This window comes from Lichenostomus cassidix, chromosome Z, assembly GCF_008360975.1.
Source record: "Lichenostomus cassidix isolate B80296 chromosome Z, HeHo_3.0, whole genome shotgun sequence".
Classification (NCBI taxonomy): Eukaryota; Metazoa; Chordata; class Aves; order Passeriformes; family Meliphagidae; genus Lichenostomus; species Lichenostomus cassidix.
Genome location: NC_139511.1, coordinates 15,676,010 through 15,782,254, shown reverse-complemented (window position 1 = coordinate 15,782,254; position 106,245 = coordinate 15,676,010). Strand labels below are relative to the sequence as shown.

Below are 106,245 nucleotides of genomic sequence, written 5' to 3'. Positions count from 1 at the left end.
ATAATTCCTTTCAAAATCCTCACAACAGTAACTGCATTACAGAGCTTAAGAGAGCACTTCCATAATCAGTAGATTCAGCCCAGTCCTAATGAAGTGCTGTGTAAGATGCTTCCAGTTGCAAAAATTGACCAATAGCAAGTTTGGCCAAATGCTGAGTTAGTCTGGAGCTGCCTCAAACTAGTAAAAAGAGCCTTGTCTGAGGGCTTTAAAAATTGCATCCTCTATCCAGCTGGTTTTGTTGCATTTTGACATTCAAAAATTGATTCAGTTACAAAGAAAGCATCACTAAAATTGCAGCTGTAGTTGATCAGCTTCGTATCATTACTCTAAATGGCTCAGTGATTGACACGGGCAATATTTAGTATATCCTTTGCTGCTTTGTGACATCTGATGTCTAAACACTGTAAGTTGTAGCAAATATATGCTGCTATTCCTCTCTTACCAATAAAAATTTGCTGTTGGCTTAGAAGTTAGGTCTGTCATTTACTGGGCTTGCAATTCCCACCCCTCCCCAATTTTTCTTGGAAAAATGCATTCAGGAGCACTGTTACATCAAATGGAAGGTCATCAAATGATGTCCTGGAAAGCCAATGGTATTAGCTTGTGTGTGCTTTTTAAGCCCATACCATATACAAAGAAATAAATAAAAGATGTGTGCCTAAGTGACTGTCTGAATATAGCTATCCATGCACCTTTGGGAAGTGCAGAACATTTTAGCAGACAAAAGTTGTGCAGAAAAGTTCTGCCTTAAGAAATGAAGATATTAATATTCTCTACAACTACCTGAAAGGAATTTGTGGCAAGGTGGGGATTAATCTCTCCCAAGTAACAAGTGAAATGATGAGAGGAAATGGCAGTAAGCTGTGCCAGGGGAGGTTTAGATTTGACATTAGGAAAAAGTCCTTCCCTGAAAGGGTGACCAGACATTGGCTGCACAGGCAAGTGGTGAAGTCATTTTCCCTGGAAGTGTTTAAAAAGCATGTGGATGTGGCACATGGGGACACAATTTCATGGTGAGCACAGCGGTGTTGGGTTGTCGGCTGGACTCAGTGGTGTTAGAGGTCTTTTTAACTTTAATGCTTCTATGATTTTGTGTTGCCCCCTGCTCTCTCAGTGGGGAAAGGTAAATTTGTGGTTTTTGGATTAAGATTTCATTAATTCTTCTCATTAATGTGAGAATTTTGTCTCTGGTCATAACCTTTTGACAAAGGCAGCTGCATGCATTTAAATCTCTCAGGTCACCAGCATCTACTGCTGGGTGTTACTAATTGCTGGGATGTATCAGTGAATACATGATGGTCTCTATAAAATATGCTGTGAGAGGCTGGACTGTTAATGGTTAGTGACCCAAACAATCGACCACTGAACTGCCCAGGTGCAGAGGAGGTGCACACCCTTCAGTGGAGGCTACAGCTGGGTGTTGAACAAGGTAAGGGGAGAGGCAAATCCTGTGGGGTGGGGTGGGGTAGGGCTTTTTATCAAGTCCTTCCACAAGCAGCTCAGCTGTTAAAACTCCCCTCTGGAGAAGAACCAGAACATTCACACATAGCCTGAAGATACTCATTCCTGCTAATGAGCCATAATTGACTCAACTTTGATGATGTAAGAGGCAGCTGTAAAATATTTGAAGATGTTATAAACCGTCAAAGGCTCCTGAATTGTCCCATGATCCAAACTATTAACATCATCCAATGTAAAACTCCCTGCCCCACAGGAGGTGCTTGGACTTTTTCACCTGAATATGAAGAAAGGTAAACCTGGTGGACTTTGTTTCATGGGCTTCCCCCACTCCTGATGGATCAAGACTGGCACCATCAGGATCCAGACGGGGTGATATTTTTTTTACTTCGTCACTCTCTTTCTCTTCCCCCCCATCCTTTGTTTTTCTTTCCTTGTCTCCCTCTCTACGTTACATTTATTCCTAAATATAAATCTTACTGACTTTGGCATATGATCTCTTTTGCACTTTAATTCGGGCAGAGACATCTCTCTAATAATATTAACACCTGGATCTTAACATACGGTTCACAGGCTGACAAATAAAATCCCCATCATCTGTCACACTGAGACTTGCTAGGAAATACCATCTTTAGGATGCATTGTGTCAAGAGAGGCCACTCCTAGAGTAGAAAATGTGCTTGCAGATGCCCCAGTGAGCAAGAGTTAGGCTTAAGAGCAGGGCACAGTAACTGGTTCCTGTGAGTCCAAAAAGTGGCCTCTTCTGACCACAGCATCTGGGGAGGAAGCTGATGCCTCTGTTAAAAGCTTTCAGTCTGAGAATGGCCACGTCATAATAAAGACTCTTAAACTGCTATTCTGTTTCATATTCATCCCATTTCCTAGATTCTTTCCAAGTCATAGAGTCAGAAGGAGATAACAACATGAGAGGGCACTGGATAACAGCTGGGGAAATAAGGTAGGTAACATAGTACCTGGAAAGCTGAGGGCTCTAACTCATCCCTCCAGGTGTGGGATGGGCAGTTACACTGAACAGCTCTAATTTCTTTATCTTTCACTACTAGGGAAAGAAAACTCTCACTGCACCTTCATTAGAAAAGAACAATTGCCACCAAATTTAATGCAGTCCATATTCAAGTAAGTCTGCCTGGCCATAGGAAGGAGCAGGGGCTTTCAGCTGATGTCACTAAGGGAAAAAAAGAAAATCTCAGACTTTTTTCATCATAAGCTTACAATTAATAAAGAAATAAATGTGTCTCAGTGACTACCACCTTCAAAAGCCTTGCAAGAAAATAGGTTGCATTCATAGTGGTATTAATCATGCTCAATCTATTTCCCCTCTCCCTGCAAATCAGAGCAGTTTTCAGCTAACAAGAATGGGTGCCCTACCTGAGCAGACAAACCTGGGTAGGAGAGGCACTTAGCATGGCATTACCATCATTACATCTCAAGGTTAAAGGCAATGAAACTCCAGGAGCAGCAAAGTCAAATCAGTTCCATTGTATGATTGTTCATACTCACCAAGTGGTGAGACTGGCAGGGGATCCAGCATAAAGCTTAGGACTTTCCAGAGGAGCTCCTTTAAGGTAATTCATTGCCCTGTACAGTAGCTTAAATCAGAAGGACTAGAATGGTCACAGTAAATGTGGCTCCTGACATTTCTAAAGAGCAATATTAGTGATAGCCAGCTGCTAGGCCAGATGTCAAAGGTGCATTAAGAGCACTTGATTATAATCTAACTCATTCCCAAGAAATAGAATGGATTTGGCTTTGAGCAATGCAATAAAAGATAGATTGTGATTAATGAAGCAGTACAACTTAATAAAGCAAGTTGACTTCCACTTCCTTCTCTCCAGTATTTTCACTGCCCAAAAGCAGTTCTTTTGCTTACCAGCCTTACAAGGGACACGTAAATTGTTAATTATCAATCTGTGAGCCATTAAAGATGTTGCTTGTGCTCTCTCAGCTTGAAAACCAAGGGGGAAGGATAATAGGTTTGGTAAACAGAGCTGTTCAGATAATGGAGAAATTCAAAGAAAAGCTATCATAAGGTCAGCATGGGAGCTCAGACCCATAATACTTTTCGTAGTCTAACTTCAACATATAGGTGGGGACTGAAATTCAGGACTGAGATAAAGGAAAAAGAGTCACTTTCATGGGATATTTCAATTCAGGATGGCCTAGAATAGCAAGAGAAAGTATATTTTCCCTTTTGCCTTGTCATTTGAACAGAGGGCGCAGTACCAGAAATAACTAGTTAGTGTCTGCGTTTTTGGACGTTACACTGGGTAATGAAGTAGAGTGTATGGAACTGCAAATTCAAGATAGAAAAATAAATAGAACACAATATCTAATAAATGGTGCTTATTTATAAGATGAAGTGATCATCTAGAGTTTTCTCCTCATTGGATGGGTTCATAGAAAACATTTTTGCATAAGCTTGAGCTTTGAAAATTGAAGAGACAGACAATATTTAGAAGAGACTTCATGCCATTCTATAAGCCATTTTGCAATTTGTATATGAAGGGAAGTTGTGCTGTTTCAAGGAGAGGAAGGGGATGTAATTATTCCAAACATCAAGAGTTACTGAGAGGCAGTTGCTAAGCTGTGACAGTCAGAAGGCCCTGGAGGGTGCTACCAAAATCAAGGAGGCTGTCAAAATCTCAGCCAATCTGGGACCTCAGGCTGGATTCAAACTACAGGCATATCCTCACAGGGCGTCTAAACTTGCCTTAACTATTGTGTCTGAATCCTCAGCTTCAGGCATGCTCTAGTAACAGATGTAATTCTGAAAAATAAAAGAAAATAGACTTTTCACACCTACCAGCTGCTCTTTAAAGGGGATTTGTTTATTTTGGGTATTATACATCACACTTTAGAGCTCACTAGCCAAGCAATAAACCCCACATTTCTATAGCCCTGTTTTAAAAGCTGCTGCAGTAAATTAATCTGAAAATACAAGTATTTGATTCCTTAGTTAGCTAACTGAAAGACTGTGCTTCCTAATGTTGCAGGGTTGGAAATAAAATCTTTCTCCTTCCCACACACTTGGCTTGCTGAATATTTCTGGTTTTAGGGTTTTTGGGTGGTTGTTTTTGTCATTTTGTTGTTGTTGTTGATTGGTTGGTTGTGGTTTTCGTGTTGTGGTTTTTTCTTTGTTTGTTTGGATTTCTTTGGGTTTGGTTTGGGGGTTTTTTTTGGCAGGGGGGTTTGGTGTTTTGGGGGTTTTTTTGTATTTCCACAATTGGATAGTAAACATCTATAAGGAGTTTTTGTCTTGCCCTGGTTTTGAGGCTTGGGTTTTGAGGGGCAGTATTTTGGGGTTTTGTTTGGTTGTCTTTTTTTTCTAGTAACACTTATTCCTGCTAGACTTTACTTATTTTACAATATCTTAATTAGAAAGCTGGCACCAGCTCAGTCTATGATTATTTCTTCTTCTTTCTTCTTCTTTCTTCTTCTTCTTCTTCTTTCTTCTTCTTCTTCATGGACCCTGCATGATGTAATTGGATGTCACTTTTATACCCTTGATTTACATTTTCTGAGTACAAGAGAGTCAGGATCTCTTTGTAAACTCATATTTTCTTTTCCACAATTTCTCCTTCCACAAGCCCTTGGGCCACAGACTTTCTTGCTATGCATGGACAGGTAGGTGGATTAATCTGTGAACAAGGGATTTGTAGGCAAACACAGGTGCCAGATTTGCAGTTTATAATCCAATTTCCTAACAATAGGCATAAAGGTCTCCCAAAACAATTGTGACATAAATTTTTTTTCTGGGATTTTTTCTGAAAACAAACCCAAGAATCTAAACTCGTGCTATTGGAGTAATTGGGTATGTAAATAGTGCTGGGTGGATGTGGTGCCAAGAAGCTACAGGATGTGAAATTTGCAAAAAAAATAATCGAGTTTTCTCACAGTTCAAGTCCAACCTCACATAAGCAGTAGTATTTGGAAACAGTGAAACTGCTGTACAAGTTATGTGGCTGATCATAAAAAAAAAACCAGAACAAAGAGGCTTAGCACTCAAATAAACAGAGGTCAAATGAAGAGGTTAAGATTTGCCAGATGATATTAATATTAATATCAATATAATTTTCTGATTGAAAATTTGTTTTACCATCTGTATTATTTCAGTACAGATGTGGCTGTTTAGCTTGTCTGCCTTTCTAAAACAGATACCAGCAGAAGACAATATAATCACTTTGTCCTATCATAAATGTCTGGTGTAGGAATTGCCTCTCTCAGCATTGAAATGGAATCTGTGATAAAGAGTACATCAGATTTTTAATATTTTTCAGCACAAAGGGCACTATTAACTACTCCAGCTTTACATGCAGAAAGAGCCCAGTTTGATCCTTAAGTCTTATTTATGACAATTTTAGAGTAGGAAAGATGACCAAAAAAGGAAGAAGAAATGAGATGTGGCAAACAAGCATGTGGGAGGTTCATGGAGTGATTGAAGTATGAGCATTTCACTGTTTATTGCTGGGGTGTTTTTTTTAATTAATTAAAGCAGGTTCCCTGGAGAGTGAAGGTTACCCTCATGCTCTGGAAGGAACTGTGTGTGCTGCTCCTTCGATATTTAAATGGTCTGTAGTGGTTTAAAACCCATCTAGAAGATTAAACCCCACTCAAGCTGTTCCCTTTCCCCTGCCCCTTCTGATGAAGTAGGACCATTAGGGAGAGGTTATAAATTGGAAAAACAATTTACTGAAAATCACAATACCCACAGCAGTATTAATAGCAAAAAAAGCCCCAACAACAGTATAGAAAAGAGAGAGGGTGTTTTATCCACAAAAGTGTTCACCACCAAACATTGCCACCCACCTCCCCATTCAAAAAAATAAAAAAACAAAAAACAAAAAAAACCCAAAACGGCAAAGAACTAGGACAAATCAACCCCCTTGGGAGCTTGGATCGTCTGTGCCATGCTGCCCAGTGTTTTTCCCAGACCAGTGTGCTCAGCTGTGTTCAGTAGTGTCCACTCAGCTGCTCCTGCTCCTGCTCCTGATGGGGCTTCTGGGCTCCCCTTACCAGGGGTAAGGATTCTGTTTGAGATACACCATTCCCTAAAGGACAGACGGAGAATGCTTGATATTTGCCAAAGTAAAGCAGTCATTCATGGGTTGTTTAGTATTTTGGTCACACCTGGAACAGTGGGGTTCTATTTTCTATAGCAGATGATTCTTTATTTCACAGGAGCCAGTGAGTCATTCTGCCACTGCCCCTGCAAGAGAGTTTAGGCTTAGTTTGGCCAAGAAAACAGTAACAATCTTGTTGTGATGGGACTTATAGCACTTACAGCAAGTATTGACTGGAACATGGCAATCCCAGTGAAACAGCTGAAAGAAATTTTAAGGCAGAGCTCAGGAAAGACAAAGGAAATAGTGCTGCCTGCTCTTATTGAGATCTGTACACCAAGAATGCAGAATTTATAAACTACGAAGACATCTTACAGAAACCAGAGATGAAGAAGAAACTTACAATTACTGAGACTCTCCCTATCCAAGTAAAAGACAATAAGAGGACTGAAGATGTGGACTAATTATCATGAGAAGTGGGAAATCAGTAAGCAATAGAAGAAAAAATACTTATTAATGAACAGAACTACGTAATCTGTAAGCCAATGAACACCTTCAATGAACACCAATGAACAATTCGTCTATTAGCTAAAATGTATAAATAGTTAAGTGTTTTGATAACTGAAGTACATGTTTTGTAGAGCGATTCCCATGTACCCCAGTTTTGAATTATGTCAACTTTCTAACCTAACAAATTGGTGAGAGAGTTTATTTCCTGGATTTTGGTGACCAGATTCATGCTGTCGTGGTTTAAACCAGCAACCAAGCCCAAACCAAACCAGCAACCAGTGGAATGAGGGAAAGAATTAGAAAAGCAAGTTAGAAAACTTATGGCTTGAAATAGAGACAGTTTAGTAGGGAAAGAAAATGCCACACATGTAAGCAAAACAAAGCAAGGAATTAATTTGCTACTTCCCACAGGCAGGCTGGTCACACCCAGGAAAGCAGGGCTCCATCACATGTAAGAGTGACTTGGGAAGACAACCATCATCGCTCCAAATATTCCTCCCTTCTTTCTCTTTCCCCCTCCACTTTATATACCAAACATACTGTCATATGGAATGGAATGGAATGGAATGGAATGGAATGGAATATCCCTGTGGTCAGTTGGAGTCACCTGTCCCAGCTTTCCATGCACCCCCAGCTTACCAGCCAGTATGACAGTGCAAGAAGCACAAAAGGCTCTGTATAAGCCCTGCTCAGCAATGACAAAAACACCTCCACAGTATCAACACTGTGTTCAACACATACCCAAAACAAAACCCCATGCTAGCCACTCTGAAGAAAACTGAGCTAAACTGAGCCAAAATCAGCACATATACCCAGCAGGACTGGTCTCTTTCTACTATCTTCTTAAGTACAATATAGAAAAGAATACGACACTGATTTACCAGTCAGAGGTCCTCTCAGTTTAAGTCAGCCCAAAGGAAACTACTATGTTTTGTCAGCCCAAAGGAAACTACTGTTCTCTGTTTCACGCACTTTGCAGAAAACTGCTCTACTTTTTTTGCCACTCAGGGGTTTCAAGTCAGCTGTATCCCCAGTTTGCCTCAGGTCCATAGGTCCCAGGCCCACATCAGCTCACATCAGTGGGGAAATACGTATGTTGGGATCTAGAGCTGTTAGGAAATATATCAAAAATAAAGTGAAATTTGAGATAGACAACCATCATGATCGGGCAGAGTGTGCTCTTTTCCAGTTAATGTAGGATAACAAATCAGGACAAGCTCATGATGCATCAGCTATTTGACAGACACAGGGATAAGCAGGAATATTGCAAAGTGAGACAAAAGCAAAGTTCCTACACGTGGGATGGATGGACTGAACATGCAGCTGCACAGGCTAGAGGCCAACTGGATAAGAAGCAACTTTGCAGGAAATTACCTAATGATTTTAGTGACAAAAGGATCTATGATTCCACTTTTTAGACAAAAAAAAGCTAACAGAAGAGTGCCTTTGTTGTGAATAGGGTGTCTGGGCCCTCATAGCACCTCAGCCTCTGTGGTCTCTTTCTGCTCTCTTGTAGTATTCGAGATGCACCTGCTCTGACAGTGCAGTTGTAACCTGGGGTCAGGTTGCTGTGAAAAGAACCGTGTGACAAAGGATCTTTTGGGGTTCCTGTCTCATCTCTTGAGGGCTGAGACCCTCAGGCTTGCTTTTTTGTCTTCACCTGCTCCTTGCCTGGTCAGACCCTGATCTGCAGCTTCTGTTGCTGTCAGGCTTGACATCAGACCTGCCTCCTCAGTGCAACATGGCCTGGCAACCCGAGCTCTGGGCGGTGAGAAACAGGAGTGAAGCCAGCACAAATTGTAGCCAGGGTCTTCTAGGAGCCCCACAGCAAGAGGTGCTGTGGACACAGGTAGAAACAAAGGAAATTACAATTAGATACATTAAAAACCTGAGTGATTAAATACTGGAACTGGTTGCTGAGAAAAGTTGTGGAATCTCCTTTGTTGGAAAAAAGCAAAATTTACCTGGAAAAGGGTAGGAATGACATCTAATTGTAAATGCTTTGTGCAGAGAGATGAACTAGATGAGCTTCCAAGGACACTTACAAACTGAAGTAATCTATGTTTATATGAACTGAGGACAGTCCTGGGTGTCATTTGCTCTACAAGGATCATCTAAGTTCAGCAAGAAATGTAATTAGCAGCACAAAGGTCATTGAAGGTCAGCTCATTCCCATTGCCTGACCAAGGGTCATCTCAGGTCAAACTCAGAGACAGTAATCTGTACAAGAAGTCATGTAAAGTCAATCTCAATCCCTATTTTTTGCCTTCTATCCAAAGTCTAGTCAATCCAGTGAATTTTACTGGGGTAATCTGAGGTCCACCTAAGTATCAATTCAACATGAAAATATCCCACATATTTTCTCCAGGGTCATCTGATGTTAATTTAATATACAAGCAGTTGAAAAGGGGATCATTTGAAATTAACAAATGACTTGTGTGGTGCATAGGAGTCAATTGAAATGAACCTGAGATCCATTTAGACCACTAGAAGTAATTTCAGGCTTTTGCAATCAGAGGTCAATTGACGTCAACAGGGCAGCCACTTATCTATTTGGAGGTGTTATGATCTGATGAGTGAGAGATGACTCTGCCCAAATTAAGGTGCAAGCAGGACCAAATGCTGGTTTAACAATGCTGACTTTAGTTTGTAATATTAAGTGAGTGGGGAAAAGAGCAAAAGGGAGATAGGGAAAAGGAGATAGGCAGTGCTAGCAGAATATAGTCAGTACCTGCAGCACCCCATTGGTCCATCTTCTCCTGCAAGAATTACCTTTTACCCAGTTGGAGCTGTTTCAGCACAGTTGCTGAGTTGTCTTTATTAGTTTCTTCCTTGTCTTGGGAGTTCTGCCGAATGTCCTTGTGGCCCATTAATTCTGTATTTTTTGTATCCACTATCAGTGATACATCCTTTTCCCAAGCTTTGTTAACCTCCTGCTAGGTCCTCACACCCAGACAACAGCACCACCTTTATGCAGCTTGAGTTCCAGTATCCACAGAGGCATATTTGGGTAGCTCTGTTGGTGTTTGCAGATGATGTCTGTCCTGTAATTTGGGATGATCTTTGTTTAATAAGTGATATGCATAAGATCAGCTGGCTTCTTTCATGCAGTCTGTCACTGTTTTTTCCTCACAGTCTGTCACTGCGAGGAAAATTTGATGCATTATCCAGGATGTGCTAACCAGATCTTGCCTCTGCCAAGCCTGGAAGTAGCACCTTTCTGTCACAAATTCCTCCCCTCTGTAGCCTTAACAGTGTTCAAGACAGGTAACTGTGCTCTTTAACTTCCAACAGGAAGTCACTTAGGCCAATTATCAGCCCCCATTTCCACCTAAGAGGACATTTGAAATCAACTTCTGATACAGTTAGAGGGTCTAAATATCATTTGAGGTGAACTGCTTGGGGTCACTCAAGGTTAAATGAGAACCAAGTAACTGGCCCATGATCACTGGAGGTCTCCATCAATTTGCAGGAGGGCCATTTGAGATCAACTTGAGGGCTAAATAACTGCTGTAGGGTCATCTGAGGTGAACCTGAGAGGTCAGTTAATCTGTCAAATCAGTTTGTGTTGCATCATCATGAGACCCAGGTACATGCAAGGAATTGTTTGAGGTCAGCTAGGCTCTAGTTTGGAGGCTAAGATCATCTGAAGTCAACCTGACATACAGAGAGACAGACTTGACATATATTTGACCTCCACAGAGCTCCTTTAAAGTCACCACTCTTCTCTTTTGAAAGAGGGGCAAATATTTAAAGTCTGTTTGGTATCCAGTTAAGCACTCATGACACATTTGAGGTCAACCAGAGGCTGTTAGAGTTCATGTAAGGTCAGTGCTGCCTTTGTTCAATGCCCAGAAGTCATTTAAGGTAAGCCTAAGATCCAGTTAATTGTTTGGTTTGTCATTTGATGTCAACCTGCCCCTCATCTGGTGCCAAGAGGTCAGTCACAGTCCTTGACTCGTATCTGAGTTCAACCTGAGTTGCAGCTCTCACTGCAGGGTCATCTGAGGTCAAATCTCATGGTTGTGACACAGGCCAGTTTAAGTAAACATGAGTTTAAATAACTTATGGGAGCCACACCAGGTCCAATTGGCTTCATTTTTGAGCCCCAAGGCTCATCTGAGGTCAACATGCTAGCAAATTAGATAGAATGGGTCACCTTGGGACAACATGATAGCCAATGATCTGCTTGGGGTCATCTAAGTTCAATGCCTGGGGTCAGCTTTGCACCCAGTAAATTGCCCAGGGTCACACCAGGCCAAATTTTCATTCAACAAGTCTTTTGAAGTCCTATTCAGAACAGATTAACCCGCAGATGTGTCATCTGATACCAACCTTAATTCCAATTAACTACGCCAAGCAATCATTGGGGGTCAGCCTGGGCTCCTTTAATGAGGAGAGGTTACCTGAAGTTAATCAGACCACATTTCCTTAGGGTCACTTGAGGCCAACTTTACATCCAGTTAGTAGAGCAGAGGGAATATGTGACCATTCCTAGCTGACCACCATGGACCTCCCTTGGTCAGCTGCTGACCTGACTGTTTCCTGCTCAGACATTCTCAGAGGTCACATTGCACTTCAAACTTCACAGTAGGGGCCATCTTAGGAGGAGCATCTCTTTTTTTCATCACCTGGTGAGATGCCTGTTGAAACCAGGCCACCTGAGCATAGTGTGTAAATGTGTTTTAGTATGTATTACTGCCTCATGCTACAGACCACAGAGACAGGATGACATTGGCAGTGTCTCTGTGGGGCAGGAGTTCGGTCAGGAAAAAAGGCAGAAGAAAGGCTCAGAAGTCAGACTGCTCTCTGTTCCTCAGCCTCCCCTCCTCTTCCTTCTCTCTGTCTCCTCCTCTTTCATCTCCTCCTCCATTCTGCCACCCATGCATAGGTTGGGCTACCTAGATCATATTCTTTTCAGTGACAACCTGAGAAATGGAAGGTTGTAGTCATTTACCTAAACCCTTGACACAAAGAACAGAGCCAGACTTCCTTTAGGCAACTAAGTCACTTCTTTCCTGCTGAACTTTTCTCTGATTTTTCTTCTTGAGCCTTAAGTGCTTTATCACAACTGAATATTAGTACCTAAATGGACCCATGGTATTTTAAAATACTGGTCTGTTTTCTGTTCTGCAAACAGAACCAATGCCAGGGAGGCAAATGGACAGAACATTACAACTGTTTACACATCCTTCAATGTCAAAGAGGAAAATAGTTTTTGCTTAGTTTTAGTTTGAAGATTTTCTCCCCCAGCAATAGTTACCGTAAATTGGAAGATCAAACTGTTTTCCAGCGTAAGTCAATATATGACAAAGACAGTAAAGAAAAGCTGAAAAGCATAACAGATCTTACAAATGATCTAGCAATAAGGTAAGCACTGACTACTCTGGTGTGACCACAGTTGATTGGAAGGTCCACGTCAATCCAGACAGGTTTTTCTTTATCTCTGGAAACAATTTTTCAGCAAAAAGTGACTGGCAACAGCATCCTAAGTATGGAAAATAGATATAAAAGGTAGCAGATTTGACAATGAAGTCAATGGAGTGCTATTCATCTGTGTCAGCTCTTGTTTACTCTAGTAGCTACACAGGTTTTCACATCAGAGAACTAAAACCAGAGTGAAAAACAAGACTGTCATATTAAAGCAATGATATCTATTTTTCTAAAACCTGCAGCAGTGATTGGATTTACTAAGTACCAAGTTTTCTAAGAATTGAGCACGCATCTCAAAAAAAAAAAATCTAGAGTTTACTGAACTAATAAGTAAATTAAAATATGTACTTTCTTCTTCTGTAAAATTAAATTTTGACTTATGAGACAGGTGTAGAAGTGTTCTTACTGTAAGTAAATTGAGTACAAGAATAGAAGCTAATGCTACTACAGAAATAAAATAAAAGAGGACCTGGAAACCACATCATAAATATTGGACAGATGTTTATTATTTTGAGATTAAAAATAAAAATAACTGCATTATTTTCTGTATGTTACTTTCACCTGTTGCCCTCAGTGCTCAGAAACAGGTTATTGCATTTTACACCAAAGAACATAAACATCGTGAAACTGGTTTTTTATTCTTTTGAAATAGTAAGAAATAGATTGACAAAACTACAAGAAATACAAATCCATTTCTAGAAAATACATGTGTAATATCCCTTTTGATTTTATTGCACTAACAATAAATGAATAACCTCAAATATACTACACTATGAATTAAAAAAAAAAAAAAGCCTTCCTGAGTATGTGTTCAATTTCTGAATATTTTTTATATGTTCAAGCTCCATCTCCAGTGAAGCAGATGCCAAAAGAAAATTTGCTGTGGATAATCCCAACTGAATTCCTAAGTAAGCTTCTTTCAAGCTCATATTAAAATGTGAGCTTATAAATATTCTGGTGGAAATTTTGTTTTGTTCTTTCAAAACTTTACTGTCTTACTTATTTGAACAAGGTAAACAGGTCTTTTTTTTTTCCTGAACCCACCAGAAATATAAAAGAAATCCCCATAAATGCTTTTCAGCATAAACAAATATTGAAGCTAATAGTCAGAAAATCCTATGGTTTGGTTTGACACACAAGATTTCCTCTTCCACAGTAGCTGTCAAACAGCAGGAGAAAGAACCTGACTTCCATATCTTTTATTTCACATGCACCACAATTTTAGTGTGAGTGGAGCTTATTGCTGTGCCCATTAAGCACAGTTTGGGTGCTATTAATGTATCCAGTGGGCATGTGCTTCAATCCAAGGTCAGTATTTAGAAATCAAAAGACTATTTAAAGAATGTCCAGAATCTGTAGTAAGAAAGATATGAATAACTCAAAAGAAATAAAAAAAATTTTCAAGTTATTTTCATTATAATTTATTACTTAGCTGTGAAGAGGGATGGGAAGAAGGTCTTTAACCAAATACTTAAATTTGCAGTTTAGTGAAATGGAATCAGCCCTCCCAAAAAAAAATGCAAAAAGAAAGGTGAGGCATAATTTATCAGCCAGCAGAATTACTGGATTTTTTTCAACTTAGTGTCTCCGTGCATGGGAAAATTAGTGCAAGGATAAAAACATACAATGGAACAATTTGAAATGTCTCCTTGTCTTGTTTCATCCACTTAATATGTCATGCTGAACAAAATTAAATAGCTACAAAATTAAAACTATTAATGTTAGAACTACATTTTAACGCAGATCAGTATCTTGCAAGGATCCCCAGTTTCAGTATAAAGTAGTATGTACCTTGACAGATACTGACAAGATGGAATGAGATTAATCTACACTAAGCTATCCATACATTGCAAGAATTCTCACAAGTATTGCTATGAATGCAGGAGCCACTAACTCTTTCAGGCAACAGGAGCATTGCCAAGAAAAGATAATCTGAAGAATTATTTGTGCACACCTTCAAAACCTGTAAGGAAATGAAATGTGCTCGTGCCCAGCCTGCTGTAGATTTTATTTTTTTGTGCATAATATATATGTGTTCTGAATTTATGGCAATATTTGAGGAAAACACCACTGTCAGGGCAGGAGTTTGATTGTCTTTGATTTTAAAGACATATTTATGTGTCATTTAACTTAACTGAATTTAAAGACATACTAATAGATCCTTTAGGGAAAGGTCTTTCTTTAAAGTATATAAATATATATGTATTCATGTAAGCACATATCTCCCTTAAGTCAGATTTTAAAACAATAGTCCCAGGAAGCAGAATTACTACCTTACAGGCAAATGGACCAATAGTCACCCACAGTCTGCAGAGATGCAATTAAACTATCTCTTTCACAGACAAGCTAGGTTTTCTGATATATTGATTTGCTTCTAAAAGAAAAAGAGAAAAGGAAAAGCCAAAGGAAAGTATGTATTTGTCAAAATGAAAAGTATAATCTAATAAGGAAAAATATGGGGGGGTTGTTCTATAATTTAAGAAAAAAAAATAGAAACCTCTTCTGAATGCTCTAAGAAACTGAAAGCATCTCAGCTAAACATTGTGTAGGTGATTACTTCAATGACTCTTTACAATGCTGATTAATTCAACATCAGTATTATGATCAATATAAAAACTGGGAACATGCAACTTCCAAATCCCATGTGTACATCAACACTTACTACATATACCAAACTAATCACTGATCATAATAAAAATCCCCCTTACACATTAAAATTTACTTTCAGTTGCAAGGGAAATATGATTTTGTTTTCTATTCAAGTATGAAGTTTTCTAATGACATTTGAACATTAGGGTTTTTTACTCAACAGCAAAGTACAAAGATGCTTAAATACTAAGTGTGATCTGTATTACAATACCAGTTGCATTAGAAATACTTCTGCTGAACTTGTTTTCAATCTTTACAGAAATAATATTGCACAGATTGATTTTTCTGTTCTCTGAACTTCAGCTGTAATCAGAGGACATAAACAGGAACAAATGTGAACTCTGCAAAATATAATTGCACCACAGTTAGACAACAGTCCTCCATTCAGCTTGACACTGACAAGTTACATACCAAGTGGAAAACACTCTTCTTTGTAACTTTCACAATCTTTCTTCCAATTGCAACTTTAAAACATTCAGAAGCTAAAATATTATAAAGGAAAGCAAGTCCTAAAAGTCAAATGATGTTCAAATTGTTCTTTGTGTTTGTATTCAAGACCACAGAATAATCAACTTCATCAACTCAAAATGAGAAAAATCTATGCTTCTGGGTCCATTAATCTGCCACTTTATTGCACAATTTCTTCTTGATATGGCAAAAGAATTCAAGGTAAAGTTCTTACAAAACTTTTCAGTCTAACTGTCATGATTATTGTTTAAACCACAAATTCACTACCCATGCATTCTTGGTTTTTCTCTGCACCAAAATCAATACTAAAGAGAAAGTCGTATTTCTGCAATTTCCTGGAGAGCCTTCTATGCCCAAGAAAATGTGAGCACAGGGCTGAGTGGGCTCTGACTGAAAATGAATGATTTGCACATGTGTATGCATTCATTTACTTACTAAAGAGCAGAACCAAAAACTAGTACCACTTGGAAATAAACTTGTCACAGTCATTTTCCTAAGAAAGTACAATTTGGAACCATGATCCACATTTAAAAAAAAGCACTAATGGGACAGTTCATCCAGCTAATGGGTGACCTGCTCCTGCCAATACATTGATCTGCACAAGAGCATGGGAGGGGAGTAAATAAAGCAAATTTTTTTCATTCCTTGTCTAAACAGTCTAGGCAAGGGCGGACAGAAGCTGCACTCAGTCTCCTGTATTTTGTAATTTTGGACAGACCCTTGGCAGTGAAAAGGGGCAGGTTTTCAAGCGTGCAAACACAGGGGCTCTCTGCTTCACAGCTGTGTGTCACACTGTGCAGGCTCATCTGCATCATCAGCTTCTCTGGTGCTTGTTTTCATTTCTATTTCGAAAGCTGGACCAGCTGTTTCCAACGTGTAGTCACTTCTTCTCAAATCTATGGCAAGAAAACAAATTCAACAATGTAGCCAAGTAAATGTTTGAAAAGCATGTACATCTCAAGCACTGCTCAACCCAGTAACTGATGGCAGTTTGTTTGATGTTTCCAGGAGGAAGAAAATCTGGTGCAAGGCAAATCAGAACCAAGGGGTTGAGAGCCCTAGGGGACTCAGTGGTGTGAGCCCATATGAACCTTCCCTGACTGTATTCATTCAGCTGATTTTCCCCTCTATTATGTCCAACTGCCACAGACAAAAATAATCAAACCCAATGACGCTGCAGTTTCCGTTTCAGAATCAAATGGCAATTATTACTCCATGTTAGCAGTGAAGGGAAGGAGCTTTCTCTACAGAAAAATAATTGGTGGCAGAAAAGCCATTCAGAAAGTGATCTGTTTTGGCTTTCAGTTTTTAAAGTCTGCCACACATCAAACAGAAGCATATTCTACCAAATATAACGTGAACAATAGGCAATCCAACTAAGCATAAATAGGGGCTGCAGCAGGGCCAGGAAATTTCCAGTGAGTTTTTCCCCAACTAATGCACTGCAAATTTTCTGTTGTTATTCTTTCTTATTCTAAAAATTATTGCAGATGTTATGTGTAGTGATGACCCGGGAAAAATGAGCTACGATTTAGCAAAGAAAGGGAAACAATTCAATGGGAAGTAGTTTTCATGCTGAATGCCAACCTCAGGGTGATGAGCTCCCATCCTTAAATGGATGGTAGGCCAAAGAGCAGTATTCTCATGTTTGCCTTTGCACAGAAAGATTATGCCTACCAGAATCTTTTAGCTCAATAGTATTTCATTTCTTGTCTTTAAAGCACACCTAGGTCTTTACTTTGTTACACTTATAAAGATATACTTAGATTAAAAATTAATCTTTACTTTGCATACCAGGAAGTTTCAGCTTTCTGCAGCAAGAATTACAACGATGCTTTGCAATGAAGTTTCTTATTGCATCTTCTCCTAGGTTTGCTGGTCCAAATACCATCTTTCCAGACCTAAAAGAAATATTCTTTAAAAAATCAATGAATCTAAAATAAAGCAATTATAGGAGAGGGAGATGATGGCATTTTAATCTTTTTTTTAAATCATAGTTCGCCCTTCTTATCAAGACAATCAAAGGTTAATACACCTTACAAGTTTCTTAGATATGGGACAAGAAAACTGTCAGTTCCAGTAAAATATTAGCCTACATATACCCCACACTACTTTTCTTTTTCTCTAAAGTGAGACAGAACAGACCCAGCAGTTCCTACTAAAATGCTCAAAGGAAATCTGGGCACAGCAAACTTTTAAAGACATATGCCATACTCTGGGCAATTCTGCTGCAGCCACCACTCATTCCCATCAAGCTAGTAGTTTGCTTCCAGTTTTGATGATGGGCACGTGAGAATGAAACAGATCCAACAAGGACTTACTGCCTCTTCAATTAAAACCAGAAGGGCAAAAGCTAGCAGAACCCTAGTCACAACAATACACAGCATGGAAAAATGAAAAAAAAGTCGAAGCCCCAAGCCCCACAGTATGCTGCTGACAAGAAAGGTTTTAAAATTGATTGTCTTCGTCCTGTGCTCATTTCCATGTACCTGTTCTCTGAACAATTTGGCAATGCTGCTAGGGGATCCATTTGTGGAAGTGTATTGCATATTCTGAATGAAACTGCCACAAACAGAAATCAGCTATATCTACACACCTATTAGAAGCACCACATAATATCAACAGATTCTTAAGGTAGTCTGAAGGCTCAGTGCTCATTAATTTTAGTATGGTTGCACCATTATTCTTAAGAATTTAACTGACAGTCCAGACACTATGGAATAGCACACAAGAAACACTTCCAAAGAAACTTTACAAATGCTAGTATTTTATTTTAATTATATGCAGAGTGAAAACAGTGCATTTTAAAATCTGAAATAATTTACAGTTCTGAGAAGCTATAGAATAATATTTTAATTTTCTCAAATCTATCTGTAAATCACACTAACAAAAATACATTCTCTCTAAAGAAAGCAATATTCAAACATGAAACTCTTCCCTTTCACACAGGACAACAGCAATGATTAGCCAAAACTACTATACAAAACTTAGTATCTAGTTTCTTGCAGACACTGAAGATTATATGTCTCCTGGTTCCTGTGAAAGATTCATCTAATCATCTTTTAATGGAAATTAATACATCAAGCAAGAGAAGATGTTAATTATAAATCAAGTGCCATATATACACTTTAACATGATATATTATAGCAATACAGTCATTTCTATCCTTTCCTGGAATCTGATGAAATGCCATAGAAATTGAGTATACTTAAGTATTTGCTGGAGCAGGTATAGGAAATTAGGAATCTTTTGCTAATTTCAAGGCCACACAACCACTCTGATACTTCCTCTAATCTAACCATTACTTCATGCCAGGTGAAGCAAATAACACAGGACAGAATGATACTTTCTCATGCTGTTTTGATAAAAAAGTTTTACTCTCTGTAACATATGTGAAGTAACCTTTCCTCTCTACACAGTACTAGCAATCCTTCAAGAGGAATAGTGCATTTAAATTTGGAAAACTGTTTCAAGAAATCTGGGGATAAAGTGGAAATTATCAGCAGCCTAGAAACCATAACATGTAAAGATTAGGGAGTAGGCTAATCTGGAAAAAAAAAATTGAAAGAGAAGGTTGTTGAATTCTTCTTCTCTAGGTCAGTCGAGTCTTTTTCTCTATGTCAGTAGGCAGGACCAGAAAGGAACATTTCAATATAAAAAACTAAGAAAAATCTTTCAGGTGGTGATAATATCAAACCATTGAAAACAGATGCTCTGTGAATATATTAGTTCTTTTCAGTTTGAAGTTCAGAACATCCTTTTCCTTGTCTCTGAATCTGGACCTAATATGTGTGAAAACTTTACCGCATTGACTTTGTTATGGATTTGCCAAGTAGTACATGTTAAAAAAAGCATCCAGAGTACCACTTTTGAGGCAATTCTTCTCAATGTTTGGGCAGTATAGAAGTCTGCAAGGACTGTGTTAAAACCTCATTGCTGTGCTTTAATCACATCTGTTTTTTCAGATGAACATCATACCTGTATGATGTTAATCTGAAAAACATCATACCTGTTCAGTATGAACATCATACCTGTAACATTTTATCACTTCACACATTCTGTGCAGGGCATGTGGCCAGACCTTACACTGATTTGCATCAGCTCAGGATCTGTCTGAGACGTCACAGCATGAGGCACTTTCCAAACAGATCTATTATATTTGTCTTTATGTTGATAAAAAGCAAGACATAAAGCACTATCACGGAGCTAGAGGTCACACTTTGCCATTGCAGAAGCCTTTCCAAAGCAGAATGCAGGATGCATGAAATAAGTCTTACATGATATATAACATGATAATGACATGAGCCACTAAAAATTGGTGGAGTTAAAGAAGTAAAACATAAATAATTTAACTGTAAGTAATGCTAAAATTTCAATCAGCCCCATCAGTCAGGTGCCATCTATCTTTTCCTAGGTTTCCAAGAGAACATGAGCTCAAGGAACCTTTTGAGACAGGTTTTGATCATCTAAGTACCTTACCTACAAAAGAAAGCTTAAAACACCTCAGTCAGAAATGTTTCTTCTGTGAGCAAATGAAGGTTAGAGCAAAGACAGTGCTTTTGCATTGTTATTTTTATTGCTCTTTTAGTAACTGTATCTCAGAATTGGGTACCTGCTTGCAGGAAACACCACAGTTTCACTGCCTTATTCCTTTAGAACCCTAAATCAAACCATATAGTTTCACAAGCTGCCATTCTGAAGATTTTCCTGAATATAAGATAATCAAGCTGGGTTTCATTAATTAATCAACACCTGCTCTCTAACTAGGACTAACTGTTTTGTAGGCAATAAACAAAAAAAGTTCTGAAAATAAGATCTGTGTGATCAAATTTTATTAATCATGATGAAATTATTTAATAGCAAGAACAATACAGAAGGACACTAATAAAAATAAACTTCAAAATAATGTAGATAAATATTATCCTTATTTTAAAAAGAGTAACCTGAGTTGCTATGTGAACTACTTTGGTCAGTGCTTGTCCACTGTTCACAGCAATAACTCATAGTTTATGCTACCACTGATACAAAAAATCTACTTGAACGGTAGCAAATCAGAATTTTATGCATCTGTAGTAATCTGTATCTTAAAAGTATTTTCTAAACTCTGCTGAACAGCTACGTGACTGACCTCTCTGCATCTCTAACTTGAGCTATCTATTTGCTTCTGTCATGAACCTATAGCCTACTTAGGGAAAAGACTTTGTCACTGTGAAGTGCTCAGCACACCTTTGCTCTCATATCTTTGTTGTTTCCAAGATATTATATGGGCAATACACCAACAGTTATAAGTAAACATTAATGCCCTTATTTATTACTTATCTTTTCAAAATATTAATAAGGGTCCTAGAACTTGCTTACCAAATTAACTTATTACAAGCTGTAGGCAAGTCATCTGGTATTTATATAGTTAATTGCCTTTTGTATTACATTAGATTATTCACACTTGTATCTTCCTTCCTTCCAAACATGAGACTTCCCCTCAATCAAACACCATGAGCTGAGCAAGGGGCAGCCAAAATGAACACCAGGCAGGGGAGGGGCAGGGATGTCAGGGCAGATCTGGAGAGATGTGTGCATTTAGGAAGACTATGCTGCAGGAGAGCAGCCATCAACACCACTGCTTCTGCTCTTGCTACAGGAAACACCCTCCAGCACCAAGGTGATTCACAGAATGGGAGAACAGCCATGGTTCTGATTCTGAAATTTGACTCACAAAGGCACGTTGCTATTTCTGTGTGTCTAGTCTATCTGGTTTTTGTAAGTCTCCACTCATGATTTACCATCTCCATATCAGGGCTCTGAAACTGTATCGTGCTGCATGCTTAGATGCAACACTAAAACCCATCAGAGAGGTTAAAGAGCCAGAGGCACTCTCTTCATCCTCTTCAGCCTTTGTGGCCCCATGTGCTCCATGAAACCATCAGGGGAAGCTGGGCTGCCACATTCACATCCTTTGGTACACACATTCCACATTCACAGCTTTGAGAAGAGATTGCTCCCAGCACAGCAGACTTTCCCCCCTGTTTCATACACCTCTTACCACATGTTGAGACCTGGGACACATAGAGTCCTTCAAAGCACAGGAGAGGATGAAGTCTCTCTCTCCATTGGCATCATACTTTCATTTAACACAAACACCATGAAAAAAACATTGTGAAAAAATAATGAAACCTCCCCCTTAAAACATAAAAAACCCCATCCTAAATATACAGACTGTTGGCAGAATGTCTGATATAAATGATAATTTCAATAGAAAGAAACCTACTTTTTGTCGTCAGGTTTAATCACAGATGGATCTGTAAGGTTTTCCCCAACACCTACAACAAATAAATATTTTGTGTTTTAGAAAGGAAGGTAGTCATGATTTCATACTCTGTCACTTAACAAAAAATGTAATGAATCATTTTCTTGTACATCATAAAGTGTTATAATTAAAAGTCATGAATGAAAACGCTATGAGTATAAAAATCTGTTAAATACTGGCAATATAGTTCTTATTACAGTTCTGACCTACTGCTTTGAGGTTTATTTATATGTAGGTGGAAGGTGTATGCAATTGCAATAAATATTATTGAACCTCAACTAATTAAGCAAAACATGGCCAAAAAAAGGTTGTTATTTTGCTTGGAGTAAGGATACTAATCAGATATGGATCTTACCACTATCAATAGAGCTACTTTCAGACACACATTGTCTTCAAGGTAACAAACACAAGAAGCCAAAACTTCTTGATGTGCAAATATTTGGGCCTGTTATCCCTTTTTCCATTTGGTGGCCAAGGAAGCATACTAAAGAAATAATTATATTATGACACCTGAATGCAGATACCTATGCAGTTTTCACCAAACTGATTAAACTATAATACTTTTACAAAAATCACCTTTTCTTACATCTGATGAAGTTGCTGTGCTTTTACACTAATGAAAAATCTATGGTCATATGACCATGTGATATGAAATTATTTTTTATTTCAACATGGTAAATTTATGTTCTGCAACAAAAATAAAGATTCTGGAAGCAGCATAATGTCACTGAAATACCCCCAGATTGCAACACTCTGCAATGTAGGCCATTTCAGTTGATGCAGGTTAGGGAAAACAGGGTGCATTTGTGTATATGTATGTGGAGATGGCCCCGACAGCAACTTGTGATGTAGATTCATCCTAGCAGAACTCCAAGGGGAGCAGTCTTTGCACTTTTCCTCAGTTCCAGAATAGAGAATTAACCAAGAGGACAAAACTAGAGCTGATCTCTGTTTCTTTGAGATGAAAACTGAGATTTACATAGATGTTTATATTCTCCATTTTTGAGCAAACACAGTTGCTCTGGAACTGTGAGAGTTATGTAATAAACCTGAGCAAATGTCATACAAATTCTAGTAGGATATGGCAAAGACACACTTATTCTTTCTGTACTTCTTTTTTATGAGCAGCTAAAGACAATCAAGGCAGGGATGGAACTACAGGCTTATTTTGCATAATAAGTATGTATTTTTGTAATTTACAGCTTCTGGATGCTGTAAAATGTAAATATGTTAAGTCTCTGGCCTCATCATAGACTTTCCCTTGACAGAAATGAAAAGTGACAGTGTTTATACTGTTTGATGGGTGATGTTCATCTGAACATTGTCAACTATTTTATCTCCTCAAAATATGCCATCTTCCCACTTACATGTGTACAGTAAAATGATCACTTGCTCTTTGAAAGAGCAACCAGACTTTGTGAATAGCATTCAGGCTTACAACTTATTTAAACTGCATACAGATTTATTAAGATGAACAATAAAAATATGCAGATAGCAGTTCACACTCTTTGACAGATTTACGTACACATTAAATGTGCATATATACATGAGTACACTTGAATCTTTGTATTATTTATATATCTTATGAAAAATAAAAATACTTTAACCATGGAGTGGCTTTTTTGGAGCTGGATGAAATGTTCCTGCAATTTACCTAACTGCTCTTTTGGTCCTTCAGCCTGGAGGTATTTGAAGCAAAACTATTTTCCCATTACATCTACATTAACCTTGACAGTTCCCATGGATTGTTGTTTACCAGCATCACACAACAGATATTCAGAGGTTTCTTGAGCTTTGCATTTTCTCATGTAGGTGGTAATTTGTCCTATTCCTCAGTACTAAATTCTCTTTTGAGAAAATTGCTTTTCATCTGGTTTCAAACACCAATCCTATGCCAGCAGTCACCTTGCAAATCGAGGACCAGGAGCTCCCCCCGGGTGTAGACATAGGTCCAGTGAGAGAAGGCCAGCATCAGCTCTTCCAGCAAGCTGATGGGAGTGATCTCATCTCCATTATTGTTGTTGTATTTCCGAAATTCACCAGTCATGTACTTCTCGATGGTCAGCCACTGGTTTGCTGAATGGCAGTAGATAAGGAAAACTTCCAGGAACCTGCAGGTATAAATTCTGTCTATCAGCAGCTGTCAAGGTCATAAGCATCCTCACAGTCAGCAAAAGGCAAGATGCAGAGAAAGTATACCAAAAAGGAGGACATCTTTAGATGGAGCTTTTTGAACAACAGTAGGTATCAAACAGTAGAGACAACAAAGGCTTTCTTGGTCTGATAACTCTCAAAACAAAGCACCTGATCAGAAATTGCAGTTTATGAACAAACAACATAATCTGATTTACCTTATCACACTGTAAATGAGCTACAACAAGTTGTTAACTATATAAAAGGTAATTTTTGCTTAAGTCTAAGGAACAGAATGTTTACTTTGCCACCACATGTACCTATAAAGATAAACTTCAAAGCTGCCTACCTTTCCTCTTAAAAGTTCGTTATCCTTAGACATTATCATTCCAATTGCATTATCATTGCAACCTGTGACAGAAAAGGAGGCTGAAAAGAGAAACCTCTTTCACCTAGTTCTTAAAGACACAGAATTTACCTTGGAGTATAGGGAATAGTATGAGGCTTCACTTGGTTGAAGGTATAGATTAACTTCTGAGCAACCCTTTGCTGTTGTATCTCCTGAAAAAAAAAAAAAAAAAAATAAAACAATGTTACAAGCACCACTTCATTTTCATGAAGAAAGGAGTAAAGAATTTTTCAAAAAACTGAACAAAGATGCACACACCCCCTGATATCTATTTTTTATAAATGGGAGATAACATCTTCCTCAAAACCTTTTTCTTTCCAAAAGATAACATCAAACCACATGTCAGCCTTGTTGAAGACATTAACAAGCAAGCAGTATTACATCAGGCCAGACCAATCAATGTGCCTTCAGATCTCAACTCACCCTCAGACAGAGATGTAACACCGTGCCATGGTGAAAGATCTTTTGCCAAGTTTGGACCACCTCTGGCAGGAAAGACTTTACAATAAATACTTGTCCCAGCTTTAATACATCACTCTCAGACCAAGTACAAATGACCTTCATGGCCCTCCGCAGACCCCCATCCATCTCCTCCCGCGACAAGACTTGGATCATTGCAGTCGTTCCACACTGGGACCAGGAAGACATGCTTTTGTCAAGAGTCATAGGGGAACTTTCTTCTAGCTGGTAGACTGTCACTTCCTCTCCAGCTTAAACAAAAGGAAGTTTTGTTAGCAGAAGTCATATTTGCAGAAACAGGAGAGAACAGCATTTTCATTTGATGTCTTTAAATAATATGCCACTTTACACGCCTTTCTAAGCCACGCTTTTTTTAAAAGAGAGCCTTTCAATCATAACTGTTCATCTGTCTGAAAACTTCCCCAGCCTACATTTGAATGAATTTGGTACATTCATTCTTCTACTGAGATATTAGTTGTCCAAAGAGCTTGTATTAAGCCTCTAAAGAAAGATGAATTTAAGACCTCCTGGATATTTCCACACAAACAAAGCTCACTGATATTCTAGTCCATAGCACTCATTTAAAACTACATATTTTTAAGGAGTTACCATTTTTATCTCCAGTGTATGAACTCTAAATATCCTGAGTGTAATTCCCTCTCTTTATGCACTTATGTGGAAGGGGAATTTTTGGTAAGACTTAAGTTATTAATAATCTGTGGAACACTCACAGTATTTTTCTTTTAATTCTGCGTTTCACAAAGTAAATCCCAAAAACCAACAAACACCCAAACAAGCCTGCAGGGGCAGACCATCTGAATACAAATCTTGGTTTAAAAATAATAGTTAAAAATAAATGTAGGGAAAAAATAATGACATCAATGAAACAGTTTGTAATTGTTATTGACTATAAGATTAAAGGGATTTAATTTTGTAGCTGATGTAAAATTGATTGTAGTCAAGAGTGCCACCTTTTGCTGCAGACAGAGAGATGAATTGTTTCAAAAGTGGTGACTTGGCTGTGATGTGATGACCCAGGGAAATTAGATTGAAAAGGGCATTTCTAGGAGAACAAGTTAAAGCAAATTACCAGGAAGCTTACAGTTTTGGTATTTTAAACTAATATTTTACTTTTTTCCTAGAAATTCCAATATTATTTGCAGTGATTAAATGCTTAAGATGTTCTGCTCCTGCCAGTAACATTTTTCCTGCAAGCAGAACCCAGTGAGCTTTAATTCAGTTGCACTCTCTACCCCGCTGTAGAATTGTAGTAGCATTCCTCTCTTGCAGCAGAATCAACAACACTTTGCTGTTGCCACCATTTGTAATCTACCAGAAAAATGGACTGATTTTTTAAATCTGGCTTTCCTTCCTTCAACTCGCCTTATTTGTGACCTTAATTCATAAGAAAAGGTGTTCCCTAGCAAGTGTGATGAGGTAACTAAATTGCCACATGGCAAAAACTGTCCTAAGCAATCACAAACTGGATTCAGACCAGTAGATTTCCTTCCCACTCTTGAGCTTGCCTTTTACCAATTAGCACAAATGTAGATGCTGTTGAATGCAACAATTTATGCACATTTTAATTTAATATAAAGCAACTGGGAAAGTCAGTGTCTTACAGAAAAGACAGACACTTGAATAAAGATAGTATAACTAGACTAATTTTTTAATCTTTCATTAAATCTTCATTTTATTATCTTTTGACAGTTTAATACCTAGAAAGGTATCTCCTAGGAGCTTTGAAGTTTAGAATGCTCAATATGACCATAGCTATATTAATTATCTACAGCAATCAGGTCACAAGAAATCCTGTGACGCTGCAAGTATCGGCAATTAGTTGCTGTGAAACAAAATATTCTACCCATTGAGAAGGCAGCACCTCAATATAAAGTGTCTAGAGGCAGAGCTTCTGCTGCTGTAAGCCAATACTGCACACTAATTTCAGAACCCTTCCCAACAATTTATGGATTATTCTCTACCACTCTTCAGTTACAGTACTTGTTCCTTGACACTAAAGACTCTCAAGGTCTTCTGTGCCACATACAGGAACACTGCCATTTAAATCACTGTCTGGTTTTCTTCTTGATGGTATACCCTATACATAGGTTTACTTTTGTGTCTGTCTGAGTTTGGGTCTGTGTGTGTGAGAGAAACAGAGTGAATGAAGTTGTCAAGGTTAAGGGGAAACTTTTGGCTGTCTTGAGGTATCTCTCTAATGAGAGATACATAAAAGATGGAGTTAGACTCATCTCTGAGGTTGACAGCAGTCACCTGAATGCTCACAGATATAAGCTACATCAAGGGAAAGCCCAGTAAATACAGGGAAAAACACTAGATTCACAATCAAACACTGGAAGAGGTTGCTCAATGACAATGAGTAATCTCCACTTACAGATATAATCAAAATGAAATTGTGCAAGGCCTCAGTAATCTGATCTGAATTGACTACAGAGGGAGTTCGACAAGCTTCCAGACCCTCAAAGTCCCTAAAGTACTACATAACTACAATTCTATCTTGTTTTGTTTCTTTGAGAAAAGAAAAATTGTTGAAATAACTCCAAGGAAATTTCTCAAACACGTCTTTAAAAGATAATGCACCAACTATTTATAAAGCAAAACATATAAACAAGAAGTTGGTACTCACCAAAGAGCTGGACTGGCGTAAATGGTATAGTCTGAGCAAGTCTCATTAAGTTGTTTCTTTCAACAGCTGCAAAGAACAGAGACTTCACTGCTAGATTGAATAAACAAGCTGGCTAAGTTTCAAAAACACTTGGCAGCAATTTACTATAATGTACAAAGCCAAGGAGGAGGCAGCAGTGTGATGCTGTGTCACATCTGATCACCAGCCATTTTATCCATATAGCAACTCCCCTTTGCACAGTGTTTTAGAACTTGTATTCCCAAATTTGGTGTTCCAAATTTATTGTTCCCACTGAAACATGTCAAACCATGTGCCATAAGCTCACTCCTCCTCTCTCTGTCCTTCCCCCTATTGGCCTGCAGAGGAGAGTGGGAGGCACAAAAGGTGAAGATAATGAGTTGAGGTGAGACCAATTTACTGGAAACAGCAATGAGATAAGGGAATGTACATGAAGAACAACAATACTGATGACAAAGGATACAAAAAATGAACAATTTGCACAGAAAGACCCTGACAACAGACAAGACCACACAATCTCGTCCCTCCTCCCCAGAGGAGACTCCCTTCTCCCCAGCCCTGGCAATGCCCTGAGGAGGCAGAGAACAATCTCTGGTCCTAGCCAGGCCCCCTGCTGTCTTCTGCAAATAATTGACCCTGTCCTAGCCAGAAATGGGACAAAGAGACCAGAAATTCACTTAGCATGAAAGGTTTACAACTGCAATAATAACCCAGAGTACAAATTCAAGCAGTGGTACTCCTATGCAGGTTTCAACAGGCTTCAGTCTCTTCTACAGGATTAACTTCAATGTAATTTATAGTGACAGCTGACAGTCCAGTTCTCTTTTAGACATTTCAGAAGTTAATATACCCTGAGAAAGGAAGATAAATTCTTCATTTCTCCTCTTTTAAGAAACCAAACATCCTTCAACAACCCAAACCCAATGACTGCCTCAGGCCTCAGCTGTACTACTTGTCCATTTAGGGGCAGCTTAGATGTAAACATCTGTAAAATTCTGGAGATGTGCATTCCAAAAGAGTGTTTTCAGTGGAGATGAGTGCGAACTGACTGGTGACAATGAAACAGATCTTTAAAAGCCAAACAAATAACCAACAAACCAACCAAAACTAAACCTCCAAACATTTCCCCCCCACCAAAGGAAATTAAAGAATCAAGCTGCTTTAGTAAGGCACTCCTTGATGCCCAGAACCCATGAAATGATGTTTGCACTCCATTTTTCAACACAGGCAAATTTCATTTGGTTGATTCAATGCTCTGCAAAAGCAAACTCGAGAAGGAAGTCTCCCACACTCTTGGGGAACAAATAATAAAACAATTTTAGTCAGTAGAGAATTAAAGAGTCATGGCAGACTGGTACTCTAGAAAAGACTGCTGCTCTTTTCCCTGTTCATGAATTTCTTCCTTCCAAAGAAACAGGCTCTCTGAGAAAGCCCCTTGCACCCTGCCTGGAATGACTTCTTCTGCTACCTCCTCATTCTCATCCTTTCACAAAGGGCTGCTGCTGCATCCTGCTCCTGCCAACTCCAGTGCAGAAACACTCACACTGTGCTGATGAGATGCCTTGGCCCCAGCTGCCTGCACTGTCTGTCTTGTTAGGCTTAGAAGCACCTGGAGATTTTGCAAGGCATGACAGGAAAATCCAAACTTCCCCTGTACAGTGTAGTGTTTCTTCATTTGGGCTCCTTGCCAAAAAACATCAGTAACATTATTATATCTCCCTAACTGGCAGATTATTCCTCAGGCAAACACCTTCAAAACTTCAGAAAGTCAACCAAATATTTATGAATTTGTCCTCACAATGGCTGAGTTATCACAAATGGGGAGAGAGGTGTAAAGAAAGGCACAAAGATGGTAAGACTAGAACTAGAAGACAATTTGAATACTACAGTTCTGATTGTCTAATTTCCCTATTCAAAGGTTGAAGACTAAACCAGCATCTGAAGTCGAGAGTGAACCACAGCAGAGCTGTGTTTCTCAGCAGAGTATCAGAAAAACCAAGGTGACAAACTCTGGACCTTAGGGAACTTACAGTGCTTGGACATCATCTATGCTTTTTTTAAGATTACTTCTTTGAGCCGAATTTGGAGATAATAATTGGAGATTACTTAGTCCACAAGGGCAGAGCAAAGAGGATCCATGACACATCCACCCATGAATTGGGGTCCTCATTTGAGAAGATCTGCACTTCATACTCCATTTCAAGGTTTGTTTACATTTACCAAATTCAACAGGCATAGGATACTATGGCTGAGCAATTTTGGAGCATGGACTGAAAAATAAAGACCTTCTGTTGGTGCTGCACTAAGGGCACACTCTGATCATTAAATCACTGCATAACTGGAAGAAGGATGTGAACAGAGGAGCTGCTAAATCTGTGCCATCTGTCAGACCCTGCCAGCAGTCTCTCTAGAGCTTTGAGATGCCATGTAGCATGGACTTGCACCAGCTGCCACACTTGGGACGAAGTTCTAGTTCTTTTCAGTGTGCAGATAGGCAGAATTATATTTGCCTGCTCAAAATTATAGCAATAACACATAAGCAATATATGGTGCAGAACTGTAGTGCCCAACTTTTGGGCCTAGTTGGCTGAATTCTATCCTAGTCTTCCTGAAGAAAGAAAACCTACACTGAAAACTTCTCAAGACATTTGTCAACTCCAAAGGGAAACCACTTTCATCCGTGCTAAACAGTCCTACTTCATCTGAAATAGCGCGCCTGACAAGTAACAAATCAATCACTGCAACAGTGCCACCATGCCAGAAAAATTACTTAGGTACAATTATTACAAGCCAAGAGGTGCTATTCCCAGTGAAAACCGTGTAGACTTTGAGCTGAAGAAGGCTGCTAATAGTTGAGGTTTGTTCCAGCCCTCCCTAAGGGAGGACAGGTCCCGTGGGCAATGGGGACATCTGCTGGCAATCTCTGCCCTCCTCTCCTCCTGGAAAAGCTGACATTCAGGCTTGTGGGGAAATCTGGGCACACCCAGCTCAGGAAAAGACAGGATGTAGGCAATTAGCATTCAAAGGATTTATTCCCTGCCAGATTTCCAGGAGTTCATAGGTGAACAAACACAGATTAAGTAGTACAGGTCCAATTAACTGAAGAAAATAATTCCAGAAAGTACAAAGGAGGGACTGGGAGGCGTGAGGGGAGTGACAGCTATAAACAAATGAGAGCCTCTTCTGCCCCCTCTGGAATCTGACCTGTATTCATGGTTTCCACTGATATTTTGAGAGTGATTACCTGCTTTCTGTTCTGGATTTGCCATAAATTCCCAGAATGAAGCAATTATCAGTAAGAAAATAATTAATAATTCTCTCATTGAAGTGTTAGGCATGAATTAACACAGAACCTTCTTAGCAGTGGGTAATTGTGCAGCTCCTCAAAATGAAAATCACAGTGGATGAAAAGGGGAGAACTAATGATCTTTTTAATTTCTTAAATTTCTCAGCTGCCATTCTTGTGCCTGCTCCTTACCTGAGTAGTGAAGATGCAAATCTTGCGATGTTTTCAAGCAGGAGAAGATATCTGAAATAATGTTTAAAGGATCATTGTATTAAATATTATAGCAGACACACATGTATGATTTTTTAATTCCATCTATCCCAGAGCTTTTCACAAGACAGATTAATCAGAATTGCTGGCTCAGCATTCTAAAGAGGAGAATTATTAATGGATTTTAACTACATTACAACGTACTGTATATTGGCAAATTCCAGGTATCAAAGCAATAGAGCCAGATGACTTATTTCACAAGGAAATGGTAGGGAAAATCTGATATTAACCCCAAGGACATGTTGAGCCAGTTACACCCTGGGATATCAAAAGCATCCTATCCACCATGCTCCATGGTCTCCCAAAGGCCTGAGCTTTCCAACTCCATCCTCAGCCATTAAGCATTCCATTAACTATACTATTGCACCAATGTTATAATAATACTGCCCCATTAATCTACAGCACCTAAAGTGCTGCTAAGGTATAAGCAGACAAACATTTTCTGTGGCTACATATTTAGGAGGCTCAGATAGATCAAATTTGGCCAAAAAACTCTTTGTTTCATAAAAAGCCATTTTAAAACAACTAAGATTAATGAACATGTTTTCATTAACTAGATGACATAATTTTGTTATGCTGGAAAACCATCCTTTAAAATGCCAGATTTCAGAATATTTATGTCATTTTTTAAAAAATTATTAATAGTAGTGTATGCATATGTATATATATACATATATATATACACTGTACTATTAAATTTTTTTTAAATGAGATAATAAAACAATGTTCATCAGAATTTTTTAATTTAACATTTTTCTTCTTGGTGTTGGTGTTTTCTATTTGCTTTTACTTCCCTATCTAGTGACAGAGATTTTGTATGAAAACATCTATGGATATTGGGTGAAGGGTCAGCATTTTTACTCCCTTTAGTGATTCAAAGCCCCTTATGCTTGCTTTCCTCCTGGACCCAGCTAGTTTTGTAGCATTTTGTATGTTGCAAAAAAACTAAACGTGGAAAGGGGCCTTTTGAGAACGGGAAGGTTGGATTTTAATCAAAACAATGGTGTGCTCTATAGAGCAGCCCTACAACTCACTCAGCTTGCAGCACCAGCACTGCAGTGATCTGTGCACAGATGAGCCCAGAAAGAGCAACACTTAGAGTGGAGATAAGACTAGGAGCAGCTCATTCCTGTGCCACAGCTAATCTCCAAAAGAGATAGGTGACCAGCTAAGAGTCACAGCAAGAATGCTAGGAGATAGACTAAAACACAACAAACACCAGTGAGGTTTACTAATACTCTGCTTTTGAGGAACAAACTCATTCTTCACTATAATGTTGTATTTCTTCATTGGACATTTCATAATAAATTGAGCCCTTCACAGATTCCAGAATTTGAGGTAAACAACACAAACAAAGGAATTACACAGAATTGCAACTTGAAAAATCAAGCACATATTAAAAATCTTATATCACAATCTATGTTCAGGCATACACCCTAGTTTAACTCAGGAAATCTCTTAGACTGTAAGACATCAGAGCAACAGCATCTTAAAGAGTTTCTTGCTGCTGAAAGGACAATATTACTGGGCAGAGTAAGAGTAACAATGGATTTTTTTGTTTTAAGATTATGCAGTTGTTATGAGAAAAGCATGTTCTCATTAAAAAAATCTTTTACTTTAAAGTACAAATTAGCTACTAACATATGAATCTATATCTGTGCTATAATCCTCAACTACAGTAAATTCACTTCCTTTGGATTTTGTACTTCAGAATTGTCAGAGTGAGATTTGCAGATGGGAAGTGAAATGAGTGACAAGCAATGAAAAACTTACTGTCAGTTTCTTCTGGAGTTCTCAATCTGTTTAAAAGCAAATATTTGATATTTTAATCCAGCATTTCTGTCATTAAGCTAACACTGGTACACACAGATCATGTGTAAAGAGATGTGACTCAGCAATCATAAATCAAAATAACCCTCAGTGCAATTTTGTTCAGTGCAACAACCAGCAGACAATGTTCAGGTGCTGAAGAACTGACACATAATTCTGCATGATTCTTTCTCTGCTTTATGTTGAGCTGCTCTTGAGTCTGCACTGCTGTTCATACCTTTCACACTGTAATAAAAGTATCAGTTACAGACCTTTCAATCACATACACCACAGTTCATTTTTTAATCAATGCTGTGAGGTGTTAACAGCTACTTTTGTCACTACCTTTGCTTGTACAACAACATACTTTTCAAATTGGTGGTTCTTTGGATTAACAAGCCTGGTTACAAAAAGACTACTGCATTAACATTAACATTAGAGCAGGCCTTGTTACAGAGTACAGAGGAAATGATTCACCTCACAGACCAGAGATACCCCACTGAAGACAGCAGACTAAGTGACAGAATCAGGGCACTCAGCAGCCCTTATGTCCTTCTGGTAAGTGTGAGGTTTGCCTATCGCCTATAAATTATGGCATGCAAAAAAAATAATTAAAAACCACCCTAAAAAACCCAAAACCACAACAAGAGCAGAACACCCAACCACCCCTACACACAGTATGCACAGAACCCCCAAAACACAGTAACGTTTTCCTCCACTCCCCGGGGTGAAATCACATGGGATGTGAGTTTTCTGCGTCTTTTACATATTACGTGTGTAGTTCTACCAAAAAAAAAAAAAAAAAAAAAGAAGGAAAAAAGAAAAAGAGATATCTAGAAGAAATTGATGAAATTAAGAAAGAAAAGGAAAAGAAACATACAGACAGCACTGCATGTAGCAAAAATACTACTAATGTAATCAAGCTGGGAAAAAATCAAAAACCCCACAAGAAAATGGAAACCACTTGTGAAACCAGTACACTTTCACTAAATGTAATCAAAGCTTAATAACCTCTGAAAATGCATGAGAAAAACTAAGCTAAATATTTTGTAAATGTGTAACTCAGCACAAAAGAGATGAATCAGTGAATGAGAAGTTTTCAGGAGCAGCTAGCATTGTAATTGCTAAAAAAATAAAACATGCAATTGCACAGGAAAAGCAAATACAACTTTTAATGCTGACTAGATCGGAAAAATGTCTAATTGAAGATGCTGTGATCACAGAACCACAGGATCACCACATAATCATAGAATTATTAAGGTTGGAAAAGACCTTGTAAATCATCAAGTCCAACTGCCATCTTAGTGATTGAATTAGAAAATTCATTTATTATTTTTATTAGAAAGGGTGTCTATTCCACCTAAAATCTTACACTTTATTTAAATGGATCTCCTTTATCTCCATTAATAAGACTTTCTGGAAAGAAACTTAAACTTTATAGCCTTAACTCTTGACTTCACATGGAGTTCTCATCCTAAGTATATTGCAGAACTAAAGCGGAAAGCTGCAGACAGGACAGACATCTCTTTCTGAAAACATGTGATGAGTATCTTAATATACCAATAATACATACGAGGAATTCCTGTTTGAATGACTTTTCTTGGTGTTTCCAAATATGCTGTTGCTCAAACCCTAAAAAAAGAGAGATACTTTTACTGGTAAAATATGCATATCTTTATAATATACACACTGCACAGCTCAAGAACGTACAATCTTGAAAACAGCTATTGATGTGGTTATTATTAACAGGAATAATGGCCATGACAGGCAGGTGAATCACAGCACTGACATACCTACACTAAAATGGAACTAATTTTATCACATTGTAGTTTTCCATGTTGTCTCCAAATGTGAATAAAATATTCAGGTAACCACCTGTATTTCAATACACTCACAAAGCTTGTTAAAGGTCTTATAATATGCACAGGATTAGTGAATTTTTTTATGTTGGAAAATTCCAGTGTAGGGATAGGCTTTACAGTTGTTGAAAATAAATTCACTCAAAACCCCTGTAACAGAAGAAGGTGACATGCTGAGCGGCTTTCCAGGGGCATTTAGATCACATATTTTCCAGATCTTATATTTCAAGAAATACTCAAAGACTCTTTAAAACTTCCAGCCATATTAGGAAAAAATAGGCCAGCCAGGTTCTCTAATGTGGTAGTAAGAAATGGAATTATTCTTCTGGATTGTAGTCAGGCAGATTTCAATTCTCAAAAGAAACATCCCCCACTCCCCCCCCCAAAAAAAAAAGAAAAAAAGACCAAAAAAAGTTCAAGGGCAACTAAGTTCAAAGATGAATCAACTAAAACTTAACTTTTAATTTAACCTGAAACTTAACTCACTTTCAATTTTTATTTTTCAATTTCTCTCATGCTGAACTTGTAGCTTGTTTTGAAGATAAAAAAATCTTTAACAAAACCTTCCTACACACACCCTTGCTTTGCTCCCTGCTACCTGTCAGAAGGGATTTCTGAACCACTAGTATGCAATGAACAAGAAGCTTCACTTTAGGAAAGAAACATATATTTAAAATATATCATTCTACAAGTGGAACAGTCGGATGCAGCAACTTTATTACATCTCAATGACAAATATAAGCTTTCATAATCCAGAGAGGACTTAAGGAAAGGTGTAGTAGTTCAGTGGATACTGGAGACTGTACCTTGAAAGAATAAATAATTTAAAGTTGGTGTTCCAGAAGCAACTGGTTTCAGCTTAAAACCAATACTGCTATTAATCAGTGGAATGTTTTTTTGCTATATTAAAAATATTAAGTTTTATCCAAAAATATCTTCATATATGTTTTGAAGCACCAAATTACTTGGTTCCCTCACACAGTTTTCCTGACTTTACCTTTATTTTGCCTGTCTGATCCTGTGTTTCACATTTCAAAGATTTATTGATTTAGGTTCCAAGCTCAGATTTTACAAAATACAAAATCAGTAAATTTATTTCTGTTTCTCTGTCACATAATTTTTTCATACAAAACCACATTTTTTTTTTTAAATTTACATTAACACTTTTGTCCCTGGTATTTGGGATTCAATTTCTACAGCACTCAGAACAGCATAACTGAAATCACTTGGATCATTTTCATTCCTAAAAAAACCCAGACAAACAAACACACAAACAAAAAACACAAACATTTTCAGTGAAAAATAAGGTGGTCTTTGAAAGACCTCCATTTTAATAATCAAAAGTGCTATAAATAAAACCAACAAGCAAGGTGCTGTTGAAAAGCAAGAGGAAAGGATTCTTTCACATTTCCTTTTTTAATTTATTCTTTTTTAATTTCCTTTCCTATCTCTGAGATACCCCTACAAAGTTTAATGGATGGTACATTTTTTTCTATTAGCTATACTATTTCTTCTACTAGCTACATAATTTTAAAACAGACATTAGTATCCACAATCCAGATTCCTGCTTGAGTTTTCAGGAAATATAAATTGGTTTAGCTCCATCAAATTCGAGGGGCCTGTGTTGGTTCATGCAGAAGAGGATCTTTAGATTACAGAGCTGCAGATTTATTTTGGTAAATAATAAAATGCAGTGTTTATAAGCCAATGGTTAAGAAATCTATGCTTTGCAATTATTACCAATATTTAATACCCCTTTTCAAGAAATAACTATGTGTTGAAGTGAGTTCTATGTAGCTAACTTTCCAAAATTTGCTTCAAATCCATTCTGCCCACAAGTTCAAGACCAAGATGTGTGTTCCCTCATTGCCTGATGAAACATCAACACACTTCATTTATGACTAAATTCATGCTCAAAACCACTCTAAGATTCAATAATTTAATGTCCTATTTCAATAATCTTAGTAGAGTGTTAGCAGCTGCTAAATTATTCACTTACTTCCACACATACACTGTGCCAGCAGACAACAAAGGTTTTCATTTCTAAAAGAAGTATGTCACGGCAAAGAAATGTTATTGATAAATCCAGGAATGATGGTAGAACTACTCTGGGCTCATCCCAGCCAAAATTATGGACTAGGATATGTAATCCTAGGTCTTACCTCTCGAGAATGCCTCAGGTAATCACAGAATGGAATGGTATGCCTACTGATGTCTTGATTTTTCATTTTCTGGTGCTTGTAATGGAGACGTTCCAAACCTAGCCAAAAGAGCAGCTGTCAGCTTTTCCTAGAGTGTAAATGAACAGCTCTATCAATAAAAACTAAACAGCCCTGCAGTGTTATGAAATAAATACCTGCATACCATATTGTCCCAGCAAATGTGTGATGGGTTAAAAACACAATGACTGAATTTCATAGGGCTAAAATGGACTATTTTCACTTTTTTTCAGCAGACTTAGGAGTACAGCCCTCCTCAGGCCATGTGGTACTGAGTCACAGCATTCCCTGGTCCTTCTCTCAGCAGCTCACAGGATGAAACTAATGAGCCACATCACAGCAAAGTTGAAATATGAGATGAATAATGCATAGAATTTCTCAGAGTGAGAGAGGTGGAGAATTACTAAACTAAGAGCAAGAATGTCATTCCTTTTCACTCCAAAAGAGACAATACAGAATTCATTTCTTCCCTTTGGAGGATGTGCTTCTGAGCAATGAGTAATGAATCATGCAGGCAGAGGACCTGCCAGAAATACAGTATCACAGCATTGCCTGTGAGTGTAAATGTCCTCAAAAATCATGAGTTTATATTTTGCAATTAGCCAGGATGCCACTTTACAACATGTCACTTGGAAGTTACGTCAGGAGAGGGGACAAAGACATCATTCTCCTTGTTCCTACTTGTTCTTGAGTATTAGCACTCTACTATCTCCCATGCAAGACAGGCAGTGGTCCCAGGAAGATTCAGCTGACCTTCCATCCAGCCTATGACTCTTTTGCTTCTTCAGTGATGCATCAAATAACAAATGCGTGTCCAGAAACTAAGTTTAATTTAATGGAAATTATGCCATGAGGTGAACAAGATGGTGACATCAAATGACACTTTGATTTTTTTAAAATTTTGTTTACCACTTCGTTTTAAAAGCTGTTCTGAAATCACTGTTTGCAACATGTAACATACTCAGCTGACTGAAGTTAGACACGGTGAGCCAATTCTTGCTGTGTTTCTCTTGCTCATCCCAGACATTGATCTCTGCAGGCTCTGAGTTCACTTGAGTGTTCTGGGGACAATCATCCACTGTAATCACCTGGCAAGACACAGACAAAACAATACTTAATTTACAGGATGATGAGGATCTCCAGAGTTCCTCTGACAGCATATAACATGGCCTTTTAGAGCATCACCGAAATGCCAAGGACTGAATGCACTCCCAACTGAGAAACAGATTTTCCCATTTTTTTGTTACAAGCTGCAGAAGACATGTTGCTTTTGTCTAGTAAGTACTACTGATGAAAAGTCTCACACTATCTGAAGTTTTCTGAACTTTGAGGCCTAATGACTTCAGATATATTAAATTTCAAAGTTCAAGTCTAAAATACTTTGCTGACCTGAGTATCTTATTTAAACAAACCAGTCTTCAGCATTCATATCATTAAACAGGGATAATTCTTTCCAGATAACAAAGACCCTAGAAATTTCTTTATAGCTCTAGAAATAGATTTTTATTTATGAACACACAGACACAGTTGCCAAAGCTGCCCCATATATATGACACAGCCAATGTGTTTTCTGCAAAATGCTAAATATGTTAAATGCTTCATGGATTCAGAGAAAAGTCTGTGTGACTCTTGCAGGCAGGAGACAACATTATGAGGCCTAACTTGCTTGAATACAGTCATATACCCCCTGGATATGGCCACTCCTTCAGCCTATCCCAAATGGTATGAAGCATACACAAGTTCTTCTGCCAGCAGAAGCACAAGGACTGATTTATTCTTGTGTAAGATCAGTATCACCACAGTATACCCTCTCACAAACTCCCTGGATGTCAACAAGTTCAAAACAGAAATCTCACACATTCAAAAAAAGGGAAAATCAAAGCTAGACACACACAAGAGATGCCCCAATTTTTGTGCAGAATTTTAGATATATTTTCAGTTAAACCACACTGCAGAAGTGCTAGTAAGGAATGAAAAAGACAACTTTGAGATACACGATTCTCTTGCATCTGCCCTTACCGGCACCTGAAGAGGTTTCTGATTCCTTTTTCCTCTCCCAGACTTTCTGTCTCTGTTTTGCTGTTTTGCTTTTGTTGCCTCACTGTGGTGTAGCTCACTGGATCCTGAAGATTCTGCAGGAAAGAGTCAAAAAACACCTTTAAGCAACAGACATTTTGTTTACTAAGGAAAAATCTGATAGGACTGAGAACTGAAGGATGTGTAAAGCAATCTGAGAAAGACTGGTGACATCCAAACCTAGGACTTAAGCAATTCAGGGCAAAAATGTTCACCATCATAAGATACAAAACAACAAATATTATCCATCATCTCGTACTATTCATAACTAAAACTGGAACCTAATGTATTTTAGCTCTTGGTAAACAAACTTGATGGTGCACAGAGAGGTATTTAAACTGACTATAGAAATCTATGCCTTTTCATTCTCCATGCACCCTCTGTGATACTGCTAATCTATCTCTAGAGGATTGTGTAATGTATTTCAGTTTCTGCAACTCTTTCATTGCATCCCCAGGGCAAGAGACTTCCCCAGAGTGAGCACAATCCTTCTGTCACCAGGCTGTTACATGTCTGGTGTAGCCACAGAGATGGAGATACCATGAGAAGGGGGCAATCAGGGTGGCTGACACACGTGTTGCAGCTTGGATACCAAGCACACTTCAGATAGTCCCAACAGCCAGACCCACACAACAAAAGTGAAAAAGTAACTCTGGACTCTCTGCTACGATCCTCCACTGCATCTAATACCTCCTGGGCGCAAATGAAACATTTTTGTAATCTCTCAGACTCTCCAATAAAAGGTACTGTACAGGTACAATGTTTTATAATTACCACCTAGAGTCTTGCAGGTTCTCCCTGAGCTCTCTTTCTTAAAGGATGGTAAGCTGTTGCTTCTGCAGAAGCTCCAGTCCCTCCACAGTGGGCTGATCCAGAAGGAGATGCTTCGTTTCAGCCTGTTCTGAGACATGCTGCTGCTGTGACATGACTTGTCAGAGCTGTAGGAGAAGGACTTCGAACCTCTTAACTGGACATGCCTGCGTGGACTGTTCTGGCAATTGTTGTCCCTGCCATAGGAGGAATGTATGCACAGGGCTTTCTTCTTTGAATCTGAGATGAAAACTCCTTTTTCGTCACCTTCAGAGAATCCCCAGTTCACATAACCACCTTCAGTTTCTTCCCTGTCATCACAGGTGGACGCTGCACTTTCTTTAACATCCAGTGACAGCTGGAGACCAAGAGGATGAGCAGCCTTCACGGCATTAGTGTTCTCTGATGGCAGATGAAAAACAAAGTCTCTCTGGCTCCACTGATAACCTTCTGTCTCTTTTCCAAGGAGGCTGACACTCGGCAGGTTCTGAGGAACCATAATGCTACTTTGTGGGTCATCTCTGAATGCCTCATCCTTGTACTGGGAAGAAGTGTTCAAAAAGGACCAGTTTGAGGTAAAAACCTCAGGAAAAGACCCTGCCTTATGGTCAGGGGGCATTAAAAACTGCCCATACCTAGGTGTTGACTTAGTCTCAGAGGATACTCCTGAAGTGAGTGTGTCTGTTTCTATTTCTGCCTTTCGAGAGCTGTCTTCTGCCACCTTGTTACTCTCAGACCTCAAGAGTTTGCACTCTGATGGAGACTGAGTCCTTACCAAGCTCCGTAAGAGGGAGGGTGGCATGCTATAATAGTGGTATTTCTTGTCATACAGGCACTCCAGGCTGCTCAAGGTCTTGGAATAGAATGCATTGCTCCAGCTATGGGGCAGCTTCCTACAGGGTTGATGTTTTGTGTCAGCCAGTAAGGCTTCTTCCACTTTCAAGGTGTCTACAGCTGAAAGCACCTTCAGGATGTCTACTGTCAGGGCAGACAGGTCTTGCAAATGTCCTAGCTGGCTGTCCAGGGAGAGTAAAGACTCCTTGATATAAAATACCTTCTCATGTACTTCTTTAAGTTGCTGAAACATCTCTTCCACTCTAGGGAGAAAAAGAAAATATAATTTAAAAACTCCAAAACATATCTTTACATCTGCTTGCGAGATGATGAAAGAAACCATTAACACATTCAAAAAGTCAATGTCTCAAACAGGCTTTTATTTTTCTTTTTTAATAGTGACTTTCATTTCCATTAATATCCATATTTGACAAAACCCAGCCAACTGCCAGTGGGTTTCTTATGGAAGAAGATTTTTTCCTCAAGGAGTACCTATTTTAAAAATTGTTGTTTTCCTGCTAATACCCATTTATTGCCTACTAATACTAATTATTTCCTACTGATACATATTTATTATAACTACTAAACCATGGATGGCAGGCTACATTGGCTATTGCTGCAAATGAAGTATACCTCTTGTCAGCTGGATGCCCTGCATTTTACATTTTTTGTGCAGGCATGTGAAGGATAAGGCTCACACAAACCTACAGGCACTCTAATCCTGCATTTCTCAAATACTGGAGACTGATGAGGGTTGTCCCAGCCTTCCCAATAACCTATTTGGCCTCTGGAAGCAGGTTCTGTGCATCTTACATCATTGGTTATGTTCAGGTAAAATTCAACTGACCAAAAACCAAAGCCTTTTTTATTATTGTCTTCAAATCCCCAGTGAAAAGTGTGGGAACTTCTTGGCCTGGTATTACATCACCTTAACCAAACCACTATCTTCATATTTCCTGAAGGTAGTCTCTGGCACTTTATCACTGAGACAATGATAAACTAGCTGAAGGCAGTATGCAGTAGTCATTTCTTTCCTTTGTCACAGAGTAACTAAAATATGTAGTATTAAGCCATTCCTGAACCAAATCAAAAACCAATGTTCCAGGACATTTTATTCGTCTAAATTAATTTCTTGCATTAATGTTATTCAATGCTGTGAAGTGTGTTTCACTTGCACTCAGAAAAAAATTTCTTTCCAGATCTATATTTATCCTGTAAATGAAACCTTCTTGAAGTAATCAATTCTGCAGCTTTTGAACAAAGCTACTTATTTAATTTCTTTTAGAGGGGATGTTTATTTTGCTTCTGTGTTTTGTTTTAACATGCAAAATGTAAGATTAAGAACAGGCAAAAATTAAGATGCTATCTCTCTCTAGGAAAAACAAATTTGTTAGATGAGATCAGTTGGCATGTGATAAGACTTTTAACAGCATGAACTGTGAGAGTAATGCTTGTGATTGAGAATAATTGCTGTTTACAGAAACAACCATAAAACCGTTGTAGCATTATTTGCAGTATAGTGTCTAGGTCTACAAAATATCAATATACAACTGCCAACAGGGTTTCAAAACTATCAGTATTGGCCTAATTAACTTTCTTTTGAAATCGATGGCAAAGCTGCCATTAAGTTTAATGGGAAGAGTTTAAAAAAGTGAACACTATAAAAAGTCTAAGCTTTTAGATAAAATTACACATTGTACACTGTTCTCTGGCTTCCTTTTGTAGTGCTACCTGATCTGCAGACATGAAACTGAGCAACTCCTCACTGTTCCTGTTTAACCATGTACACACTGCACACATCTGGGGATGCTGTTCTGTCAGCAAGGCTTCCCAGACAGACCTGACACATACCTCAAACAGATGCAGATACAAAAGAAGACACACTTCCATCAAATTTGCAATGCCTATGTATATTCACAGTGACCATAACCTGCTTCAAAAGCATTAGCTTATCAATGTGATAAATCTATACAAAGAACATAAATATGCATAAAAACACACCTTTTTGTGGTCAAACGGATCCTTTCACTGTCACAAGAACTCAGGTTTTCATTCTTTTCATGAAAATACTCTTCCACACACTGTTCCTCAAAGTCATGGAGTTTCTTTAACTCCTCATCACTCAGGTAGAGCTCTGAACAAAGGAGGTAGGAATCAGTATGAAGCATGCTGATAATTGAAATAATTTATAAGTATCCATGAGGAAAAAAAATTAAAGAAACACTGTCAAAAACTCATTTACATTCCCTCCCTTGACAAGAATGCATCATACCTAACTGCATGAATTTGGGCTTGAGTATAAAGATTCAACCTGCCAAATACATAAAAATGTGGTGTTTTGTCTTTTCTCACACAGGGAACAAAACCATACAGACAAAAATTCCAATGCACTCCCCTTTAATGCCTCAAAAGTATATGTTTGAATGGCTGCTTAAAAAAGGTGTATTTTCCTACAAACTTTATTTTGTTATACATGTGTCACAAGATTTAGATATACTTATATAAGACTTAGAAAAAATTCATTCTAATTTGGTCCAGGCATTCATTTAGGGCTAGTAACCTCCAACAGTTACAGTTCATTCAGGCGCTTAAAGCTCCAAAGCAGTTTTTTTCATGTAATTAATTAACATGTTTACATGTATAAAATATTCAGATATTCTTTAAAATGTTCATATGTACAAAACATAAAGATCTTCCCTCCAAAATTATTGGGGGGAAAAGAAAACTCTCAAAAGTTTAAATCTCCATAACTTGGGCTGCTCACGATGCCATTCTCCTAGCACACCAAGACTTCCAAAGGAACAGCTCCATTACCAGACAGTACAAAGAAATGCATATGGTAGAAATCTGCTTCTCTGATTCAAACTCCACATTTTTGAAGCTCTTCTTTTCTGTCCTTTTTTGTGTACTAAAGTCCTCACTGTACTTGCTAGAGTGGTACCTGTTCCAAGCAGCAAGGCAGTGTTTGCTGCAAGGATGTGGTGGTGAGCTGCAGCACACAGCTCAGCAGTGAAGACCCCCCCAGTGTTCTGGGGCTCCCCCTCTCACTGCAAATGAGACTTGATCACCTTGCAGGCACCTTTTTCCACTAACTGATCTGTGTTTCTTCCTCCAAGATTTTACTCTGTATCTTGGTATTGATTTTCCACAGGGTGGCACTGGATCCTCATTGTGAAAACCAGTAAATTACAACACCACCAAAATTAAGAAAGCTATCAAGCAATGTATAGGTACATAGAAAACACACCCAGAGGTATCTAAAGAGAAAAAATTTCCCCTTCTGAGGAAAGTGTAAGCAAGGCATGAGCCCTCTTCCATCTGAGGTCTTCTAGATGTGCTAAGCAGGGTTTTGGTTTCCTTTAGCCTAATGCTTGTCACAAGACACTCTCTATGCTATGTCACTGACTTATGCTGTGTTTGCACATAAAATAAGCAATGGCACTTCAAAGGCAGGGGTATCCAGTTAGGATGGAGGAGCTGGACCTGGGAGCAGCTGTACAGCAGTTCAGCACTGATTAGCTGAGCACGGGTTTGAACTCTGTAACTGCCTGTGAGCATGACAGATATCTTCAGGGACTCACATTCATCAGAGAAAATTCTGAGTGAAGCATAACCCGGGCAGGGTCTGCCCACAGCTACTATAGGGCATCAGGGGTGTAAGCAGCATTTAAAAGGATGAGGCTGTATAATACTACATACCAGTGCTTCCCAATGTTCTTTTAGATGAGGTTACGTCACCAGCCGCTCCTCCTCCCCATTTCCCTGCCTCACTCACACCACAAGCCCCACTACTGAGTACTCATTTCCATCCCAATGTCTTGAGGTCCCCTACCCACACCAGCTAGAGCTACTACTCCTGGCAGAGCTGGTGACAGTGGGACAGGAAACTGGCATCACCTGAAAGAGGCATCAGGATGAAGAAGTCCAGGCTGGGAAAAGTAAAGAAAGTAAGGTGCAGTGATAAGCCACTGGAAAAAGGGAGGGAAGCAGCAAGGAGGTGGGAAGCCCCCTTTCTCTACATTTGCCATCACTGGATCAGTCCTTTGACTCCGCAGCTACTTTCTCTAGGTAATGAAAAAGGAATAGCTGGTGTTTTCATGACAAACATACAGAAATTTATACCTTCAGTACTGTTTAATTTCTTTAAAAATGAGAAATTCTTTAATTCCTACAGAATAATTTGCTGTCAGTCTATTTCAGCTCAGAGTTGTGAGGTATCTTGACTGATGCACACTATGTAGCACAGCAACAGCCAAATACAAAGCAAAGCATTCCCCTAGTCACCTAGTAATTTTTTCCCTACAAGAGGTTTTCAGGCCTGCAAGTTAAATTCTATTTTTCAGATTAAAGTAGGCCCCTACCCAGACAGTTTTTTGTTTTATTTTGTTTGGGGTTTTTTTTTTTTTGTTTGTTTGTTTGTTGGCTGAAGTCAGCTCCATAGTGATGGGAGTGATGAGGTGAACTCTTTCTTTTGGTTCCCAGCTTACTTAGTCCAACATCGCCTTCCTCTTGATCCAGCTCATTTGGGGGCTGATGGTGGAAGATGCAGTTTATCAGAAGCCCAATGTGACTCAGGAGGATGAATGGTGGAGGCAGCCATGGCTTCTCATGGTAGGTCATGATGTAGCGGTACCGGTTGTACTTCCAGAGCTTGTTCGATATGGATTTCAAATCAAAATAAACATTACTGAGGAAAGAGGGACAGAGGGAGAGGGGAAGGAGGGTAAAACAGTCATGTGAGGAATGCTCCCAGTAAGGCACAAGACATTTGTCTGCAGATCTAATCTGACACTGAAGAAAAGTCCCATTCCTCCAGTGAGATAAATCAGCTTAGCAACTTTCATTTCACAAAGCAGCAGCATATGCCCGCAGCTCATACACAGAGAATGAGATCTTCAAAGCTGCCTAACAGATTTGGAGATCCAATTCCCATTCACATTAGTGGGAGCTGGGCAAAAGATGTCACTGACCTGGCTTTGAAATCCCAGTCATATTATTTAAATTTTAATACATAGTCTAATTGAGAATTTAACCTTTTTTCCCTCTTTGGACTGGGTTAAAAGTAGGTGTGAAGCTAAGGGAAGACTCTTAATAAAATGGTCCTGTGGACTCCCCCCTGAAAATACACTTTCTGCAGCTACACAAGCCTTTCTTCTGCAGAATATTCATTGGAGCTGTGAAAGTGTTAAACATGACTGCTGTTGCTCCGAATAATTTTTTATGTCTATTATCATAGACCCAAGCACAGGAAAGAAACACTGTGGTTTCTAGCACTGTAATTTCAGGTACACTGTCATACCACACACCCAAGCAAAAACATCAGCTTTCCTTCTGAGAGCGTAATTTCTCATACCCACCCATTTTTGGTCCCACTTCTGGAACAATCAAATTACTATGCAGAAGATTTAGCATATCATCATTAAACTAAAGGTTTAATTCCGGAAATAATTTAAATTACAATTTCAGAACTGTAAAATAATATATAATGTATAAAATAAACATTTCATTCCTTGACACAATTTCAGGAAAGGGATTTCTTATTGGAAGTGGAAATAGAATAATGAGTTTTCATAGGTCAGTTTTCTTGAATATGATGACTTCATTTATTCATTTTAATTTTTTTTAACCTATAGCTGATTTTTTCTTCCCCAGAAATCCTAGAACTCTAGGGAAAAAAAGTAACTACTTGGGTTCGGCTGCTCTTTACTAATATTTTACAGAACTTGATCCACTACGAGGGGTACCTGTCAAAACTTGAAGGGTTAGAATTACTAAGAGACTACTTAATTACTATAGGATTACTATGATTTACTATAGAATTACCATAAAGATCCTTTCTACTCTGGCAGCCCACATTGAAAGGAAAATTGTAAAAAACATTACAGTTAGATTTCCATCTAGAACATATGAGATTGCATCAAATAACAAGAATTTTCAAAATATGTCCTAAAGGAAAAACATATTCCTGCAGTGATTATCCTCTTCCCTTGAATGCCTTCCACAAATCTGCCAGTCTGAAACTTGGGCTACCCTATCATGAATGTTACATAGGCTCACAGTGCAACAAATACAACTTCTAGGAACAAAGGGAAAATTACTTTAGAGGTGCATTAATGTTGCCTTTTTTTTTGCCAACTGCAATTGTCTGCTTTCAGAGTCAGATTCTTCTTAAGTGACAAAATAGTTTAGGTGTCTTCTCACTATCCCTTTCCTTGCACTGTCTTACTACCACCATTCTTTTCTTTATTCTACTTCTCCCCATGGCAGATGAGGTACAACCACCACCATGATGATGCCCTTGCTGGGGCAGTTTTAGTGAAAGGCTTTTGGGACTTTGTGCTGGCAGAACATACATTGGTTGCTTTTGCAGCAATGTACCCAGGAACCTACTTAAAGAATGCAATAAGCAAGTTGACCATGATGATGTACTGCACAAAGAGGTAGACAGCTTGGAGGAATGGTGTGAGAAAGGAGCCAGGAGGACAGTCTTCGTTGGTTTCACACACTGGAAATGAAAGATACACAACATGGGTAGCACGGAAACAGAGCAGAGCACAGCAATGGCCTGTGCTTCTCATTTGTCCCAGCAAGGAACAGAATAGTCCTCACTAATTTCACAGAAATACATCAACAAATTCCCAAATTACAGGCCAACATCCACCCAAAGGAGAGCTGAACTTCATGCTACTGCTGCCCTAGCTACCATTGCAGTTCAGAAGCTGCAGACACCACTTCAGACATATCAGCTCTTATGCCAGTCATTCCACTTTTTGTAAAGGGGGAAAACCATGAAGCTGAAATGTTTTTGGGAGATGGTACACACTCAAGGAAGCTGAAATCCAAATCTTTGATCCCTAAAGCAGGAGCTTCACACACTCCACTGTGAAAAGGATACAGCTCAAAAGCTGTTTTATCAGTACTAAAGTGTAGAGCTTCACACACAACTTGAAATCACATTTACTCATGTGCAAAAGGATGTCGGGCTATGAACATTTGTGACATAAAGCAACAAGTAATTAAATTAATGAATCCCTTATGATGTTTTTAGATTGTCAAAATAAATACTTTTCAATCGTTTTAATCTGTAATCAAATTTTACTCTTTTGAGGAAATTTTAAAACACATTTATAAAGCAGCAGCTCTAAATTCAGGACGTATTCTGCAGCACAGAGAGCCACATGAGAAATTATAGGTTTATCTGGGAAATGTCAAATTTCTAAAAGTTTAGAATTAACAGTATGCTTTCATTTAAAGAATTTTGATTTGTATTACCAAAATAGATGTGACTGTTTCAGCATTTCAGATGTTTCAGGATGCAACATCTTGAATTATTTTAATTAATTGGGTCTATGCTGAACTATATACCTTAAATATAGATTTCTATTTGCATACCTACTTTTCTATTTTAGGGACTGTTTTACTAATATCTTCAGTCAGTAGCATGAGAATGCCTTACATCTCTAATTCTTAAATACCTCTGGAGTGCCTGGTTCCTCTGTCTCACTGAAACAAGGTCAAAACCATAATCAAGATATATAATTTTTCCTATTTACATTGATTTTTTCTATTTCTCCTATGTGCACATGGTTTATCTGTTTAAGAACAGTGCCAGGTAACTTATTTCTCCCTTAATTTTCCTCCTTTATTCTTTCATCCTTTAAGGCAAATTTATAGTCTTTTCTCCAAGAGATAAGCATCTTTGGATTCACTTAATTGGAAATTTATTTCGCTGCCAGATCCCCTGACCCGGAAGCAGCTTAGTATTAGTTCCTATGTGCTTTGCCCTGATATTTGCAGAGTACTTAATTTGAAACACTGAATTTGAAGGGTTTAGAGCTTAATCTTTATTTTTAACAAAGAAATTTGTATTTTCAACTTCATTAATACTGTATTACTCATTATGGACATACATATACTGGAATCAGAATTGTTTGAGAAAGAACAGGCCTGGTAGGCAGTCAAAATTCAAGCAGACCAAAGTAGGCATGTTTCTGCACATATTTAATTTAAGCTGTTGAGCTATATTCAGAAAATTACCTACCATCTATTTCTCCAGCATAGACCTCACCAAACATCATCCAGTAGGGCTGAAATACAATATCTCGTGCCAGTGTCCAAGAAGGAGGCTCCTCTGGTGAAAGGATTGCCTTTCGTGACACCCCGAAACTCAACAGGACTATGGCCATCATGACCACAATATAGAACATGTTTCCTGTCTGGAAGATACATTTATGTAGAAGAATTAGTTGTGTTAATTATATGTAAAAGAGATATTAATTTCAGGTAAAAGAATCAATCACTGTTTTTACAAAGCAAAACTGAAAATTGGGGTAATAATCTAATACGCTGGAGGAAATAAAAGTATTTTATTTCTATGATCTCCACTACATGAGCATTTTATAGATGTTAAAATCATCCTAGACCAAAAAGGCCACAAGTTCTACTAGCTTCTCACGTCCCTCATAGATCTTAAGCAAGATACGAAAAACAGAGGCTTTACAATGGTGATTTTGCTCAGTGATGCTTCTTTCAAACTGAGAGCAAGGAACAGCAGTGAAAATTATTTTGCCTTCTAAACTATTACGCAGAAAAATGGAATATAAAAGTATTAAGAAAAGAGTTCTCAGTAACCAAGGTGAATTACAGTAGGAATCTGCACATGTCCCTCAAGACTAGACAGTAGTTCAGCAGCAGTTCTAATAGCAAAAGAGAAACAAAATTAACTTTGATTTCACAGAAATTTTGCCACATAAACTGGGACATAATTATTTTAATCAAAAAGGAAAATAATAATGAAACAGTTTCCAAGAGTTATGGGTGTAATCTATTATAGTGAGTCCATCTGCAAGAGGCAGTGACTTTTCTCTCTCCTGTCACCAAGCTGGATCAGCAAATTAACTCAAATGCAACCCTTCTCTAAGGAATGAAGTAAAAATGGCTTTTGTGAAAAAATTCATGTGATTAATAAATTAAAGTGCAATCTGATTATGGTCAACTTACAAACAGAAAAAAAAATCATTGTGTTTTCAGGTCATACATTCACTGTGAATTATTAGAGAACTTCTCCTTTTCTGTCACTTCTGAACTTTACATATTCCTGAAGGTAGATGTCTTAACTACAGAAATATTGCTCCAAAACACAATACTTACCATTTTCCCAATCATTGTCAGGTATGGGCCAGCATGCTGATTCACAGCAAAAAGGTCAAGGAGCCGAGTATACCAAAATATAATATCCAAGCAGTAAAGGAGCCTCCCTGCAGTTTGAACAGGGGGGTTGGACCAGCGCAAACCAAACCCTATCATAAACAGGATGATAGCTATAGAATCAGTAAAATTCCAGTATTCATAAATCCACACCTTCACTTTTTGGCGGAATTTTCCAGGTTCTGAGATAAATACCTGGGTAGAATGTAGAAAAAAAACCACAATGAAATGCCAATAAAGTCACATATACATTATTTAACCTCTTCTGAAGGAATTATTTCATTAAATTTGGGAATGCATTATTTCTCCCCTTCTATTCTTTTTTCTTTTGTCTTAGACCCATTTACTGCATATAGCCATTCACCATTAATTGTTTTTTTTTTTAATCTATAGTGTGACATTGCTCAAGTATGCCTCATCAAATGGGATAGCCCTTCCTAAGGAAAAACAGATGCTGAAACTGCATCCATTCACTAAAGGGCACATACTTCAGCAGAAGAGAGAATTTGGTAAAGGATTTTTTATGCACACATATTATTAGAAAGTAACAAGCATTTTCTAGAGGGATGGTCATGATCTGCAATGGCCTTTTCATTAACCCCTAACCTAAGTCATGGAAAGTACCAGCCTAACCTTGCCAATGGGAAAATTACTAATGTCTTCTATTTCAGACCAAAAATATAAAGAAAGATCCTTGTATTCTGCCAAGGACGCATTAAAAAAAGGAGTGCTGGAAACTAGCAAGGTAAAGAATGAAATGTTCACTCCTTGAACTGTGAGTTGCCCCAAAGGGATTTTAAGCTCCACTGAGCAAATGTGTGAAGTGGAATCCTTGGGAGGATGCAAATAAAACCTCTGCACACTGCCACAAGTGAGGCCAATTATGCAGTGCTATGTAAGATTGCACTGATAAGCACCAAGTAAAGGAGAGATTCTGAAATGTTATGCCCTGATCTTGCAAGAATTTATGCATAAGAACACATTAACGTAAACAAGTGATCTAGACTAACTCACATGAGTAACTAGGGCCTAAGGCTTTAACAATTATTTGATACAATCTAGAGAAACAGAGGTTTGCAGTTATATACAACAAGGCTCTCAGCAGTTAATCAGCTGCCTAGCTAAGAGAGTGTCCTACAAAGTCTTTGCCAACAGGGCAGAACTTGGACATGGATAAAGAAAATCAAGAAGAAGACATCAATTTCAAAGTGTCCAACCAACGATGCTAGAAAGAAGAACTGTTGTTTCTACTGTCCCACCATCAAGCTGGTGCAAGAGCACAAAGTGATTTCCAAAGTGCTCACTATTTTAGATGTAACATGTTTCCCAGTTAGGAAATCCTGATGTAGGTTTTTGCAGTCCTTTCTCAGGCAGACACAGAACTTGCAAGCTTATCCAGCTTTTCATATATTCCCAGTATTTTTACTGTCCCTTGAAATCCTTCACCTCTCTTATACTGATTCCTCATTCTTCTGAGTGATCTCTTTTTACAGCATCCTTCACTCAGAACTGTGGCTGGGTTTTTTGTAGTTTTATTCCTCTGAAAGTACAGCATTTCAAAAGTCACACAAAAGACAATTCACATTACTATTGTTTTCTACGTGCTGATTCTACAGTGAAGGGGTGTTGGAGCAGATACAATAACTGGGGAAAAACAAAGTTGCATTTGTCCCCAAACTCAGGTTTGAAGTGCAAGTTGTGTTCAGAAGCTTGGATCTAATCAACTGCAAATAATTGCAATTAATTTTTATTGGACTATCATTTTTCTGCACTCAGTGAATCCAGCATTAAAAGCTGATTGTGGTTTTCTTCCAAGTTCATTTATACAAGGCTGGTCAGACTTGAGGTAGAGCCATAGATTGTATTATAGTTATTCATTTATAACAACTTCCTCCCTCAGATTAAATATCTAAAGACAAATTTCATTTATATTACTACAAATGTAATGGTCTACTCAAGAAAATTAAGGACCAGGTGCCTACATCAAGGTTTCAAATTTCAGCTCAGCACAGTCACTCTCAAGCGACCTACATGTTACCATCAGCTCTACACAGAAAAGTAGAGAATTTAGGCCAGAATTTAAGATGCATTTTCAAGGCCCAAGAACTGGTCTTCAAATTAAATATTTGTAATAAATAAATTCGCTGTATAATTCCCTACAAAAACAATGTAGGATTTAGCATTCTTCAGATTAGTATTCTCAGGTTTGTAATACAGGTGAGAAGTGTGAATGGAAAAGCTTACCTCCCTGACTTTTTCAATAGCAGTAGTGAAAATATAGATGATAACAAGCCACTCTTGCACACTTGGTCTTGGTTCCATCTTCACCAACACAGTGTAAGTAAAGAGCATGAGGAATGCCATGTACGACATCTGTAAAATACACAGCACATAATCCATATGCACAAAAACCTCAAACAAATTTCTGCAAACATAACAGGTGCTTGACCTCACTTTATGTACTCAAACTACTGGGACATTGCCACTTTTTTTGAGCCCAAAATCTTTATTCCAGTTCTCCAAAGTTTTGTTTTATTTTGTTTTGTTTTGATCTGTTTTTATGGGAATGTCCTTAGATATCATCAAAAATTGGTACTTTAGTGCTGAAAAAACAGATAGGAGCAGAAGATGAACAATTGCAGCACACGTTTACTGGGGCCCCATCCAGGTATATGAGACTCTTTTATCTTGGATGTTGGACTAGATTGTCTTCAGAGGTCCCTTCCAAAATGAACTATTCTGTGTTTCTATTCTGTGGTCTGCACACCATTTCTTGAATGGAAGGGCAGTCCTATGCTTCTATCCCAGCCTTCTGTAGGAATAAGTAACAATTCTCAAAGTTATATGAGTCACTGCTGGTTAATCAGTGCCTTCCAAAACACAAGGAGAACAATATCAGGTGGAAAACACATATTTTAGAGGTACAAGGGCATGCTATAAATGTATCTGACATAATAGATTACAACCTTTAAAGCACATAAACACACCCAGTTAAAAGAGTAAAAGTTTATGTACATGGTGATCTGATCTAATGAGCAGCCTGATCTTAAACATCCTGAGCTCTGCTGACACAGGGTTACTAAAACTTATTTAACAAATGCATATTTCCAATAACAAATTATCTCCTATAGATGAATATTCACTCTTCCAGAAACAGTTCTTAAAGAAAGGAGTGTGAATACCAGTGAAGTATTAAAGGTTCATAAGGCCACCTTCAAATCTATCTCAACATTTGCAACCAACCACTGTAAAACCTGTACTTAAGCTTTTATTTAGTTTCTTATAATTTTTCTTCCGGGGTTTTTGCATTTTGGGGTATTTTTAGTTCAGTTGCATGATTTAAGCAGATAGTATTTAGCCTTAATTTTCAGAGAAATATTCAAATATATACCCATCTACACCCACCACTAAGTAACTGCAAATCCATGCTAGAAAAAGTAAAAGCAAGATTAAGTGTCATTTGAAGGATCAAAGGAAGGCTTTGTCAATCCAAGTTCTAGAATGATGACTAACCGTGTGAAACCAAAACTTGACAATTGGTGCATTGTAGAATTCATAGATTTTTCTAGTGCCCGGCAGGTTTCCTTGTCCATCTACTTGGCTTTCATCAGACTTCTGAACACCCTTTTCCACATCATAACCCTTCTTTAAAAGAAAACATCATTTTAAAAGTAAGAAATTATGGTCTATCATTGCAAAGGTAGTGTTGTTTTGAAGGGAAGACAGACACAAATGTCCAAACTTTGTTGTGACTATGCAAACCATTATTGTACCTTACTTTTGTCTGGTTACAACCATCTCATTTGCAATAATTAACATGTACTGCATGAAAGATGTTCTATATGGCACAGCTACACTGTCCGGATATTTTTCTATGGTATTTTGCCTAAGACTATGCAAGGACAATCAGTAGCCTGGACTTTTGCTAAAGAGTAATAGATAAAGTCAAAATTAAGCTTACTGCTAGTGCAGGAAAGGAGCAGCCCTACCTGAGGCAGAGAAGAAAAGTGCTTACACACATTCTGCTTCCTCCTGCCACGTTGCAGGGGTGACCCTGCTGCAAATAATTACAATTGGCCTGTCCTCTGCATCACAGCTATTACCTAATCCTATAGCAATCATTTCTGAACTGTGTTAGACAGGAACTGCAGGAGATAATTGCTTTAAGCATCTTTTGCACCTGAGAGATTTCCCCTCACATTGCACCACATTACACCACACTAAGGGTGACAATGACAGGTCTACCATGCTGCTGCAAAAGCCCTCAAAAATCTGCCCTCTTTTACTGTACACAGATTGAGAGTTAACTGAGAACTTCCCAAGCAATCTACAATGTTTTTCTGCTGTAAGTTAAGCTCAGCAAAAAAATGTTGCTTGACAGTTCTCACTTGACCATCATGTTTTCACCTCACCAAAACTTACTCTTCTGGATAGAAATTCTCCATGTCTGCTCATGTCTAGCTCAGAAAACTTTTGGAAATTTTCAGCTCAAGTAATGCATGCTGGAGAATGAGAAGGGAGGTTTAGCAAAAATCTGGGAAAATTCAGATCTTTAAAAGACAAAGAAATCACCTCACCTATGCTGAAGACTGCCCACCAACAAGCCTAAGAAGGGCTTTTGTGCAATCACATGTTTCCGCAGCATGTTTCAGCATGGTTAAGATGCCTAAACCAAATGTACAGTGCTTTGCTTGTGCTTTAAATGGCATTTCTGCTAAGCTCAAGGAAGGCAGAAGGCATGCTGTTCTTCAAAAAGGAAGAGGTGCTAGACCTCTGGAAGGTCTCTGATGTAATCCAGGGAACAAAACCACAAGGGAGAGATTAAGAGAGAAGAATGGCCACCAAGATAAGGATAGGCTGTGACTGAGATGCAGGGCATTGGCTTCTGGCCAGGCAGAATGGGATGAAGGGGTGAGTTGGAAAGAATGGGACCCATAATGCTTCAGTTCTCTTTCCCTGCTTTGGACAGCTTGCCTGGGCAACCTGAAGTGAGTTTTATAGTTGTGATTTTGTGTATGATATGAAATCTTTCTTAGATTATTTGCTATACAAGATTACATAGGTATTTATCTGCAGTTTTAATAGACTTTGTGCTCCAAAAGACCTGTGAACTGACAGCCAAGTGTAACCTCAATATATTTGTGTGAGGAGGGGTACTGACCATCTCCTTATGGTCAGTACAGAAGTGACATCCAGGACAGATTAAGTGACTTGAACTAAATTCACTTAAGTCCATATCCAAACTAGGGATCTAACCCATACTTCTTAAGAACTGAGCTCCAACATTTTCATTCCACCTGATGGACATCTTTTCACTCCTCAGAAATGCACTGTGACAAACAAACAGACTCTGAAGCACGAATGACTGATCATCACAGACTAACCAAAGTATCTTTGGAGCTGATTGGGTTCTGCTCTCCGTGATACCATAACTGGTGGAAGTCCTGAGACTGAGGCACATGAGACATTTCTGCCTTGCTTTTAAACTCCAGCATCAGGATGGTGGGAGGCAGGAGAATACTCATAATGACCTAAAAGAGAGACATGAGATTAATTAAGCAGTGATAGCATAGACCTGATGCCACAGTCAGCCACACCTGGTCCCAGCACAAATCCAGTGCCTTTCCACTGGCCAGGGAAGGAGTCATGGGTGCTGGGAATCTGTATCACAGTCCAGCCTCTGAAGAAGTGTGTTGGTCTTGGCTGTTTTGTGTCTTTGAAGGATGTGGTGGTATCTGGAGATGTTTTCAATACTGCTGCCTGTGTCTGGAAAACAACCTTCCCACCAGCAGCTCTGCCAGGGAACAGGCAATGTGGGGAAGCAAGAGCAGGTGAGGAGGAGCTGAAAAGTGCTGAGAGAATGCAAAGAGCAACAAAAAAATCCTTCCTCCTAATGTCATCCTACAGATGCTTTTGCAAAGAAATAAAGCAGAAGAAAGTTCTGTTTTCCCTCCCTCTCATTTCCCAGATGTGCACATTCCAATACATGTTAAGCACGCATTGAAGCTGCACTAGCTATGTCCATAACCCAAAATTCATATATAAAGCATCTAAAGAGCACCTAAATTCTCAAAAAACCCAGCTGCTGGTACCTTAAACCAAGAGTTCTTCCTCATCTTGAGGCGTCCCATCCACATGTCGGTCAGCAGCATCTGTGTGCACGTGTGGGACACGAACGGCCGCAGCCCCACAGACACGGCCAGCTTCAGGCAAGTGGAGTTGCTCCAGTTCTTCAGTTCATAGGTCAGCAGCTTCATGGCCATCTGCTCATTTTGTCTGAATGCTTTGTCCAGCACATCTAAGGCAAGCTGCCCAAATTCTCTAAAGCAGAAAGGAATTAACAGATAATACAACAGAGATCAGTCCAAACTCAGAATTACTGCTGAAAAGAGGTTGCTGTGCATACTCTGACAATTAAAGTTCAGCTATCAATCTCGGTAAGCATGCCTTCTCTCATTTTTCTCATTGCTTTATCAATATACCTAAGGCAATACAATTTGGGGAGTAAACCTAAATATTTAGTCCTAATCACAAGGTTTAGTACCATCCTGTTTTGTAGTTTTTTATTTGTTTTGTTCCTAATCTCACTCAGTGATCAAAATGGACTCTACAAATACAACGTTCTTTGTATTTGCTTCAAGAACAGATTCATCACCATTGTGGGCAAGCATTGTAGCCAGTTGCAAAAGTCTCTTCTTTTGGACTGACTTTAAAACATCTCTGCAGAGAAGACTCTTCAAGGAAGGTACATACCCTCATTCAAATTAAGATTTGGAGCTGCATACAAAAGAACAAAGTACATTTTATTGTACCTGAATCTTAAGCAGGGAATCTACAAAGCAGAAAATATATTACTAACAGAAAAAATTACCAGAAAACACTAACTGGAAATTACAAACTCAAAATTTTTGCTCTACTTCCCTTTTCAGCTGATCAGTTATTTCACTTTCCACTTAGTCTTACACAGAGCAGGATTTGAGCACTGATTTTGGTTTGCTCTTTACTGCTTGTTGCAGATTTGAAGAGTCCAACACCTATGTACCATTCAGCTTTTTAACAAATTGAACTGGAAGGGAAGCTGCAAGGGGAATCTCAGCCTTTCTCTTGACCATTTAGCAGATAATGAGCTATACATTATTCACCTATATTTTCAAATCTGCATCTAGGTAACATGCAAATAGCTTTTCTTTAACTCTCCACCACACTACACACTCGTACAGAGATCCATTATATAATATCAATAATGAGTATCTGAATGTCTTTTATTTATATTACATAATCCATGGCACCACTAACTTTACTAACTCTTAGGGGATTAGGACAGTATCTATCAAGTCTCAGCACTGCAGAATTTTAACTGAAATGAAGGGAGAACTCCTACTCTGAATACTTCTTGAGTTCTTCTAAAGTGTCATCCACCATGTTGCTCTGCTTAGCTTCTCGTGCCATTGCCCTGTAGAGTTTACAAGCCACAACAGCTTTGACCATGGCTTCCTCTCCATGCTGCCAGAAGAACATTGCCATCTTCTGCCTTTTCATTAATACTGCCCAAACCAGGAGGTCATTATAAGGATAGATGAAGCCAGTTGACTCATAATTCTCCATGCAGTTTATATCCTCTTTTGATTTCTTCTTATGCTTTGGGAAAGCACTGGATCTTTCCTATAAATTTGAAAAAAAAAAAAAAAGAAAAAAAAAGAAAAACCCAGTGAGTGGTTGAGGTTCAGATTCTTGAAAATAAAACTGAACACAAATCTGAATTGCAAGTAGCAAGCTATTTGATTGCTATATACATATAAGTCATAAACCATAGCTACGATCACGTTCAGATTACCAGTGCTAAGAATCTGATAACATTAATGGAGGAAAAATACTTCTTGCTCTGCATCCATGCCTTTCATAACTTCCATTTCCATAGTGTTGGGCAGTCTGCACACTCTATGACACCAAGAACCTGCTTTTACTCTCTTTTTCATACGTGTATCATGGTAGAAGAAAAAGCAAGCAGTAGACTGAAACATGCACCATAGATACTTAAAGATGATTTTTGCTGTCTGCTGCACCTGTAATGTTAACTTTCTAAACACTCATATCTGGACACTTCTCGGTGATAGGTACAGAAAAAGAATCTTACTGATATAAGTGACGAAGCTTCAGTATTGTAATTTTGTCTCTATTTCCAACACAGCCATCTAAATTCTTTCTGCTTCATGTTTGGTCTGTCAGATAGATAGTTAGACAGACAGATAGATAGATAGATAGATGATAGATAGATAGATGATAGATAGATAGATAGATAGATAAATAGATGATAGCTAGATAGATAGATAGATAGATGACAGATAGATATGAATGCCAATCTTTGCTCTTTTGTCATTCTTTCTTTAAAAGAAAATACTATGTCCCCATATTCAAAATATTCAAAATGTACATCTTCTTAAAGGCTTACTCTAGCACTTTAATAAGCAATAATGAGAAAGCATTAGGAAAGTCAGAGAACTTCTATATCTCTTCCAAATAAGAAGAGTTTTCATATATGCTTGATACTCAGAAATTTGGTGATACTACATTTCAGTGAACTATAGCCCGTGGCAACTAATGGAAGGAAGTTAATAAACTATCACAGGAGTCTGAGCTTGATTTCACTATTAAAATTGCAAGACTTGTACTTCATGAGCAGTAAAAAATTGATTCTGTTGAAATTCAAGTGGAATTATGAAAACTAACAGCCTGGCCAGTACATGTCTAAAATTTGTCAATAAAATTATTATCAGCCTGATATGTCCTAAGCAAAGTCTAGAATAAGCAATTAAATTACCTTGTATTTGTAAGGCTGTGCAGTTCTGAAGAACTGAGAATGCAAAGTACTTTCAGCAGATGCCATTCCACTATCCATTTGATTACTCTGATGAAAGGAATGAGACAGGCTTTGAGGCAAGCTGGAGACCACTCTCTAGGTCCAAAGGCAAACCATAAAAGACAAAGAGAGAAATGCAAATTAGATATAAAGTTTGCTGGTACTTTCTGACTGTGATAGTGCAGGTATAAACTGATGTAATTAAAAAACTAATGAGTCAGCAATCACCATAACTACCACTGGAGCTTATACCATTAAGGAAAAAAACAGCCTGTTTCTCATCTCAGTTAAATTTGTATATTTTTTTCTTAATCTCTGAATTCAAAATACTGATTTTCCAAATAGCATCCATGAATTGCAACAACAGGGTTGAAACAGATAGAATCTCTTCTGAGTCCTGTCCTTTATAAAATGTGCCCTAAGCTGTTTGAAAGACAGAAATGTCTGAACTTTTTGCTGATCATTTCCTCTGACGGATGGCATACCTAGAATCTCAGTAAATTTTATTCCGTGTTGGCTAAGAGGGAAGAATGTTAACAGCTGAATCATTAATGCTCTTCCCAACAATTCCTAGTTATGTGATTATTATCACCTATCCCTGTTAAGGTCATATTTCATGAGGAAACAGCGAAAAGGGTTACAACTGCTCAAATATATTTTTTAAGCATTGTGTTAACAATGTTATCAGTGACACAGAGGAAGCTCTGCCTCTCTGTCTCCATTTGCTCCAAGTAACAGGTTTCATAATTTCTTCTCCTTTTCCCCGATCATTACGAGGTTCTTCTCTTAGTCATGGAAACAATTCATGAGGTTGAGAGGGTTTTGTTCTTTGTTTTTTAACATATGGATGTACTTTAAAGTCCAGTTCTACTCCAAAAACTGGAGATCATTCTTATGCAGTAAATCTGCTCCTTCTGTGATGTTGGGAATGACATTCAGCTAATTTAGGCTGCTTTTAAGTCACTGATTTTGGAAAACCACCAGGTAGAATGCTGACATGCCCTAAGTCTAATTCCAGGCATGTGGAATTCAGTATTTCCATGATGCAAGAAAGTTGCAAGAAAGGAAACAGGGAACTGTTTCAAAATAGGGAAAATGATAGTTGGCACAATCTTGTCATTCCTTATTGATGGATGACAGACAAAACACCACCCAAATACCAGACACAAAGGTAAATTTACTGAACTAATAGATAGTTTAACAATCACCAGCAGTCTTGGAGATTTGTCTCTTTATTTGCAACCTCTCCACAATTCTCAAACAGGCAAGCATGGCATACATTTAAATTATGGTCTTCAGACAAACCATGATGGCAACCTGAACTATGTTCAGGTGTCACATTTTGGCTTTTCTTGGTGACCAGTGATAGTAATTTGAAAGAAGGTACCTTGTGTTTTCTGTACAGATCATTGTAGAGAGTTCGGAAATGCTTCCTTGTGTAGCTGCTCCGATAAGCTTCACCAAGGAGGTACTCTATCACAAGACCTATGTCAATCAGTGATATCTTGTAATCCAAAGAAAGGCTATTCTGAAATACCAAAAGTCACAAACATTTCATGATGATTTCATATGCAACATTCAACCATGTCATAGCCCTCCCATTGTAAGGGAAAATCTGGAAAAGTTTGCAATTGAGAGCTGCTGCATCTGTCAGGAAATTGTACACACTCATTATGCATATGGAACTCCCCAAGGAAAGAGGGAAAAATGTGATGTCTGCAGCTCACTGCACCCACATTGCATAGGCACATATATTGCAATGTTCACAAGGCCAGCTGCATCCAACAGTGAGGGTAACAGTCCTTCAGGACAAGTACCAGTGGCAGAGACACTGATAAAATCTTCTCATAACAACAGAAAATTAGCATGGTATGATTAAGCACTCTGATTAATTAAAATTGAAGAAGTAGTTGAAGAATGTATTTAATGTTGCAGAGTAATTCTTAGAGACTGGAAATCTCACATTGGGTCTCAAGGCTGTCTTGCCAAGTGGGACAACAGCAGGAGATGCAGTAACTCTACCTTTTTACCACCCCTGTTTAAAGCATTATCGTCCAGCTTACCTCCACTGTCCTTCCAAGGTTTGTGACAAATTCTGTGAATAACACATTATCTTCCAAGCAGATTTTAAAAATTATTGGTAAAACCTTAAACTGCAGCTCCTTGAAGTGAAAAATGGGTCTGCATATAACTGGGATCAGAGATGTTATGTATCCCTAGCAGTGTATGCCTTTCAGACTGTGAAAAGTCTTTTTCTTCATTGGACTGAGGGTGTTTTTTCAATAGATTTCATGAGTACAATCAGCTCAGGCCACTCAGCCCTGGCTTACAGAAGGCAACAACATGCTGAGCACTCTGGGGCAAAAGCACGTCTCAGAATAATTTGTTGTGTCTGCCACTGAGAGTTAAACAAGTAGTTCTGACTACCTATCCTTGCAGACACCTCTCTGCACTAATCCCCGTATTTTGTGTTATCAGAGCAGACTGCAATGTATCTTCATTCAAACGAAGCAGCATCAAAGCTGGTCACAGTAACAGAGAAAATATTCTGAAATCCATGGTCACATCGCTGTGTTGACTATCCCAGCTACTGTTTCACCAAATTTAATCAGATTGCAATCGCACAACCCATTCACAGAGCACTTATGTGTACTTACAGAAACTTGTGTGAAAAAGGCTTTTCAGCATTTAGACCTGTTCACAGGTCCCAAGTGAGTTTAGCTTACACAATGGCATAGAAAGTTTTGAAATTGTGCAGACATTTTTTAACATCAATTCCATTACTGTGTATCAAATGCCAAAAAGCTTGTCTTTAGAACACACACTAGGTTTTCCCAAAATGTCCTGAGATATATACCAACATATATATTTATGGATTTTAGGCACGGGGTCATATCAATCACTTCAGTGAGGAAGAGAGATTTCTCAGCCTGGAAAAGTTTAGTGGTTTAAGATTTAGACCTTTCAACATATAGGTCTTCCATCTCTGTAATATAAATTAGATCTTGAATATATTCATCAGTATGGAAAAACACAGGAAATAGTTTTTTTATGGAGACCAGGATACCCTACATCTATCTGAAGAACCATAAATGGGATTGACATGAAAGTCACATACAATAACAAAATCATACAACAAATCCAACAGAACTCTGTAAACAGTCAGACTTACCATTTCATTTTATCTTAGCAATCACACCCTGGAAAGAATTAGCCAATTAGTCTAGATTTGGATCTGGGAATCTGCACTGACATTTAGATGCATAAAGAACAGCACATCCCTTCCTGGCTAAGCAGTGCTGCAAGGTACAATAGATAACAGAACTGTGAAATAAATTAATGATGCGTCTGAATAACCAGGCTGCTACTAAATTGCTAATAAAAGCATTGCTCCATGCAGTAGTCATCCACTGCCACCTTCTGTTCTCCCAGGCAATAAATACTGTCTCTTGTCATGGTATCTCTTTGTTACTGCTCTAACAAGAAAAGACTTCTTTAACTTTAGGGGGAAAATAGGAAACCTTAAAGCAATGAGCATAATTTCTGCACTAATTCATTAAGTCTTTCATACAATCTCTTCAAAATGTCAATTTAGTAATGTGAGAAAGAGAGTCTGAGCTGCATGAACTACTCTTTTTTTGGGCTCTGAAATTAAGGTACAGGACTTTTGGGAGCCTCAGTAGCAGTATGCTGATTAATTGCTATGAGGGTCAGTGCAATGAAGATAAAACCATTTAGCAGATACAGGACTGTAGTGATGAAGCCATCACTTCTTTTACTAAGAATTCCCCTGTATTATGTAATAGAGCTTGCCAGTAGACACTGAAGTTCTAATGCACCATTTTTGTCCCCAGCCTTTCCTATGTCTATTACCTGTTTCACATCTCGAACTAGATGGTGTAAAAGTAGATTTGATGGTCCTTGTTTCTGTGGTGTGAATAGAAAAGACAGTAAACAAACATGTCAATCTACACTAGAAAACCAATACAGTATAAGAAAGTGGCTAAAAAATCTAAAGAATAAGATACTGTGATTCAAACTACCCACTCAAAGTCTACCCGCAAATCTTTCCAAAACTATTTCAACACCAATCTGCATCACCTCTACGATGTTAAATCTTGACACATTTTAGAAAGAAGTTGGTCTAAACAGCATGCAAGGTAAGCATGTGTTACATACCACAATAAAATCTAAACGTATTTCTCATGAGCTGCCAATGAGTACTCAGTCTGGTTCATGACACTGAATTTTAAATAACAAGCTGGTACACCATTCCCAAACCCCCACATTACAATCAAAACTTATCAAAATCCACTAATATTTCCTTTTTTTTTTCCAAAAATCCTTCATAAAAAATGTGGCCTTACTGTCAGATCTCTTAAGTAAAACAGTATTGTTTCCAGGCTTTCATTTCCAAAGTGCACACTGGGATTTCAAATACTCACTGTATTGTAGAGTTCTTCCAAACGAGATATGGTAAGGAAGCGGTGCATGTTCACTCCATGTTCTATCAACAGTTTCACAAAATCCACACGATCCATGACTAAAGCATCCAGCATTGCCTGTTCCAAGGCACCAACCTCCAGATGGACAGAGTTGAAGGAAAATATTAGAAAATTACTTCTGGAAATAAATAAAACACTCCTGGAGCTAGTAATCTCTCCACAACAATGACTTGTCTCTATGTATATTTTATGTGCAAGTACCAAAAAAATATATGCTGGAGGAAACACCTGTGTAAAAAGCCAACAGAGTAGAAGTAAAAGAGAGCTTTCATAAACCCAACATCCGCTGAGACTTCTACTAATGTAACTTTACAACCGGATTGTGATAATACATTCACTATTCTTTAATTCACTTCAGAATCTAACATATGATAATGCAGGGGACAGAGGGAAGCCTTTTTTTTTTTTTTTTGACATATGACAAAAGCTGTTTCAGGGTGCTGTAGAGATATCTCTATATAACTGCAAGTTCTTTAAAGCAAACTTTTTTCAAACATGAGAGAGAATATGTGTTAGAATAAACTCTCTCAAAGGAAGCATGAAGCAGAAATCTACCTACATGAAGTGTCCAAATGGCGAAAGCACTCGACTCATGACATTGGAACAGAGCTCAGCAGAGCTTATACATGCAAAATGGGAAAGGATTAGACATATGAGGTTTATATGAATCCATATAAAGTTTTTCTACAGAACATGTATGCACAGGAAATGCATACATGTATGTGGGGTGACCAGAATGAGGAGGCTGGCACACTAGTGGGGCAGGTGCCCATGCTAACTTGAAAATAGTACATTCCATGTACATATTGAGGTTTGACAGAAATCGTGTTAAAAGATGACCAATAAATGCTAAAGAATTCTTATACTTTAAAAGAAGTCTTATGCACTGATCCTGAATTATTGGCTTTTCTTCCAGAAATATCTGAGAGTGACTGGCCATTCCTGTATCAACTTTCCTCTAACTGTCCTTGAGCTGTCAGTGTGTCTGAAGAGGTTAGCAGCCCTTTGGTAGCTAACTTTACTTTGGTATAAAATCTATTTGAGACAGAGTTGACATTTAAGCAGAAATATAGTCACAACTGGTTATAACCTTTACCTTCTGAACTTCTAAGTCTAGAGTTGTAAAAAAAATGGCCACAATATGTGCATAATTGTGTGTGTTTCCTTGAAACAAATAAACAAAAATATTATAAGACACCACAGACAATCATCTAAAAACTGCTTCTTAAATACATAACTCAAAATTTGAACACACAACCACAAAAACACTGCAGAAGCTGTAACCTCTGACAATTACAGATCTGGCAGTACCCGACAGTCAGAGGGCTGCTTCATGTTAATTAAGAAAGTAACTAAGTTAAAGGCAAGCTTTAAAACCTTGTACCTTTTCTTTTCTCTTTTTTTTTTTTCTTTTCAATTCAAGAAGAAAATAGTTGTTATTTGTTATTTTTTCCCCTGCTTAGAAAAGAAAAACATTCAGGAGTCTATGTCATTCTAATTTTTCCTTGGAAAAGCAGCAAGGGATGTGAGGCTTGTTCATTATGAGATCATTAAATCTTGTTTGAAGGGGAGAACATTTTTGTTTTTGACAATGGCTTTTCACTCAAATCAGTGCTGCACAACTGTACTGAAATAGATATGAAGAGATACATTGATTTTTTTTAAGCATATCAGAAGCAGAGCAGAGGGAGTAGTGGATGGGGGACTGCCAGTGGATCTGTAAGGCCAGAGGATGACCAAGGTATAAAAGAAACACTCAAAGCTATTGCAGACATAGCAAACTAATTTGTTGCCTTACTGCTCACTACAGAACAGGCTGGGAAAGTCCTTTATCAATATTGTTCTTTATGGCAGACAAATATGAGTCAAATTGAAGTGTCCGTAGAGGAGACTATGGAAGTCATATACCAAGTGGTAGTGGTAAATTTTCAGGACCCTGTGGTATTCACCTAAGAGTTCCCAGAGAACTGAAGTACAGCTGAAATCAGCCCCTTAGACAGCAGCATGGAAGACAGCAGATACAAAATAAGCCAATTAAAAAAAAAAAAAAAAAAAAACAAGTTGTCAACCAATTAAAAAAAAAAACCAAAAACAAGTTGTCAATGTAAGGCACATCAATACACTTAAAACTTTAAGAACAAATAGAACAAAAGTACAACAATAACAACATGAAAAAATACAGTAGAATAAGTGGAATAAAGGTTGTCATTTTGTAGACTGACATCAGAGCTGTACCAGGATTTCGGCAATCAGAAAAAAGTTGTAGTGGACCTATCTTCTGCAAGCATTAATATAATCTGGATATGTTAGAAATACATGAAAATGGCCTACAGTCTGTTAGGATTTATCCTTAGGTTAATAGAGAACAACCTGTAAAACACTAGTATTTCCCTAAATATCTAAATGAAAACATTGAGTGCTGATCTACTTATCCCTAAAGATGACTTTTACACCTGAAAATTCAAGAACACAGAAGAGCAGAAAATATTGTCAAAAATATGGAAAAATTGAATAGAAAATCACCTTGGAGAAACCAGGAGTAAAGAGGTTGAACCACCCAATAGTTCACTAAATTCTTCTGTGTCAAAGAGGTGGGGATCAGGAAAATGTTATTCATTATTTCCCACACATGCAGAATCATAGAACCATTTAGTTTGGAAAAGATCTTAAGATCATCAAGTCAATCAGAAAACCTAGCACTGACAATTCCACCACTAAATCCTGTCCCTAAGTGTCACAGCTACATGTCTTTTAAATAGTTCCTCGGCTGATTTGACCATATCCCTAAACAGCCTGTTCCAATGGTTGATAACACTTATTATGAATAAATTTTTCCTCATATCTGCTCTTTAATTCATAGATGTTTAATTGCAGACATCCCAGGCATAGCCCTCCATACATTCAGCCTTATGCACTACAGAAAAATATGAACTGGTGGTAAAAAAATTCATGTCTCTTGATGTGGCAAACAACTGGCTATGGCCCCTCAAATATATATATATATACAACTGTCCATTTTTCAAAATTTGCATTTTAAAGAAGAAAACACATTTGGGACTGAAAAAAGTCAACCTTGTCATCCCTAGTAGGGATGTAAAAGGTACTTCTGGGAACATCACATATTATTTCTTGAAGAAAATATTAACTCATATAACAAATGGGAATAATGTATTAAGGCACAGAGTTTTATATTTGTCATCTACAAAAATCTTATGTGCATAAAAACCCAGGGAGAGTTATACTTAAATACTGGATTCCAACTGAAAACTTGAAAACCACAATTTAAATTTAATTAATTGATTTTATTTCTACTGTATGTTCTTTCACACACACATAGGTAATGCAGGTCTAAATCATGGCTTGCCTTCTATGAGGACTTAAAGAATGCAGCTGGTTGTCTCAAAACATTGTCCCCATCACCATAACAGAACCTGGGATAAACCCAGGCTGCACCGTGGGTAAGAGCTAATTCCAGGCCTAATGGAAGTTAGAAGTTTGGTTAGCATCTGGACAAAAATTCCTACTGTGGCAAACCATGAGAAAGGAAGCAAGTGCTTATCCACATGCCAACACAAGTTATGGGAATGTCCTTTCCCATATGGGAATGGCCCATCCTGGGAATACCTAGGACTTAAAGGGTATAAAGGTGGTACATCCAGAAGGACAACTCAGGGACCCTCACCACTGAAGACCAGGGTGAAGAAGGACCAGCAGGACACCAGGGGAATCCACGTGGTGGTGGCTTTTGTTTACCCACTCTTTCTCACTCTCTTTCTCTCCCTCCTCCCCATACCTCACATTTACTGTTAAATAAAGTCTCTGCTATTGACTTCAGCATACGGTCTCATTTACACCTTAAATTGAGCACAGACATGTCTTATAATTGGATCATAACTCCATCATTGCAGCTATTCATAAGAAACAATAATTTAAATAATTATGTGACTTCTTTTTACCTGGTGATTTATACTGGGATTTCTGTATTTCTCTCTAGAGCTAGGAAAATAGATGCAACACCCCTTTGGAGTCTGTATCTTTGGAGAAAAGAGTATCCTAGGCTACAGTGAAATGTCCCTAACCACCAATGATTCTCAACACAGGCTTGAAGAATACATATCCAGAAGTACCACTGAAACTACTTGGAAAATCTCACAGCAAAACTAACAAGGAATTTTAGGTATCATCTTTTCTCTGGAAAAACAAATATGATCTGATGTACTGTGCAGTTGGATACTTTACAATTTGAAGGATAATGCCCCTCCAAAATCAAAGCAGATTACAGAAGGCTGTGTCCAGTCTTCAAACTACTCCTTAATTAGAACTTGACCAACGCAAATAATGGAAAATTAGTCAGCAAAATAAAATGTAAAGATGCAGGGAAAAATAACAGACAATAGTACCTTCCAGTGCTGTCCATAAACAAGTATGTGTTTCTTGGCAATATCTAGCTGGTTCCAGGCCAATGCCAAATCTAGCTGATCTGAAGCAGACATATGTGTACCTGGGAAACAGGTAAAGGATCTATCAGTTTCCACATGGTGATGTTACTCCCTTACTTTGAAAAGGTAAATCAGTGAGGCTGTCTGTCAGATAAAAACAAGTCATATTTTTCAGTACCTTTCAAGAGTGCTGTCAGAATTGCCAAATCAATGTCCTGCTCGTCCTCTGACTCCGCATCAAATACGGTTATCTGTTAGAATTGCAGAAGTATACTATTTGAGGTGAGGCAGAGAAGTCTGTAGTTATTTCTTCTTGGTATGGGCTGTGGTAGATTAAATCACACACATTTCAACACAAACAACAGCAAGGGTCCAGACATAATTTCCCTTTGTTTCAGACAGAAAGTGTGCCATTATTGTTTTTAACACAATGGGATCCCAGGCAAACTGGAACAAACCTACTGCACAAATCTACATGAGTCTGTTTCCTTTTGATTAATCTTTAAAGCTGAGAAATGTAAAAATGCAACATGGTTGATATTCACTCAGTTTTCAACTACAAAACAGGCAATAAAGTAAAACAGAAAATACTAAAAATGTGTTGGGTAGTTTCCACTTTGACAATCATTGTTATAATTATCGTTACTTGCATATGCACTTGGTACTCCATCATATTTGAAAAGTTGTGACAGACTGGCGAAGCAACTGAAAAAGGGGAGATGTAACTATCATTTTCAAAAAGGCGAAAAAGAAAGACTTTGGAATCTACAGGCCAATCAGCTTCAGCACAATCCTGAAGCAGATCCTACTGGAAAAGAAGGCACATGAGAAATAATGTAATTGGTGACAGCCAATATGGTTTACTCAAGTGCAAATCATACCTGACAAATCTGGTGGCTATCTATGCCAGGGTTACAGCATTGGAGGGTAAGAGCAGAGCAACAGATGTCATCTACCTGCACTTGTGTAAAGCATTTGACACACAGCATCCTTGTCTCTAAACTGGATCAAAATGGATTTGATTAGTGGACCACTCCATCATAAGGAATTGGTTGGATGGTCATACTCAAAAGTTGTGGTCAGTAGCTTAATGTTGAGTGGTGAGCAGTGGCAAGTGGTGTCCCTCAAGGGTTGGTATGGGAACCAGTATTACTGAAAGTGTTTGTTGGGGACATGGATATTGGGATTGAACACACATGCAGCAGTTTTGTGGATGGCACAAAGCTGAGTGGTGCTGATACTCCAGAGGGAAGACATGCCATGCAGAGGGACCTTGACAGGTTTGAAATGTAGGCCTGTGCAGACCCCAAGAAGCTCAACAACAAGACCAAGAGCAAAGATCTGTACCTGGGTCAGGGCATTCCCAAGAATTAATAAAGGCTGGGCAGAGAAAGGATTGAGAGTAACCCTAGGGAGAAAAAACTGGGGGTGTTGGTTAAAGAAAAGCTCAACATGAGCTGCAATGTGCACTGGCAGCCTAGACAGCCAATTCTGTCTTGGGCTCATCAAAAGCAGCATGGCCAGCAGGTGGAGGGAGAGGATTTATAGTCATTAGTGGTGCTCCAGAGACAAGTTCTAGCACAATTGTCTTGTAAGCACAAGAGTGGAAGGAAACCTTTTTGAATTACAAATAAGACTCTATTAGAAAAGAAAAAATAGGAATTACTTGATCTTTCTTGTGAAAAGTAAGATATTTTGTCTTTGGCTAAGATTAGAAGGTTCTCATCTCATAAACAAACACTGAAATGTGAGACATTAACAGGCTCTGTAGAGCTACTCAATATAGAACTTGGCACAGACACCTTTGTGTTATCTTTATATCAGGTATAACTCCTGTGCACATGGCAATCCACCAGAGAAAAAGCAAAAAGGGTAACAGGAAATGAAGACTTCCTAAACTCAGCACCTGAACCCTACTCACAGACTCTCTGTGTTTCATGCATTCCATCAAAACATGCAGTAGATGACTGGACTGTTTCTGTTCCAAACTAAATGTGTTTTGAATCATCAGTAAGACCTCCTCCTTCACCTGAGGGCACAGATCCCTGGAAAACAGACATCCAATCAATGACAATTGCATTTTACATACTGCTTACCCACCCAAACAAAAATTCAGAAAAGGAGAATATGTAGAATACATAGGAGAAATCTCCTTTTTTCCTACTTCTCTGTTGATTTAATCCTTCTTTCAACACAAAGCAAAGTCATCCCATAACATAAATCATTAATTACATATACATTAGTTCTGGTGTACATATTTACTCTTGGAAATACAGCGCATGAGTAAGTTAGCAATTTTCAAAGGATTTTCTGTGAACATAGAGTTCAAATCACTGGAAGTGATTTTTCTTTTTTCAATAATTATATAAGAAAAAAAATGAAATTCCTCGCTATTTGTTCATTAGGCTTCATATCTCTCCCATTTTTTTCCTCTTATTTATGTTTCTGTTAACCTTCTCATTCATATTTTCCTTTTCTTTTGAAATGGAGGGTTTTTTTTTTTTTATTTGTATCATAAATATGGGGAAAAAAGAAAGTGAAGAATAAAGTTCTCAAGCAACACAGCAGGGGCAAATACCACCTATCTAAAACTATATTCAGAAAAGACAGTAAAAAAATAATTAGGATATAAAATTTATTAAATTGTTCATTTTCTTAAATAGGAGTGAACCCAGGGCACCTCTTTAAAAATCTTTTTCTTTTTCTAAAAAGCTCTTTGACTTTGGAACCTACCTGGGTAGGTTCAATAGACCCTGCAGCTGAAACTACCCTGGTGGTGACATAGAGTTACAGCTAGACAAAGATGGCAAATCTGGGCTATCACTGAGTAAAACAAAGCCAAAGATGAGGAAACCTAGTATTCCTCCTAAGGCTACTGTAAGAGCCTGAAGCTGTAAGGTTACAGCCTTAGAGCTGTAACCCCAGCTCTAATCTCAAAAGTTTTGTTCAACCCAAATCCAAGCCCACATACAGAATCTTGATAGCTGGAGACATGGCTGAGTTGAAACAATAGCAAATACTCTGTGGGTCATCCAAGAGTGTCTCTCACCAAAGATGAGAAATTTTATAATTCAAATAGCTATATGCAATTTCTCCTCTTGAAAAAAGCTACAGTAAATTTGGCAGAATAATTATTTCAGCACTAGTTTGAGTCAGGGAAGAAAGAAACTCCATTCTCTCATCACATAAGGTAAAGCTGGCAAACGACCGCAGTGGCATCATTGCTAGAAGCATTAGAAATTACCTCAGCAGTTTTGAGAGAGATGTTTCCAGGTCCCTGCCAACATGACAGACCAAGGAGGAGCTTTGTGGCACTACTCACCCAGTGTCACCCGTGTGTTTGTGGGTAAAGGCCAGGAGATCTGCAGCTCTGCCAGTGCCCTCATAGACCACCACGGGCACAGCTGGGCTGGCTCTCACGTACTCCCACACCATCAGGATCACACTGGGGCCTCCCTCCACCACCAGCCCCACTATGGGTACACCTTGGCCCATTCCTGTTTCAAAACACACCTACCAGTTACAAACAGATCTCAGTCACATAAAAAAATCAAAATATCTGGAAATAAATACTTATACATGGTTCGATGGAGAGGAAATCGACCTTTCACCATCTCTAATTTGACTTACACCTTTGAAGACTTTCACAGATCAAAAAGACCATGAAAAACTATTGAAAAGGCTGTAAGCACTGGGAAGAAAAGCCCTCCTTCTGAATATCCTTCTTCTCTTTGTGACAGTTGTACATACAAGGGCATTTGAAATGTGTGCAATATCCATTTATTTACCTACACACATAGAAAAGTAATCAGATATTTCTTCAGAGACTCTTTCAAGAGTTACACTACCAAGGTGGGTTTTTCAAAAAACAGAGATTGATTTCAAGTTGTCTTGGATTGATGTTATGATAATCCTTTATCCCCTATCGTTGGCTTATATGCCCAAGAAAGAAAAAATGTGTGGTCCTGTCTCTTTAACTACACCCAGCCGAAGATAGAAACGCGGGTTGTTTTGAAAACATTTTCCCCAAACCTCGCTCCAGGGGAGGATTATTCGCCCGGCAGAGACTGCGTGCTGGACGGGGGTCGGAGTGAGCTCTGTTCCCGTTTTTTTGACCATTTTTTCTTTTTCCTCGTTTGGACCCCTTCTCTTCGATCTGCTTTGCTACCCGGAGACCCAGGAGGGCCAGAGGACAGCAGAGCTCCCCAGGGAGCTCCACCCGGCCCCGGGGGGGGCGAGGAGGAGAGGGGCTGTGTCTGAGACAAGGACTTTTTAATCAGGTTGAATAACTCCTTTTCACCTTGGTTTTCCCCTTCCCCTGTGCCTTGCAGGGCACTCTGCGTGGTTTTGTCAAATAAATAGTTTTTTTCTTCACTTCCATCTAAGAGGTTCTGTTGTGGGTGGGGGAGGGGGTGTCGGGGCCCTTCGCTCTCGGAGGAGAGAGAGTTTTATCATTAACCCGGGACACAAGTGCATTGCAATAGAAATTAAAATATAATAGAAAGCCTGACTTGCAAAAGCTCACATTAAGAAAATATAAAAGTCTGAGGAAGAAGCTGTATATATGAACATGTTAAAAATTGGATTAGTTTCTAAGTTTGTCAATTCTGTAATGTGAGTAGATAAAGGAAGCGACATCAACATCACAATGCTAATGCCTTTTAACACACCTCAAGATTTGAATGACTAGTTAAGAGTGAACTTCCACAAATAATTTGCACAATCTAGTGCATAAAAGTAAACAATTGTCTGTTTAATGTGTTTATTTAATTATTTCTTTACCATAACTCAGTTTCTCTACAAATGAACAGGGGAAGTTATGCAATCTCTCAAACATTGGCTAAAGGCATGACTTTTGCAACCAGTCTTTGTTGCTGTGCCTGAGGAGGTCCCAGGCTTGAAATACTGAAGAGAGATGTTGAAAAAAGTGGTCAACAGGGTAAAAAGAACTTGAGTTCCACTGAATGTAACAATCTTTCCACCTCGCAAAATGCTGGGAAAGCATCTAGTGGTGAAATAGAGACCACAAAAAACTGTGAAGTGAGCAAATGCTCAACACTTTTAGTGTAAAATAATCTGTGTCCTTTAGATGTGTCTCTACAACTGTGTCTCTACAACTGACAAACCACTATGAGAGTTCATCCAAATGCTTTATAAAAATGCTGTCCTTTTCATTTTCCTGACTTCCAGAGTTCAAGACACATGCAATTAATAACATTTGACCTCAAATCAAGGTGTGCAACATGTAACATGAAATGTCAAGTGCCTACCAATTTTATGACAGGTTTTTCTGTAATAAAGCTGGCCACAGCAATACTTACTTGTGTGTATTTTTTGAAGTGATATGTACTTCTCCAAGTTCCTCCTGAGCATCATTTCATTCCCATACTTGCCTACTGTCCCATCATCTGCCATTAGAAAATGAGAATGCATGCTGTTGAGGGTACTCAGCTTGCTGAGTGGGTTACCCAGAGTCTGGTACAGGCAAACTACCTGAGAAAACCAAAATAAAAAGGTCCTAAAAGAAACCAACAAAACCAAAAATACCACCATTTATGATACCTCGCTGGTATGTATTTCTTCACCACAGTGCTACTGCCTGAAATCCTCCATCACAGTTTTTGCTCTACTCAAACATTTGATCCTTAGCATTTGCTTTTTAACATCAATAAACCCACAATTAATACCTCAGACAACATTTCTGATTAGATTTGAAATCCTTAGAGTCACTGCCTGACACTCCTTGCAACAGCTGAAAAACCACGGCATAGCTTCCCTGGGTTGTATTCCCACTAAAAAGCTAACATTTATCAGGAACATTTCACCTTATTTTTAAGTGCTTTTAGACAGTTAAGTAGATTGTGCCCTCACAAAAAGTTATCATTTGTGAATATGACATAGATTGTGAATAAAATAATACACATATTAACAGCCTACTCGTGTGCACCCCTAACCTGACTGTTCATTCTGAATCTTAATATAGAAATACATAATTTATAACCACAAGAGAGTTGCCTAAATAATTACAAAATTTTAAAAAGGAATGGCAATATTCTGTCAGAAGAGAAGTATTTTAAAACTATTTCTTTATCAACAAAAAGCAAAATACCTTAATGATGTCTTAATATGCCACAAAATTCTATTCCTGAGTAAAATCAAAGCCTCTATTATATAGAAAAAATATCAAACCAGTGAATCAAGAAGAAAATCAGGTGTGCAAGAAAACTCTAACATACTATGAACATGAATGCATTTATCATTAGAATGTATCCAACTCACATCTTTTCCAATGAGGTCCCTCTGGTTCTCAATGATACCCCATGGAGGAATCCCAATAGCACAGATCTTTCTCAGGTGTGGTGAGGTACGGCCTTTCAGTGCATCCCCAACATGCCTGGACACTCCTAAACAGACAACCAAATCATAATTTTTCTTCTATATTCAGAGATCTGCTACAGGACACCAAGAATGGTTTCCTATCACTTAATTTATACTGTGGTTATGTTTTAATCAAAACCAAAACAAATTTTTAATCAAAACCAGAACATCCCATCCACATTGTATACATTGTATATTTTATGTAAACTTCAGAGCTCAGATGTAATATGCCACTACTTCAAACTCAGCACATATTTCTAATTAATAATACTCTTACATGTTACTAATGGTGCTTTTTACATCCATAAAACTTCATTAGTTACATAAATGAACAGGAGAGTTCTCCTGTAAGATCACCAGATTGAATAACATCTAAATAAGTAAAACTCAATTCCACAGCTTATTGACACCTCTGAGTTTTTGAGAGTTGTCTAAAGGGATTTTCAGATACTAATAGGCTAAATAATTGATTATCCTAATTCAAAACTTTCTCAATTATAAAAGACAAGTTAAATTTAGCTTTGAAAACTGTTTTTAAAAAGACCAGTTGTAGTCCTCAGAACTTAAATATTTTGACGAAGCAGTATAATTGACTGCAAATAAGTTCAGGGTATATACAGTGTATTTTATTACAAGCAGAATATTCTGCTCTTTAATTTTAAAAAATTTAGAATATTCAGAATGCCTGCTAACAGTAAAGGAACATGATTTTACTCCTTGAATTATGCATTGTTCCTTGAATAAAAACAGTTTCATTTTGTATTAACATCTCGCTGATTTTTAAACAATTTCACTATATTTGGACCTAAATGTATACACTATTATGCAGGGAAAAACACAAAAAAGAAAACTGAAATAAAGAAAAAATAATTACCGCTGTTGATGCCTTCTGTAATTATCCATGCTCCTGTAGACTCAGCTGCCTTCACCAGACCTTTGCTGAAAACCTGCTTGATCTTTGAGGGAAGCTTGAAATTTTGAATGCCTCCATGAACAGAGATCACCAGCTTTGGCAACTCAATCTGCCATTCTTTAACCATCAGGTGCAACAGCTGATCCAAATTGCTATCATAAGAAAGTCTAATATACTGGAAAGAATAATAATGGGTAAAATAAACTTTTTAAATACTTCAAGAGAAGAAACTGCAGCACATTACAAAGTTCTAAGCACTAATGTCCTGATTATTTGAAGGATTAGAACTGTCTTAATGCCCTAACATGACAGCACAAAAATGCATCTGTGAGCAATAGAGATAACAGAGCCTTAATCATGGTGAAGTTCAACATAAAAATATACACACATTTTACCTGACTTACTTTTAGATTCCCCTCCCTTCTTAAGACAATCACTCCTATATTCACCCAAATCCTTTTTGCCTTTCTTATGCTGCAACTCTAAAAATAAGTCAGACTTATAAACACATCACCTATTACCTTGGCATGGTAAGTGTGGTCTCCATCTTGAAAATTGATTGTACCAAATGCATCTGTTGGACTCATCCTTGTGTGTGTTTGCACAGACCATTCTCCATCATCACCCTGTGAGCCAGCCTGATAAACAGGCCAGCTGCATTCTGCTCCTGGGTGTTCTCCAATCAGTCGTCCACAGCAACACCTCACATTAAAAAGACAGAATTTATTTTACATCAAACTCACTTGCACACGACTTTAGGATCTACACATGAATAGCCTAAATAGCTTCTCTACAAACAAGAATATTGCAGTTTTCACATGTGGAATGCAGTAAAAATTGACTGTGTTGAAAAATTTGCAACAGTCTTCAAAGGTCACTTCCATTCCAAACCATGTTGTGATTCTGTGTGATTCTGTAAGAGTTTGAGAGTTCATACAGAAATTCTGACCTGAGCTATGCTGCTTGGCTTTACTGTTCTTTCATGTTCCAATTCAGAGGAAGGTTGTAGGACACTGAGGTTTGCTATGAGTATCACCACAGGTTATTCTAAGTACTAAAGAAAGATCTAGGAGTTATACTCTACCATCAGGAGGAGAATTTCGGGGTGACCTTTATACTAATACTTGGAAGCCAGCGAAGTGCAGATACCAAATACATGGATTGAAGTGCAATGTTGAGGGAGATTGTCATGGTTTGGGTATGGTACTCCCCAGTTTAGTGCTCCTACTGAGACTCTCCAAACCACATGATGCTCATTTGCTCACCCCTTTCCCTTCCCTTCTCCCTGCAGCCCACTGAAGAAGAGAATTGGAGGCACAAAATCTCACAGACTGAGATCAGAAGATTTTACTGGAAACAGCAACAAGATAAGACAACAAACAGTAACAGCAACAATACGAATAAGAGAGGGCACAAGAAATTAACATTTCGCACAGAAACCTCCCCAAACAATAGATAACACCCAACCACTCCCTCAGTCACTCTATGCCAACCAAGAAGGGAGGCTTTCAGCATTTGGTGTGACTCTTGGGGACAGTCCTGTACAGGGCCAGGTGTTGGACTTGATGCTCATCATGGGTGCTTTCCAATATACAGCATATTCTCTAATTCTGTGATTCACCCTGGAAGAGATTCCCTTTCCCTCACTCCCAGCAATGATGTGAGGTGGTACAGAATAACCCCCATGTTTAGCTATGTCCCCTCCTGCAAAAATTAATCCTGTCCTGGCTGGAGCAAGGATATTTTTCACCCCTTATTTTATACCATCTACCTCATGCCAAAATTATATACCTTCCAAATATATACATAAATCTCTTATATATAATATATATATATATATATACACACACACATATATATATATATATATATATATATACACATATACACACACACACACACACACACACACACAAGCACAGGTATCATAGTCAATGGCTGTCCCTCCAAAATGTCTGTTGAATTCATTTAGTCCTTGACTGTGGGTTCTGTCTGTCCTAGATGTCTTCCAGGGCAGGAGGGCTGGTGTGCTGTTAGGTGGTTGCAAGCTGCATCACAAGCTCATGATTGGTGTATCTGGAGCAGTCCATACTCACTGTCCATAGTAGTTATGGCACACAGTGGCAGAGTCATTCAGCAACCAACATTACATACATACTTCAACATTAGACTGTTCTCACTCTAAAATCAAATCCCCTAAACGTACACATAGTGTTTCCCAATCCCTCTGCATCACCCACCGAGTGCACCAAGGTCATGGAGCAAAAAGAATCCCATGGGTGGGTTTGCCTTTGCTTGAGACAGGACTAATCCAAACTGACATCCCTAACACATCTCATGTGCACAACAGGGACTTTATCCCTTTCTCCCCTCCTACAGTACATGAACATTTTGATTGGGCAGGGCCAGCTTGATTGGTAGAGCCTCTGGTGTTGACTAACCAGATGATCTTCCTAAATGCAGATCCCAATGTCTGAAGGTCCAACCACCCATTGATTTCAGTGTGGTTTTTAACAGTCCATTGTCCAATTCAATTATCCCAGAGGCTGGTGCATGACATGGAATATGATATCCACTCAATACTGTACTCTCTGGCCCAGGAGTCTATGTAATCAATCTGCCAGGCCTCCCCATATTTATATTTGGACCATCATCCACCATACCACAGAGGCTTTACCTGCTTGGCCTGCTTGATTGCAGTGAATGTTTCACAGTTATGGATCATCTGGGAAATAGTGTCCATGTTTAAGTCCACCCCTTGATCATGAGCTCATCTGTATCTGGCATCTTTTCCCTAATGACCTGAAGTGTCATGGGCCCTCTGAACCAGAAATAATTCACTATCATGTTGCCTGTTCAGATCCACCTAAGACATTTAAAATCTTGGCAGCCCAATCTGCCTGTCCATTCTTGAGGTGCTCTTCAGTAGGCCAGCTCTTGGGTGTGTGTGCATCTACACAACATACTTTTACAGCCAACCTCTCTACTTAGGCAGTGATCTCGTTCCACAGTTCAGCAGCCGTGATGCATTTACCTTTGTGCTGCCAATTTATCTCTTTCCACTGGTCAAGCCACCCCAACAGACCATTTGCTACCATCCTCAAGTCAGTGTAGAGGTAGAGTGCTGGCCATTTCTCTTGTTCAGTGAGAGCTAAAGCCAGCTGGATGGCTTTCAGCTCTGCAACCTGACTTGATGCACCTTGTCTCTCAATAGCTTCTGCAATTTGCCACCTCAGACTCCACACAGCAGCTTTCCCTTTTTGATGTGTCCCTGCAATACAGCTGGAACCATCAATGAAAAGAGAATATTGCTTTTCATTTTCTGGTAGCTGTTTATATGATGAGACCTCCTTAGGACATGCCACCTCCTCTTTATACTTTTCTGACAAAAATCTAGCCAGAAACAGGACAGAAGGACACCAGAAACTCACTTAGCATGAAAGGTTTACAACTGCAATAATAACCCAGAGTACAAATTCAAGCAGTGTCACTCTTATGCAGGTTTCAACAGGCTTCAGTCTCTTCTACAGGATTAACTTCAATGTAATTTATAGTGACAGCTGACAGTCCAGTTCTCTTTTAGACATTTCAGAAGTTAATATACCCTGAGAAAGGAAGATAAATTCTTCACTTCTCCTCTTTTAAGAAACCAAACATCCTTCAACAACCCAAACACAATGACTGCCTCAGGCCTCAGCTGTACTACTTGTCCATTTAGGGGCAGCTTAGATGTAAACATCTGTAAAATTCTGGAGATGTGCATTCCAAAAAGTGTTTTCAGGGGAGATGAGTGAGAACTGACTGGTGACAAGGAAACAGATCTTTAAAAGCCAAACAAATAACCAACAAACTAACCAAAACCAAACCTCCAAACATTTCCCCCCTGAAGGAGATGCAGGAAGCAAGCTGCTTTAGTAAGGCACTCCTTGATACCCAGAACCCATGAAATGATGTTTGCACTCCATTTTTCAACACAGGCAAATTTCATTTGGTTGATTCAATGCTCTGCAAAAGCAAACTGGAGAAGGAAGCCTCCCACACTCTGGGAGACAGGGCTCAAGGAAGAGTGGCACTAGCAGGATGAGATTATGTTTGAGTCAGAATAGCACAGGAGCCCTTGATTCACACACATGTCCCTGGGACCTGTCAGGCTGCACCCAGGAATGCTGAGGGAGGTGGTTGATGCCTTGTACAGACAGTTTCCAAGGCAGTGAAGAGCAGGGGTGTCCCCAATAACTGGAGAAAGGCAAATGCCACACCCACCTTCAGAAATGGGAAAAGCCACCCTGGGGAACAACAAGCTCGTCATCTGGCCATCAGCCTGAGGTAAAATCAAGAAGCAAGACCTCCTAGAGCCTACACCTGGGCATGTGAAGGTGGAGACAATGACAGGAAGCAGTAAGCAAGGATTTTCCAAGGGTGAGTCATGCCTGACCCCCCACCACTGCCTTCTGCCATATAAATGTGGGGCTGAGAGGAAAGCACCTGCCTCTGCACTAGCCAGGCTTTTGTATCTGGGCTGTGACATTACAGTCTGGGAGGGATGACAGGCTGGCAGGTGAAGACCTGGTCGGGTCATGGGCCAGGGTTAAGCAGGGTCCCTCAGGGCCTGTACAGGGCTTGTCCTATTCAGCCTCTCCACCAGCAACCTGGAAAACAGGGTGCAGGAAATGTGTGGCCCTAGTGGCCAGGCAGAGCTGGGACTTGGTACTGGGTGTTGGTGGGCTGAGCCAGGGTCATCCATGTGCCTGGGCAGCAACGAGGGCATGAGGTGCCTGTGGTGGTGTGAGCAGGACATGGCCCAAGAGACAGGGGACAGCAGGACCTGTTCCCTCTGCTTGATGCTTGTCCACCCCTGTCCGGGTACCGCCAACAGTTTCAGTCCCCAAACAGAATGAACACCAACAAACTGGAGAGACTCAAGGGGCAGGGTGACTATTCTGGTGATGGTGGGACTGGAGCCCTTGGTGTCTGGGAAGAGGCTTTTGGCCAGGGGATGGTTTAGCTGGGATGAGAGATGGCTTCCAGGGCTCTAACAGCACATCCAGCACTGATGGGACAGGATATAGGAGATGACAGGACAGGATAGGAGATTACTGATGGGCTCCTCAGTAATGCATGGCAGGAGGGTGAGAGGCAGCAGTACTGCTGGAACAGGGGATTCTGATGCTGGAAACAAGAAGAAGCCTTTTTTCCAGGAGGACAACCCAGCAGTGAAGACGGGATCTGGGCAGGGTGGGTTCTCTCCAGCCTTGGGGGTTTCACACCACTGGCCCTGAGCATCCTCCTCAGACTCCCCTGGCTGAGCATGCTGAGCATGCTGGAGACTGTATCCCTGGCAGCCTGAGTTACTCTGTGATCCTATGGATATAGGATATGTGTTGATACAAAGCATCTTTGCAAATGACTTCCTTTTTTGCCTCAAAAGCTCATCAAGCTATTGGGGAAGGAGGTTACAACATCAGTAACATAAAAGCAGGCTACTAGAAAAGTCACACTTTGAGCCAAGAGGGAAAACCCAGAAGGCTGACACTGAAGTACAAGTAACTGAAGGAGTCAAACTACAATATCCACTGCCCCAGCAGGCAGCAATTTAGAAGCCATGTCTAAAAATTATGCCTGCCTTATATATAACATATGGACAATTTGTGAGAACATTTCAGATGTATAAGGATGCAGGAATTTGATGCTGCATTTCTTAATACTCATATTGTGAGATCATTCTAACTGCTGTCTGGGATTTTTTTGTGAGTGCTTCCCAGGAGAATAGATGGAGACCATTTCAACTCCCCAGGGGAGCATGGACAAAGGTGCCAGGTAATGACTCAAATTTGATTAACAACTTCTAAATAGAGTAATTCTACTTAGAATTAGCAAATTAGTTGCATAACCCATTCACAAACTGTTTGCAAACCTTGGAACTTCTCTACAAAAGAAATCATTAAGAGATTTCATTTGCCTGCAATATTAGGTCAAATTGCAGAAGGCATCAAGTATATCCACATGATTTTCAAACTGTGGTGGAAAACTACAGAACTCAGGAGGCCCAAAACTTGTTTCATTGCTGATCTAATAAATACAATATAATCAGTCATAACAATCATATGAAAATTATTTCTCCTTGTTAGGAACAGAAAAGTTCTCCTAGAACAAAGCTCTCTGTAGACCTTGAGAGACACAAGAAGACAAGAACAATTAGCATTTGGATATACCTGCAAGATAAGGGCTGACCAAACTGAACATTAGATACCCATATACATTGGGCAGACATAGACAGACCAACAAATTGGATTCATATTCATCTTAAAAGCATGAACATGCTCAGCAAAACTGACAGAAACAACTACAAGAAAAACTACATACAAAGGTACAGGATATCTTGACAAAGAATGGTGAAAGAAAGCAACAAAATCCACTGAAGTGCCTATTTCCTGTTTCTCTTCCTCCCTCTCCCACTGTTGTATTCACATTTATGCAGCTAAACTGTGTTTGACTAGGGGGCTAATTTGGAGGTAGCTAATCTTGGTTTAGTTTTCCACTTCTGTGGGTTAATTTTTGTCCTAATGACCGTCCCAGACCAATTAACAACATGGTCACTCTGAGGGGGAAGAGGGGGAGAACTACAGAACTGCTGTAGTCTTGATTTAGATGGAATTAAACTGCCATATTTTGAAGGACAAGGTAAATTTAGTTTCGATAGCCAGCTGAGTATCTGCAGGTTAGCAGGAAGAATTAAAATATCCCCTGTGTTTCTTTTCTCAGAAGACCTGCAAAAATCTTTGGATCTCAATTCTTCTATTCTAAAGCAAAATATGCATGAGACCATTCTCTTAGAGAGAGCTGACACTATCTGAACAGAAATGTAAATAATTTGCCTTACAATGCCAGCACCATTCTGCATATCAGCCCTTTACAGTGATCTGATTTCAGGAGTAACTTATTTACTCTTCATAAAACATGACACTTGTAAATCTTAGAAGCAAAATAAAATGTGAAGCATAATTAAAAGGTAGATAATCATGTTAACAGAGGTTATAGGACTACTTGACACCAGCTTGCCAGTCACCGGTGATTGTCTCAGCCTTCAGATATCCTTAGTACAAAACAAATGAAAGCTGAGCTTTTTGTTCCAACAACTGATAATTTAATGTCATAAATATATGGTACCAAAATGTGGTTGTTAATATCAGCTGAATGACAAATATTAGTTTGAAAACCACTAATTAATACAAGTCACAAAATACAATTTGTCTGAAAAATAACACAACCCAAAAGCACCAAAGTAATGTAATTTTTGTTTCTTCCAAAAGAATCTTCCCTGCAGAGAGAATCTTCCCTGAAGAGAAGACAAAAAACCTTCAGAAAACTTACTTTCAGGTATGTTTCTTTTACATTTTTTTCTCCCTTCATTTTCTTCTTCTTTCCATAATTCTCACTGTTTTCTATTGCTTTTGACTCACTCTCCTTCAAAAACCCAGGATATGGCTAGAGCTGTCTCTCATTTAAAGACACATTTCTGCCTTTCATTCCTCGGAAGGAGATTAAAGCAAACTTATCCACACAGGTTATTGGGGAGCATTTTCTATCGCAAATAAAATAAAGGTTTTCACACAATTTATTCCACTAATATTTATGCTCAACATTCTCCAGCACAGCCCTAGAAATGCTGTTCTCACCATAAAATGGGAAGGATATTTCTCTTGTCATTGTTTCCTTGACTAGGATTGCCTATTACTAGGTTACCATAAAAATCATAGATATATACTTAGGCACTCTTACCTGATTAAATTCTGGCACACCTGGCATCCTGCAGGACATCTGTCATAAAAGGTGGATAATTAATACATGCTTGTATAAAATAAGATAGCTGTAATGCTATTCTTACAGTATCAATTCAGCAGTGAAAGAATTCCCATCAGCAAACTTATAGGCTGTCATCTCTGGCACTAACCCCTGGAAAACATACTGGATAACTTCAGTGATTTGTTTGGTATTTCACAACTCAGACTGTCTGTCGAATCTGCATTTCATAGATGAGTTATCTATCTTATGTATGCTACACTCTCAAGGTGTTCAAAACCACATGATCAAAATTAGAAGTTTACATTCTCACAACACGATCTCTTAAAATGTATCTAGGCAGCACCACCCACTAAATACACAATCTGGAATGCCAAGTTATGTTTGCTTTCTCAGGTCATAAAGCACAGGTTGAGGATTTGATCTCTTCCTTACTCCTTTCATACTCTACATCAGTGTGAGCAGAAACTTCTGTATCAGAAGCCTGTGATCAGCAGCAGTAATTACTCTGAGGAAGGGGAAAAAGGGAGCAGCAGTAACTCCATGTAACTCAGTCCTTTAATTGGATATTATACCTGCTTTAGTTACTGGACTGAGACTAACATCTCTAAGAAGCATAATAAGGTTAATTGCTGCTGATTTCTAATTCAAATAAACAGTTTCATTTAAAACATACTTGTGATGGGATCCATGAAAACCCATAGACCAGCAATCACTGAGTGAGACATTAAAAAACATCATCCAAACCAAATACAATGCCCATAAAAAAATTATTCTGATTATTTTTAACAGAAAAAAAGGAGAAATTCATTGTTTTACCTGTGTGGATCTTTTGAGCTAGGAATAATGTGTGCACATTCTCTTTTACTGAAGACCTCTTCAATCCAAGATTTGGGGGGCTAAAAAGACATTTCAAATCAATTGTATTCCTGAACTTTGGAACATGATGTCAAAAATTGCACTGTAATGACAGTATGGCTGTATACAGATAGCTCAGAACAATTCCCATCATATTGGGTGAAAGACTACAAGCTGAAACTGCAGCTCTGAACAGTCCTGGCCCCTTCCCTCCCAGTTTTACAGGATTCCCCAAAAAGATCAATATTTAAATTTATTGCCACCATGAAAAATATTTAGATGTTCTGTCAAGCACGTGTATAATAGAGAAAGTAGCAAGAATGGATCAAAATTGCATTGATTGCACTCAGCTTCTGCCACAAGACTGGCAGGCTGCAATCTTACTAAAGCTGTGTCAAAAAAGGCAAGATTTCACCTGAAAGAGACAGTTGAGTCCTTCTTTCACTATTCTTCACAGAGTCAAGAAAAGAGGCATTCTGGTTACATTTGTGCTGAACTAGGACGAGAGTGAAATGCAAAAGCAGGGACCTAGACCCAGCACTCAGCTGTGTGACAGGTGGGCTTTCTCCTCTGGCCTCCTGGTGAACTGTGTCAGTGATGCCTGTTCCAGCTGAGCAAACTGAACAGTCACTACAGCACACAGATGTTTCTCAGAGTCTCACTGGAAATCTTTGAGCCTTTCTCTTCAGGTCTGTCGGGATCAAATTCCCTGAAAGGGACACTAACTCTTGGATGCTGAACTTTGAAATCTCTGGGACTGAATTTAGTAATTATTCTTAATTTTATATAGGTAAAATCTTCACTTAGTATGTAAAATTTACAGAAGAACATTGACATCAATTTCTTAATCTAAGGCTTTACTTAGGTTTTTATGCTGATTGTATAATCAGGAAAAGGGTTTTAAAACTTCATATATTTTACAGTCATCCATGACTTCAGTGCTAGGAAAGTAAAAATGAAATGAGGACACTTCTGAACAGCAGACTCTTCCAGTCTAGATCTTGGTTCCTAGTTTTGTAAAAGAGTTCTGTAACAGGTACATCACCTTCACAAAACTCTGACAAACATTCCCAAATAGTCACAATTTAATTAAATTTCAACAACAAATTAAAATGCTTCCTGTCACTACAGTGAGGTACATACACCTCAGCCACATTCAGCATGTATCCTTTTCACCACCAAATCCTAGAGGCAACAAAAATACTACATGTTCCTTCTGACTGGCAAATTTCTGTTCTGATATACTGAAGGTGTGAAGCCAAGGTTTCCTTCTGATTTTCTTCTAAGGAAGTCCTGAGACCTTTGTTTGGGAGTTTTGGCTTCTCTTTTCTCACCAGTCTGAGGATTAGGATTGCTGCTTATAATTCCGTGCCACAGAAGAGGCTTTGGAGATTTCTAGACTGATTTAGTCAATGGAGTGGCAGGAGTTTGGATCTGAAATTTAAGGCACATGAGTAGTTTTTAGAAAATTGCTTTTAATCACTTCTCCAATATATTTAATGTCTGAGATCCTTGCATAATATGGTATTAAAAGGACACTGTCAGGTCAAATGTGGTTAAACATAACTGATGTTCAAAAATTAAGGTTTCCAGAAGTAAAGAAAGAGATCAGAGTGTTAAGTACAAGGAAACACATGCACCACTCATTCCTTTCAAATCCTTCCTGATGAGCAGTAAGAGCAGACAAAACCTAAAAAGCCAGCCCAGCACAGAGGTCCTCCAAAGTGCAGGACTGCTGTCTATCATCAAGGAGAGTGGTTGTGGCACCATCTCAGGGGTGGCTGACCTGGTGTGCAGTGCTTGGCTCACCTGTCTGGGGACAGGGCAATGCATCCCTGAGATCCCCTGCTGTACTGCTCCCCTCACTGATTTCACCACCCACCCCTCCAGCAAAAATGGGTGAATGCTTCAAGTTTTGCTTCTGCTTTCTTCTGTGTCAGCCCACACACTCCTCCACCACCATCCCTGTAAAGGTTTGCCAGAGTCAAAGCCTGTAGATGCATTGTGACAAATCAGCACCATTATGTAGGGGGTTAATGTGCATCCTTCCTGCTCTGAAATTAGCTTTACTGAACCAAGAGATGCAAGAAGCATTCAGCTCCTTCAAGACCAGACAATAATCACTGTTCACTTGTCAAGTACCAAAGTCAGGAAAACTAGGTTACACTGTCAATACTAAACAACAATTTTTGAGTATCCTTAGCTGCACTTGTGCCTGCTCAGGGCAAAAGGCACAGATACAAATATTTTGTAATGAAACACCAAGCTGCTCTGGACACTTTTCAATTCCTTGCCAAAGAAAATTAAAAGGCACTCATCTTTCTGGCAGAATAATTTCATCTACAATTGAAATACTGTCAATTACTGAACAAAGCAGCAGCAATTGTCTTTAATGATACATTGTAGCTCCAGACAGATGCACATAATTAGAAATCACACAATGACTAGTCAGTTTACATAACAGGTTAGTTCATTTAGGCAAAGTACAGTTGTACTGGAAATTAGGCAGAACAATCAAGTTGTAAGTAGCTTACTGAAACTGCAACAAATTTATACTGATAAGAGAGAAACACAATGTCTTAGCCAAAACAGTACTTCAACAGTTGAAAAGTTCTATCAAGCACCATACCTCATCTCTGCATACTCTCTATGTTTAGTGAAACCAGTACACCATGTCACTTCCAAAGAACTGGGGTTTTCTTAAAAAACCTTAATTACGAAGGCCAGTACTTCTGCATTGTTGAACAGGTTTGTCAATATTGTAGCCAAAAATAAAATTATGCATAATATACAACTTTTTTCCATGTAAGACATTATTTCTTACCCTTAAAATTATTAGATGAAAGCAAACACTCTATAAAAAACAACAGATGATCCTGGGGCTAATAGAATTGTCTCAGAATTCAAGTATACAGTACCAGTAAAGAACCTTACTGATGATGTCAATAATCAGAAATAGCTGAAAGATCCAAACTTTTAGTGCCTGTGAAGAAGGAAGGCTCTATTTTCAGGTGAAAGCATGTCTGTGAGAAGTCAGCACAGTACAGTTTGTGACCAACCTTTACTCAAGTACATCTGAAAAGGGAAAGAACTTTCCCTTATTACAGCTACTGCAGGAATCTACTGCAAGCACAATGTCCTAAAATATCTTAAACACTTTTAAAATTAATTTCACACATATCAAGTCACTTGCAGTAACACTGGATACCTGAAATGCAGCCAGAGCTCCTGTAAGCTAGCACTCAAGAGAATTTCACAAGAGCTCAGGGTTTAAGTACATTGGTATCTCTTGAACCCTCACCCCTGGAAACTCTTCATGGCAGCTGGTAAATTACTGCCAGCATTAAAGAGATTTCCAACTTAATAGGCTGTCTCACACAAGCATTTCAGAGCAGGAACTTTGTGGTTCAGCATCCACTCCATGCATGCTTATAGTATGAAGTAATAAAATAATTGATCACTAAACAAGGAACTCCACTTTGGTTCCACACAGAGTAGAAGCCCATTGCAAAACTCCAGGGTCACATGCAGTAAAATATGAACCCATGTGAGGTTTTCAATGACGTCTTGGGTCTTCTAGAATTTCCTTATATTCCGGCTACCCTGTCACAGGAAAGCCCCTTGGCTTTGTAACACAGGCATGCCATGGCTCCTCTGATCTCCACCACTACAATATGTCCATACATCTGTTACTAACTGGCAGATTTTGCTTCTCCTGTCCTTCTCACCCACTTCTTTGCCCCAGAGTTCAAGATTCTGCACATCAGTGGAAATACAGAGTTACAAGCAATTGAATTCACCAGAAAATGTTCATCACTAAATTTCACAAAGGTTTAAAAATATTGTGCAAATAATTTTATTTGAATGCTTCCACTGTTCACCAGATCACCTTGGCCAATTATAAAACAGCGACCAGCTAATCTCAAAATGCCTTTGCAGGCAGACTGCACATTCAGTAGCACTGAGAAGATTTCATATTTTCCCCTTTCAAAGACCGTATGTAATTACAGGTCACAGCAGAATGTCTGTGATTATTTCCTAGTAACCAATTCAAACTCGTCCACTGGAAAGATATTCTTAGGTGTTCACAAATACAGTACAAACACTAACAGGAGTCACCTGTGCATGCAGGACAAATGCAGACTCAAGTCAGAGAGGGATAACAGAACTTCTTATAACTTTTCAGTCGTGCTGAAGGGAGATTTTAGAGGTTTTTTCCTCAGAAAAAAATGTAGTATGTTGGCTTCTCAAAAACACATAAATTCAATCATCACTCCACAGGGTGCTATGGCATTTTCTTTCACAGTTATTCAACTGCACTTAAAAGCTAAGTATGTGCGCTTAAGTGATTTTCTGGATTAGGGTCTTGCATCAAAGGCTTATAAAACTGTTTCCACTATTTTGAACCCAAGCTCAGCCAAAAACACAAAAACCCTTTGACTTTAATGGGCTTTCCGATGTGATGCTTTTGATCCAGAGTAGACCACACAACACAACAAATATCAGTAGGGTTATGACAACAAAGTGCAGGAAATATTTAAACCAAAACCCTCCTTGTGAAAAAAGCTCCAGCTTAACTCCTGGGTCACAGAGAACAATGAACTGGTGGAAAGCTTATCCTAGTCTGGAATATTAGACCTCTAATTAGTTTATTACTTTCTACTTTTTAAGTTTATTAACTACTCAACTAAGCCTTTCTGCTATCCCTGAGCATGCAATGTTTTAGAAAAACACATCAAACAGCACTGCTCCAAGAGCACACCCAGCTCAGAATGCAACTGCTCATGGAGGGTCTCCTGGTTTACAGCTGGAGGGGCTGAGTAGACCTTCCCCCCTGCAGAGACCATGGCACTGGACTAGGTGGGTAAGGCCACAGGACCTCACCTTGACACTGCTGCCAACAGCCCAGGCTTTTCCAAAGCAGCTAAACACAGGAATTCTCAAATGGCAATTTATATTCCTCAGCCCTATCCTTGAAACAGGTCCCACAAACATTGCTAGAAATCTTATATTGGTGCTGTACGTCTGAGAGTTATTTAAAAAGAGGTTTCCACAACTGGAAATGCAAGAAGTCTTTGTGACATGACACATAATTCAGCCTTCCACATAAAGCATGCCTCTCCAAAACCCACTGTTCTAGAAGCATGGTGATTGTTGAGGAAGTTTGGCTCTGACTGCTTCATAACTGTGGCCCATACAGATAATGAAAACATCTGTGCTTATGAGGGAGGGCAGTCACCTTGCTAAAAGCTGACATTTGGGTCACTTTGGCACTATATACAATATAATACTGTATATTATCTCTTATAAAACCAATTCAATGAGCAGCAAAAAATATGGAATACTGACTAAGTTAGTCACACATAAAGGTACAGAAATACATCTTCTAAAGGTTTTAATTGATGAAAAACCATCCAAATTGCAGAATAAATTATAGGAGATGCCCAAAGCTTGCATCAAACAAGAGCAGGCACCAGTAATAGAGAGAAAAAGGCAAATTAATCCAAACTGTATTTGCAAATTATTATAAATCTTTAAATATAACCATGGCCTGATTTTACTGTGCCTCTTTTGGAGACAAAATTTGCATGATTTTCTTTGATGGACGCTCCTAATTGTCTTACCAACAGTATTTTGGAAGTCAGGCATTTGGTATTCTATTAACTGATACAATATAATCAGAAAATCATAAATAAATATTCAAAGCAGGTTACATATCCCATACGAAATTATTTTATTGTAAGTAATTTTACAGAAGTGAAAATCCAGGCAGCCATAAGAAAATTATGTTTCAGATGTATTATTCAGAGGGTTAATACAATGCTTCAAGTTTTATTCAGATTTCCACTTTGAAAGTCAGTTTTTGGAAAACAGTTCTTCTTACTTGTTACGCACTTGGTCTTAGCAAAGAGCTAATCAACTTGCTTTTTTTTAAACTGGGTGTCACCCACCTAGGACTGAACAATCACAGAGGTCAACCCCCCATTGCTGTCACAAACATGTTCTTTCATCAAAGGATTCAAAATACCAGAGCACAAAGCTCTCCCTAGTTTAAAGCAGGAGGCGGAAGAGAAAAAAAATTGTCTGATAGTAAATATCAGAGCTTTCTTTATGTTTTCACAGCACAGGGTTTAATGTTGACTAGAGAGGTGAGTCTCTAAAGGTCAGATATATCTGAGTATCTAACGTGAAAAGCAAATGCAGGTTGCAAAATTCAGCTGGAGGAAGCATGAAGGGCCCCAGAAAGTCCCACTTTGTTAACAACCTGGTCTAGAGGAAGGTGGCAGGTAAGTTGGAACTAGATGATCTTGAAGGTCACTTCCAACCCAAATTGTTCTGTTCTTCAGTGATTCCAGCTCGTGAGTAAGCCACACAGGTCACCACTGGAACCATATGAGTGTTCACTGTCATTTCTACCAGAATTACTCTTTTTGCTCCATTGCTTGTCTCAGTAACAAAAACTTCTTGGGCTTGAGCTGCATCCAGTAGCTCTTGCCCACAGTACAAGACAGACAGATTGTCACACAACTGAAATTCCATTTTCAAAAGAAAGAGGAAGCACACCTCAGGTGATTCCTAAAGAGACTGAAGGTATGGCCAGTCCCACTTCTGCATTTCTCACCTGGCCATGTCTTACCTCTCTTCTCAGCTCTGCTCTCCACACCACCTTCCAAACAAAAAAGCTTTCCTTTTCCATGCTGGCTCACTGTTAAATGTAACTCACATCATTAACCCATCAAACATGGCAGACCCACAAACAGTTGCCTCGAACTAGCTGGAGGAAGACCCAGCCATGGCCTAGGAGCAGCCACTGGGGACTGCAGAGACATCAAAGTGTCCCTTTGCCCCATGGGCCACCTGGACACACCTTGCGCTCTCCACCAGGTCTTTCTGCACCTTCAGCCTCATGTCCAAGACACATTCTGCCACACCCTGTTTATCCCCTTGTTTATTCACTGGGGGTTGTGGCAGTGTCCAAAGGGACTCCCAAAGGCTTGGGATTCCCCTGGGCCAGGCAGCAAGGAGCAGCTGCAGTCGCAAGTTTTGCCGGGCTGCACAGAATGACTTGGCAGCCATCGGCACTGCCCTCCTGGCGCAAAGCTGGGCTGTGGCTCCTGGCTCCCAGCAGGCTGGGCTGTGCTCCAAGGCATGCTCTCCTGTCTGCTCCACCCTGATGAAAACTCCTCTCCCCCGAGTGGCAGCTCCGAGGCCACCCAACCTTCTGGCAGCACTCTGCTCACCAAGATGCCTGCATCTGTGTTCAAATGGTCTCCTGAGCTGTGCTGGCACAAGTAATGAGAGAAGGGCCAGAGCAGAGGCAAGGAAGGTGCTGCAAGGAGAAGAGACAGGACAAGCTCACTGTGAGGGTTGAGGTTTCACAGCACTGCTGCCCAGCCTTTCTGAAACACTTGTTGGCAGGCAGGCAGAGAGATGGCTGTATTTCACAGCACTTAGGATGCACTAGTAGAAGCTCTGCTATGCCTCCTTGGGGGTTAAATTGCACCAGTATTAGTTAATCAAATGCACTGGTTTATAGGACTGATAGAACTAGGACTGGTCAAGCCTGGGATCATCCCACCCCAGCCAGGCCAGTAAAAAATTGACATCCACAGCCTGACCTCAACAATACAGTCTAACCTGACTGACACTACAGTCACAACAGGCTGCCAACCCTTCAGAGATTTGACAGAGCCCCTCATCACCAATGCGTAATCTCTAGCATTACACCATAGCTAGGAAAACACTTTTATAATGAAAACATTAATTTTTTCTCATCACAGGGGTGCTACCAAGATGCAGGCATGGTGCTCACCAAGTTCCAGACCATTGCACCTGAAAGCATTGAAGGTGGGAGGCAAGCATCTGCCCCAACAGAGCTCCTCTGCAGACCTTTTCATTACTGATAATACTGAAGAGGGCTCACCTCAATACTTGTCTCTAAGACTTAACAATTGGAAAAAACAGAAGCACCAATTTTATTAGCAATCAAAGGACTTGTGATTTGGAAACTGAGACAACAGTATGTCACATCACCAATGGATTTTAAAAAGTCCTTTCTCTGACTAGCATTTGTCAATGTACATCATGACAGCACCCAGCTTCTGTCCTGGTAAAAAGGACAAGAAGAAACTTCAGAAACTCTTTCTAGATGCCTCATTCTGTTCCTATATGATGGAGAGAGGGCACTGTACAACTCAGAACAGCATATACCAGCAACTATACTACAGCAGAGATGCAAAGGAATGGCAACCCTAAAGAAAGGATGAAGACAAATGCTTAATACATCCTGCCTTTCTAGAGACTGAAGCAGCTATTCTTTCAGGACTGGGAGGGGAAAATATGACCAGCTCAAAAATTGAGTGAAAGTGTTAGAGATGAGAACTTAAAGCATAAGAACTGGTAATTCAAGGCAAACAGAATGGATTACAAGCGTTTACCTAGAATGCATGTTACACAGAAGTAAGTTTATACATTACAAGAATCAAGGAAGGTTTGTACAGCATTTGACAGAGCCAGTCTGAAAGGAACACAGAGGGAAGATCAAAAATTGCTAAACTGTGGCCACCTCAGCTTCTTGTTGTGCTGTGTACTACCTGAGGAGTCTCAAACTCATTAGAGCAATACCCAAAAAATTGGATTACACTGCTTTAACCTACCACCTCTCTGGAGAGCACAGAAAAACCTATAGATCAGCCTGCTGGGGGACACGCGTGCAGGGACTCATTTTTTCTGCTAACATAGTGCTAACTAAGCAGAAAATAAATGTACAATAATCTGAACCACAAAAAGGAGGGATGAAGGAGTAATTTACGTAAGAAAACAGGCTGGAAGAGTAATGCAACAGTTCATATTGATTTTCCTCCTGGCACAGTTTCATTCAGCTTCCTCAGACCAGATTATAGCCACACTGACAGACATTGTAAATGGGATACAGTAGTCCAGCATGGTCTGTGCTATCCTATTTGTAACACCAGTCACATTCAGCATAGTGCTGACAGCAACATGAAGGGACTGACCTTCCCTTCTTACTGCTGCAGCTTCCCCGTGACATGCTATCCTGTATTACAATCCCACTTTAAAGATAATGCTATAAATGCAGGACTGTTCTGGCCTAATGACCATTAAAACCCTTTTTCTATTATTCAGGACACCTTCCAGTGTGGTAATGCAGAGACAAACAAGAGCTCCTGGAGAGGATGGAGTAGTGGTACTCTGCAGCTCCCAGGCCCAGGAGGCTCTCCATAAAGCCAATCAACATGTACACAAAGTTTCACCTATGCTCTTAGGTGCCAACACCAATTTTGAAAACTGAAACCCAGGCACATAAATCATTTACCCACAGCCCAGAGTGGAGTACTGTCTGCACTGCATAGCTGTGTAGCATGGACAGACACGTTCATTGAAACTACATTTTCCTTGATGAGCTGTAGACATTTTAAACTCACCTACCTTCTGCTCTTCTAAAACTACTGCATGGCATTTTGCATTTTACTAGAGGGTCACAAAACGGCAGAGGTGGGAAGCAGTAACAAGTAGCAATTATCTGCCCCCTGTTCCTACAATACTAATACAAAACATACAACAGTGGAGCCCAAAGAGAAATGTCTTTTCCTGGTACACTTCTGAATGATTATTATTGCTTTCTCCTGATCCTGGTTACTTCCAAGAACAATATACTTTAGCACATTCGCTACTGGGCAGTCTCTGTCCTCTGAACTTGTAACCAGTCAAGAAAGCTTCATTGGTTTCTTATCAAGCCACAAAACAATTAAGGAAACGGGTTCAAACATAACAATGCATTTTCTGCTTATTATGGTTTTTAATACTACTAGATAAACCTGTTACTACTTTTGATAAGGTTGTTACGGTATAATATAAACTTACCAAAGTCTGTAAGTTGATTTCACAACTTCAGAGCATGCTTTTAATTAAAAAAAAAAAAAGAAAGAAAGAAAACAAAACCAAAAAAAGCCCAAAAAAACAAACAAAAAAAAATCAAATGACAGGGAGAAAGAAAACTATGATGATGTTTCCTTAAACTCATTTAAGGCTCATATCAGTATCTGCTGATTCTTACAGGTAACACTGCAATTCCCCTGGCAGGTCCAAAATACACCAGTCTCTAAAAAACTGGCCACTCCACTGTTTTGGTAGCATGGTAGCAGAAGGTTGTGGTTTAACTTCAGGTGTTCACAACATAAAACAGTAGCTCATTTTTTTCCTTAGTTTACAAGTAGACACTGAGTAATAATTTGAAAATTATGTTAAAGAGAGATATAAAGAATTTTCCACTGTAAACATGTTTCTTTTATCAGCAAGAATATTAGAAATGGATATAGAAGATACTTTTCTTCAGCAGATAAGTTGCCACAGCATGATCTGTGCAAAAGATCGGCCAGTCTCATAATGTTATGTGCAGTACCTGAGCTCTCTTCTTAAACACCAAACATCTGAACCACAAACGTTCCATACATAAATTTTTAAAAGCTAACAACAAAAAAACCGTCCAAAACCAGATCAAACAAACAAACAAGACAAACAAACCTTTTCAGTCAGCATCATAGTAAAAAGAAGTGACAATTTACTAAAGCCGGAGGCACTTTTCTGACATGTTACGCCTAACCCAAGGGCTATTTGAAGTAGCAGTACTGCAAAACTGCCGTGAGACGTCCTGCACGTAGCGCGGCCAAATTTTTTGCTAAAAGCTTTTCACGGCTACTAGAATACAAGCAGATCTATGTGTTCGTATAAAATCACTCAAGTCCCTGTCTGCAGAAATGCAGAGGGCTAATCATCACCGGCACCGGAACATCAAATCCCTGGTAAAACATCCCCAGCAGCCCGGGGGTTCTCTCTGCCGTCAGCTAGCACTGATCTGCTCTCTCCCCAAGCCGCCGGGACTTTTACACGGAGCCCGATGCCATCCGCGGATTGTCCCCCCGCGACGCGGCGCGCAGTGACCGCCGCTGGGCACAGCGGAGCGCTCGGTCCGAGCCGCCCGCCGCCGGCCGGCCGAGGACGGAGACAGCGGTCGCAGCCCTTGTCCCCGCAGCCGCACTCGCTCGGCGGGACAGGCGGGGACAGCGGGGTGGCCCTGGCCGCGCTCACCTGCGGGTCGGCGCGCTCGCGGTGCGGCTGCTGCCAGCCGCAGCCCCGCCAGTCCCCGCCGCACGCCGAGCCCAGCGGCGACAGCAGCAGCTGCCGCCACGCCGCCATGCCCGGCCCGCGATCCTTGTCCCGCCGCGGCAGCGCGGGGCGGGCGGGGCGCGTCCTTTACCCCGGACCCGCCGGTGAGCTGCGCGCTACCTGCCCCCGGCACCGCGAGGGGAACGCGGGCCAGCGCCGGCTCTGCCGGGCCCAGCAGACCTCTCCGACACGCTTCCCTCCCGAGCTCGGCTGCGCCTTTCTTCCGCGCTGCCGAATTCCTCCTCACATCGGGAGACCGGAGCACAGGTATCCCGAAACCAGCATATGCCTTTTGATTCCGGTTTGCCTGCATCTCAGCACCCTTTCCTAATGCCCGAGTCGTTTTTCAGGGTGCCGTAACAGCAAACTCGTAAGTTACAGCACTCACGATAAAAGTAACAGGAAGGTGCAAGAGGAAATCAGCAATTCTCTTGAATTATGCAATGTGAAGACTTGAATCATAGGCAATCAAGACATTGTTGAAGGCAAAAGGTGAAAAAGGAACAGTAGCAGTATTACAGCTCATGACAATAAACATAATGAATAAGAAAACAATAGTAAACAGTGTATTAATTAAACTCTTCATAAGTGACAAAATTCGGATATAAACACAAATTTTTTAATATTTAGGTTCTTAATGTTCCTAGTCATCTGCACATACTTTCTGTATCACTTCTTCTACGCTGATAAAACTTAAAGCACGAACCTCAACAGCCCCTCAGCAGTTACCACTGTCTCCTGCAGGACAGGAGCCCTTGAATGTCCCAAGCACCCCAGCCATCAAACCAAACCAGGTACTTGCAACAATTACACCTGATTTTACTAGTGTAAACTAATAAAACAGGCACACATCATTCTTCTTTATCCTGAATTTCATTCTGTTTCCAGTTTTTTAGTTTCTCCAGCTTATCTCTCAAACCTTACTTTTCAGTCAATCTCCATTTTCCCTTATCTCAAACTTACCCTTTTCCTGTATTCAACCCCAGAGTCCAGTTCTTTAATTTCTCAGCTCTGCTCTTTCATCCACTTCTAGCTTACAGTTTCTTTTATATTGTTGGTTTCAGTTGTGCCACTGTATTGACTGTGAGCTCCAGTGTCCATCTGCCTCTGGATTTTACCTATATTTCCTATCCACATGCTCTTTCTAGATGTTTCTCCCATTTTCTGATCTCTCAATTTGTAATTTTTCTGCTCAGCCAAGTCTTATCTTTCTCTGTGGTGCTCAGCTCTCCATCCTCCTCCTCCCTGCAGGAGAGGCTAACCTTCAGACCATGCTGTTTCATTGCAGGAGCCCAAGCAGAGCCTCTGTGAACACCAGGGAGAAGATAGTTCACACAAATATAGTCTCAGCACCACCCCAAAAAACAGAGCAGAAAAGCTTTCTTTGTCCTTGGGCATGCCTCAGGGCCCTTTGAAATACTGACTGTCAAACTCAGCAGTGGTTGCACAAAAACTATTATTTCAAAGACAGAGGTGATAAAAAACCTGTTTCCAGATCCCTGCCAAACATGGTTCTCTGCTTCTTACATTGCTTCTATTTTGTCTTTAGATCTTTTTATTGTACTTTCCACATGGTAGGCCTTAAGAAAGGATTACAGCTCTAATAACAGAATGGATTTCTAGAAATTCTAGCAGGTGTTGAATGTCATGTTCATTGTTTACCAAGATACATACTTTTTAAAGATATTAAATTATTTTCAATTACATTTTCTCAAACAAGTCATCCTGCGTCAGAATAAGATTTTGGCTCAATTTGCTAGCAGCATCAATGTTTATAAATGAAAAAAAAAGTCTTCTTCTAATAGGATGTATCAGTCCCTGTTGCCATGCCCACTCTTCATATGAATCCAAACTCTATAAGAAACTTGACACACAAGTATCCCAGCACATGCAGGTGCACTGGACTTACTGGGTCACAGCTACATGTACATACTCCGCTGACTGCAATCATTTTCTAAATTCCAAGTTTCTGCCATTTCTTTCTAAGCCGTGAAGGGTCTTTAAGACATAAGAAATTCTCAGTCTTTCCTGAAATCATCTTGCCACTTCTAACCTAGTAAAAAGACCTAAAAATCTGCTGTGGAAAAACATATAAGCCAACTGTTAGGCTACAAATTCCCACACCCAATTCCTCAGCACTTCACTGATATGAAAACACAGGTGGTATGTTTTATAACACTTTAGTAGTTCAAAGTTCACATAACTCTCATATATTCTCTAATCTGTTTTCTCTAGAAATCAGAACTGCTGAAATGTTTCCTCCTTATCAATCTTATTTCCACAGACTTACCTTAAGATGAGTGCTATCTTTCTTGTGCATCCTTTATGCTTCTTTTTTGTTAGTCCTGTATTTCCAGGGTCTATGCTGTCACCTCAACAGCAGCACAGGCAGCTCAGTTCTTGGATTCTCATTAGGAACAGTGCATCACACCTCCTGCTTTTCATGTCCTAAGCAAGTGAAATGTATATATGTCAAAGTATGGCTGCATTAATTCATGAATCACCTTGCATTGTTTTCAAAATCCAAAAATCCTATACCAAAAAGCAGTCTCAAAGGAGGATAATACACTTAACAGAAACCCTTACCAAAAGAGGAATGGCTTTGTTTCTGTTGTTTCCATGGATGGCCTGCAAAGCCATAAACTTCCAGATACCCACTCTGTTCTCTAAGATCTGTTTATCATACCTCATATCCAGCAAATACATTGAAATGTTTTTGGGGTTTTTCCCATCCATTGTGTTTAATCAGGCAGAATCTACCAGATGTTCATACCGACTTCGGAATGAAGATGCCCAAACTAATTTATATCTCATGCACTAACCTGTTTTAGAGGGAACTCCCAGTTTCATTGTTTCATCATGTCCAAGCACACTGGAGATACTGCATTTCATAAGACTACAGACATACCTTTACCTTTGCCTTAGTGCCCTAGCAGACCTTCAAGAACTGATGATGCAGCAAAGAGAGGAGCAAGGAATGAAACTGGTTGACTGCTTCTAGATTTCTCCCCATTCCATGTCATCATCAACAAATCAGCCTGCCTTCAGCATTATTTATCCTTATCTAACAAAATTAAAGAGGTCTCATAAATTAATCCAACAACAAATGCTGGCAGTAGATATAGTGAACACACTCATCAGATGATGACTGTTTCAGCCTCTGCTTTAGCACGCTGTGGAAAGGCATTACGGCAGAATGTTGTTCCTTATAGCACAAAATAGAAATATTGTTTTACCATGCAGATTCAGAACAGCAACAAAACAGAATCTTCTGCTTTGTTCTTCCCCTTCAACATACAGTGTGTAATGGCAACCTTCTGGAGTGAGCTTAAGTCATGCTTTGTTGCTTATTTCGCAATATGTATATATGCAATGATTGTTCCAGATTCGATCATAGCAAATCTTCCCCCCTGCTGCCCACTGCATACTGATATTAGAAACTGATCTGCCAACAAAGGAGAACATGACTTCCCTCATCCCAAACAAATTTTTTTTAATTAAAAGAGGACAGAACCCAGACAGGCATATGAATGCCGATGATCTACTGGTTCACACGATAAATGTACATCAACAGGAGATAAGATGGAGGAGAGTTTTGAATACTGAATTACAGACAGGATGGCTCGTCTTCTTCTTTAGGCATGTCACCTAGTGGTTGCAACAAATAGTTACTGATATCTGAGTACAGCTCAAAATCCCTCAAAATAGTTCTGACATTGTAGTTACATGAAGAATTATTTGAAGTTAATAGGACAATCTGCAGAACTTATTCTATGAGAAAAATTATTTTCACAAGTTTAGAGTTTCTAAGTTGCCAGGAATGTAGTGGGGTAGGTTTTCTCAGCTTGATGGTCACAGCCACAAATATCCAACCATAATTCTCCTGAAATGCATTCTGAAATATCCTTGAAGTCAGTGTAGACCAAAGAGCAAAATGTGATGGTATGGTTTAATCTTGTTGCAATCACCAACTGTAGTGATGGTCCCATGGTGTGTTGGTTTGAAAACAAACCAGTGGGAGATCACAAGTCAAGATTGAAATTAAAAATAAGTGAAATAATACAAGGAAAAGCACTGACAAAGTCAGATACAACCTAACACCCTGTTATGGTGGTAGTAGCAGTCCAACTGAAGTAGTCCAGTTGAGGCGGTGATCCTGTGAAGGTCTGGTCTCCAGCTGAAAATCCAGTGGTAGCTCTCGTCCTCTGGGAACCCAGTAGACAGGGCTAGCTCAGGCAGTTCCAAGGCCAGGTTATATCCAGGTGGGAACACCTGGCTCCTCCCTCCTGGGCAGAGCATCTCACAATGGGATAAGTCCATGAGTCACACGGTGGGTCCCTGATGGCCCATTGCCTGTCATCCGGAGTGGGTCATTAGCAGGTGATAGCAGCTAACGGCCCGCAGCTGGTGGTAATGGAATACTTAAGTACATCTATATTGCAACCTAAGACACATGGAAACCAGCATATAGCTTCCTACAGCAGGACATCACAGTCCAGAATGGAGAAACAACATTTCAGATAGTGTCTCTAGTCTGTTACTAAATTTTCTTAACAGAAAATCAGTAGGGAAATTAGTGGAGGCATTCTAGGAGGACTTGGTGTAGGAGTGTGGCAGCTTTAAGATGTAGTAACCTTCATCTCATGTGAATAAAGCCTCTACAGTGATAAAGAATCACAATGTACTTTTGCAGGGCAACAATCATAGATTCATACAATCATTTAGATTAAAAAAGGTCTCTAAGATCAACCAGCCATCAACCTAGCACTGCCAAGTCCACCACTAAACAATGTGATTAAGTGCTACATCTACACATCTTTTAAAAACCTCCTCGTATAGTGACTCTACCACTTCTCTGAGCAACCTGTCCTAATGGCTGGCAATCCTTCCAGAGAAGAAACTTGTGCTAATATCCAGCCTAAACCTCCCTGGCACAACTTGAGGCCATTTCTCTTGTCCTATCTTGTTACTTGGGACAAGAAACCAACATCCACCTCATTAAAACCTCCTTTCAGATGTTGAAGACAAACACAAGGAAGACACAGGATGAAAGGATAACTGCTTCAGTGTTTCTTACCTCAACATTCAATGACTTATCAGATGGTATGTGCACTGAAACAGTAACACCTTAAAAATTTTCCAAGTTTCTGGGGAGCCTTTATTGATCAATAACACAATTCCTACTTCTAAGAATGAGCAGTCTTGAAAGTTTTGTAGAACAGCCTCAGGGAACATTGCTTCTCTTCAGTTTGCTCTGTCATTCATTGTATCCTTCAGAGTGGTCAACAGATTTTTCAAACTCATCACTGCTAGAAGGTATGAATTCTGTCTGATTTCTCAGCTTCCTGGACTCAGTCAAATGACAGCCATATGGGTTCTTCAGTGACACTTTCTCCAGATGTTACCCCAGAACTCTCAAGTCCTCACTTTAAAACAATTTTCAAAAACCCTGTTTTTTCATACTAGACACAATCTGGGGGTGGTGCTGGGGCTGATACTGTTCAACATCTTTGCTGGTGACATGGACAGGGGGATCAGGAACTCCCTCAGCAAGTTTGCAGATGACACGAAGCTGTGTATAGCAATTGACACGCTGGAGGGAAGGGATGCCATCAACAGGGGCCTCGGCAGGCTTGAGAGGCAAGCCAACGCAAATCTCATAAAGTTCAACAAACCTAAGTGCAAGGTCCTACACCTGGCTCAGGGCAATCCCAGACACACCCACAGGTTGGGCAGAGAAGGGTTTGACAGCCATGTGGAGAAAGACGGGGGGGTGATGGTTGATGAAAAACTCATGAGCCAGCAGTGTGTGCTCAAAGGCCAGCAAATGTACTCCAGGTGGCATCAAAAGAAGTATGGTCAGCAGATTAAAGGAGGTGATTATGCCCCTCTACTCTGCTCTTGTGGGACCCCACCATAAGTAGTGCATACTGTTCTGGTGTCCCAATATAAGAAGGACATGGAACTGTTGGAGCAAGTCCAGACGAGTGCCATGAGGCTGGTAAGAGAACTGGAGCACATCCCCTACAAACACAGGCTGAGAAAGTTGGGGCTGTTCAGCCTGGAGAAGAGACCTCATAGCAGAAGAGACCTCAGATGCCTAGAGACCTTCCAGTATCAGAAAGGGACCTGTAGGGAAGCTGGAGATGTCCCAGCCCTGGCAGTGTGCAAGGCCAGGTTGGATAAGGCCTTGAGCAACCTGGTCTACTGGGAGGTGTTCCTGCCCAAGGCAGCAGGGGATGGAACGAAATGATCTTTAAGGTCCCTTCCAAGCCCTTAACATTCTATCTTCTTATGATATCTTTCTCACAGGGACTATACAGAAGTTAGAATTGGGAGGATGGAGTTTTGTGTTAATATTCACATTCAAAGACTTGCCAAAGCAAATGTTTTGAGCTTTAGAGAAGACAAACAAATCTTTCTGCTTTAAGACTGAAAAAAGAACCATATCCACATGACTAATCTCTTTAATTTGAACTAACCAAAAATTATTTACCCAAAAATCAACTATTTACCTAAAAAGAAGGAGGGGGGGGATTACCAAAAAAATCCATTATTTACCTAAAACTCAAAGTTTCAACAGTGATGAATGTACAGGAAGCACCATACTTCATTAAGGAGGAAGGAAGTCTGTCCTTTAGTGACAATGGCTGGAGGCAAGAGGAAAACCTGAACTTACTAGGATGTCTGTGAAATACACTGAGCACACCCATTCTCAAAGTGGAACACAAGACTTCAGGCAATGCCAAATTACCCAGTGTAAGAAGATGGGCAGCTTCATGGTGAATGGTACTGTCTGTTGTCTGTGCCAATCTTTCAAAGGCTGAAGGCACATCCATGTCCATGTAACATGTGCCTTTAGTAACTGCTGACTGCTTTGCAGGTAAGGAACAAATACTTGACTGTTAATTTCCCAGGTTATCCCAGCAACTGTGGGGTCTGGGCAAGGGTATAGCTTGATGGCCATCAGGTATAGCTTGATGGCCCAGCCACAGCAGAAAAGGCAGGGGACCATATGGATTCACCCTATTAGCTGTACCTGGCCTGCAGAGCATGGCTTTGACCACCCCCTGTTGAAAGCTGCAGGCAGCAATACCATGTAAAATTGGCATGCTGGTATCAGCTAGGCACAGTGCTGTTATGATCATTATTGCTTTCAGGCTGTGTTTTGAGTAGCTATCCCACATTAAATAATATAAATATATCATAACATGAACAGTCAGACTGATTATCTTGGCAGTTTGTTGCTACTGCTCTAATTTCACCTTTAGGTAACTAGATTTCTAAAAGGAAAGCAAGGTTAATTTAAGCTTACTTCTTTTCAAGAAATAAAGAAGTTTGTTCCTTCCCTGCAGCAATCATCCATTTCTAAAACAACATTCTTCTTATAACCCAGTGTCTTAGTCTTTACATAATTTTTGTATCAATGTGTTTGCTAATTGCCATAGTGTATTTTTAAATTACAGTTTTTATTATCACATGAATCAGCATAGGTGATATTTTAAGTAGTATTCTCCTTAATTCCTTCCTCATATGAAAACATCTGGAGTATCTTTCTCTTCAGAGGAAAAGCTGACCAGCCTAGGAGAGGAAATTAGTCTAGTTCCATCCTTGGGAAAATGACATCAAAGTGGTGTGACTGATTATTCTTTTCATAATGCATTTCAAAATCACACTCTAGAATTATTTTATGAGTTAGATTTCAACAATTTAAAGTTGTCTTTAATGTCTATTTGTGCATTACATAGCTGGAAATACAAAGGTTTGTCTGAAGTCGACTTTGCTCTTTTCAATCATGTTTCTCCAATTTCATAAAGGTAAAAGTAGAAAAACTTTTATGGCACCCACAGATGCAACCTTTTGTGATTATTTGATTTTAAAAAATTGCAGTTTCCAACTGACAATCATGAAACCAAAGGATTTTGGTAGCTTATTTCATGCCAAAGCCGTTCTTACACAATGATTATGTAATCAGAGACAAAACCGGGTTGGTTTTTTAATTCCAGGAATTAAAAGAAATTGAAAGCAATTTTCATACTCTACAAGTTGAAGCACCGAAAGGAAATATCCAGCATGTAGTATCAGGCTTCAGAGAGGCATTTGACACTTTGCATAGATCCAACAGAACTAATTATTGTGTTTCAATTTAGATAGAAGAGCATCTGTGTGCTACTCAAATGAAGGATGTTACAAAATTCACCTGTGCAAGAGAACAATGAATGGCTCATTTCCATTCATAGCTCTACATGAAAGGCTTTTCTCTAGCTTAAACTTCACTGCACATAGTACAATGCTATTTTTGTTTAATTTTCTCAACCTCATACTTGGCAAATCATTGAACTCACCATATTCCAATCCAAACATGAACTGCAAGCATTCATATAAGAAAAGTGGAAAAAAAAGGCTTAGTCCATATCCCTTCTTTCAAAAGTTAATTATTGTAAAAGAAGACAAAACAAAAGCAGGAAAACAATCATCCACCATAATACTTTTAAAAACAAGGTAAAATTGCAAACAAATATTTACTTTGCCTCCATCCTGCTTTCACACTGTGCCCCTGGGAATGGTAACATATCACTATTTTTTTTCCTTCAGTTGTGGGAAAAGTTATTATCTGTATGGCTTTAAGAGAAGAAAGAACAATGATTTTTAAGTCCTTAGAAGTGACTAAGAGGTCATGAATATGATTTTTTTCATGAAGAATATTCAAAACATAACTACTGAGTTTACTTGCAAATGCAACAGTAATTAAAATATGCTGTTAAAATATACTATACATCAAGATCAAATTCTCAAACACAAAAAGCATGAAGTAGGAATCTTAATAAGGAAACAGGAAAATAAATATCTCCCTTCTTGAATTTTCCTCATATATCTCAAACAGTTACCTCTATACAAACATTTAAATGCTTCTTCATTAGCTAGTTTCTTGTGAATTAGCACTTACCTTTTTTTTCCTCATATTATCATTGTATACTTTAGCCTTCAGCCACTGACTGAGGTTTCCATCCAACACACAATCCAACAAAGTTTGTTCTCCAGTTCTAACTACAGGAAACAGTGATATGAAGCAGTGACAACAAAATCCCATGTATTAAACTGATAATTTGGTTTGGTTGGTTACTTTTGGTTTGTCTTCTTTGGGGGATGAGGGGATTTGGAGAGAATTAAGAGATGAATCAAAACTCCTTGACACAACCTTTTCACTCTAGTTATGCTGAAAACCTTGTGTCACCTTATGATCACGAACTTGTGACTTGATCTGCCCTTATTTATGTATCACAGTAAGGAAATGATTAGCATTCATGATGTCATTGCTTGAATTTTCAGTAGCAGTCTGGAACAAAAGCATACCCACAATGTTTTCCAGATTCACTGTAACTTACTGTGTATGTGTATTGCCACCTAGAGTGTAAAAGTCATAACTGTAGCCATGGGAGTAATTAAGCCAGCCCAGTTATTATTAAATGCTTCTTTGAGCATTTAAAACAGAGAAACAGAGAAAACAGAGTCTGCACAGTCTAACCCTCTTACCACAGTCATTGTAAGATGCTTTCACAAAAGAATGCATGAATTTCCGCAAATCAATCTACTGTTCTGGTCAGAACACGCTGACAAATGCTGGACAGTAATTACCTTTAGTTTCATCTGGTAACATATGCATTTGCATTCTTTTATCTTCTACACGAAGGACCCTGAAGATTTTCCAAGCACCTATATACAAGTGTGCTTTTTACACATCCACTAAATTCTTGGCCAACAGGAAAAAACATCAACCAGTAACTGTCATAACAGTGAGAAGCCTAATACATTTACTGCTGATACCAAAATTCAAATTACTGTAACACTGCTGTGCTGAGGATGTTCACTAAGTAGCTAACACTGAAATAACTACTAATGAGTAGCTAACACTGAAAATGCTACTTCTTGATCTGCTGGCCAGCTAAACCTGCACTCACAAGCTGAGTTACTTCGTCATCACCTACCTTCCATCCCCCACCTTTTTTTCCTTTTTTTGTACCACAGCCTACATTCCCAAAACATGGTTACTCATGCAGCCCATTTTTCACAGTAGTTCTTCACTTTCCTGATTTGGACTGAGTTTTAATCTTCTCCTGGAAGCTTATCTATCTTGGGGACCGTAAATATAATGCAGGCCTTCAATAAACACAAATCAGACAACATAAAACAGGTCTTTAGTTTAGAATCATGCAAATATTTTAAAAATGTTGGTCATACTACTTTGCTGTTTAATTCTGCCTCTTAATTCTTATGCCTCTACTCTTACTGTGCTACTTGCTGATGCAGCACTTAACCTGGGTGGTGACTAGATGTGGTTAACCTTCACAAGTTCTTAATCTTCTGACACTGGGTTTTCCTTTTAGAGAGAAGTATTTTAGAGAATAGCAAGCTCCCACTTGCTAGAGAAAACAGATTTACTAGAGAAAACAGATTTTTTTTTCCTCTCTGAAATGTAAAACCATATCAAATTAAAACTGTCAGTCAGTATGTAGCTACCAAGTTATCTCAGGACTTGTGATGACATTTATCTTAAAAGAACGTTTTCTTCTCACTGGTTATCAATGCATATGCAGATTAAAACATCTTAAGCTTACATTTATATAAATTTATGTACAGATTCTGAATGAAAGGTCTTTAGAAAAATGTAGTCATAAGTGAAGACCAGCAGCTTGGTAGTTCAGTGACACATGGCATCTGGAGACACCAGACACTGAGAAATGCAATTTATCATACCTTTTAACACTCTAATGTAAACTGTATGTAATCTGCCATCACTCCGCCTTACCTGGCCCAGACTTTTGTATGACCCAGACTCTCAAGAGTAATTTCAAGTAGTTTTCCAAGGCTTTTACATTTACCTCTATTTGCAAAGAGATTAGTGGAAAAAGTGAAACAGCTCAGGAAATACTTTAAAAGTAGCCATAACATTCCAGCCCATAACAGAGTCCACCACTGGAACAAACTAAGAGGAAAGTTCTTGCCTGCAGCACAAATGCAAATGAAGTAAACACACGGCTTACAACACACTGCAAGCTCAATTTGTTGTAAAGGGCTTATTTATCTTGTTATGGGATAGATCAAATATGTATTTCAAAGACAATAATAAAAAAATCAATCCCAAGAATACAGTGAAATGACAGATTTTAACAAGAAAATACAGTCTATTGCTAGGACATATCTACTGTGTGTGAAGCACCAAGCAGATTTTAAATGAGGAAAGTGTGTTGCAAATATATTAGCTAATAATGCAAAATACTGGATCCTGAAAACACTCAATGGTGCCAAATATTATAAAACTCACAAATATAGGAACACATGTATTATCTAGGGTCAAAAACTCCTAGATC

The 106,245-nt window shown here is 39.1% G+C and overlaps 1 protein-coding gene across 2 annotated transcripts; it reads right to left on the bottom strand.

Annotated features, from left to right (window-relative positions):
• Positions 1 to 12,966: 12,966 nt before the first annotated feature.
• TRPM6 (transient receptor potential cation channel subfamily M member 6) lies at positions 12,967 to 104,710 on the bottom strand. Of its 2 annotated transcripts, none has more exons than XM_085042157.1 (40): positions 103,824 to 104,710; positions 97,167 to 97,324; positions 83,651 to 83,730; positions 82,811 to 82,849; positions 75,553 to 75,733; positions 74,993 to 75,206; positions 74,020 to 74,144; positions 73,062 to 73,233; positions 71,063 to 71,237; positions 69,662 to 69,785; positions 67,919 to 67,991; positions 67,702 to 67,802; positions 63,242 to 63,376; positions 62,670 to 62,723; positions 60,184 to 60,324; positions 58,758 to 58,892; positions 57,321 to 57,601; positions 56,032 to 56,260; positions 55,324 to 55,470; positions 53,453 to 53,584; positions 52,184 to 52,312; positions 49,883 to 50,134; positions 48,774 to 48,948; positions 47,123 to 47,237; positions 45,220 to 45,419; positions 42,734 to 42,866; positions 39,863 to 40,995; positions 39,032 to 39,144; positions 37,974 to 38,100; positions 36,956 to 37,053; positions 34,508 to 34,566; positions 32,899 to 32,924; positions 31,048 to 31,098; positions 27,552 to 27,617; positions 24,869 to 25,155; positions 24,515 to 24,597; positions 23,809 to 24,014; positions 21,865 to 21,916; positions 17,394 to 17,500; positions 12,967 to 16,495 (listed from the first exon to the last, which is right to left on the bottom strand). In XM_085042157.1, exons 2-40 carry the CDS (start codon positions 97,194 to 97,196, stop codon positions 16,374 to 16,376), a joined length of 6,102 nt encoding a protein of 2,033 aa, XP_084898283.1. In that variant the 5' UTR covers positions 97,197 to 97,324; positions 103,824 to 104,710; the 3' UTR covers positions 12,967 to 16,373. The 2 variants fall into 2 exon arrangements, with proteins under 2 accessions (XP_084898283.1, XP_084898284.1); XM_085042158.1 differs by having other exon boundaries at positions 53,453 to 53,581.
• Positions 104,711 to 106,245: the final 1,535 nt, after the last annotated feature.

Coding starts and splice junctions, on each gene's coding strand:
- TRPM6 (XM_085042157.1), bottom strand. CDS start 97,196: ATGCACAAGAAAGATAGCACTCATCTTAAG. Junction 82,850..83,650: donor AGCTCAAAAGATCCACACAG/GTAAAACAATGA, acceptor CTTTTATGACAG/ATGTCCTGCAGGATGCCAGG. Junction 63,377..67,701: donor TTTATGGACAGCACTGGAAG/GTACTATTGTCT, acceptor GTCCATCTGGAG/GTTGGTGCCTTGGAACAGGC.